Source organism: Budorcas taxicolor, chromosome 11 (assembly GCF_023091745.1).
Source record: "Budorcas taxicolor isolate Tak-1 chromosome 11, Takin1.1, whole genome shotgun sequence".
Classification (NCBI taxonomy): domain Eukaryota; kingdom Metazoa; phylum Chordata; class Mammalia; order Artiodactyla; family Bovidae; genus Budorcas; species Budorcas taxicolor.
The window spans coordinates 62,155,324-62,278,744 of record NC_068920.1 but is presented as its reverse complement, the minus strand read 5'-3'; the positions used below and the strand labels follow the sequence as shown (position 1 = coordinate 62,278,744).

General features: G+C 50.1%; 4 protein-coding genes and 1 non-coding gene across 6 annotated transcripts; 3 read left to right on the top strand and 2 right to left on the bottom strand.

Annotated features, from left to right (window-relative positions):
• Positions 1 to 11,802: 11,802 nt before the first annotated feature.
• On the bottom strand, positions 11,803 to 11,875 carry TRNAR-CCU (transfer RNA arginine (anticodon CCU)). The gene has a single exon. It is a non-coding gene; the product is annotated as a tRNA-Arg (tRNA).
• A 2,914-nt stretch (positions 11,876 to 14,789) lies between these two features.
• Positions 14,790 to 40,455, top strand: SNRNP200 (small nuclear ribonucleoprotein U5 subunit 200). The gene is made up of 45 exons (XM_052647714.1): positions 14,790 to 14,959; positions 15,485 to 15,648; positions 17,164 to 17,335; positions 18,194 to 18,386; positions 18,863 to 18,918; positions 20,044 to 20,142; positions 20,742 to 20,894; positions 21,000 to 21,099; positions 21,260 to 21,396; positions 21,980 to 22,063; positions 22,161 to 22,334; positions 22,653 to 22,790; positions 22,977 to 23,132; positions 23,830 to 24,000; positions 25,014 to 25,207; positions 25,422 to 25,545; positions 26,542 to 26,691; positions 26,927 to 27,037; positions 27,815 to 27,946; positions 28,110 to 28,298; positions 28,612 to 28,809; positions 29,443 to 29,595; positions 29,708 to 29,788; positions 30,060 to 30,143; positions 30,746 to 30,852; positions 31,001 to 31,119; positions 31,399 to 31,553; positions 31,673 to 31,862; positions 32,035 to 32,208; positions 33,138 to 33,298; positions 33,566 to 33,793; positions 34,093 to 34,284; positions 34,366 to 34,544; positions 34,713 to 34,864; positions 35,707 to 35,815; positions 36,546 to 36,654; positions 37,144 to 37,333; positions 37,431 to 37,595; positions 37,768 to 37,889; positions 38,157 to 38,300; positions 38,393 to 38,569; positions 38,932 to 39,092; positions 39,177 to 39,258; positions 39,888 to 39,980; positions 40,063 to 40,455. Exons 1-45 carry the CDS (start codon positions 14,915 to 14,917, stop codon positions 40,204 to 40,206), a joined length of 6,411 nt encoding a protein of 2,136 aa, XP_052503674.1. The 5' UTR covers positions 14,790 to 14,914; the 3' UTR covers positions 40,207 to 40,455.
• Positions 40,456 to 41,447: 992 nt separating this feature from the next.
• Positions 41,448 to 48,257, bottom strand: CIAO1 (cytosolic iron-sulfur assembly component 1). Its single transcript, XM_052648098.1, has 7 exons — positions 48,012 to 48,257; positions 46,947 to 47,095; positions 46,381 to 46,492; positions 46,182 to 46,270; positions 45,736 to 45,937; positions 44,573 to 44,660; positions 41,448 to 43,764 (listed from the first exon to the last, which is right to left on the bottom strand). The coding sequence occupies exons 1-7, from the start codon at positions 48,148 to 48,150 to the stop codon at positions 43,524 to 43,526; spliced, it is 1,020 nt and encodes a 339-aa protein (XP_052504058.1). The 5' UTR covers positions 48,151 to 48,257; the 3' UTR covers positions 41,448 to 43,523.
• Positions 48,258 to 48,481: 224 nt separating this feature from the next.
• Positions 48,482 to 61,233, top strand: TMEM127 (transmembrane protein 127). 2 transcript variants are annotated; one of them, XM_052647995.1, is made up of 4 exons: positions 48,482 to 48,618; positions 49,042 to 49,359; positions 57,988 to 58,152; positions 58,839 to 61,233. In XM_052647995.1, exons 2-4 carry the CDS (start codon positions 49,116 to 49,118, stop codon positions 59,144 to 59,146), a joined length of 717 nt encoding a protein of 238 aa, XP_052503955.1. In that variant the 5' UTR covers positions 48,482 to 48,618; positions 49,042 to 49,115; the 3' UTR covers positions 59,147 to 61,233. The 2 variants fall into 2 exon arrangements, with proteins under 2 accessions (XP_052503955.1, XP_052503956.1); XM_052647996.1 differs by having other exon boundaries at positions 48,493 to 48,618; positions 49,046 to 49,359.
• A 16,722-nt stretch (positions 61,234 to 77,955) lies between these two features.
• Positions 77,956 to 98,938, top strand: STARD7 (StAR related lipid transfer domain containing 7). The gene is made up of 8 exons (XM_052647927.1): positions 77,956 to 78,284; positions 86,555 to 86,763; positions 87,756 to 87,805; positions 89,038 to 89,148; positions 89,228 to 89,310; positions 89,714 to 89,813; positions 95,016 to 95,100; positions 96,077 to 98,938. The coding sequence occupies exons 1-8, from the start codon at positions 77,956 to 77,958 to the stop codon at positions 96,259 to 96,261; spliced, it is 1,152 nt and encodes a 383-aa protein (XP_052503887.1). The 3' UTR covers positions 96,262 to 98,938.
• Positions 98,939 to 123,421: the final 24,483 nt, after the last annotated feature.

Genomic DNA, 123,421 nt, shown 5'->3' with positions numbered 1-123,421 from the left:
AAGGTGGGGCAAGCCTGGAACATCTTGCTGATCTTTAAAAGTTAGGGAGCCATCAGTAGACTGTCTCAGATGACGTTAGAGAAAGTGCCAAGAGGCCACACAAAGACTCCCACAGCTAGAGTGAACGGCAGATTATGCATGAAAAGATAATTATGATCATGGGGATAAGCTCAGCCACAGATCTGTGAAGATTTTTTAAAATGATAAAGTTTTTGCAAAAGGGTCTTATCATGAACCCATGTATCTGAAATATGTTTACCAAAATTAATTCACTAACGTAAATCTTATGCTTTGATCATCACACAATATGCCTATTAAAAACATAGAAAAATACTATATATATGAAAAATAGAATGTAAATCTATATTAACATGGAAAATAAATAATAAAATATTAAATGGGGTGGTGTGTCTTGGTTGGATGGCGCTCAAAATGAATTTTCTAGATGGGAAAACAGTGGAAACAGTGACAGCATTTATTTTGGGGGGCTCCAAAATTACTGCAGGTGGTGACTGCAGCCATGAAATTAAAAGACGCTTGCTCCTTGGAAGAAAAGTTATGACCAACCTAGACAACATATTAAAAAGCGGAGAGACAATACTTTACCAACAAAGGTCTGTCTAGTCAAAGCTATGGTTTTTCCAGTAGTCGTGTATGGATGTGATAGTTGGACTATAAAGAAAGCTGAGCGCCAAAGAATTGATGCTTTTGAACTGTGGTCTTGAGAGTCCCTTGGACTGAAAGGAGTTCCAACCAGTCCACCCTAAAGGAGATTAGTCCTGGATGTTCATTGGAAGGAGTGATGCTGAAGCTGAAACTCCAATACTTTGGCCACCTCGTGAGAAGAACTGACTCATTGGAAAAAGACCCTGATGCTGGGAAAGACTGAAGGTGGGAGCAGAAGGGGACAACAGAGGATGAGATGGTTAGATGGCATCACCGACTAGATGGACTTGAGTTTGAGTAAACTCCGGGAGTTGGTGATGGACAGGGAGGCCTGGTGTGCTGCAGTCCATGGGATCATGAAGAGTCGGACATGACTGAGGGACTGAACTGAACTGAAAGAAACAGGTGCGCCCACGCTGGCCTGTGTAACCCCGGGCTTGATTTGTCTGCTTGGTTCCGGAGACTCAGGAAGGGGCTTCCTCCCCTGGGTCAGTGTTGGGGCTCCACGAGCACTCTCCCTTCTGCCCTTCACCGCCAACTGTGCCCCCAGTGGCTCCTGCACTCTCCCAGGAGCCATCCCCCCACCTCTACACTCTCTCAGCGGAGTCTGCTCATCAGCACGTTGAGGTCACCTCGGGAGAGTATGGGGCACACAGTGCCTGGGGCGCGTGGTTGAGAGAAGCTCGCAACCCCACCCCTCATCCTCCCCGCCCCAAGGTGTAGAGCCTGTAAATGAACGTCTGAGACAGTACTTCCCAGAGTTGCACATACGAGCAGAGTACTGTTGCAAGGGGAACGTTGGCACTTTCCTGGAATTCCAGCCCACCCCAGCCCCACCCCACCCATCACCCCCAGCCCAGTATTCTTGCCTGGAGAATTCTGTGGACAGAGGCGCCTGGTGGACTACAGTCTAAAGGGTCTCAAAAAGTCAGACAGGACTGAGTGCCTAACACTTTGCATGGTCCATTCTTCCCCCATGGACGCAGATTGGTGTGGCAGGAGAAAAGGAACAGCACCAAGACTCAGAGCCCTGTCTTGCTGCCTGTTGTCTGAGGCCTGAAAAGTTCTGACCCTCCCAGAGCCCCAGCTTCCTCATCTGATAAACACGATGATAAGACTCCTTTTCTCTTAAGGTTAGTGTGAGTAAAGAAGGAAACAGAACAGGCTCTATCTTGGAAGCAGGACTCCATCTTGGGCCGGACTGTGGACTTTGAGCTATATGCCCAGTAACTATGGAAACAACATACCAACTGGAAAACCAGGCCCCCTGCAAGGAAGAGCCCCAGGGCTCTCTATCACCTCAAAGAATACCCTAATTATCTGTGTAACCAAATAGAATCATACATCCTATTATGCTTATTGGGGTATGACCACAAGCCTATTGATAATTGTCCACTGTTAACTACCTAGGCTTAAGGCATATGAATCGCCAGTTTCAAGTTTGATTGTATCTTTCTTTTTTCCTTTGCTCAGACTAGTTTCAGGGAATTTGGGGAGGTGGGTTTGGGCACGTACGCTTAGGGTCTATAAGGTTTTCATAGAACCTGGTCGGGGTCCTGGGCTAAGAGGAGACTGCCTTGGGCGCGCCGGCGTAACAGACTGCACTCCACTATCTGCACTGTCTTGAGCGAGTTTGTTTCCTGGAATGCGTGGCTGCAACCTGAGGACTAAATAACCCCATATATGTAGAGCGCCTTGCCCAGGGAGTACCCACCCCCCCTCCTGGGTGTTGGTATCTGTCATCCATATTCACATTGCAGAACATGGTACTTACCACAGAAAGTTGCACCTTGCTTAGTCATGTGCGTGTGTGTGAACGGCACCCCACTCCAGTGCTCTTGCCTGGAAAATCCCGTGGACGGAGGAGCCTGGTGGGCTGCAGTCCATGGGGTCGCTAGGAGTCGGACACGATTGAGCAACTTCACTTTCACCTTTCACTTTCATGCATTGGAAAAGGAAATGGCAACCCACTCCAGTGTTCTTGCCTGGAGAATCCCAGGGATGCGGGAGCCTGGTGGGCTGCTGTCTCTGGGGTCGCACAGAGTCGAACACAACTGAAGCGACTTAGCAGCAGCAGTGTGTCTGTGTGCTCAGTCGTGTCAGACTCTGTGACTCCACGGACGGCAGTCCGCCAGGCTCCTCTGTCCATGGAATTTTCCAGGCAATAATACTTGAGTGGGTTGCTATTTCCTTCTCCAGGGGATCTTCCTGACCCACGGATCAGACCTGAGTCTCTTGTGTCTCCTGCATTGGCAGGTGGATACCTAGAGAAGACCCACTAAGTTGTTGGTGTCACTAATGAAATTCTGGGACTCTTGAGGGCAAAGACTAAAATTAAACTTAGTTCAATGCTGGTTTTGCAACAGCTGTGTCTTGGAATGAATGAATGGAATAAATGAATGACACATTTATTCATTATCCCGAGTGTTCCAGCTATGAAGAATAGGAGACTGTTTGGATAGGTATCTTTGTGTTTTTATAGGCTTTTTGGAAGTTGCGGATAATTTACAGGAAACATGCCTAGGATCCACACAGAATCCTGACCAGGAAGATGTAGAAATTGAGTCTATGGCCAAGAATTAGATAAGCAAATAAACATTTATTTTTTAATTTATTTACTAATTTATTTGGCTGTGCTGGATCTTAGATATGGCTTGTGGGGCATAGTTCCCTGACCAGGGATTGAACCCAGGCCTCCTGCTTTGGAAGCAAGGAGTCTTAATCACTGAAACCAGGGAGGTGTCTAAATAAACATTTGGATCTTAAATAAAATACTTGGTTTGGGCTATGGGTGGTACATCAAGGAAGCTAAGGAAAAATAATCATGATACAGTAAAAAAACATTTTTTCTCAACCAGAAATTTCAAAAAAATCAATTTTTTCAACAGCTACAAGGTTTTCATCGAACTAACCTCTTGTTATCACGAGCTGGAAGAGTTAGCTTGCTCTGGTGACAAACATTTTTTGAAGCTTGCTGTGCAGTCAAAGCCTGTGTGGGCAGACTTGTACGTTGCTGATGCTGCTGAACATGGCGGGAAAGTCACAATTTGCAGCCTTGTTTCCAGTCAGCCAGGAATGCCCTGAGAAGGGGGAGAATCATTAATAGAATGATTATAACCATTAAGAGAATAATCATTAATCATTAATAGAGGAGCTGCATGGAACGCACCTCCTGCTTCATCCGTCTGAATGGCATCTCGTCACACACTGAACAGCAGGCTCGCTGCTCTCAGATGCAGCGCTTATACTGCTGGGAGGACAGCAGATAGATGCGGACGATTAAATGGAGATTTCAGAAATATAAGCAGACTCTACTGATTCCAAGATGCTGAGCACATCTATTGAAACTCTACGCTTAATTTCAAGAAGAGCAAACTCCGAAACCTTGCTGAATGAGTCACTTCCTGTCTCTCGGCCACCCGCGTTCACATGTCAACTAATAGACGTAGCTCTTATGTGACACCAGATGTCTGCTTGTTCTTTGGTCGAAATGATCAGATAAGTGAACGTTGGGAAGACACACTGGTGCAGAAAGTGACCATACTTTAGCCTGTCAATATTCAAGGGTTTGGCTGTGAGTGTGAAGAGAGATCAGGTGAGGGGGTGTCATGACTTAGATAAGAGTAGTGTTGGGACATGTCGAGAATATTTTATTTTTTTAACACATCAAGGATTACTTTTATTTAAAAACAAATATTTATATGTATGTATATGTTGCAGCCCTTAAGGAAAATAACAAAGTCCCTTTATTTGAAATTCAGTGTAAACAGGTATACAATTTTAAACTATAAATTCATCGTTTTTTTCTTTCGTATTTAAATGATGTAAAAGCTTTTGTTCTCTTCAAAGGCATCTGTGTCTTGGAATTACAGTAACTTCTCAGTAATTTCTTCACTAGTCTGTTCGATGTAATATACGTTCATTGAAGAAATCTTAGAAAATGTTGTTGTTCAGTTTCTGATTCTTATTCAGTGACACTGATTCTGATTCAGTAACACCACGGACTGCAGCACACCAAACCTCCCTGACCCTCACTCTGTCCTGGAGTTTGCCCAAGTTCATGTCTATTGCATCAGTGATGCCATCTAGCCATCTCATCCTCTGATGCCCTCTTCTCCTGCCCTCAATCTTTCCCAGTATTAGGGTCTTTTCCAGTGAGTTTGCATCAGTTGACCAAAATATTGGAGCTTCCACTTCAGCATCAGTCCCTCCAATGATTATTCAGGGCTTAGAAAATACAGGTAAGCAAAAGAAAGGAAACAAAAGTCACCCACAATCCTACTACCCAAGAGAACCGCTGTCAGCATTTTGAAGTTGATGTAGGTCTGAAAGATGTTCTCACAGAGGCTGATGTGTGGTTAACAGTGCAGACTGTGGGGCCCAAGCCCTGCTCCTCAGTAATGAGGCATTGATTAAGCTATTTGGCTACTTTACATCTCGGTTTCTTTAGCTGTAAAATGGAGAAAATAATACTACCTTGCTCCAAGTGTTGATATGGGTAGGTGAGTTCCTATTTCTAAAGCACTCAGAATAAGTGCTGGCACATGCCAGCCATATGGTAAAACAACATGCCTATTGCATAATTTTCTTTTTCTCTTCTTTTTTTAAAACTGAAATAACAGGCAAAACAACCTAAGGTAGAAAAAATCAAAGCAGTGATTCCCCCTGGGGACAGACATTGATTAAGAAAGGTATGAGGGTACTTTCTGGTGTAATGAATAATGTTTACACCTTGGTGGGCATTTGACTTGGCACAGATATGTTAGTTTGTCTAAAGTCTGAAAATTTTACATTTTTAAGGTTTATGTATTTCATTATATGTAAATTTTATTTTAGATGAATAAACACTGGAAGCAAATATTGAAATATTGTTAATGATGTTCATGCTTAAGTATTGAGGGGAGAGTGTACCGGTGTGGAGAAGGGGGCAGCAGAGGATGAGATGGTCGGATGGCATCACTGACTCAATGGACATGAATCTGAGCAAACTCCGGGAGACAGTGAAGGACAGAGGAGCCTGGCATGCTGCAGTCCATGGGGTTGCACAGAGTTGGACCTGATTTAGTGACCGAACAACAACAACAATACTGGCGTGTGTAATTTACTTTGAAATGTATCAAAAAATGAGGTAGACTGATGGATGGATAGAGGGTTGCACAGATGGATAGAAAAACAATAAAGCAAGTATACTAAAATGTTAGTGTTAGAATTGAAGTAGTGTTCATCATAAAATTCTTTCAACTTTTGGTAGTTTTCACAATAAAAATTTTTATAATAATATATAAAGTATGGGGAAAAGAATATATAATACTGTTGGTACTGTTTAACTTGCTCTTTTTGCTCTAAGATGTATCATGATAGTCCTATGTTATTAGTCTTTTCTATAAATATAATCATTATAATATCATATTCTATAGATTAATGAAATTAACTCAACCACTGTTATATATTTCAATTAATTCTGAATTCATTACAAAGCAGTGAGAAGAATGCTTCATGAATGAACTATCATTAATACCCTCAAAGACTTTTGAGAAAACATTTTATCCATAAAACTAGAATAAGACACCCTTAAAAAAATAGAAGCCTTGGTAGGGAGGGATAAATTAGGAGTTTGGGATTAACAGATCCACGCTAGTATATAAAAAACAAATAAAAAGAGCCTACTGTAGAGCACGCTGCTGCTGCTGCTGCTAAGTCGCTTCAGTCGTGTCCGACTCTGAGCGATCCCAGAGACAGCAGCCGACCAGGCTCCCCCGTCCCTGGGATTCTCCAGGCAAGAACACTGGAGTGGGGTGCCATTTCCTTCTCCAGTGCATGAAAATGGAAAGTGAAAGTGAAGTCGCTCAGTCGGGGCTGACTCTTAGCGACCCCATGGACTGCAGCCCACCAGGCTCCTCCGTCCACGGGATTCTCCAGGCAAGAGTACTGCAGTGGGGTGCCATTGCCTTCTCCAACTGTAGAGCATAGGGAACTATATTCAATATCTTGTAATAACCTATAAAGAATATATATGTATGTATATGTCTATATATATGGGGTTTCTCTGGTGGCTCAGTGATCTCGAGATACATCGACTAGAGATCATACATACGTAGTAAATTTATAAAGAAAAGCAAAAGAACAGCGAACATAAAATTCAGGGAAGTGGTTGCCTTTGGCAGGGGGATGGTGGGAGGAACCATTGGAGCCCCCCACGGGGTTTCTGAGGTGCCAGGGTGATGGGCACATAGGTGTGTGATCTCTTTTCCTGTTTCCTTGGCACGTTGGTCTCAGGCAGTAGTTTGTATTCCAAACCTTCCTGAAGCCTGCCCTCAGCTGTGTGTCTGCCTCTGAGAAGAGCTTGGTGATCCCCGTCACACCAGGCCCGATCATGCAGATGTTGTGTCTATGCTTGTTGGCTTGCTTTAGAGTTGGCTGGGGACTTCCCTGGCGGTCCAGGGGTTAGGACTCTGAGCTTCCATTGCAGGGCGTGTGGGTTCTATCCCTGATCAGGGAACTAAAATGCTGCACAGCGAGGTTGAAATAATAATAATAGAAGATACACAGTTGGGAAAATTATAGTGCCTGGGGGAAAAAAAGTGATTAGAACTTGGGACTGCTCTGAACCAGCAGTCTGTGCTGGGGAGGATTAATAGGCAAGAATTAGAGCTGCCGAGCTGAAACCAAAATCAGACTCTAGAGAGAAAGGTGGGCAGGAGTGCAGTGCAGGTTTCTTTCTTTTTTTTTTTTTTTTTTTGGCCATAGAAATTGCAGGGGATGGCATGGTCCGGATTGGGAAGCCTAACGGAGGATCTGCCCAGTATAAGGAGGAGATAAGCCGGTCAAGAAGAGTCTCTCCTCCATCTGTGGCGGGAGCCAGTCCTCAAAATGGCAGTCACCCCCCAACCTGGCTTGGGATGGATCTGTCATGGAGTCAGTATTGTTCCAATGCCAAGCCATGCCTTGACACACGACTGCCTTTGCAGGAGTCTACATTTACGCATAGTTATGATATTATCTCATTTTAAAATGAGCATATGGAAACCTGCAGGCCGAGATGAATTCTCAGTCCCTACAAATCAGCCACCTGGTGAGGTGGGGCTGCATAGTCAGCCTCATAGTGCGTTCAGGCACAGCCACCCAACCTACAGCCACGCTGCTAAACACACCAAATGCCTGCAACCCGTTATCTTTGTGAGTGCTAGAATGTGGGGAAGAGCTGACAGTCATTCAGAACCAGGTGGACTGAGGCATTCCTTGACAAACCGGTGATTAGGACTCAGTGTTTTCACTGCAGAGACCCAACTCCTGGTCGGGAGCCAGGATCCCACGAACGGCTCAGTATGGAGGAAAAAAGATAAAGAAAAAACCAAGTGTGTTGTGTCGAAGGGCCATCAGGTTTCATAGGGCCATGTGGGATAAGAAAAGAAGGATATGACAAAGAATGAGACAGTCTTCCTGTGTTTATGTCACAAACTGCCTCCAAATACAGCGTTCCATAGATGCTTTTGAGAAAAAATACTTCCTGCACTGTTCCAGGCGCCCAGCAGGCCTATGGGGTAGGTAAAACTACCCTGTTACACAGACAATGCACCCGAGGCCCAGAGCCACTAAGAACTTACCCAGATTGCACAGCTAGTAAGGGGTGAAATTTGGATTTGAACCCAGGCAGTCTGACACAAGACTCCATGCTTTAAAAAAAAATTTTTTTTTAATTTATTTTTGGCTGCGCTGGCCTCTGCTGCGGTGTGCGGGCTTTCTCTAGTTGCAGTGAGCAGGGGGCTTCTCTTGGGTTGAGCACAGGCTCTAGGCACCTGGGTCTTCAGTAGTTGCAGCACGCAGGCTCAGTAGTTGGGGCTTGAAGGCTCTGGAGCACAGGCTCAGTAATTGTGATACATGGGCTGAGTTGCCTCCCTGCTAGGACGTGGGATCTTCCTGGACTAGGTATTGAACCTGCGTCCCCTGCATTGCAAGGTGGATTCTTAACCTCTGGGCCACCAGGAAAGCCCAAGACTCCATGCTTTTAATCACTACAAGTTGCCTCTTGGTTAAAACAAGGGCATTGCCTCTTAAGGTGAAGACTCGGAAGAGAACAAATCTTTCTTAGAAACATACACAAATGAAAGGGTTAGAAAATCAATTTTGCCTCTACATATCTAAACCATATATTCATATATACATTATATATAAATGTTATGTATAATGTATATATATTATATATAAATATATTACATATATAATGTATATTTATATTTATATATATAAAATCTGTCTGGTTTACTGGTACAGCCCTGGAACCTAGTACAGTGACTGGCACATAGGAGACAATATATTTTGCTAAGTGAAGATGTGAGTGAAGGAATAAAGTAGTTCAAAGTGTGCATTAATGGGTCAATGGGTGTTCTAGGCAAAGAGGGAGATATCATTTACTGAGTCTCTTCTCCTTGTAGAAGGGAATCAATAAATAATAAATGTCCTTGGGAATCAATAAGTGTCCTTGTAGGACACTGTGTTTTCTGAAGTCACTTGATTTAACCTCACTCTAACTCTGTAAGGTGTATGTTCAATTCCAGGTCAAGACCCATTTCACCATCCAACATGCAAGTTACCAAAGGGCTTTTGGGTAACCCAGAACTCCTCTTTACCAGCCCCCAGAGTTCGGGGCTCCCTGGTGTTTCAATGCCATTTCCAGCATTCCATGATCCCTGCCCATGGTCCCTCCATCAGACGCCCCTAGTCTCCTGCCCCGCCTCCTGCGATAGCCTCCCAGCCGCACTCCCTGTCTCTGGTTCCCCACCCCGACCCTTCCACTATCCATCCAACTATCACCTTCCCCATAACTAGCTCTGCCAGGAAACCCCTCTAAAGAGCATCCAGGCAAGTCAATTATCTTCTCTGGGCCTCAGTTTCTTCCTTGGTATAATGGGGAAAAATCAATCTATTTCATAGGACTTTGTGGGAATTAAATGAGATAATGTATGCTAAAATGGTACTTTGCAAATGCTTGCCAAAGGCATGATACATAGTATGGTTTCATTTTTGCTTAATCTAAATGTTGGTCCTTCTAATCAAACACCTGCTATAAAGTTCCTCCCAAACCAGAAATCTGCTCTGGCTTCCCATTGTCTGCTGTGTGTGCTTAGTTGCTCAGTCGTGTCTGACTCTGTGACTCTTTGGACTGTAGCCCTCCAGGCTCCTCTGCTCATGGAATTTTCTGGGTAAGAATACTGGAATGGGATGCCATTTCCTACTCCAGGGGATCTTCCTGACCCAGAGATCAAACCTGCATCTCTTGCACTGGCAGGTGGGTGCTATGCCACTGAGCCACCTGGGAAGCTCCAAGCATGCTGGAGAGGTTGCCGTTTCCTTCTCCAGGGGACCTTCCCAACCCAGGGATTGAATCTGTGTCTCTTATGTCTCCTGCATTGGCAAGTGGATTCTTTACCAGTATTGCCACCTGGGAAGCCCCATTGTCTCCTAGGAAAAAGCAAAATCTCTTTACAATGGCATTGTTTTTTCAAGAGATTCTAAGTTGTAACAACAACATAAGTCGCTCAGTCATGTCTGACCCCATGGACTATAGCCTGCCAGGCTCCTCTGTCCATGGGGATTCTCCAGGCAAGAATACTGGAGTGGGTAGGGTATCCCTTCTCCAGGGGATCTTCCCGACCCAGAAATCGAACCGGGGCCTCCTGCATTGCAGGGGATTCTTTACCAGCTGAGCTACTAGGGAAGCCCACCCAAATTATGTCTCATTGTTCCATTCCTTACATTTGCCCTGCACTCAGCTGAATTCCTCAGTGGCTTAGCAGGTAAAGAATCTGCCTGCAATGCTGGAGACACAGGAGATGCAAGTTTGACCCCTGGGTCAGAGAGATCCCCTGGAGGAGGAAATGGCAACCCACTCCAGTATTCTTTCCTGGGAAATCCCATGGACAAAGCCTGCCGAGCTACAGTCCACAGGGTCACGAAGAATCAGACATAACTGAGCAGGCGCCCACGCAGCTGAATCGAGCTCTTAACACTTGGGACTTGCCTCCGTCTTTCTGCCTTTGTGCTGTTATTTTCTCTGTGTCTCCCTGAAATCTTTCCCACTCCCTGTCTCTACTGAAATCCTGGTGGGCATTTTTACATCACAACTACAAAGCCTCTGCTGCTGCTGCTGCTGCTGCTGCTGCTGCTGCTGCTGCTGCTGCTGCTAAGTCGCTTCAGACGTGTCCGACTCTGTGCGACCCCATAGACGGCAGCCCACCAGACTCCCCGGTCCCTGGGATACAAAGCCTCACTGACTCCTAAATCACAAGTGAGCGCTGACTGTCCAGCGCCCCCTTGTGGCACTGACTGCATTCTGCTTTTTATTTGCAGTTCCTCAGGTTTTATTTTTCCTGTAAGACTGGTTCTCAAGGTTTCTAGTTGTGTCTCATTTTTCTCTGTGTACCCACAAATGCTCATGGAGTTTAGTGCACATATACATATTTCAGAGGTAACTAAATGAGGTGACAGGTCTTACGGTGCAGAAAAACAGGGCCTAGGAGCCTGAGTAACCCTATGTCTGGTTTCGGGCTTAAGAAGTAGTGAATCCTGAAGGTCGCCTTTGGAGAGAGGCCACACAATGGGGCCCACACAAACTGAAATGAGGCTAGAGCTGAGCCAACTTGCTAACTAATGTCCCCTCAACGGTGTGTGCCTTTCGGAGTGCTTCCAGGTCCTTCAGCTTCCTGGGAATAATTCTGTTTTTAAATTTTTTCAAAAAAAAATCTTTATTTTTCAAATAAATTTAAAATTTATTTTGAATTTTTTCAAAACAACTTTCATTCCCTGGTCAGGGAACTAAGATCACACATGGCACATGGTGTGGCCAAAAAAAAAAAAAAAAAGTGCACTAATCACCACAATTGCATTTTAGAATATTTTTATCACAACAAGAAACTGTTTTCCCATTAGCAGTTACCCACCATGCATCCTCTCCTACACCGCACCTATCTCCCTCACTCTATTCCCACCTTATCGACAACCAGTCATTTATTGGGTTGGCCAAAAATTTCGTTCAGGAGCCACTCCATGATCCAATTTAGGAGTTTCCAAATGGCTGTCTTAGTTGCGGCATGTGGGATTTTTTTTTTAGTTATGGCAGTCAAACTCTTAGTGATCCAGTTCCCTGTCCAGGGATCGAACCTGGGCCCACTGCATCAGGAGGGCAGAGTCTTAGCCATTGGACCACCAGGGAAGGCCCTTGCCTGAATTTTAAGGACGACAAAATGCCACTCACCTAAAGAGACAAGGGAGCTACAAGTCACACAGCTGCTGAGGAGCAGAGCTGTCACAGGATTTGACTGTCCCCTGGAAGGCCTAGTTAGATATACCAACACAGTCAGGGCTGCAAATATCTTGCCTCCGGGGGCCAGGCAGCTAACACCAAGGAGTGAGGGATTCAGGAGAAAGAAAACAGGTTCTGTGAGAGACGCATGTGCACCTACTAAGGGTGGCAGCTGCTGGATGTGGGTCTCATGTGGCTGGTATTCTGACTCTTTTCTGGATCCCATCCACATGGTGTGAACTATCACAATTTTTAAATGAGGCACCAATATTGGAGTCGAAATATCTCCATAGGTCCAAGTTTGGCCCAGCAGATGGCCATTCAGGATGAATTCCTTAAGCCTCCTTTAATTCATTTTTCAAAAGCAAACAGGTAATTCCTGTCTGGGTACAAGCTCCGCGCTGCCCTGCACACAGTGGGATGGCATCAGGCCCCAGGGCAAGCTGAACAGGTCTACGAAACTAAACGTGATAGCAGCACGCTTGAGGCAAGAATTGGAAGGAGCAGGAGACAGTGAGGATGGGCCCAGAAAAACAACCAAGGGGAAAAAATCTCATCATGGCAAATATCCACCAGGGAAACGGAGAAATGGAGCAGCCTGTGCAGAATGGAGAGAAGGCCACCCTTTGGGAGAGGGTGAAGGCCACGAGCCAGAAAGAAATCACAGATGGGGACAGGCTTGCAGACTTGCCTCTAATTCCCAGAGTGCGAGCATGCTAAGTCATGTCCGACTCTTTGCAACCCTATGGACCATAGCCTGCCAGGCTCCTCTGTCCATGGGATTCTCCAGGCAAGAACACTGGAGTGGCTTGCCATGCTCTCCTCCAGGGGATCTTCCTGACCCAAGGATCGAACTCATGTCCCTTATGTCTCCTGAATTGGCAGGAGGGTTCTTTACCACTAGTGCCACCTGGGCAGCCTGATGGGCCGTACCCAACAGGCAGGTCAACAATGGGATGGGTGGAGATGGAGAGGATATGGAAGTGTTCATGGAAGAGATGAGAGAAATCAGGAGAAAACTTTGGGAGCTGCAATTCAGGAATAGTCTGCATATGCTCCTGGGGGCGCTCTCTAATCACTGTATCGCCGTGACCATCATGATGAATTTTGCCTTATGCCCTGGCTCCTGCTATTTCCATGAGATTATCACTGTGATTCCCACTGTTGTTCTCTTTTTTCCTTGCATTATCCTGATAATGCCTTTACTGATCTGTTTTCTGTGACCCTTACGTAATTTCCATGTGTCAGGTGGGTTCTGTGTTACCAGCCTCTAACTGGAGATTGCCTTGGCACACAATCTAAGTATTTGTCAACAGTAAAGTTTCACCCATTTGCATGAAAAAAATGTAGTTAATAAAGCAATTTAAAAAAAAGCAAACAGGCTCTAAGTAACCATTCAGCTCTTCATCACCATTCCACATAACTGTTATTGTTCAGTCTTTAATTGTTCTTACTCAGTCTTCGTGTCTGACTCTTTGTGATCCCATGGACAGCAGCGTGCCAGGCTTCCCCATCCTTCATGTTAGGTAAAAGACGACCAGGACCCTGAAAAGAGTGTCTTAACAGGCTTTTTAATGGCGAAGCGCTCCCGGGCGCCGTTCCCGGACCCGAAGGAGGCAGGTAGAGGAAGTCCGCGCCCGACCGTGTTGCGGGTGGCTTTCGTACGCTAGTTGCGAGGGATGGTCAGGCTAGATGGATGGGGGTTCGGATAGGTCGCCAGGCCGAGGCGTCGCGGGCTGACAGGTCCTTCTACGTGGCTGGGCTGGGGCGGCTTTAGCCGGCGAAGTGTGCTGTCATTGGTCCCCGGGATCCGGGAGGCGCCCTCCGTTAGGGACTTCCCTGCCAGCGGGGGAGAGGAGGGGCGGCTCATCGAGGCAACCAGCGAAGTGTGCTGTCATTGGTCCCCGGGATCTGGGAGGATCCTCCGTTAGGGACCTCGCTGGCGGGAGGGAGAGGAGGGGCGGCCCATCATGGCCCCCGGGGTCCGACCTTACACTTCACTATGTCCCTGAGTTTGCGCACACTCACGTCCATTGAGTTGGTGATGCCCGTCGAACCATCTCATCCTGCGTAGCTAACCCTTCTCCTCCTGCCCTCAATCTTTCCCAGCATCAGGGTCTTTTTCACAGAGTAGAACTGGTTGACTAGTGGTAGGAGGGCAGAGGTGCCTCTTGCCCCTCTCCATGGCGGGGGATGGGGGTGGGGGGCGCTTCATTGTTGGAGAAGAAATTAAGTCACTGTCTTCAACGAGTTGGCCCTGGCGGGAGGGCAGCTGCTTCCTTCACTGATGTTCCCGGGGCCTTGGAAAGGGCCCTCCTGCAGAACGTGACAAGCATTTAGGGGCAAAGGGGAGTCGCCTGGGTGCCCAGAACGAAGGTCGCGGAAGCATGGGTTCTAGGTGGGGGTAGGTGAGGAACAGAGCTTTGTTATCAATTGTTTAATACAGAGGAAAAACCGAAAGGAAGATAACACACATACGCACGCACCCGCACACGCACACACACACACACACACACACGGTTCAGTCTCTTGCAAGGTGCGAGTTTCCTCAGCCAGAAATCCGGCTCATTAGCCTGCATAGCTCATAGGACTGTTACCAGAGGAAGAAGGGGTTAGAAAAGCACTTGGGACAGGATGGGGTGCTAAGCAGGCATACGTTTCGCTTGACGTGGGAAGTCTTTGGGAGCCGAAGGCCAGAGCCCAGGAGAGTACGGGCCGTGGCTCCGGAACCATCGTTCGAGGGTACCAGGATTCGCCGGTCCCAAACCGGAGCGCAGGCGCCCGGTCTATTTCCCGCCTGCACTTCCGGCGTCCGACCCGAAAAGGGAAGGGAAACCATCTTGCTCTCTCTCTTTCGACGGAGGTGCGCCCCTCCTGCTTCGTTCCGGCACCGTTCGTTAGCGTGTGGTGCGGGGAGCGGAGCTCTGAGACTCTTGAGCAGCCGCGGCCATGGCGGATGTAACCGCCCGTAGCCTGCAGTACGAGTACAAAGCGGTGCGTATGGGCTCGGCGGAGGGCTCTGGGCGGGGGAGTCTGATAGGGAGCGGGAGGCTGAGGGAGGGGGTTTTCAGTCTAAAGGTATACGCGAGAACCGCGAAAGCAGAGGAGAAATCAGAACCTGGCGAAGGTGGGGGTACACGGCGATGTGAATGACCCCACTGGTGATTGGGGCTCAGTTCTTACCGGCATGGGCCAAGAGCTCTGCGAGGAGCGTTTGTCCCAGTCCCGGCAGCGCTCTTCCCGCCCCCTTCCATGTGTCATCCCCAACGTGCCCGACACTTTTCCCACGTGGGAGTTATTACGAGCAGTATTAGAAGCAGTGATTGTTATATTGATTTGTTTGCCCTTTGCTCATGCGCGATCATACGATGCGCTTCTCAAGGAAAACATCTTTCTATTTCGACTAGTGATTATCGACACTTAGTCGCTTAGATTCTCCCTTTGCTGTCAGCTGGCATCCCTGTGATATAGTTGAGTCCTGCTTACCTCAGAGCTTCAATAATATTGTGGTCTTTTCAGAACTCGAATCTTGTCCTCCAAGCTGATCGCTCTCTCATTGACCGGACCCGCCGAGATGAACCCACAGGAGAAGTGCTGTCCCTGGTTGGGAAGCTGGAGGGCACCCGGATGGGAGATAAGGCTCAACGAACCAAACCACAGATGCAAGAGGAAAGAAGAGCTAAGTGAGTATCAAAGGGAAAAAATGATTTTCTTCAGATGCAGAATCCATTTTCCCTTGGTATTTGAGCAGTGGTTTTGCTGAATTGCTTGGTGCAGGATGAGCCAGCAGTGGCATTAAGACAACTCAGTGAAGGTAACATAAGAATGGGAAGATTCTTTGGCCTTAACAAGTGAACCTGAAGCGGAAAACAGCTTTTAGACCCTTTTCTAGCATGTGTTTCTCATCCATCAGTCGCTCAGTCGTGTCCGACTCTTTGTGACCCCATGAATCGCAGCACGCCAGGCCTCCCTGTCCATCACCATCTCCTGGAGTTCACTCAGACTCACGTCCATCGAGTCCGTGATGCCATCCAGCCATCTCATCCTTGGTTGTCCCCTTCTCCTGCCCCCAATCCCTCCCAGCATCAGAGTCTTTTCCAATGAGTCAACTCTTCTCATGAGGTCCCAAAGTACTGGAGTTTCACCTTTAGCATCATTCCTTCCAAAGAAATCCCAGGGTTGATCTCCTGCAGAATGGACTGGTTGGATCTCCTTGCAGTCCAAGGGACTCTCAAGAGTCTTCTCCAACACCGCAGTTCAAACGCATCAATTCTTCAGTGCTCAGCCTTCACAGTCCAACTCTCAGATCCATACATGACCACAGGAAAAACCATAGCCTTGACTAGACGGACCTTAGTCGGCAAAGTAATGTCTCTGCTTTTGAATATGCTATCTAGGTTGGTCATAACATCCATAGAGAGATCTTAATTTTCTTCATGGTATTTTCAAGACTCTTGGTAAGCTCTTGTCAGAGTAACTCTCCTTCTATTACTGACTTTCCGCTACTTCTTTGGCTTGCTGTTGCCTGCTTTTTCTTTTGTTGTTATAAACTACCATTTGAGCGTGAAAGGCCGGTGTTTTGTTTTGCTTTTTAGTTGGTTTTTTACCTTGGGGAAGGGGGATGTTTTTCCAGACTTTAAAGAATCATTGAACTTTATCTCACTGTTATCCTTTGAACCTGATCATCATCTGTCCCATGATGAAGTCTCAAAAATTCATAGGTCCAGTTTTGATTAAAGCAGTTATGTTTGTGATGAGTTACATATCATTGGTCCTCCATTTTGCAGAGTATGACTTCTTTTCCAGGAATCAATGGCAGTAGATTCCTTTGGAGCTTCAGTTCTCTGGCAGGGAAAGGAAGATGTGTCTGAGGGATGAAAACTAGTCAAATCCAATGATATAATGTTGTGATACAAAGTAGAAAGGGTTGTCTTTTTAAATGAACGGGGAAGATGTCTCATAGCATGCAGTGCATTTAGTGAGAGGATGACAGGATTCCCTTGCTCTTATTGTGTTCCCGTAGAGATACTGCTGCAAGTGACTGAGGCCCGATGGGCATCATTTGCTGAGGCACACATTTGTGGTTTTAAATACTACCTGTGAATCATGAAGCTGAGAAGAGGAGGGTGGGCTTGCCTTAGTCTTACCATTAACAGGGAAGGTTCTACCTGTTCAATGTCATACTATGTGTTTGTTAGGCGAAGAAAGCGTGATGAGGACCGGCACGACATCAACAAGATGAAGGGTTACACTCTGCTCTCAGAGGGCATCGATGAGATGGTGGGCATCATCTATAAGCCCAAGACCAAGGAGACCCGGGAGACCTATGAAGTGCTGCTGAGTTTCATCCAGGCTGCCCTTGGGGACCAGGTAAGGCAGCCAGAGGGTGGAGCCACGCATTTTTGGAGAGGGAGGAAGTCATAGCCAGGAGGCCCCAGAGGAACCTTGTTTGTGGATTTTTCCTGTGTGGGCCATACCAATGTGCAGAAGTGGCTGGTGTTCACTTTATGTGACGTAGCACTTTATGTGTGTTCTCTCTTTCAGTCTTGTTAACTCTGTGACCCGGTGCTGTTAATATTCATTTTTTATTTTGCTGGAGAGATGTGAGGCAAAGGAAACTTAAGTAACTTTCCCAAGTCATGGAAGTAGTGTTTGGCAGAGCTAGGGTATGAGCCCACGTAGTCTGTATTTGGAATCTGCAGTCTTAAGATTGTCTGTGATTAGATTAAGGCCCTCTGTGAGTCTCTGAGAGACTCTGGTGAGGTGGTTGCTAGAAGAGGTGAGGAGAAAGAATTACCAAAAGCTCGGTGGGCCAGGGCGGGACTGCCAAGTGCTTCTGTCATCTAGAGGAATGTGGCAGATGGCTGTGCAAGCTCTGTCTTTTAAAAAAAAAGAAATTATTTATTTTTTTGCTACATTGTACGGCTTGTGGGAACTTAGTTCCCCAGCCAGGGGTTGAACCCTTTCTCTTTGCTGTGGAAGTGTGGAGTCCCAACCACTCGACCACCAGGAAGTCCTCTTCCTTTTTTTGATTGTAATCTTTTTTTGAAGCAGAGGGGTCTCCCTTCAATGTGTGACCCTTGGTGGCATTTTTACATTAACTTTAGTGAAAATAATCAGAACCTGGTATGCAGGCTTTAAGAGACATATGGCTCTCCACATCCTGTTGTTGTGTAAAGCCCATCAGTCATGTTCTTGGTCTCGTCTAAGTTTTTTTTTTGCCTCCAGCCACGTGATATTCTTTGTGGGGCAGCAGATGAAGTTCTCGCTGTTTTAAAGAATGAAAAGCTTCGGGACAAGGAAAGGAGAAAGGAGATTGATCTGCTGCTCGGTCAGACAGATGATACCAGATACCATGTGCTAGTAAATTTGGGCAAAAAGATCACAGACTATGGTGGAGACAAGGAGATCCAGAATATGGGTAAGGAGCTCTTGGTGTCCAGACTGTTACATGGCTGCTTGTTGACCCCTCAACATGATCTTCTAGCCTCAGTCATTAAAGCAGCTGAAAGATGCCTTAAAAGGGTCCCATATCCTATTTGGTGTTTTTGGAGGAGTTATGATTGGTGGAGATCAGAATCCCTAGATTCCAGCCACAATTTCTTACTCTGAAACCCTTTTGTTGTATGGGATGTGGGAGAAAACTTGGGTAGCGCCTGGATGGGGGTGGGCTGCACGTGGCTGAGGAGGCAGAGCTGTGTCTGAAGCTGGCAGGTTGGAGCAAGCCTCAGGGTGGCAGCGCAGAAGACCCTCTGTTGTTGATCATTTGTGAGTCTTTAGACCTTAGGTCTGTCCTGAGGGGAAGCACGTCAGGCAGTTAGGGGGGAAATTAGCTCCCGAGTGCCTCATTTCACTAACTGTTCCTTGTCGTCTTTTTCTAATCCCTCACTATTTCAGACGACAACATTGATGAGACATATGGTGTGAATGTACAGTTTGAGTCTGATGAGGAGGTAAGTGATAAACAAACTCAGACTAGTTTGTTATGGTGAGGGGACCACTTCTAGTGTAAAGAAGCTACCTAACTTAAGCCAGATAAGTTTTATGGTGTTGTATGGATGTCAGACTTGGGCATCAATAGTATTTTGCTGAGAAATTGTTGTGGTTATCTTTTGATACTGTAAAGCAAATCTAAACTTATATTAATTGTATGACAATTGACGATCAACCAAGTGGATCAGCAAAAAGAAAAAGTACCGTGGCTATTTCATTGCAGAATATGCTGTCACGTTGTAGTGCTTTTTCACCGTATTGTGCTAATTTCCTTCTTTTTAGCACTACTGCCAGTTTCAAAAGAAGGCACGTTGCCCAAAAACGTGCCTGTATTTTGTGCGTGGTTGTTTCAGTAACAATTGCAGCAGCAACTGAGGTTTCCCATCTAATTAGGATTTCTTGACTATAAATAAAAATAGGAACCAGTGGAAGACTTGACAAAAATGTGCAGAGTTGCATTTGAATTCTCAGCAGGTGCGTTTGGCTCCTGATCATTAATGCTGACTTTGCAGTATCATAAACTAGGACAGGTTGCAGGGATTGCACAGGAGAGTCAGGAAAGAGCATTGACCTGGGAGCCAAGAGGGCTGAGTTTTGATCTTGTATCTCAGGGAAGTCATTTTGCTTCAGTGTCTCCATCTATCAGATGATGATTGAAACAGAAGACTGCTAAACCCCCTCCTGCAATAGTTAGTAGGATTTCATGATTTCAAATAGCAACAAATTGAAAGAATGCTTTGCTGAGACCATTTATTCATAGAGTGAATGCTTGTTATCAAGGACTTGCTTTGAACACGCCCCTGTGCTCGGTACACAGTGCAGTGTGAGTAAAGACAGTAGTGAGCACGTGGAGTGTGGCCTCCACACTCCCGGTCCCTGTGTGGTTTCCCATGCGCGCTTCTGTGTTATTCCATTAAACGTGCTCCGAGGTGAGGCTGACCCTGCTTCCGGTAAGCTTGGTTTCACCGCACACGCCTGTGCTGTAACCCTGGAGTGCACTTTTAAGTGAGACGCAAGGGAGAGGTTCTTTGGGGATGCCGGGATCAGCTTCAGATCCTGCGCTGGGGTTGGGGCTCTTTCCACAGGAAGGTGATGAAGATGTGTACGGGGAGGTTCGTGAAGAGGCATCTGACGACGACATGGAAGGGGATGAGGCCGTGGTGCGCTGCACCCTCTCGGCTAATGTGAGTGAATTCTGGGTGTAGCACTTTTTCCCGTACCTTGGTCCCCTTATGTAGTCTTTATTGAGCTACCCTTTTATAGGGTGAGCTGTAATAAATGTGTAGTGTCTTGATTTTTGTAAGATTTCAGTCACTCCCCCCCGCCATGTAAGTGGTTTGTTTATTTTAATTGGAAGATAATTGCTTTACAATGTTGTGTTCGTTTCTGCCATACAGTAGCGTGAATCAGCTATATGTGATTCTCCCCTCCCTTGAGCCTTGCTCCCACCCTGCATCCCATCCCACCCCCTCTAGGTCATCACAGAGCACAGAGCCGAACTCCCTGTGCTCGACAGCAACGTCCCACTAGCTGTCTGTTTTACCCACGTATTGTATATATGTCGATGCAGCCTGCTTCTGAAAGGCATGTGTTGATGAAATCTTGGGTTGGTGTGCTTCTGAATTCAATATAGCAGAGTTCCCCTCCCATCCCGTGCTTCTCATCAGAAAGCCCTCAGAAGAGGGTAGGCTGTGGGTAGGCTGCAGAGCTTTATTGCAGGACGGTGAGAAAGCGCTTGGGGCAGAGGGCAACAGGGTGAGCCCAGTGCCTGGTTCCTTCGTAGCTTGTGGCCTCAGGGGAACTGATGAGTTCCAAGAAGAAGGATCTGCACCCTCGGGACATTGATGCCTTTTGGCTTCAGCGGCAGCTCAGTCGCTTCTACGATGATGCTATTGTGTCCCAGAAGAAAGCAGATGAGGTGTTGGAGATTTTGAAGGTACGGCCAGGATTCCGTTTTTGTGTCCCGTGTAGCTTAGGAGATGGGGCAGTGTAGGAAGCGGGTGGCTGTGGCCTTAATCATGGTGTTACCTTCTCTCTGCAGACGGCCAGCGACGACCGGGAGTGTGAGAACCAGCTGGTTCTGCTCCTCGGTTTCAACACTTTTGATTTTATCAAGGTGTTGCGGCAGCACAGGATGATGAGTGAGTAGATTGTGGACCCTTCTGTCTGTGTGTGTGTGAGAGAGAGAGAGAGATGGAGGTTGTGTTGCTTTCACAGCCCACTTGGTTATTTTCCTTTCTACCCTGAGGTTGAAGGTCGTTTTTATATCTCATCTTCCTTTTTCCCTCTTGTTGTCGGCAGTTTTGTACTGTACCTTGCTGGCCAGTGCACAGAGTGAAGCTGAAAAGGAGAGGATCATGGGAAAGATGGAGGCTGACCCAGAGCTGTCGAAGTTCCTCTACCAGCTGCACGAAACGGAGAAGGAGGATCTGATCCGGGTAAGGGCTGGGTTGTTTGTCTGTCCAATTGCTGAGCTAGAGTGTTCACTTTGGAAAAGAGACCAGTTAGAAGATTATAGCATAAAGCCAAATTCCTATTAAAGGAGGAAGTTGAAGAAGTGACGTATTTCTCCAGATGCTCTGAGTGTGGTCATCGGTGCAGAATGGACCCAGTGACTTCACGCTGGTCTGGTTGAGAGACCACTGACCGGTTGCTGTCATCACCAGCACCTGGGTCTTCCTCTTTTTGTTCACACAATAAGTCGTGTCTGCGACAGCACAGTAACACAGCACGTGTTTGCTGAACACAGAACCCACACTCTGCCCCTCACGGGTAGCCCTTGGTGCTGGATGTTGAATGTTGACTTTTGAGACCTCTAGACTATGTATAGTCCCTTGAAAGTGATTTGATATCATCATTCTGGTGGTCCCCATGGCAGGTGTCTGAACATAAAGGGCCATCTGTCTGTTTTAGGACTTGCTAGTCAGTACCTATGAGTCAAGTTCAGCTAAGGGACTGAAAAGGACAAGAAGCTGGGGTGGTGATGAACTGTTGCTATTGTTTCTGTCTTCCCCACCCCAGGAGGAACGGTCCCGCAGAGAGCGAGTGCGTCAGTCCCGGATGGACACTGACCTGGAAACCATGGATCTGGACCAGGGTGGAGAGGTAGGGACCAGGGTCATGTCCAAGGCCGTGGAGGGTGGAGACTCGTTTGCGCAGCTTGCTCACTTCCTGTGTGTTTTTGTTCTTCACATACTCCCAGGCACTGGCTCCACGGCAGGTTCTGGACTTGGAGGACCTTGTATTTACCCAGGGGAGCCACTTTATGGCCAACAAACGCTGCCAACTTCCTGACGGGTCCTTCCGGCGCCAGCGCAAGGGCTATGAAGAGGTGCACGTGCCTGCCCTGAAGCCCAAGCCCTTCGGCTCTGAAGAAGTGAGGGAATTGCTGTTCTCAGTTTTTTGCTCACTTGGCCTCCCTTCTAGTTTGTATTGCAACCCATTCCGCGTAGCCTTGTCTTGTAGATTTTACTTGTCTTGTAGGTTTTACTTGTCTTGTAGGTTTATTTCAGAGGTGGAAGCTGCTGCCGGGTTTCCCATTTTGATTTTGAGCCCAGGGGACAGTATTGGTCTCTCTGGTCTGACCTTCAGAGGAGAGTTACACACGGAGCTTTCCAGGAAGTGTAATCTTGCAAAGCCATGGTCTGCTCAGGGATGTTGCTAATAAGATGCACACAACCTTTCTTTTTTCTAGCAACTACTTCCAGTGGAGAAGCTGCCCAAGTATGCCCAGGCTGGCTTTGAGGGCTTCAAAACGCTGAATCGGATCCAGAGTAAGCTCTACCGTGCCGCCCTGGAGACGGATGAAAATCTGCTGCTCTGCGCTCCTACAGTAAGCACTGCCCTGCCTGCCTTAGGTTCTTCTCCATCCTTAACTCCTTAATTTTGTATCCTTTGGCGGAAGAGGTGTTAAGTGGTAAGATAAAATTCCCCGGACACACTCTGTTTTGGTGATAAGCCCTTGGAAGTTGGGGCAGTGAGTATACTAGGTACCAGGCCTTCTGGTCCCTATCTCTAGGGTGCCGGGAAGACCAACGTGGCCCTGATGTGTATGCTCCGAGAGATAGGGAAGCACATTAACATGGACGGCACCATCAACGTGGACGACTTCAAGATCATCTACATCGCCCCCATGCGGTCTCTGGTGCAGGAGATGGTGGGCAGTTTTGGAAAGGTAAGAGGGCAGAACTTCCCTCCAGGTGTTGGGTGCAGCTCTCAAAGTCCTGGGGACAGCTCTGGTGCTTCTCTGCTTCTCGCCTTACGTTCTTGTTGCATTTCCAGAACACCTCATGTGGTATTTCTTTCTTCCTTCAAAGGTGGAGCTTGACCCATATAGAGTGTTTATGAAGTAAGAAAGTCTTGGGTCTATTTTGGGCTTTAACAAGGGTTTACTATTTTTTTACTCTTCCCCTTAGCCATTTTCTGCAGCTGGATTCATTTGCATTATTGGAATATTTATGAAACGCTCACATGAGTGCTTGGTAACAGACCTGATGTTACTCCAGGTCTGTTTCCTGTAAGCTTCCATTTCCCCCTCTTGTGTGTAGAGCTCCCAGATAATCTTTATTTAATGTTACTAATTTTTATCTTTTGGCCATGCTGTGTGGTATGTGGGATCTTAGCTCCCCAACCAGGATCAAACCTAGCCCCCCTGCAGTGGAACCACAGAGTCAAAACCTCTGGACCACTAGGGAAGTCCAGATTTGTTTTAGAAATGAGCGTTCATATCACTGATCTCATACACTTGATATTTCTCTGAAAGGCCGATGCCTGCCTCTAACACCCAGCACTCAGACTTCACAGAGACTGTGGAGTCTGGCCCCCACCCCGCCCCCCAGCATTCTTGCCTGACGTGCCTTTCCTTCACCCAGCGCCTGGCCACATATGGCATCACCGTTGCGGAGCTGACTGGTGACCACCAGCTGTGTAAGGAGGAGATCAGCGCCACCCAGATCATCGTCTGCACCCCCGAGAAGTGGGACATCATTACCCGCAAGGGCGGGGAACGCACCTACACCCAGCTCGTGCGGCTCGTCATCCTGGTGAGCAGGGCGCCCTGGTGCGGATGTGGAGACCGACCAGCAAGGAGGGCTTGCCGGGCTCTCACGCTGTGTTCCTCAGGGCCTGTCCCCAGTCACTGGCCTTTGTAACGGCAGCTGCTGTCAGCGTTGCTCTTTCTGCGAAGTGAGGGTCTGCACGAAGTGGAAACACTTGCCAGCAGGGGCATGATGTCTGCCGTACCGTTTGTGGCTTTTTATGTCTGAAATATTTTGAAATAAATGTAAACAGACAATTCAGAAAGCTGCTTGCATATTCCCAGAACTAAAAGGGCTTTATAAGTAATCCCTTCTCAGAGGGAATGAGTAGGAGTCAGAATACGGTGTTCTGAATACTCAGAAGCCCCCAGGGAGGAGCGACAGTCTGAGAGTAGTTTCTTTAGGTTTTTCCGGGAAGCAGAAAGGAGACCTTACATGTTGACTCTCTGGCCTTTAAGAAAAAGTTGGCCGAGCCCTGCTTAGAGCCTGCTACTCAAAGTCTTGTTAGAAATTCAAAGTCCCTTGCCGTGCTCCCACGTACTGAAATACAGTCTGCATTTTAGTAAGGTCTCCATATGCTTTGAATGCCTGCTGAGTTTTGGGATGCACCACCTTTATTCTTTATTTGATACATCATATTGTTTGCTCTTGGTAAAGATAACTGCCTAGAGGTGAAACTTAATTTGATATAAATTTGGTCTCATCAGAAGCTTCATTTTTAGTAAAGAAATCTATCTTTGAGGTGAGCTAGGAATTCATTTACCCAAGTGTCAGATTTCTCTGACCGTAACGCATTGTTCACTGAACTGGAGCAAAGCGGCTCATGCTCAGAGCACGTTTGCTGGGATGTTTCACGGTGAATACTGTCTCATCCTTTGAGGTTCCCTGGCTTGGGATCCCTTCTCTTGTCCTCTTCATTTGCAGTGGTAGTTATGTACTTAGAAAACGGGACTACTCTCAGGAAAGGGGCCCTCATTTCTCTGGTCCCAAAGGTAATTTGCCGCCCTCCCATCCCTCAGGATGAGATCCATCTTCTCCACGATGACAGAGGTCCTGTCCTAGAAGCGCTGGTGGCCAGGGCCATCCGGAACATTGAGATGACCCAGGAGGATGTCCGCCTCATTGGCCTCAGCGCCACCCTCCCCAACTATGAAGATGTGGCCACCTTTCTGCGTGTAGATCCTGCCAAGGGCCTCTTCTACTTTGACAACAGGTAAAAGAAGAGACGGGAAGAAGTTTAAGCAGGGTGACCTTCCTGATGTCTTCCTTCTTTGCCAAGGAGCTCTGTTAGATTCGAGTTTTAGAATGGCCCTGGTTTTGATGTGGTACAAATCCTAAAAGAGGCCTGTCACTCCCTGGCAGTGAAAAGGAGTTTTTATTCAGTGCTTTGTGCCAAAGTCTTATTGATTTGACTGTTCAACTTCTAGCTTCCGCCCAGTGCCTCTAGAACAGACATATGTGGGCATCACGGAGAAGAAAGCCATCAAGCGTTTCCAAATCATGAATGAAATTGTCTATGAGAAAATCATGGAACATGCTGGAAAAAATCAGGTCTGTCGTGGTTTCTTGTCTCTCCTGACCTCTTTGAATTTTTGACTTACTGATAATTGGGCAGCACTGATAGAGACAAAGAAAAAAACAAAGCAAATCACCAGTACCAGAAATGCAATGGGATATTACTACAGAATCCCTTACCTTTGAATTTGTAAGGCTGTTAAAGGAATACTGTGAACAGCCTTACACTTAAATTTGACAACCTTAAAGAAGTGAGCTAGTCTCAGAAACTACCAATTAGCAAAACAGCCTTGAAGAAATAGGTAAAACATGAATAGTCCTATAACCATTAAACTGAATCTGTAATTATAAAACGCCCAGAAAAGGAATCCCCATGCACAGATAAGCAGTCTGTCTATCTAGATCATCAGGGGTTCTTCCATGAAAGATTTGAGTGGCTTACACTAAAAATATTCTAAAAATCAAGATAAAAATGGGAACTTACTGAAAGGGCATTTTGCTGGATAGTGTGATGTAATTTTTTAGTTGAACACTGTGTATTTTGTCTGATAAAAAAGAAGCATAAGGATTTAGAGGAAGAGACAAATCTTTCCTTGGCAAGAAAGACTTGGACAGCTTTTATTTCCTGCAAATGGTGCTAGTTTTCTACTAAGTCCACTTATATAGGCCAGTGCCTGTTATGTTTCTTAACTGTTTAGAATCTCATCAGATACCTGAACACAAATTTTTAATTGAGACTCCTGAATTCTCATCGATAGTATATTTAAACTTGCTATTAAAGACAGAGTGTTAGGAGTTAGTTGGGTTTCCTAGTAACAGGACCCTCGTCCTCGTCATGAGCCAGATTTGTTTGCTTAGGGCCTTGAGGGCTCCGTTAGGCTTCCAGGCCGGTGTGCGCTCCTACCATCTCCCCGCTTCAAGACCTCAGTCTCTGGCCTGCTAGTGGTGCAGCCTCTGCTCCCTGCTGCCGACTCCCCGGGCCGGGGGGGGTGGCTGCTGGAGCGGTGCCCCTTGACTGTGGCCCCTCTGCAGGTGCTGGTGTTTGTGCACTCCCGGAAGGAGACCGGGAAGACGGCCAGGGCCATCCGGGACATGTGCCTGGAGAAGGACACGCTGGGTCTCTTTCTGAGAGAGGGCTCGGCCTCCACAGAGGTCCTCCGGACAGAAGCTGAGCAGTGCAAGGTGAGGGGGTTAGGCCCGGGTCCCTCGTTCCTCCCCGGTCGCTGGCTCAGTCCGCGTCGGCCGGGCCGTCCTCCAGGGCTGCCTGGCGGTGCTGCTTCACGGGGCAGGGTGTGACTGCCTGTGTCTCTGTGGACTGGGCGAGGGGCAGCGTCTTGGCTGAGGGGATTCGCTTCCTCTCCAGGAGAGTCCCTTCTGGCAGGCTCACTTCCTCACCTGTTCTTTCTCTGCTGCCCAGAACCTGGAGCTGAAGGACCTGCTGCCCTATGGCTTTGCTATCCACCACGCGGGCATGACCAGAGTTGACCGGACACTTGTCGAGGACCTCTTCGCGGATAAACACATCCAGGTGAGGGTGGGCAGAGCTCAGGCGAGACTGGAAACGTTGGGCACTGGGCCGCGTGCTCGTGCCTGGCGCTTTGTTGTTTCTGGCCCGGGTGGCCCAGGTCAGAGGGCTGTGGTAGGTACAGTCAGTGAACTTCACGCCGCCTCTCCCAGCTCTTCCCATCACACATGAGGGAAGCTGAGGAAGTTTAGGAAAGCGTCTGAGAAGCACAGCAAAGCCAGGGTGTGGGTGACTCCAGATACTGTCACACAAGGCCCATAAAGTCAGGACCTTGTTCATTCCTTCTCTCAGGAGAGTCTGTAGTTTTAATTGTCTAGTAACCTTGATTTGGGCTTCCCTGGTGGCTCAGACGGTAAAGAACCCACCCACAATGTGGGAGACCTGGGTTCAGTCCCTGAGTTGGGAAGATCCCCTGGTGGAGGGCATGGCAACCCACTTCAGTATTCTTGCCTGGAGAAACCCATGGACAGAGGAGCCTGGTGGGCTGCAGTCCATCGGGTCACAAAGGATTGGATACGACTGAGTGACTAAGCGCAGCCTTAATTCAGATAGGTCTGCATTACTGCCTCTTGAAGTGTCTCTAGAGCCTTGAAATGTTGATTCTGGAAGAGATGAGGAACCCAAAGACTCCTTTCCTCTTCACTCCGATGTTTCATTGACAAGTACGGGACCAACCTCAGTCCTACTAGACACCCTGAGTCCAGGTGCCTAGAGAAGTTGAGGATAGGTACCCTTGGTGGCAAGGTCTGATTTTCTTATTGCCTTGCCTTGGGTCTGTAGGTTTTAGTTTCCACAGCAACCCTGGCTTGGGGTGTGAATCTCCCTGCCCACACCGTCATCATCAAAGGCACCCAGGTGTACAGTCCGGAGAAGGGCCGCTGGACTGAACTAGGAGCGCTGGACATCCTGCAAGTATGGAGCTTCTGAGTTTATTCTTACGGGAAAAGCATGCTGTGTATAAGATGCCAGCATACCCCAAAGGTGGCAGGTGGAGGGTGAGGTTTGTGGTGTAGGAGCCTGGAGTCAGGAGCCGGAAGCTCTGAGCCGTGGCCCTCTGGTTGCTGTCTCCACCCAGATGCTGGGACGAGCAGGCCGGCCGCAGTACGACACCAAGGGCGAAGGCATCCTCATCACCTCCCATGGGGAGCTGCAGTACTACCTGTCGCTGCTCAACCAGCAGCTTCCCATTGAGAGCCAGATGGTGTCCAAGCTGCCCGACATGCTCAACGCCGAGGTCGTGCTGGGGAATGTGCAGAACGCAAAGGTGGGCAGCCTCTGCGCTCAGCGCCTCTGGCCTTTTCCAGAGGGGCCGGGGCATCGGCACCCGGGCCCTCCAGCCCTGGGCGCCACATCCTCCGTGTAAGCGTGCTTTCAGGCTTCTCGGATCTGCGACAGTTTCCCCTTGTCGCCAAAATCTCAGTAAGGACTGTGTTCTTAAAGAACGAAATATCATGAACATTCATGAGGCAGCGTAAGACGTAGTTTCATAGTTGGGAATTAATTCTGAAGTCCTCCATGGGAGCTTTTCATGTGGATGTCAGTTCTGCATGCAGAGACCCGCGTTCTGTCTCTGATAGGATGCAGTGAACTGGCTGGGCTACGCCTACCTGTACATCCGAATGCTCCGGTCCCCGACCCTCTATGGCATCTCTCACGACGACCTCAAGGGAGACCCACTGCTAGACCAGCGCCGGCTGGATCTGGTTCACACCGCTGCCTTGATGCTGGATAAGAACAACCTGGTCAAGTACGACAAGAAGACGGGCAACTTCCAGGTGAGTGGGCCCCGGGAGGGAGGCACAGATCCCCACGAAAGTTGCAGCCCCTGGAGACAGCCTTTCAGACGGCTTCCGTTTTTGATTGGAGGCCTGCCTGTCTACTTGCCCTTCGCTTGGAAGGGCGGAAAAGCAGGCCGTATTGGGCTGTGCGCTTTGAACTTCGGGGCTTCTAAAGTGGCGGGCAACCTGCTGGTGCCTCCTTCCTGCATCTTGAGCCGTGGCAGGTGATTCTGCTCTCTTTTCTCGGTGGGCATCAGGTCACTGTAGGTCAGCTTATTGGGCCATCTTTCTTTAAAAATAAATACATTTATTTGGCTGTGCCAGGTCTTAGCTGCAGCACGCAGGATCTTTGCTCTTCATTGCAGCATGTAGCATCTTTTCAGTTGTGGCACGGGGGATCTTTTAGCTGGGGTATGCAGGATCTAGTTCCCTGACCAGGGACTGAACCCGGTCCCCCTGCATTGGGAGCTCAGCGTCTTAGCCAGTGGACCACCAGGGAAATCCCTGTGCCCTCTTTCTTCTCGCACACGAGCCAGGCACTTGTATTGCTCTGAGTTCATTCTCTTGTCCACAGTGAGAGGTTACTGTTCGTTAACGATCGGCCTTGAATTGAGTCTTCCTTCTTCTTAGGTGACAGAACTGGGCCGTATAGCCAGCCACTACTACATCACCAATGATACGGTGCAGACTTACAACCAGCTTCTAAAGCCGACCCTGAGCGAGATTGAGCTCTTCAGAGTCTTCTCGTTGTCTTCAGAGTTCAAGAACATCACTGTGAGAGAGGTGAGTCCACCCAGCATGTGGAAGCGGGAAGCTGGTGCTCACCACCAGGTTGCCGGATGGTTCTATCCTTGATCTCTGGGCTTTTCCTTGACCTGCGTCCTGCTTGTGGCAGGAGGAGAAACTGGAGCTGCAGAAGTTGCTGGAGAGGGTGCCCATCCCCGTTAAGGAGAGCATTGAGGAGCCCAGTGCAAAGGTGAGCCCAGCTCCTCTCTGCTCGGGACAGAGTCAGGTGATTCTCCTCATCTTCTAAAAGATGAGCCTGGAACTTGGGCTTGTGCTTCGTAACTTGCTCCCTTCTCGCAGTCTCTGCATCTTTCTCACATGTTCTTTTCGCATGGAATATTAGTTACTCAGTGTCTGTAGATGGAGAGCTTTAGATCTTACCTGGCCCGGAGGCCCGGAGCAGCAGCGGGTTACTCATCTTGGATGGTTCAGTGATCGCCCTCCTTCTTGCTTTTTTCCAGATCAACGTGCTTCTCCAGGCTTTCATCTCGCAGCTGAAGCTGGAGGGCTTTGCACTGATGGCTGACATGGTCTACGTTACTCAGGTGCGGGTGGGGTTGTACTGCCCTGATACTGCCCTGATACGTTACGATCCCCTGTGTGCTGTGTGTGTCTGGTAGAGCGGAGGCCGATACTAGCGAGGGAGAAGAATGCTGAGTTGTGCCTCAGCTGGCTTGTTGGCTGCTGCGTGTATGGTGTGGATACTCTGATTTGCTCATCTTGAGCTCTTGGGAAGGTGAGGCCATCAGAGAGATCTGGGAGGCTCCACATGTCTGCTTCTCTGCAGAGAAGCGCTTCCCGCTATAACTGCTGGGCTCCTAAATAAACCTAGAGATGGCCACAGGCTTTGTTAGCTACTCTGTCTTTTCCTCAGGGCAAGCCACTAGCATCTTTACACTTGCTAGGATCCTAAATGCTAAGTGGGCCAAAAACTGAAAAGTCACGCAGTGAACAGTACATTAGATACTGGGCTGTGAGCTCGAGCCCCATTTCTGTCGTGTCCCTGAGCGTCTCTGGGGGACTTGGTTTTTGAGTTGATGTGTCTGATTACGTCAAAGCTCGAGGTGATTACACTGTGCGTAGAGCGGCTTCATTAGGTCTGGGGACAGTGGATACTTAACAGAGGAAATGCTTCCTCTTTCCCCAGTCGGCTGGCCGCTTGATGCGGGCCATCTTTGAAATCGTCCTGAACCGAGGCTGGGCGCAGCTTACAGATAAGACCCTGAACCTCTGCAAGATGATTGACAAACGCATGTAAGTCCCAGCGGGCTGGAAGCTGGTCCTGGGTTGGGGTCCTCAGGCTGAGGGCCTGCTGGGAAAGCCTTAGAGCACACCCTGACGTGTGATGTGGGCACCAGGGTAGACGTTGAGACCGAGAAGGTCCCGTTTCCTTCCTGGACAGGTGGCAGTCCATGTGCCCTCTGCGCCAGTTCCGGAAACTCCCTGAGGAGGTTGTGAAGAAGATTGAGAAGAAGAACTTCCCCTTTGAGCGTCTGTACGACCTGAATCACAATGAGATAGGTGTGTGGGGAGCCGTCTTTCCCTCCTCATCCGCACAGCTCGGACGTCTCCCTGCGCCCGCTTCCCTGTTCCTGGCCCCAAGCCCTGCGCTTGCGTGTCTTGTGCCATTAGTGCTGGGCTCCTTGCCCTTGGTCTCGGAGTTTTGAATCCGCTGAGCCCCACTGAGTGGAGGGAAGAGCCCGTGCCTGGAGTGGAACCCACCCATTTCCCTCAGGGCTGGGTTTGCCAGACCGGCCATCCGGCTGGGCTGCAGCTGTGTGCACCCTCGTGTCCTCGCAGGCGAGCTCATCCGCATGCCCAAGATGGGGAAGACCATCCACAAGTACGTCCACCTCTTCCCCAAGCTGGAGCTGTCGGTGCACCTGCAGCCGATCACGCGCTCCACCCTGAAGGTGGAGCTGACCGTCACGCCCGACTTCCAGTGGGACGAGAAGGTCCGGCCGGGAGCGCCAGGGGGCAGGCCTCGGGGCCTGGCGGCGAGCGGGGCGGGAGGCCGAGTCCCCCTTGCCCAGCCCTCGGCTCATGTTCCCGTCCCTCGTGCTTGGGTGGGCAGGTCCACGGTTCGTCGGAGGCCTTCTGGATTCTTGTGGAAGACGTGGACAGCGAGGTGATCCTGCACCACGAGTACTTCCTGCTCAAGGCCAAGTATGCCCAGGACGAGCACCTCATCACGTTCTTCGTGCCCGTCTTTGAGCCGCTGCCCCCTCAGTACTTCATCCGTGTGGTGTCTGACCGCTGGCTTTGTGAGTACGCCTGCTCCACGGGGCCCGTGGGGTCCCCAGGGCCAGGTTCCCCCTGGGGCTCTTCGAGGAGATCTAGCCCCTTGTGCTGGGCGGGCTTTAGCTGGGGAGAGTGACACACGAGCTGCCTTGGGGTTTCCAGCGCGCTCAGCCCTTCTCGTTTCTCTCCTGGCAGCTTGTGAGACCCAGCTGCCCGTCTCTTTCCGGCACCTGATCCTGCCAGAGAAGTACCCGCCCCCAACTGAGCTGCTAGACCTTCAGCCCTTGCCTGTGTCTGCCCTGAGAAACAGTGCCTTTGAGAGCCTCTACCAGGATAAATTTCCTTTCTTCAACCCCATCCAGACCCAGGGTAGGTGTTTGCATTTCCAGGCGGGCTGTTCCTTTGGGGACACTTAAAGGTCCCCTGGAGACAGGTAGGTTCTGCAGGAAGAGAGGGAGGGGGCGCCCAGGGGCTTGGCAGGTGTGGGAGCCCAGCGTCAACCGTGGAGCAGCCAGGGCGTTTTCTGTCCTCAGCCCGCCTTGGTGACTTAGGTTTGCTTCACGTCATCGCACGTCTCCCTGCAGAGGGTTGGTCGAGCAGGTCTTACGGTGCACGGCTGTTTCTCAGGCTTGGGAGGTTCCAGTATTGAGCCAGAGTGGGAAGGCTTTGAGGCCACCTCCGCTTCACTGCCTGAAATGACAGCTGTGTTCCCAGAGCACGCCCCGTGTTCAGGTTCTCTGGGCTGGGTGCAGCCCGAGGGGTTCCCTGCTCCCACCGATGCTACGCATGGTTTTCCTTTGGAGACCCTGCTGTCTCGGTCCTGTTCTGTGGGTGAGGAATGGAGAACGAGAGACGCGCCCCGATGGAGACCCTAGTGAACAGTGGGATTGGGCTTTATCCAGTGTGAGGGCTGGGGTTAGATGTTCAGCTTCGCTCTGTATTAGCCGCTTCCCAGGAGGCGTGGGCAGGGCTCGGAGGGCCAGAGGTGAGGAGCCGGGCCCCTCCAGTTTGGCACCCTGGTCGCTGAGAAGACCGATGGAGAAGCGAGGAGGGAGCCCCGGCCTCCTTTGCTCCTGCGTCCTCCGGCAGACCTCCAGGAGACCTGAGCTCCTTACTGGGGTCTCTTGCCTCCTCGTGTTGGGAGAGGCAGGTGAGAGGGAGAGAAGGCGCAGGCCTGCCTGCAGCGGGGGCGCCATTCCCTCGCCCCTGCTGGCTGCCTCTGGACCTATGGGCAGTTTTCCCACATGGCCTCCGTCGAGCCTCCCTCGGGGTCTCACTGCCTTTCTGTCGGTTCTCAGTGTTCAACACAGTGTACAACAGCGATGATAACGTGTTTGTGGGGGCCCCCACGGGCAGCGGGAAGACCATCTGTGCGGAGTTTGCCATCCTGCGGATGCTGCTGCAGAACTCGGAGGGCCGCTGTGTCTACATCACCCCCATGGAGGCCCTGGCCGAACAGGTGCGTCCTGTGTGCGTTTTCCCAGAAGCCGTCCTCATCTTGAGTCCAGACTGAGGTCTTTCAGAGCCCTAAAATTTGCAGCGCTACCTGGGGCCAGGCTTTACCTGCTGGGGGCCGTCTTCCTCGGTTTGCACTCTAAAGGAAAGCTCTCCGGTCACTTGATGTAGTCGGTTGAGATTTAAAGGGCGACAGGTGTCTGTGTTAGGCCTCTCAGGTTGTTCTCCAAATGAATGAGCTGATGCTGAAGCCCTGACGTCTTTCTGCCAGGTGTACATGGACTGGTACGAGAAGTTCCAGGACAGGCTCAGCAAGAAGGTGGTGCTCCTGACGGGGGAGACCAGCACGGACCTGAAGCTCCTGGGCAAAGGCAACATCATCATCAGCACACCCGAGAAGTGGGACATTCTCTCCCGGCGGTGGAAGCAGCGCAAGAACGTGCAGAACATTAACCTCTTCGTGGTGGACGAGGTCCACCTCATCGGGGGCGAGAATGGGGTACGGCTGGCCTCGTCGTAGCCCTGGCCCTTGGACCTTATGTGTACGCCACAGATGGGGGCTGCTTCTGCTTGTCCCCTTGTCTCAAAAGGAGGACCTGAGATTTTTTAGTAGGTGCTTTTGAGACCAGCGTAGCTTAGTGGAGATTGGCTGGGGAGAGGTGCCCCCAGAGACGGGAGAGCCCTGATCAGAAGCGGGAGTTAGGAGATCCTCTCGAGGACGTTGGGCTGCCCACGGAGGCGCTCAGGGCTGAGGCCAGAGCACCCAGGCCTGCAGTGATCAGTCGCCCCTCTCCGCAGCCTGTCCTGGAGGTCATCTGTTCCCGGATGCGCTACATCTCCTCCCAGATCGAGCGGCCTATCCGCATCGTGGCTCTCAGCTCCTCGCTCTCCAACGCGAAGGATGTGGCCCACTGGCTGGGCTGCAGCGCCACCTCCACCTTCAACTTCCACCCGAATGTGCGCCCCGTGCCCTTGGAGCTGCACATCCAGGTAGGGCCCAGGCTTCCGGCTCCCGCGCGGCCCCACCGCCCAGCTTCCCCGGGCTCCTAACCTCTCCCTCCCCGGCCTCAGGGCTTCAACATCAGCCACACGCAGACTCGCCTGCTGTCCATGGCCAAGCCCGTGTACCACGCCATCACCAAGCACTCACCCAAGAAGCCCGTCATCGTCTTCGTGCCCTCCCGCAAGCAGACGCGCCTCACCGCCATCGACATCCTCACCACATGCGCAGCCGACATCCAGCGCCAGAGGTGGGCGGCCCACTGCCAGGTGCCGTGTGTGCGGTGGGGCAGCCCCCGCCTGGCTGGGTCCTGAGCGAGCACCCCTGGGAGGGGCTCTGGGGGGCTGGCCTTGCTCCGGGCTGAGTCAGCGCTCCTGCCAGCCTTGCTCCGGGCTGAGTCAGCGCTCCTGCCACCCAGATTCCTGCACTGCACTGAGAAGGACCTGATCCCATACCTGGAGAAGCTGAGTGACAGCACGCTCAAGGAGACGCTGCTGAACGGGGTGGGCTACCTGCACGAGGGGCTGAGCCCCCTGGAGCGGCGCCTGGTGGAGCAGCTCTTCAGCTCAGGTAGAGAGCAGGCCTTGAGGAGCAGAGTGAGACCGGCTCCAGGGGTCAGCGGGGTGTGGAGCACACTTTCCCGTGTGGGTGATGTTTCTTGGCAGCAGGCACACCCGTCATTCTCATAATGCTTCTCATCTTTTATTTGAACTTCATGTCCTTGAGATGAAGGTGGAACCACCTACTTGGGAGAGGAGAAAGCAGGCAGACACGTGAGGTCGTGCTCCTTTCGAGCCTGGGCTTTTAGACCTGGACCTTTGGCCTCTAGACCTAATTTTCCGTGGACGCAGACTCAGCAGGGTAGTTGGGCTTTAGAGATGGAGTCCATTCTGTGTCTCCCTGGGGTGGCTGTGTGCTTGTGAGTCTCGTTGACGTTAGGCATTTCGTGCAGAGTAGTATTTTGACGGTGCTTAGGGAGCCGCAGTGGCAGTGCTCCTGCCAGAATCACTTGCTGTCACTCTGAGTCCTGAATCTGCCTCGTGTGGGGCACCCTCAGAGCTCCATTTGCTGCCATGGACTGGCCAGCCTGGGGCTGAGTTGGTGGAAGCATGTTCCAGTCGGCACAGCCTGCCTGGCAGGCAGGAGTGTGAGCCTGACTTTCTCTGGGCTCAGGGGTCTGTTCCAGGGTGACCTTGTTTCCTGCAGGGTAGCCCCCCGGCAGAGCAGCAGTGACAGGCAGACCCTCCTGTAGCACCGCGTTAGCCTCTCAGTCCTGAAACCTTGTCCCCGCCCAGCGTTGCCCTGAGTTCCAAAGTGTAGAGCAGGGCGCGCCACTGCTTGCCCTAGCGGCAGCGGGCGCTGCCCCACTCGGGGGCCCTGTGCTCAGTCTGCTCCTGCCCCCTGCCGCGCAGGGGCCATCCAGGTGGTGGTCGCTTCTCGGAGTCTCTGCTGGGGCATGAACGTGGCCGCCCACCTGGTGATCATCATGGACACCCAGTACTACAACGGCAAGATCCACGCGTGAGTCCAGTGTGCTGTGCGTTAACGGGCCCCTCTCTCCTAAGATGAGCGTGACCTCTGCAGATCCAGAAGGTCACTATTGTGAAGAAAAGGTGTTAGGGAAATAAATAGCTAGCTGAGATTCCACCCCAGCTAGGGTTTTATTTGTGCAGACTTACTTTTGATGCTTGAACCTGCTTCTAGGTTTGGATTTGAGTGGGGTGGACTTGATCACTCATGAACTATATGGCTGTGAGGTTTGGGAGCCTGCCTTACATATCAAATGCTTTAATATGGAGTCATCTGGCTATTGCCATTAGATGGGTTAACTTCGCAGGTGGCGTAATGAAGAATCCACCTGCCAATGCAGGAGACACAGGTTTGATCCTGGGTTGGGAAGATCCCCTGGAAGAGGAAATGTTAGCCCTCTCCAGTATTCTTGCCTGGAAAATTTCATGGACAGAGGGGCCTGGCGGGCTGTAGTCCATGGGGTTGCAAGGAGATGGACGTGAGGGAACAGGCACACACACACATTAGATGGATTGACACCTTTGGTTCACAGACCCTGAGCAACAAAGTCCTGACTCTTAACACTTGAAAACTAAACTGATGTATAGATAACCTGTGACCCTAGGGCCTGAGCACACTCACAGAGGTTTGCTGGGATTCTCCACGTCTCCCTGTATCTGCATTTTATGCTTCGACCTTCAGGGAGGCAGCGTCCTGAGTCCTCTTCTCCCTCTGTCTCCAGGTACGTGGATTACCCCATCTACGACGTTCTGCAGATGGTGGGCCACGCCAACCGCCCTCTGCAGGATGACGAGGGCCGCTGCGTCATCATGTGCCAGGGCTCCAAGAAGGTCAGCCCTGGCCTCTGGCTCGGGCTTCCGAGCCTGGGCCTTGGAACAGATTCTTTAATCTCTCTCTCCATAGGCGTCTTTACTTACTTCCTTACGTTCTCTCTGTCTTCTTTTCTTTTCCACATTGCTTTTGTAACAAGCCTTTCCCTGCGTAGAATTTTGTAGCCTTTGATTTTTGTTGCTGCTGTTGACTCTGTGTATTGAGATCTTAACCCTCTGGCTGGGTCTGTCTTCCTCATGCCTTGCTCAGCCCTTGGGGCTCGGTGTACCTTCCTCCATGGTAGAAGTAACCAGTGATGCCAGGGGGAACCGGCATACATACCCAGCTCTCCAGGTCCAGACCCAGCTCACCTTGTCTGTGCAGCTGGTTTCTTCCGTTTCGTATGAGCCGTGCCTGTTGCACAGCGGCCATATTTGCCTTTGGCCTTTCTCTGTGACTGTACTGTCATTGACTGTGTACTGTAACGTCATTGACATTCTTTCCCATAGGATTTCTTCAAGAAGTTCTTGTATGAACCTTTGCCGGTGGAGTCTCACCTGGACCACTGTATGCATGACCACTTCAATGCCGAGATCGTCACCAAGACCATTGAGAACAAGCAGGATGCTGTGGACTACCTCACCTGGACCTTCCTGTACCGCCGCATGACGCAGAACCCCAACTACTACAACCTGCAGGGTCGGTGGCGGCGCTGCACGCATCATCCTCTGGTGGTTGGCACAGCCCTCATTCACCGTCTCCTTGGGACACCCCTGTTTACCTGTCACCTTCACAGGCATCTCCCATCGTCACCTGTCTGACCACTTGTCGGAGCTCGTGGAGCAGACCCTGAGTGACCTGGAGCAGTCCAAGTGCATCAGCGTCGAGGACGAGATGGACGTGGCGCCCCTGAACCTGGGCATGATCGCTGCCTACTATTACATCAATTACACCACCATCGGTGAGGGCCGGCAGGGCCTGCAGCCACGGGGACGACATGACGAGGCTTCCAGGGCCTCGTGTGCTTGTCAGAGGGACGCATTGCAGGGTGGAGCCGGGCCTGCCCAGCGGTTAACTCTGCTCCTCGTCTGCCTGCTTTGACTCCTCCAAATGTCCTTTCTTTCCTCTCTCAGAGCTCTTCAGTATGTCCCTGAACGCCAAGACCAAGGTGCGAGGGCTCATCGAGATCATCTCCAACGCGGCCGAGTATGAGAACATCCCCATCCGGCACCACGAGGACAACCTCCTGCGGCAGGTGAGCGCGTCTTGGCTTCTGGAGCACGTCTTCCGAGCCGCGTGAAACTCGGCCCCCATACCCAGAGCACAGGATCCCGCTCTCGGTTCAGGAAAACACCCACTCCCCCGCCCCGAGCTCCCTCACACACTCCACACACATCTCAACCCCCACCACCCACAGCCATCGTCTACCCCTTAGTGTGGAATGGTTGTGGGCCGGGGGCGGGTGGTGCTTTGGGCCTGAGTGCGGGTCTCTTCACCAACCGCTCTTTCTTCCGCTTTCCAGCTGGCCCAGAAGGTCCCCCACAAGCTGAATAACCCTAAGTTCAACGACCCACACGTCAAGACCAACCTGCTTCTGCAGGCTCACCTGTCCCGCATGCAGCTGAGTGCCGAGCTGCAGTCGGATACAGAGGAAATCCTCAGCAAGGTATGGAGGCAGGGCGCCGCGGGCATGGAGGCCTGGGCGGCCCGTGCGGCAGCAGTGCCCATGCCTGTTCTTGTTCTCTGGGCCCTCTGCAGGCCATCCGGCTCATCCAGGCCTGTGTGGACGTCCTCTCCAGCAACGGGTGGCTCAGCCCGGCCCTGGCGGCCATGGAGCTGGCCCAGATGGCCACCCAAGCCATGTGGTCCAAGGACTCCTACCTGAAACAGCTGCCGCACTTCACCTCCGAGCACATCAAACGTTGCACAGACAAGGTGAGCTGGGCCTGCGTCGCAGGGTTGGGTGGCCAAGTCTGGAGGCCAGGCATCCTGTGCTGGGGTTGGTTGTAGGAGGGGAGGCGTCTCGTTTTGGCTTCTCTGAAGGTGTTACCCAGGAAGGCGCCAGGGAGCCTGACTGTTGTGAGCTGTGTTCTTCGGATGATCTGATAGCATGGGAATAAAAATGGCCACTCTGTGGAGCCAGTGGACTCGCTCCGTTGGCTGGAGTCTGGCCTGGAGTCACTGGGGAGGGAAGTTTAGAGTACTCACGGAGTCACCTGGCCGAGGATGAGTCGCCGGAGCGTTTCCTCTGCGGTCTTCTGCCTTCTCCTTCCCTGACCTCTCTGATGCCCACCCAGGGGGTGGAGAGTGTTTTCGACATCATGGAAATGGAGGACGAAGAGCGCAACGCCTTGCTCCAGCTGTCGGACAGCCAGATCGCCGACGTGGCCCGCTTCTGTAACCGCTACCCCAACATCGAGCTGTCCTACGAGGTGGTGGACAAGGACGCCATCCGCAGGTGAGCCACGCGGGCCAGGTGCGCTGCCCCAGGTGTGCCCCCAGCGGGCACAGCTGTGATGGTGCCCCGGGTGTCTCCCCACAGTGGCGGGCCAGTTGTCGTGCTGGTGCAGCTGGAGCGGGAGGAGGAAGTCACGGGCCCTGTGATCGCGCCTCTCTTCCCGCAGGTATGTGCTGGGACTGGCCTCCTGGGGTCCCCTCGAGGCCCTGCCATTGGCTAGGGTCTGTGCTCCGTGGGCACCTAGTCGTCAGTGTGGGGAGGTCTAGAGCAGTGATGATGCCACAAGGCTGGGGGTTAATTTGGGGACTGTGAGTGCTTTTTGTGGAAGTCTGTAGTTTTCTTGCTTTAAGGCAATTTAGGTGACTGGCTCCTGAGGGAAGTCCTGGCACAAGGCCTACTTTGGATCCACCCTGCTGGCAGGCTCACCTCACGTTGACATGTTCTTGTTCTCTGACATGGCTGCCTTTTACCTAAAAGGGTCTCTGAGGAACTCACAGCTGCCGGCCTCAAAGACTAGATGTCTGATAGTGGAGTCTTGGACCTAGTGTCGGGCACTAAGTGGGAGGAGGTACTCTGGGACAAGGAAGTGAGCCAGAACCAACACATGAGTTCACTTGTCTGCTTAAAACTTGAGTCCACATGAGAAGCCTTAGTTTAAAACCCTGTATCCAGTTGTCTTTTGGTACGAAAATTCTGGAAGCTTGCTTTTTGGTTTCCTGTCTTTTGTAACTTTTTGCCTGGTGTCACAGCCATCAGGTTTTACACACTGACTTTGTTGGGTTTTGGTCACTACAGAAACGTGAAGAGGGCTGGTGGGTGGTGATCGGAGACGCCAAGTCCAACAGTCTCATCTCCATCAAGAGGCTGACCCTGCAGCAGAAGGCCAAGGTGAGTGTGTCCGCTGGCCCCAGCGGGTTGCGAGACGGGGCAGGTATCTGAGCGGGCCCTGAGTTGTGCTTGCTCTCTCCAGGTGAAACTCGACTTCGTGGCCCCGGCCACTGGCGCCCACAACTACACCCTGTATTTCATGAGTGACGCTTACATGGGGTGTGACCAGGAGTACAAATTCAGCGTGGATGTGAAAGAAGCAGAGACAGACAGTGACTCAGACTGAGTCCAGAGGCATTCCCTCTTGCACAGAGAGGAGCGCTGAGCCCGAGTTAGGGGCGTGTGCAGCGTATGGGACCTCAGTGGAGGAGATCTGGGCCCACCCGGCCCTCCTGCTTTCCCCCAGCTCCCTTGCCATCCACACCCTGGCTCTAGTGTCTGTAGGTGTCGAGCACAAGCCCTGTACAGCATTTTGAGGCATGTTCTTTGTAGTTCCTTTTGAGCCACGTTTTAATAAAATGACTTGGAGAAACCATGTGTCTTTGCAGTGATTCCAGATTAAAAGTGTCCTTTCCCCAATCGAAGGATTGGTTTTTCAGCCTGTGAGCTTGCTTAAGAGTGAACGCCAGTTCGAGGCGGAGGCTGCTCTTCAGTTGGGCTGCACCCGTTCAGCCAGCAGAGGGCAGTGTTGGTGCCCTGTGCTGTCAGGACTGCCTGTGGGCCCTTCTGGGTCAGCATCGCTGCAGAGCTAACACTGAACTTTGGTGGAAACCAACAGGTTAGCGCTTTCTCAAGATCGGCAGTGTCCCCTCCCATAAGGAGGCAGTGCCGGCTGGGTGCTTAAAGCAGTTGCAAGATTCAGATCTATAAATTTTCTTCTCAGATTCTTGCCTTCTGTTGTTTTCTGGGAATATTGTTTTGTGTGTGTTAAGTCGTGTCTGACTCCTTGTGACCCCATGGACTGTAGCTCTCCAGGCTCCTCTCCATGAAATTCTCCAGGCAAGAAAACTGGAGTGGGTAGCCATTTCCTGGAGAAGGCAATGGCAACCCACTCCAGTACTCTTGCCTGGAGAATCCCATGGACGGAGGAGCCTGGTAGGCTGCAGTGCATGGGGTCGCGAAGAGTTGGACACGACTGAGCGACTCCACTTTCACTTTTCACTTTCATGCATCGGAGAAGGAAATGGGAACCCACTCCAGTGTTCTTGCCTGGAGAATCCCAGAGACGGGGGAGCCTGGTGGGCTGCCGTCTATGGGGTCGCACAGAGTCGGACACTACTGAAGTGACGTAGCAGCAGCAGCAGCCATTTCCTCCCCCAACCCAGGGATCAAACCCACAATTCCTGCATTGGCCGGTGTATTCTTTACCACTGAGCCACCTGAAAAGCCCCTTTTTAGGAATAAATGTGCATAAAACTGGAAGATGATTCTGATGGGTAATTTCCCTAGGTTGGCAATTTTCTAGTCTTAGGACCCCTCTACACTACAAAAATGAACCAAACAGCTTTTATCATTTGGGTTATAGCCACTGATGTTTATTTACTAGAGTAAACGCATTTTAAAATAACAGTAACTTAATTATGTGAACATTTTATGAAGAACAACTTCGGAAACAAATTCGGGGAGAAGAGCAGCATTTTACATTTTTGTAAGTCTTTCATGTCCAGCTTAATAAGACAGTTGGATTCTCACAGCTGTTTCCAAAACCTGTTGTGTGAATTGATGTAAAGCTGACTTCACACAGGTAGGAAGTTGGAAGAAGTTTCTAAATAGGCTTCTCAGGTAATAGGGGCTATGAGATAACTACGTCACTACACAGGTGGTAGTTTCTTCAAGGTGATGTGGGTATGAAACCTTATCAATGAGCATGCTTATCAAGAGCAACACTCTTGCATTAAAACCCACTTGCCTCTCTTACACTTATTAAGTCTTGCCCATGAATGTCTTTGTAACATGCCTTAGTCATTTGGAAAATGCTCATTCACAAAATTATGCAAATCTTTCAAATGTTAATACACTTCATCATAAATCATGTGTTCCTATCACCACCAATCCCCGCAGAAAAGCCTAAGCATCGAGAAGATGTCAAGCTCCTGATGTCAATACGAGTTTTCACAAATTTGAATTTTTGCTGGAAAGCTTGTTTTATCATTGGCAACACGATCAGTTTCCCTTGAAGTGACAGGCTCATTCCATTCATTTCCCAGAAAATGTCTCCCAAATAGCCAAGTCTAAACACTACAGTTTGCTACTTCTTCCAAGTAGAAATGGTTACGCCGTGGACACGGCTGATGGAGCACGCAACCGCACAACTGGTTTTCCTCAGGACAGCCTCGCCTCCGCGTGCAGCACGGCTGCTGCACGCCGGCTTCTGACAGAGTGCTGTATGCCCAAGGGTGGGGATCTAATGCAATTTATTTGTACTGGTTCTACTGAGGAGGCTTCTCAGTGGAGTCGGCAGTATTCTCACTGAGGGCAAGGTGTGGAGACGCGACTGCAGCATCTGGTGCCATCCCCTCACTCCGGAGGTGCTGAGCTCTCTGCCTGCCCTGAAGCACTCTAGGGAAGCCCAGTGGCAGGCATATCTCAAGAACCACAGCCCTAGATACTGCCCCAGCTGTCTTCAAAATCTAAGGTCATGATTTCTGTGGTATAAAACTGAACTGAAGGCCATGGCCTTGAGGATGGTCCTCAAGTCAAACCCATTTGGCCGTGCCTGTCCAAGGACAGCCTGAGACCCCAGTGCCCCCGGCCTGTGCCCGTGTTTCTCTACCTCTCTTCAGCATTATTTCCCTAAGGGGCTGCTGCTTACCACTCACCCCCACTATGGAAATCTAACAGGACAGACCACAGAGTATTTAGGTACTGTGGTTCTTGAGAGGGCACATACTGTCCCTTTAGGATTTTTTTGCCCCTCACCCAAGACCCAATTTTCACCCCCACTAAGAATGTATGACCTGTGGCCAACAGTAACTCCCTGCTAGGGTTCACATTCTCTCCATTTATTTCTCAGCACTCCCTCGCTGTCATCACAGCACCTGGCACAGAAGGTATGCAAGGGTTTCTAAGGGAAAGCAGAGGGGTCTCTTATTCTAACAAACCTACATTAAGGAATTAATTTCAGTATTGATTGCATGTCTTAAATTCAAGGATTTACCCAGAAAATGGGAAGACAGGGCCTACTTCAGAGAAGGACTCACCATGAAATTCTTTTAAATTGTGAATGTCCCTATAACATAAAATAGGACTTGGGACTCGGATTATTTAAGCTTATAGTCTCAGAAAGGGCTGAGCTACATCCCTCCTACATAAAGATATGATGATTATAAATAGTATACTTAACCTCTGCTCTCAAATTGAATGCTGCCCTAAAGCAAAATCTCAAGTGCAACGCACAGATGCTCTGCAGCTCTTTACAAGGGGCTCCGTGTGAAGGAGGGGAAGAGTCTGAGTGGTCCGGTGGCCCTGAGCCTCTCCCCAAGTCTGAATGCAGGAGGGCCAAATAAAGGAAGGTCAAGGAAGCTCCTCCTGGTCCTCTCGGGGGCTGGGGAAGTCTGAGGACATTTTCTGGGGAAGCACAATTCTGTCCAAAGCCAAAGTGGCTCAGATGCCTTCAGACGGCTGATACTTCCAGAAGGCCAACTCTCCATCGTCACTGCAGGAGGCCAGAAGCCCCCGTTCCTTGGGGTTCCAGGCCACGCAGTTGACATCCTGGGAGTGGGCCTGAGGCACGTGGGCTGTCAGGGAGAAGGTGGGCTGCTGCGGGTCTGAGCCGGGATCCTCCTCAAACACTCGGATGGCATCATCCCCACAGGCGGTAGCCAGGGCCCCTGTCAGCTGACACCTGGGGGGTGGGGGGAACAGGTGCGTCCGTGAGCGTGCAGGTGGCTCCTCCCTCCCCACCTGGCAAGTCAGGGGCGAGGGGCTGGTTCTAGTCCCAAACTCAAGGACGCAGCTGCCAAGTCTCAGCCTAGCGCCTCTCTAACAAACATGTAGCTGCAAACATCACCCCAAGCCTCAAGTGCTGCCATCTAGGTTTCTTTCCACGTCATTAACCTAAAAACCTACATAGAACTGAACTGTACTTTTCTCACTTGGCACAAGCAGTTGCCCTGACATCAAGTGTTCCTGACCGTTTTTTTAAACTGATACAACAGGTCACTTAATTTTACCATACTTTTACTTGAGTCCATTTTTGCTATTTCCAAATGTTTGACAGTATAAGTAAAACTTAGATGCACGTCAACTTTTTCAGTTATTTAGGGTTATTTCCTAAGGACAGATTCTCAGGGCAAGAACTGCCCTCTGACCGATTTTCCTATGTGAACGGTATGGCTTTCCTAGACTCCCTAAGGTAGAAGCTGTGTTACCAAACCATAAAACCCCAGCCATGAAGCCACAGTTTCAAGAATACATATTTCTGGATGGTTTGATGCTGTGGATGGTATGGAGCTACCCTCAGCCTGGGTCTAAGTCTTTCCCCTGCTCCTGTGAACCCTGGGCCAGCCAGTGCTAAACCAGCATGGAGACAGTCTAGCCTGATCTGATGACATGAGGGTGGCTGCTCTATATCCCCATGTATTCCCGAAGATGAAAGAGCGCCCTGACTTCTCGAAAATCTCTAGAATGGTTGGGTAGGGTGGAGGTCTTACCAAGCGACGTCATAAATGGTCCTGGAGTGGAAGCCTGACAAGGTGCAGACACACTTCCAGCTGGCCTCGGAGCCGCTGCACGCCACCCCTGTGTGACAGACTTCTCTTGAGCCTTGGGCGTATCCATGCCCTGGGCACCTCAGGCAGAACCTGCCCCACCGCAGCGGAGACCCTAACTTGCCCTCCCCCATCCGCACATCTGAGGCCTCATGCTCACGTCTCTGTCCCCATCCGCCCTGATCTGCCTTAGACACTGCAGCCAGACTGGCATTTTCACAGCAGGATTCTGAGAAGGAGACGTCCTGCTCCTCAAAATCCCTTTTGCTACAGACTATGTCTGACAACTTATCCTGCCTTTTTGGAGAAGACTCTTGAGAGTCCTTTGGGTAGCAAGGAGATCTAACCAGTAAATCCTAAAGGAAATCAACCCTGAATGGTCATTGGAAAGACTGATGCTGAAGGTGAAGCTCCAGTATTTTGGCCACCTGAGGCGCAGAACTGACTCGCTGGAAAAGACCCTGACACTGGGAAAGACTGAGGGCAGGAGGAGAAGGGGACGACAGAGGATGAGATGGCTGGATGGCATCACTGACTCAATGGACATGAGTTTCAGCAAGCTCTGGGAGATGGTGAAGGACAGGGAAGTCTCATGTGCTACAGTTCATTGAGTTGCAAAGAGTCGGACACGACTTAGTGACTAAACATCAGCTACCCAGCCCAACCTACCTTATTTTTCTCCAAACTCCTTATGCCCTATGCTCCATCTACCCTAAGAAAATCCCTGTTCCTGGTGTAAACCTAGGCCGCCTTTACTTTCAATGCCTTTGCTCACGTGGTCGTCTTTGCATCTAGAATTTCCTTTTTTTCTTTTGTGGCTATGTCTGGGAGCTTAGTTCCCTGACCAGGGATCACACCAGTGCCCCCTGCATTGGAAGCATGGAGTCTTAACCAGCGGAAGTCACAGAAGTCTCTTCTTATGTTAAAAATTCCTTTCAGTCTGGATGAAACAGCCCCCCTTCCCCAGAGCCTCCCTGGACTCTTCCAGCACTCTCCCTGGAGCCCTCCCATGGCACATTTATGAAGGGCCCAGCTTTCTGTGACTCATCCATGTGTCTCAGCCCCTCAGTAGAGATGGGTCTTCAGCTCCTAGGCTGGGCCCTCACCTTGCTCGTTGCCTGGAAGATACTGGCGCCAGATGCGCACGGTGCGGTCGTCACTGCAAGACGCCAGGCGCTGGCCACTGGGGTCAAAGGCCAAGCTCCACACGGTGGACTCGTGGCCTTCGAGGGTGGCACAGCACACCCAGTCATCCTCTTCCTCCCGGTAGAGCTTCACTGTGTCGTCATAGCTGGCGGAGGCCAGCAGCTGTGGGGGAGGCCAAGGACAGCACAGTATGTGTGTGTAGGGCCCGGGAGTGTCTTTGGTTCCGAGACTTCTCCCTCCCGGGACAGGACAGTCCCAGGGATGTGCTTTTATAAAGGGACTCACTGACATCTTCTGGTCACAGACAGAGATTCCTGGGAAAGCCAGGTTGAGGCTGAAGAGCAGAAGGCGGCTGGGTACAACCCTCCACATTACATTACTTCCCACCAAGATACACGGCTCTTACCTCCTGGCTCGGGTGCCAAACCACATGCTTGACATCCTGTGTGTGGGAGTTGAGGACACTGACACATTCATACTCATCCTCTTCATCAACTGTGGAGGAGAAAAAAAGGGGGCACACAAGCTGACCGTCAGGGACACAGGGCGGGGCGCAGAGATCGGGTGGCAGGCTCTCCAGTGCACCTGGAGGGATCTGGACTCACCTTCCCAGACCCACACACTCTTGTCTCGGCTGCAGGTGGCAAGGAGGTTGCCAGACGGAGCCCAGGCCACTGATTTGACCTCATTTTCATGGCCCTCCAGAGTGGTTACACACTGCGAACAGTGAAGAGGAACAGGAATCAGTGCCAGCTAAGACCCCTGTGGTCCTTGCAAGTCCAGTCCCACTGACCCAGGCTGGCTCAGGTTCCTAAACCAGGAACATCCCCTGGTGGTCCAGTGGTTAAGAATCAAACTGCCAGTGCAACGCACACAGGTTCCAACACTGGCCCCCAGGAAGACTCCGCACGCCCTGGAGCAACTAAGCCCGTCCACCACAACTACTGAAGCCCAGGAGCTCTGCAGCCTTCACTCCAGAAAAAGAGAAGCCACCACAGGAAGCCCATGCACCGCAACAAAGAGTAGCCTGCACTTGCCACAACTGGAGAAAGCCCACGCAAAGCAGTGGAGACTCAGCACAGCCAAAAATAAAACAAACACTAGAATAAAAAAAGTTCCTAAACCAGGCCTGGGGATCAAACAGGCAACAATCCTGGTCCCATCTATTTACCTCAAAGTCATCCTCATTCTTCTTCCAAATGCAAGTGGTGGCATCAAAGCTGGCCGAGGCCAGGTAATTTCCGCATGGAGACCAGGCCACCTTCCGCACGGTGCGCTGGTGGCCTTCACAAAGGACAGATTTGCAGACCCAGCTGTCACCTAAAAACAGAGGACAGGTCAGGTTCTGGAGCTGGGTCCACAAGAATGTACTGAAGCATGAGCCATGCCATTGGGTAATAGGGTCCAGCATCAGAGCCAGGCTGGGGGGCGGAGCTCAGTAAAGTTACAGAAAGCTGGAGGCGTCCTTCTGAAACAAATCTGAGGAATCACCCTCCTGATTTAAAATTAAGAGCACCTACATGCATGTGTGTGCGCGTGCGCGCGCGACCGCCCTAAGTCACTTCAGTCACCTCTCACTCTTTGCGACCCCATGGACCATAGCCTGCCAGGCTCCTCTGTCCATGGCATTTTCCAGGCAAGAATACTGGAGTGGGTAGCCATTCCCGCCTTCAAGGGATCTTCCTGACCCAGGGATCCAACTGGTCTCTCTTGTGTTGGCAGTCGCCACCTGGTAAATGCCCTTGGGATAAAATTTAAACTTCTTCAACTGTTGCAAATTATTTTGAAGCCTACTTTCTTCCTTCTCGTCTCATTTTCCTGCCTCAGCAACTATCACAATTTCCCTAACAGTTTCAGTCTCTCTATTGACTCTCTCTATTGGAGAAGGAAATGGCAATCCACTCCAGCACTCTTGCCTGGAAAATCCCATGGACAGAGGAGCCTGGTAGGCTACAGTCCATGGGGTCGCAAAGAGTCGGACACGACTGAGCGACTTCACTTCACTCACTATTGACATTTTAGCTTCTAGTAGTTGCTGACTCCTTCACCGGAAAACCCATTCTCAAAGTGGCTAAGGTTCAACTCGAAGAGAACCCCTCCATCCTCTCCCTCGGCCCGTGACCCTCGTCCAGGGTCTGCCTGCCCCGCAGGCTGCGTACTCCCCGAGACTGGCACCCACATCAAGCGCAAGGAGACCCCTTGGCGGCAGGGGTCGTGCAGCCGGATCGGGGCTTACCCTCCCTGCCCCAGATTCGGACGCTGCGGTCACCACCGCACGAGGCCAGCAAGGTTCCCGCGGGGTTCCAGGCCAGGAACCAGCAGCGGGAGTCCGGGTGCGCCAGGATACGGCTAAGCAGCACCAGCGAGTCCTTCATGGCTGCCCGGCGCAGGAGGAGACAAAAATGAGCAGAGCCAGCCGCTCCGACTGCGGTTCTCACAGAGCAAACCCCCTCGCGCCCGACTGCCAGGGTCCACCCTGGAAACGAAGCGCCCGCTGCTTCGGCCGCGCTGCCTTCTGGGAGTTGTAGTCGTCCTTTCCCCACCCCACTCCCCCAACCGCGGCCCCACCTCCAACGAAAAGCATCGCGGCACGGCCTGGAACTACCAGTCCCATGAGGCCTTGCGCAGGGAGCCGGCGGCGCGCCCGGGCTGTGTCGCGCGCTGGGAACGGGGCGGGGAGCCGGAGGAGGCGGGGTCAGAGGTGGAGGAAGCCGGAAGTGGATCGGGCCGGGGTCTGTCCGGGCGTTGCGGGTTTGGGCCCTGAGATCGCTCGGGTCGGGGTAACTGAGGAGCCCGTGACCGGGACGGAGCGACGCCATACCGGCACTGAAGCCTGCTGACTGGTGAGGATCAGAAGTCGCTGAGGGGTGGGTCCTATCTGGGCAGAGATCGCACCGCAGAGCGCCGTTCCCAGATCCTGGTTCCCCGATCCTTGCGGCCCAGCTTGGCCCTCCGCCCCTGGGCACCTTCTGGCCAGGACCCCGAGTCCGGCTTTTTCTTCCACCAGTAACGGATACCTCCGCCCGAGCCCCTCTCCCTACTGTATTCTGCCGAGGTCCAGCGGGTCCCCAGCCCTCTCCGGGTCTTCGTCCCGCACCTCCGCAGCTCCACTCCGGGGACCCCGTCCCCGCCCCCCGAACCTCTGCAGCTCTCCAGTCTCTGCTCGGCCCTTGGTCCCACCCCCATCCCCTGGGGTCGGCCCTGACCGCCTTCCTCCAGGCTCACCTGCTACGAACCCAGTACGTTGCTCTCCTCCCCCCGGACAGGCAGGCTCTGTGCGCCCCGCGGAGGTCGGCGGCTACCAGCAGCGACCGCGGAGCGACGGCGGGCGGCCGCGGACATGTACGCCCCCGGAGGCGCAGGGCTGCCCGGCGGGCGCCGGCGGAGGAGCCCGGGAGGCAGCGCTCTGCCCAAGCAGCCGGAGCGTAGTCTGGCCTCGGCCCTGCCGGGTGCCCTGTCCATCACCGCGCTGTGCACCGCGCTCGCCGAGCCTGCCTGGCTGCACATCCACGGTGGCACCTGTTCCCGCCAAGAGCTGGGGGTCTCCGACGTCCTAGGCTACGTGCACCCGGACCTGCTGAAAGGTGAGGCCGCTGCGCGCCAGCCCTCTTCTTTCTAGGCGCCCGGGCCTCCTTGGCAGGGTGCGGACTGGAGCTGAGATAGCCTGGGGTAGGCACCTGGTTGAAGGAAACAGCCCATTGCTGCCTGATGTTCTTGCCCACCAGGTGGCTCTGTTTGGGGTCCGGCCCCTTATTAATTCTGATGTTTTTCAGCCAAGCACCCACTCCTCAACGCCATGGTAATCTGGACTGCTATTTTCGGCTTCTGCTGGGGGAAGGGCGCAGTATATCAGAGAGAAGATAAGGGTGCTAGGCATCACAATTACCTGTCTCCTTCTAAGGAGCCCGAGATACAGGAAGATTTTTTTTGTTGTTTTTTTGTCGGGGGGTGGGGTGGTCAGCTTGAGAAAAAGGAACTTTAAAATACGGCCAGATTTTAAAAGATGTTTGTGAGTTCTGCAGTCTTTGGATTGTTGTTAGAGAAAAGGGGAGTCTACGGTATTTTCAATAACCAGAAGTCAGTTCCATTGCCACCCTCAGTAAAACAATAGGAATTTGGCCCGTGGAACCCTCACAAGTGTGAGGGAATGAGGTAAGGTTGCCTTGTTCATTATGGTGCTTCCTGGGCAGGGAAGCAGAAGAAAGGGGAACCAGACCATCATCTTTACTGGATGCAGGGGAGGTCTGTAGCCCCTCCTTCCCAGCCCTCCTCTCTGGTGATGAAGGTACAGACTGTGTGGTGTGGGGGCAGTATTGCACTGCCTGGTTTTTACAGGGAAAATGGTCAGTGGATTGCAAACAGCCCTGATTAACAGCAGAGTTCATTACCCCCAAGGCCTTTTGAACCATTCCTGAAGGTTTTCTCCATGTGCCACTCCTGACTGTAATTTATTCCAGATGTGTGTTGCCCCATTGTCTGTTTAAGGATTCATGTTGCCTTGGGTTTGGTGAAAAGGTCAAGTTCTTTTTGAGTGCCTTGGATCATACACCACTTGTACAGGTCGAGGCTGAAAAACCCTGTCCTGTGGCCTAATGTTATCTTTCTCTGAGAGTTCTCTCGCTGGTTTGCATTTCTCTTGAGTTTTCAAAGCTTTTGGATGATTTTGTAGAGAACAGGATGGGGGCTTCTGGTTTGTTTCCAGATATCACCGTGATGATAACTTTCACTGTGTTGGCTCACTAAGATCTATGGGCTTCCCTGGTGGCTCAGATGGTAAAGAATCCACCTGCAGGAGACCCTGGTTCGATTCCTGGATGGGGAACATCCCCTGGAGAGGGAAAGGGCAGCCCACTCCAGTATTCCTGCCTGGGAAATACCATGGACAGAGAAGCCTCACAGGCTACAATTCCTGGGGTCACAGAGAGACACGACTTAGCAACTAACACTAACACTTACCCACTGGATGGAGACCACGTGCTATGCAGCTTTCTCTGTGGCAAAAAGCCCATCAAGCTTGAGTCGAGTCAGGGTGACTTTTCTGTTAGCACGCTCCTCAGAACTTGCCTTCTTTGAGGCACAGCTGCCACTTTGTGCTGCTTCATCCAGACCTTGGCAGCTAATGCCCTTGGTGGTCAGTATTTCAAGTGCTTGGTGTCGTATCAAAACCAGGAGTGTGCGTGCATGCTCAGTTGTGTCCTACTCTTTGTAACCCCATGGACTGTAGCCTGCCAGGCTCCTCAAGAATACTGGGGTGGGTTGCCATTTCCTTCTCTAGGGAATCTTCCCGACCCAGGGATCGAACCCGAATCTCCTGCGTCTTCTCCAGTGGCAGGCGGACTCTTTACCGCTAGCTTCCTGGAAAGCCCCCAAGCTGAAAGGGAATTCATGATGCCGCTCTATTTCAGGTCATTCCTAGGAAGGCTTGTAAAATTCCTGCAATGGAGGGAGGGGCCCATCTATTTCCATGTCTTCATTCCAAAGGTCCAGGAAACTGTCTCAGAGAAGTGAAATGACCTCTGCAGGGGCACACAGCAGGGAACGGCAGAGTTGAGTGCACCTCACTTTTGGCACCAGTATAAAGTGATGCCGTCTCGTTTATGTTTGCTTTCCTCCAGCTGTCATAAGGAACGACCTCACGATGGCTTATCCCACTTTGGCCCACATCCTTGTCAAAGGCACATCAAAAATAAATTCTTGGTTCTGTTCTCCTTTGTTCACACACGTATCTACCTTTTCGGAGAAATTATCCAAGCTGGATTTTGTCTTTTATAAGGCAGGTCGCCTTCACCTTCACATGGTGCCTGCCTGTCCGTGTGTTTAGGGCTCTCAGCCCACGAATGGTTTCAGCCTGGTCTTCCTTGGTCTCCTCCGCCACTGCAAGCTGGGAGCGCTTGGTGTCCTGTAACAAAGCTGACAGTGCTGCCTCGTGAGCTGTCACAGAAGGTGGTAAAGGATCTGAAGGTCCCTGATTGCTTCTCTTCCTCTTCTTTGTCCGTGCTTAGTTGCTCAGTCGTGTCCGACTCTTTTGTGACCCCATGGACTGTAACCCACCAGGCTCCTCCGTCCCTGGGATTCTCCAGGCAAGAATACTGGAGTGGGTTGCCATTTCCTTCTCCAGGGGATCTTCCCAACCCAGGGATTGAACCCAGGGCTCCTGCATTGCAGGTGGAGTCTTTACCTTCTGGTCCACCAGGGAAGCCCCCTTCTTCTCTGTACCAGTTGGCTTTTGGGTGCCTGCTGGGCCTTCAGTCATTTGCTACTCTGTAGGGCTGTGCCAAGCCTCAGGGTCTAGCAGATATCCTAGTGTGGAAGCCTGGCTATTCCCCATCTCAGGAGAGGGCAGAACTGTGGGGTACAGGCCTCGTGCCTGTAGGCGCTTCCAGAGGGAGGGCAGACCCTGCCAGGTCTCTGAAGGTGATGGGGAGTGGAGCGGGCCAACAGGCTTTGGCATGATGCCTTCCCGTTTCTTGGCCCCTTGCCTGAGTACCGGGCATCGCGCTAAGCACCCTTCATGCCTGGCTGTAGTGTCACCTAAACGACTTCTTTATTTGGTAGGTAACTGTCATCACCCCCGCCATACGCACACACACTCGCAGGTCTTGGGCCCAGGCTGGTCTCTTGCTAAGGGGCACCCAGCTGCTCCGAGTGGCACGGACTCCACCCTCACCGCTGCGCCTCAGTGCACACTAGACTGTTCCTCCATCCGAGCTGTCCCGGGCCTCTTACTTCCCCATTCTGGCTGAGTTTTTCCTCACAAGCCCAGCAAAACTACGTTTTTTATTCCTCTTCCCCTCTCATTGCCGGGCTGAGTCAAAGCCCATCATCCTTTCTCATTCCCAGAGCCCTGAAGGCTTTTACAAAAGCCGCGGCTCAAAAGATCCTGTTGGGAATTCCTCTGCTCCCCAGGGCTGCCCCCTTCTCACACAGCTCTTCAGCCTGGGCCAGAGGGCCAGAGACATGCCCAGGCCTCTGGTGGCCCCCAGCAGGGGAGCCCAGATAGCCATTCCTTCTGAGCCTCAACCCCTCTCTGCCCCTCAAGTGCACCTAGCAAGGGGGCAGCAGGGACCACAGGCTCAGCAAGCATCTCTGGAGAATAAGGGAGTGTAGGATGTGAAGTCGAGGGACTCACGATTGACAGCAAGCCATGGGAAGGTCAAGAGCCTTCTGGGAAGGGCTGGCGTGTCTGAAGGGTGATGGCCAATGCAGCTGGCGTTTCCAGATCCTGTAGGGGCGTGTCCTTGCAGGCAGCTTGGCCAGGATCCTTGGGATCTGTGGGACGACCCGGCCTGGCACTGGAGGGCCCTCTTGGAGTCTTGTGTCAGAAGTTTTGTCTGGAAGCTAAAAAGTCAAGAGTAGGGTGCAGCTGTATAAAGTGGGTGGATGAATGCTGGAAGGATTGACTCAAGGACTCCAGTGAGGGGGGAATAGGAGAAGGAACAGAAGGGAACTGGCGAGAAGCCACTAGAAGCTTCCTGCCTGCTGCCTCTCTGGGTCAGGAGGGGATGAAAGCCATGGGCAGGTAGACAGGAAGAGCAGGGGCCTTCCAAACAAATCCAACCCAGTGACTCACCAGTGACCTTGGGCAAAGTCAGGTCTGTGGGATCCTATTACACAGCAGCTGCCTTCTTCCCCAGTCGCTGGAGGGAACAGGCAAGCAATGGTTACCGAAGTAAACAGGCCACAGCGCAACTGGAGCACAGGGTGCGTTCGGTCTGACCAGGGCGTAGTGCGTGCAGCGCTGGTGGAATTTAAATTCAGCTCCACCTGCCATTTCTCTTCACAAATAAAATAACATACACACAGCATTTGAGGATGGGCTTCTCTTAGGCAGCCCTCTCAACAAAGCAGATATTCATTGCAGGGGAGGAGAGAAAGAGACATTGAGATCCCGACCCCAGGAGAGCCTGAGCAGGGTTCTAAGCAGGGCTGGCGTAACGCTGCCTGTCTCTGCTGTGTGCTCTGAGACCCTCTGATGAGAGCGCACCAGGGACGTGGGGCAGGGTTCTCGGATATCTGTCAGCATTACTCCAAGGGAAGTTCCCATTTGGCTTTCCCCCTTGACCCGGAAGGTTTGCTCAGAACTTTGGAGTGGAGAAAGGCATAAGGCAGTCAGGTGAAAACAAAACCTATTTGAACTGTGGGTGCAAAGCCCCTTCTCTGGACCGTGTCATCACCCCTGTGGCGCTGATCCTCTAGCCCCCACTGGCTGAGGTGCGTGGATGGGGCAGTTCCTGGTGTTGGCAGGAAAGGCAGCCAAGGAAGACACTGCTGTGGCCACCCAGCACAGAGGGAGTGGGGCTGCTCCTTCCTGGCACTTTGGGGTCTGGCTGCCCTCAAGGGCCCCTGTGCAGATGGGGCAGGTGTCGTTGCTTCCATTGACAGGTGAGCAGGCAGATGTGAAGGGCAACTTGCTCGAGGTGATGCATAACCTGTGGTGGGACTGAGACTGGGTGCCCAGTTTATATGTCTTCTGCTTTTTTTTTTTTTTAATATTTCTTTATTTGGCTGCACCAGGTCTTAGTTGCAGCATGCGAGTCTTTTAAGTCGTGGCATGTGGGATCTAGTTCCCTGACCAGGAACTGAAGCCAGGCCCCCTGTGATGGGAGCTCGAGGTCTTAGCCACTGGGCCACCAAGGAAGTCCCCTGCCTTCTGCTTGTAAGAGTCAAGACTCTGGCCTTCCCTGATGGCCCAGTGGAAAAGAATCCACCTGATCCCTGATCCGGGAAGATCCCACCTGCCATGTGCCACAACTACTGAGCCTGCGCTCTGGAACCCGGGAGCTGCAGCTGCTGAAGCCCAAGGCCTTAGGCCCGTGCCCTGCAACACGAGAAGGCTCCGCAATGAGAAAAGCCCAGGCGCCACAACTCAAGTAGCCCCTGCTTGCTACAAGCAGAGAAAAGCCCACACATGGCAACGAAGACCCAGAGCAACCAAAAATAAATAAATAAAATTACACAGTATATGTATTTTTTCAATTAAAATACCAGCTCTGATGGTTGCTGAAGCTTAGATCACACCCAACAGGTTTGGCCCAATAATTCCCAGGAGGAGCTCCATTTATCCCATAACAACCCAAACCTTTTTGGCCTACAAGAGATTTCACGCTCCAGCTGTTTCCGTAGTGAGCTCAGTGGCCACTGGTGCTGACGGGGCTCTGCCAGCATCCATGGTCCCTTTTGACTTCTCACTTAAATCCAGCTCTTCAGGATTTGATCGATTATCTCCATTGGGGAAGTGTCAAGCGGCTGACTCTGGTGCTTGGTGATGGTGAGCATCACAGTGCAAGAGAGCCGGACACTGGTTTGGAGCCTAGCTCTGTGCTGTGTGTGACCTGCAGGAAGTCACAACCTCCTGGGGCCTCTGAGTCCTCATCTGAACCGGATGATGAATCCCCTGGAGTGGAGTGAGGCTTAACTAAGATAACATTTGCCCCACCTATGTGCACAGGCAGGCATACCTGGAGGGAAACACAAGAAACTGCCAACAAGGTTGTCTCTCAGAGCTTCCCTGGAGGTCCAGGGGTTAAGACGCTTCACTTCCATTGGAGGGGGCTTGGATTCAATCCCTGGTAGGGGAACTAAGATCCTGCATGCCATGTGGTGTGGCCGAAATAAAATTAAATGAAAAAAAAAGATGTTTATCTCTTGGGAAGGGCAGCTGAACATCTGTGGAAGTCTTCCTTGTGACTGAAATAAGGATATTCTGAAACATACGACCCCTGGATGTGTGTAAAGGATCCTTGACATTGTAAAAGGATGCTAATACTGTGGACATCCTGTAGTCACTGTGCCACCAAAGAAAGGATCTCTGAAGCCTTGGGTGTTCCATTTTTCAGTTAAAACTAGTTGTTAAATTAAAACCGAGTAGCACAATTAAAGCATCGCTCAGAGGGCCTGGCCCTGTTGAGTAATGTGGGAGGAATCTGAACTCAGCCTGCTGCAGAGCAGAGTGTGATGTAAACCCTTCCACCCTGCCGCTCAGAAGTTATTCTTGGAGGCACTAGAAGAATACTTGCGTCCTGCCGGGTCCCTGCCGTGTGCTACGTGGACCCCCAGAACTGTGGCATACAGCTTGTAGCAACATTCACAGTGTAGCCAGGACACAGCCTGTCTCTGGGAGCTTTTGTTTCAGAGAGGCCCTGTGGGCTTCTAGACTCCTTCAGGCCCTCAGGGCCAGATTAAATGAAGGCTGGACCTTGTTGCTGGCAGAGCTTAGGCACAGGCAGCCTCCTGGCAGCAGGCGATCACCCAGGCTGGATGAGTGGGCTCCAAACAGATGGTCAGCTGACATGACAGTGACAGATAGCTCTGAGGGCAGCTTGGCAGGTGACCTGAAGCCAGATCAAGGCATATGAGTCATGTGGGCTCGGCCAACATCTGCCTGGCGAATTTTGTGCCTGAGGCAGAAGTATGCGCTGTCACAAAGGCCCAGGGCCCCTGGGTATCTGGTCTGGTTCTTCCGTGTGGGAGGCCAGGCCTCAGTCCGGGTGACCCCATGAGGCTAGTCAACGGCTGGTGATTCGAGGCAGCTTGACTGAGCTCAGGTGCCCTCCCCAGCTTTTGAGCTCTTCCTTTGGAACCAGTGTTTCCTGGAGTGTAAGGCTCAAGCCGCCTGTGCCGCTTGTGGCATTTCAGATTCCCAGGCCCTGCTCCAAACCAGGAGCTCAGATCCTCTGCGGCTTGGGCACATGCTCTCAGCCAGCACTCTGCTGTTTCTCTGTGCACCTGAGAGGGATAGCCACCATCCCACAGCCTGTTGGCCTGAGATCCAAGCTCAGCAAAGGAGTGGACAGTGTAAGTCTCGTCAGCCCTTTCCAAAATTTTCCAAATCCATTCTGGTGATCCAAGGTCTAAATAAAAGAAGAGCTTGCTGGTGGCTGAATAGGGGAAGTTAAGGCCCATTTCCTCCTTTTTATCAAAGCTTAAAACGATTTCTTTTCGGATCAGCCTTTATCCCGTCTGTGTCTCTAGAACTATGGCAAGTTGCGTAGATATCAAAGGGAGCTGACAGTGCAGTCTAGATGGAATAAAAAAAATTTTTTTAAAGAAAGCAAAAATGATATTAAAGTCCCAGAAGAACATGTAGGTTGCTCGCTGTGTCTGGTGTGCGGTTGTCATCCTGGGGTCTCTCACCAGGACCCTGGGGACTCCTTACTCTTTGAACGTTGGATCTCCTGTTCTAGCATCTTTTTCTTGGTCCCTTCCCTCGTTTTTGCTAGAGCGAGCAGCCCCCAAAGGCTTTGCCCTCATTTTAGAAAGTATTTGGTGCTCTCAGTTTCTGAACCTTTCATGCTTTTGTGGTATAAATCTGATTGCTTCTTAGCTTTTCCCATTTCTGGGTTATATAAAAGGAGGTCCAGTCTACCAGCTTTCCCCGCGTATTTAGTTCTCGCTTGTAATTCTTTGGTTCTCTAAACTGCTTCAGCTTCTTTTTTATTTATGTACTTGTTTTGGCCGCACTGTGTGGCATGTGGGATCTTAGTTCCCTAACTAGGGATCAAACCCCTGCCCCCTGCAGTGAAAGCACAGAGTCTTAACTGCTAGACAGACAGGGAAGTCCCTTCAGTGTCTTTTTGAGTGAAAAGGGGGACGAATGAGTGACTGGATAGAGAATGGACTCAAATGGGACTCTGGCCCTGTCCCTTTGGCTGTCTCAGCTCAGAAGTCAAGGGGCTTCTCCTGCCAGCTGGAAGCACGCTTTAGTAGAATGGGTTAGTGTGTCACATTAATTCTCAGGGTCTTTAAAGATGATTAGAAGAGCGTGGCAAGTACAGTTAACCCTGAACAACAGTGGGGTTAGGGATGGTGACCCTCCCAGCAGTTGAAAATTGTGTATGATTTATGTAATTTATAGTTGGCCTCTGGATCCGTGATTCCACATCTCAGATTTAACCAACTCTGATCATATAGTACTCTTGAGAAACAATCCACATATGAGTGGACCCTCGTATTGCTCAAGGGTCCACTCTCCACTGAAGTGGGGTGCTGCGCTTGGACTGGTCCCGATGGGGAGGGGGGAGGACTTGAGGCTCATGGGAGCAGTGACCCAGGGGTCCTGTCTGCTAATAGAGGGTCTGCCCCCTTCTCTGCAGACCCCCTGGGTCCTCTCCTAACTCTCCTGGACTGTGGTGTGGGGAGAACTCCTCCCAGGTGGGGACTTCCTGCCCCAGGGTGTTCCTGGGAGCCCTGAGGATTTGGTTCTTCCCCTGTAGACTTCTGCATGAATCCCCAGACAGTCCTGCTCCTGCGGGTCATTGCTGCCTTCTGCTTCCTGGGCATCCTGTGCAGCCTCTCTGCGTTCCTTCTGGATGTCTTCGGGCCCAAGCACCCCGCCCTGAAAATCACCCGTCGCTATGCCTTCGCCCACATCCTCACGGGTAAGCCCAGGCCACTTCCAGTGCGGGAGCGACTGCCACGGGGCCGGGGCATCCTGTCTGGAGTTGCAAGTGGGGACCGAGGGCTTTCCACGCGCAGACAGTTCCTGTTGCTCGTTCCAGCTCTGGCCTTTCACAGAGCACTGGGGCGGCAGGGCAGGCCCACTCGGCCGAGCTGGAGGGAGCAAATGTTAGAACTTCTAAGAACTGTCATCATTCTCCAAGAACGGGATCTGAAGCTTGGCTGGGCTCATGGGGCCCAGAAGGAGCCAGAGAGGAAACGCTGTGTCTCCCGGGAACGCATGGTCTTAGATTCCCTCTCCTCCCCATTCGTGTAGACCAGGCTGCTCTGCTGGTTAAAGGCTTCTCTCGTCCCTCATGACGGGGCTGCTGTGTTGATTTGACTTGGGTTAGTACTGACGCCGGATACCTATTCCTCTTAGGCATCCAGTGACCTCCAGCAGGCCTCCAGTAGCCCAATTTCAAATTCTTAAGACAGAGAGAATCTAACCGGCCTGGGCAGGGTCAGGCCTCTGTCCCCCACCCTGGCCATATAAGCTCCCCGGCACAGGGTGTGGAGCCAGGCAGGTTCTCTGAGAATTGGGTTTGGGTGGGAAGGCTGCAGCTGGTTCCTCAAGCATCCAGGCTGCGGGGTGCCTGCTAACCCTCTTTTCCCCTTGTCCCCCCAGTCCTGCAGTGTGCCACAGTCATTGGCTTCTCTTACTGGGCTTCCGAACTCATCCTGGCCCAGCAGCAGCAACATAAGAAGTACCACGGGTCCCAGGTTTACGTCACCTTTGCTGTTAGCTTCTACCTGGTGGCTGGCGCTGGCGGGGCCTCCATCCTGGCCACAGCGGCCAATCTCCTGCGCCACTACCCCACAGAGGAGGAGGAGCAAGCACTGGAGCTGCTCTCGGAGATGGAGGAGAACGAGCCCTACCCGGCAGAGTATGAGGTCATCAACCAGTTCCAGCCGCCCCCGGCCTATACACCCTAGTGCCCACCGTGGGCTTTGGTCCTGGGCCGCCCTCCCCACTCGACAGTGCCGCCCCCACCCAGAGGTGCTCCTTTTCCCAGCAGGTCTCACTGGTAGGATCCTGACCACCGCCACCAACCTTCCCCGGGAGAAGCTCCACTTTAGGGCTGTTCCTGGATCCCCGCTCTCGAAACCTGGGGTGCACTGACTTTAGATAACACACTCTTTTCCCTCTTGAACCTGCCTCTCCCTCCACAGTCACTGGTCATTACCAACCAGGGACGGTCATACACGTTCCCCCCTTTGTGGGCCTGATCTCTGAGGCTGAGGTTTTCCCTGGGGTGCTGTTGACAGTGGACAGTCCCTGATGGAAGAAGCATCCCTGGAGCCCAAGGGAAAGGGGACCATGCCCCGCAGGCTCGCCTCATAGCTGTCCCCATATGTCCCCCAGCGATAACTCTGGACCGAGCCCCTCTCCCGCCCCTTCTGGGAAAATCCAGCACAGGGCCGCCTGCTCTGTGGATTTCTCTGCACTTTAGTCTTTGGACTGCCCGTCACATGGGTCCTGTATTTGCGGGAAGAAGGGGTGGCCTCCAGGAAGCAGAGCACGTGCCCGCCCTGCCCCATCCCTGGCTGGTGCCCCGAGACCCGGTGGGGACAGTGGGTCTCCTGAGGCCCGGAAAGGATCAGTGTGACGAGGGCCGCATCTCCCCAGCCCCATCACCTCTTAAAATGTGAGTGGTTTTAAAAGGGAAAAACAGCCAAGCAGCACCACCAATACTCTCTTTTTAAACTAGTGATGAGAACATCGTCTATTGATCCCATTCCTTCTGGCCCTGCAGTGTTTGGGGCTGCTGTCCCTTCCAGTCCCTGGCCGTTGCTCCCTGAATCTCTCCCGGCAGAATGCAGCCCTCCTCCGTCCCTCCCTCCCTCCCTCCCAGTGACCGTGGCTCCTGGGGGCCTTCCTGTGGGACCCAGAGCTGCATCGTTGCCCGGCGGCAGGCTGAGGACTGTGGCCTGGCTGGCTGGCCAGCGTGGTGCTCCTCAGAACTGCAGCGCTGAGACATAACCTGGCCTCCGTGTAGAAACAGGGGCTGCAGCAGGGCAGGAAGCCTACTGCCCTCCACATAGGACCACAACCAGGGGACCCCTGCCGCCTGAGGCGTTGGAGCCGCCTGGTCAAGACGAGCAGACCTGCCTGTGTCCTTCAGGCTCGGCGGGTCCCCTGGACTGTGACTCGGGGCTGCGGCTTGCTGCACACCCCCTCCCCTTCTTGAATGTACTCTGGTCTCACAGTGCGCTACCAGCTCTTTCTTGCCTGGCCGTCACCGGCTGTCCTGTTTGCCACACATGGCCCTGGATCAGCTTGAGTTTTCTGCCCTGAGACCTAGGGCATCCAGTGGGAGAAACCTGCGCGCTTCGGTGCGGATCCAGATGGCCACGCTTCTTGGGAATCAGTGTCCATAGTTGAGCAGAAAAGCAAACAGATCTTCGTGTCCTTCACAGGCCATAGAGTAAGACTGGAGAACGGACACCATTGTTGACCTGTGGCTCGAAGGGACTGTCATGCCCCCTGTCCTTCCGTGGCCAGACTGCCCAAGGGGGTCTGGACAGATGTCTGTGTGGGCAGTGAAAGCCGTGCCTGTGCCTGAGTGAGCAGCCTCCTGGGGCTCAGTGTGATGCCAAAGCGTCCCATGGTGACTCTTCTGGACTCTTCTCAGGCAAGAATGTGTGATACCTGAGCACAGCCATGCAGCTCAAATCAGTCTCATCTCGCTGTAACGTGCGAGTTTGTCTTTGGAAGATTTCCAGGGCGCGGACAGCTCTCTCTGACCCTGGGGGTCTGAGCTGGCAGACAGGAGACCGGGCACTGAACACGCATGCCAAAGTGACCGGTCATCTCACGAGGACCCACACCCAGGACCCTGTGAGCCATTCCACGTGGTTCAGATTCCAGTTTTTATTCGCTCCCCAAGCCTCTAGCCTTTCTTTCTCTTTTCCCTTGCCCTCCTGACACTGATAGTTGTCATAAAAATGCCCCTGGTTGTGTTCTTTTTTTTTTTCCTAGAAAAAAAAAATTAAAAAGCAAAACAAAACAAAAAAGCCAGAAACCACGAATAAGAATGCGGTTGCCAGTGGCTCCCTGTCATTTTTCTGTCCCAGTTTCCCCAATTTGGTTTGCTCCCTGCCTGCTGGAGAAGCAGGAGAAATTGAAGAAGGGAGTTCCCTGGCGGTCCAGTGACTGGGACTCCACGCTTCCACTGCAGCTGGCACAAGTTCAGTCCCTGGTCAGGAGACTAAGATCCTCTGGGGCATGGCCACACATATATACACACACAAATTGAGGAAGTGTGCCATAGTGTTTAAAAGGTTAGAGGGAACTGGAACCTGCTTGCTCTGTGCGAGGCGTCCGCACCTAAACAGTCCTCTAACCCTGACAACTTCCACCCCGAGGTCCCAAGGCTGGGAACCAAGGATGCCTCCCCCCAGGTCTTGACTGCAGATCCTGAGCTCTTCCCTCTATATCCCGTGAGCTGCAGAAGAGCATGGCTTCAGAAGTTCAGCCCTTGTGTGCACAGACTTCAGGGCCAGGACTTGCAGAAGAAGATGCACATTCTTTAGAAGCCATGGAAATCCCTGACGGTTCCCCACGTTCCCTTTATCCATTCACAGTGACAGCTGGAACCCGGGCCCCAGTGTGCATCACAGTGACAGAGCTCAGGGCTCCCTGGAAGGAGCAGCCCACTTGGCCTTTTTATTATCATTATTATTATTATTATTATTATTACTGGGGAGAGTACACATGTCTCTCAGGAGCTGGGAATGTGTTCTTCTCTCATTTCATTTCAGACACTTAATGAAAGGTGCTTTGCATAAAAAGCACTGTTTAGTCTCCGTGAGTGAAATGTGATGACATTCAGAGGCCGCTCACCAAAGATTTTACATTCTTAGTCTAGGAGATGGACTTGTCTGTGGAAAGACAAGTAAGTGACTAATGGACAGCTGGGGAAGTGCTGGGCCAGAGGGGAGGCTGGATGAGGCAGCTTCGTGTGAGGGGGTGTTGGAAGTGGGGTGGGGGGACTGCTGCCGAGGGGAAGCACCGAGGAGCAACTCGCGGCCCGGATGTGGTGGGAGAAGAGGCCAGAAAGGCATGGGGGCCCATTGCAGGGGCCAGGAGCAGTGGGAGCCCTGGGAGGATTTTGTGAAGAGAAAGGGTTTATCTGAATGACTGGTGACGGAAGGAGGGTCAGCCTGGCAAGTGGGAGAATCTGAGAGCATGTGGAGGCCGGGACCCTGAAAGGCAGGGCCCCCGGGGTAGGGAACACGGGAGCCCCAGTTCCTGCTGACCCATCACAGCTAGAAGGCTGTGTGTGTGAGGTGAAGGGCAGCAGGGAGAGGACTTGGGGACAAGAGGAAGAGGCTGTTGCATCTTGTGGGAGAGCAGTTTACTTAACTAGAAAGTCTTTCCAGCTGACATCTTGCCCACAGGTGTCTCAGCCACTAAATGGGTCACAAGCTTCTGTCCCCACCAAGGCCCTCCTACCCAGCTGTCAGGAAGGCAGAAACCTGGCAAGGGGCACTGGATGCCCCTTGAGACTGTAGGCTCAGCCTTGACGGAAGCGCTTATAGAGACAGAGACACTTAACATGGTCCTTGAGGAATGGGTAGGCTTTCCTGAGAGAACGAGGTAGTCAGCAGAGAGGGACAGGGCTTTTAGGGAACAGCGAGCTGGTGTTCTGGGACAGCCACAGAGGGGGCTGGTTAGTGGCTGGACCCAGCCTGTGTGGGTCTGGAATGTTAACCTTATTGTCAGAACATGGTTGCGAGATACCGAACCCTTAACACAGAGCCATCATAATTAAATGGAATTTGTTGGTTCCATAACTGAAAGGTGACTTGGCTGGATGACTAGGTGGCTGGTGACTGTGTGTGTATTAGTCGCTCAGTCGTGTCCAACTCTGCAACCCCATAGACTGTAGTCTGCCAGGGATCCTCCAGACAAGAGTACTGGAGTGGGTTGCCATTTCCTTCTCCAGGGTATCTTCCCGACCCAGGGATTGAACCTGGGTCTCCTGCACTGCAGGCGGGTTCTTTACCATCTGAGCCAGTAGGGCTGGTGGCGAGGGGACTCAGACAATGACGTGGAAGTGTGATTGCTCTCCATGCCTCTGCTCCATGCTCAGGCAGTCTCCCTCCAACGACAGTGAAGACGGCAGCCGCAGGTGCACACTAACCTCGTTTAAAGACCAGGATGAGTCTCTCTTGCCCATCTGAGATCATGGCCCTTCCCCTCCAGTGTGGCTGAGGGTTTGGAGCTCTATCCTATGGTCAGATGGGGATGGTGACATTTGGGATCTTGGGTTCAGCAATGGCACCAGTGTTGGTTGGCATGTATGAGGCCTACACCAGTGAAGAGACCCTTGCTGGCACCGGCCTACACAATGGAGATGAAATGCCTGGAATCGCCCCCGCCCCCTGGCCTCCAGCCCTCCTGACTGCGAGGACACTGCGACATGTGGCCACCGGCCAGCTCTGCTCTCTTGCAGAAGTTCTGTGCGTCCCATCTTCAAACAGGGCTGAGCCTTGAAATCAGGCTGGCCCACACTCAAACAGGGAAACGGCCTGGATCACCCTGGCTCTGTTCTCAGGAAGTTAACTTTTCCTTCTCTCTGATGCTCTGCCCTGTTCTTACAGCTCCACTCCTGGGTCCACCTGGCTTCTGACTTTCCCAGCTTTGTTCTTGTCTACTTTGAGCTCAGTGCTCTGCTTGAGTAGTGCCTGGCACCCCTGAAGACACACACCGCCTGCGTGCATCCAGCTGTTTGGGGGAACCACCTACCTCACCCCAGTCCCACCCCAGTGGGATGGGGAGGGAGCAGGCTCCAGGGCACAGGCAGGGAGCTGACACCATGTACCACCAGGTTGCATGCATTTCTGCATAAATAACTCAGAGGTCCTGAAATGCCATTCTGAAGGAATGATGCCTTCTTTGACACATGTTCAACGCATGTCTGTACGATGGGTTTCCATCCCCTAACCTGGGACCTACATACTTCAGAAAGATGATGAGAAACTGGAGAGTCAAGGTAAGCATCCTAGATGGATGAAAAGCGGAGAAAAATAAACAGCTCCAGACAAAAGGATGCAATAACAATCTGCAGCCTGCGAGGAGACAGTCACCAACGAGATGCGTGCCCTTTGGTCTGCAGCCTGCGAGGAGACAGTCACCAACGAGATGCGTGCCCTTTGGGACTTTCTCGGCAGTCCAGTGGTTAAGGCTTTGCCTTCTACTGCAGGGGGCGCAGGTTCCATCCCTGGTCAGGGAACTGAGACCCACATGCCACATCTTGTAGGCAATTAAAAAAAAAAAAAAAAGATGTGGGACCTTAAAAGGGTTTCCCTGGTGGCTCAGACAGTTTAAGAATCTGTTTGCAGTGCCAGAGACCTGGGGTTTGATCCCTCGGTCAGGAAGATCCCCTGGAGGCGGGAAAGGCAACCCACACGAGTATTCTTGCCTGGAGAAGTCCATGGACAGCCTGGTGGGCTACAGTCCATGGGGTTGCACAGAGTCAGCACTGCCTTCTGGGACTCAGTTTCCTTATCTGTAAATGAGGAGCAGAACTGAATAACTTTAATGTTCTTGTCATCCTAATCTCCAGCTTCCTCAGAAGGAGGTGCCACCTTCTATATCCACTCTGGGGGGAATCAAGACAGAATGGCTTTGAATGTACTTTTAAAAAAGTATGTACATTTTAAAAATGTACATTAAAAAAAAAACCTCTGTTTTGAAAAAAAAATGTGCACTTGCTGAAAAGTTGCAAGGGTGGGACAAGGAATTCCCATATACCTTTCAGCTAGATGTACCAAATGGCAACATTCTTGTCATATTTAATTTTTATTAAGATAAAATTAACACACCTGACTTCCCAGGTGGCCCAGTGATAAAGAATCCACCTGCCAATGCAGGAGATGCAAGAGACGTGGGTTCAATCCCTGGGTCGGAGAGATCCCCTGGAGAAGGGGATGGCAACCCACTCCAGTATTCTTGCCTGGAGAATCCCATGGACAGAGGAGCCTGGCAGGCTACAGTCGGTGGAGTCCCAAAGAGTCGGACATGACTGAAGTGACTGAACAGCAACATAATTCACGTACCGTGAAATGCACCCTCGTGAAGTACAATTCAGTACTTTTTAATATATTCACAAGGTTATGCAATCATCACCACTAATTCCAGAACATTTTTGTCACCCCCCAAAGAAACCTGTGGCTATCAGCAGTCACTTCCCATTCCTGTCCCTGCCCCAGCCCTTTACAACCGCTAATCTATTTTCTGTCTCAATGGATTTCTCTGTTCTGGACATTTAGTGTAAATGGGCTATGTGTCCTTCTGTATCTGGTCGGGAAGATCCCCTGGAGAAGGAAATGGCAACGCACTCCAGTATGCTTGTCTGGAAAATCCCATGGGTGGAGGGACCTGGCAGGCTACAGCCCATGGGGTTGCAAAGAGTTGGACACGACTGAGCAACTTCACTCACTCACTCTATCACTTAGCATAGTGTTTTCAAGGCTCATCCATGTTGTAACATATGGCACTCCTTCACTGATTTGTGTGGCGAGTATTCCACCATAGTTACTTACCACACTTGGCTTATCCATCAGTCAGGCAAGGGACCCAGGTTTCTGATTTTGGCTACTGTAGATAGTGCTGCCATGAACATTTCTGTCCAGGCCTTGCTGTGAGCATGTTCTCAGCCCTCCTTTATGCATGCCTAGGAGAGGAACTGCTGGGTCACGCTGACTCTCCTGCTGAAGACTTTGAGGAACTGCCAGGCTGTTTTCTAAAGTAGCCACACCATTTCATGTTCCTATCAGCAACATATGAAGTTTCTAATGTCTCCACATTCTCGCCAACACTTGTTTTTCCTTCTTCATGTTGAAACCTCTTTTCTGATATTATCTAAGTTGAAAAAATGACTCAAAATTCAAATTGGTCATGCAAGAAAGGAATTTACTGGCTGAGGACCAGGAAAGTCAAGTAATGCAGTGAATTTGGGGCTCCATGGGGGCTCTCTGGACCACCTCTCTCCGTCTCGGCCCCACTCATTTCCCAGCCAGGCTTTTCCCTGATGGTGATACAGGGACCGGCTAGCTTCAGGCTTTCCTCCGAGCACCAAGTCCAGCTGAAGACACAGCGAGCTTTTCTTTCCTGCCGTTTACAAATGTCTCAGGGTTCACGCTTCAGGACCCAGGGTTCACACTCCTGGCCAGGAGGATTGGATGCCCTGACTGGCTTGGTCGAGGCTCACTCGTCAAGCCCTGATGCTGGGAATAGGATCGTATGAATGAAGGGAAGGAGGGGTAGGGAGGGGTGGTTCCATGAAAAGGAAACCAAAGTATCTCACTAAGAGAAGGTGGGATGGAGGCTGAGCAGCTGAGACACAGTGGTTCCCAAAAATGGAGAGGATGCTGAACTGGTGATCTGCATGCTGAACTTTCCCTCCCCTGTAGGGTCAGGCTCCATTCCTCAGCACCCCTGTCCAAAGTCCCCCTGAGCACCCTCATGACATGGCCTCCTCATTGTTTGTTTCCGTGTCTGCCTCAAGCTTTTCACCTTATTCATCTTTGTTTCCCCAGCTAACCTCGAGCGTCTTCTCTGAGATCTCAGCTGGGAAGGGAAGGGAAACCCAAGTGATGGAAGGTCATTCTAGAGTCACAACAAAACAGTGCAGTGGGAATTCAGAGAAGGGCAAGATGATGGGGTCAGGAAAGCTGTACTAAGGTGTCTCTGCGGGTCTAAGAAATGAAGGAGTGGCCGACAAAGGCCAAAATATCTCCTTTATTACTGGTAGAGAGGCTGAGTTGGAGGATATGGTTTTAGGTTTGTTTGCTAAGTGGGCTGTTACTACAGATCCCGTAATGAGGCTGACTGACCCACTCAGTCAGGGCAGCAGGAGACCAAGAGAAAGCCTGCCCTGGCCCTTGAGCTCTGGAGGGTAGAGCCTCATCAGCAAGAGCAGTGGGGTTCTGTACAGTGCAGGCAGCTCACTTCCAAGACGAAGGAGGGGTGGGCTGCCCGATGCATGCCCAGTGCCCCTCTTTACCCCATACCTCCACCACAACAGGCAGCTTTACGGACTTTGAAAATTTGTCATTATTTTCTTTGGCTGTGCTGTGCAGCATGTGGGATCTTAGTTCCTTGACTAGGGATCAAACTCAACCCCCTGCATTGGAAGCTCAGAGTCTTAACTACTGGGCTGCCAGGGAAGTCCTCAGAATGGTCATCTTTTACTTTCATTGAAAGTAAATAAAGGGGTAGAGACAGGACAGGAATATGACCCCTAGTAGAGTTCCTTGCACATGGAAATAAACAGGTAAGTTTTCCTAAGGTGGAAATGGCCTTATGGAAGGTGGTATTTAAGATGGTCTACTGGGTTTGTGAAAAGGAAGTAAAAAGCCTCTTGCTGAAAGTGAAAGTGGAGAGTGGAAAAGTTGGCTTAAAGCTCAACATTCAGAAAACGAAGATCATGGCATCCGGTCCCATCACTTCACAGGAAATAGATGGGGAAACAGTGGAAACAGTGTCAGACTTTATTTTTTGGGGCTCCAAAATCACTGCAGATGGTGACTGCAGCCATGAAATTAAAAGATGCTTACTCCTTAGAAGAAAAGTTATGACCAACCTAGACAGCATATTCAAAAGCAGAGACATTACTTTGCCAACTAAGGTCTGTCTAGTCAAGGCTATGGTTTTTCCTGTGATCATGTATGGATGTGAGAGTTGGACTGTGAAGAAGGCTGAGCGCCGAAGAATTGATGCTTTTGAACTGTGGTGTTGGAGAAGACTCTTGAGAGTCCCTTGGACTGCAAGGAGATCCAGCCAGTCCATTCTGAAGATCAACCCTGGGATTTCTTTGGCAGGAATGATGCTCAAGCTGAAACTCCAGTACTTTGGCCACCTCATGCGAAGAGTTGACTCATTGAAAAAGACTCTGATGCTGGGAGGGATTGGGGGCAGGAGGAGAAGGGGACGACCGAGGATGAGATGGCTGGATGGCATCACTGACTCAATGGACGTGAGCCTGAGTGAACTCCGAGAGTTGGTGATGGACAGGGAAGCCTGGTGTGCTGCGATTCATGGGGTTGCAAAGAGTCGGACACGACTGAACGACTGAACTGAACTGAACTGAACTGAACCGGGTTCCGAGCAGGAGGCATTGAAGAGGCTTCAGGCCAGCACTCTTAGATGCAGTTTCTTTCTGTCTTTCACATTTATCTATTTGGTTGCACCAGGCCCCCGCTGCAGCACGCAGGATCTTTAGCTGTGGTGTGCAAACTCTCAGTTGCAGCATGTGGGCTCTAGTTCCCCGACCAGGGATCAAACCCTGGGCCCCCTGCACTGGGAGGGGGAAATCTTAGCCAGTGGACCACCAGGGAAGTTAAGATGCAGTTTCTAGTCACCTCTCTGTCTCATGGTCCTAAATGACTGCTCTCCTGCTGGCCTTCCAGCTGGGCTACTCAGGTCTTGACTTGCTTGCACACGGTTGTGCATCTCTGGTCCTATCCCAGCCCTACACTGCAATGAGCAGTCTGTTCCCAGGTGCAGCGGCGCCGGTAGTTGGGTTTCTTCCCGCTGTGAACTGGGCCAGGCTGAAGATGAGGGCAACCTGGGCTGAGCCAGAAAAGCACGGGTTGCCAGGAGGGCAGGCAGCAGTAGGAGTCACGTGCCACTTCACTGCCTGGGCTCCAGGCCCTCCACTGTCCAGCTGGGAAAAGGGGAGCGATTCTTGCCTCCACGAGGCAGGGAGGGCTTGCTCCAAAGGAAGGCTTCCTGGAGGGTGCCTGAGCATGGTGCTCATCAGGGATTTTGATGTGCTTCTGGGACGAGTTGATCTGAGATGTCTTTGGTCTTAGAGTTCCATGTGCAGCCCCATCTTGATGACACAGAGAGATGCTTTCATGCACTGCTTTTAGGTTATGAATTAGGGGGAAATTGCCTGCCCTGAGAAGATTTCACATACTGATGAATAAGTGGGTGAATACTGTAAACACTCTCCATTCTAAACAATAGATGAATAGAGCTTTGGGTCACACACCATTTTGAAGGGAAAGAAGGTAATTACTGCTATCTTTTGGCCTGACAGTTGGAGCCCAGGGGTTGCATCAGATTCAAGCAAATTAATTTCCAAGTTCTTGGGGGAAAGGGACTAAAGCACAGGCATCAGAGCTAACCCTTGGAACTTCCCTGGTGGTCCAGTGGGTAAGACTCCGAGTTCCCAATGCAGGGGGCCCGGGCTCCATGCCTAGTCAGGGAACTAGATCCTATATGACACAATTAAGAGACCCCGCATGCTGCCGTGAAGACCGATGATCCTGCATGCTGCAACTGAGACCCGGCACAGCCTAAAAAAAAAGCTAACTCTATTTCAACAACCTCAGATATGCAGATGATATACCACTCTAACGGCAGAAAGCGAAGAGGAACTGAGAGCCTCTTGATGAGGGTGAGAGAGGAGAGTGAAAAATCTGGTTTAAAATTCAAGATTCAAAACTAAGATCCTGGCATCTGGTCCCATCACTGTATGGCAAACAGATGAGGGAAAAGTGACAGATTTTATTTTCTTGGGTTCCAAAATCACTGCAGAGGGTGACTGCAGCCATGAAATTAGAAGATGCTTGCTCCTTGCAAGAAAAGCTATGACAAACCTGGACAGTGTAGTAAAAAGCAGAGACATCACTTTGGGACAAAGGTCCTTCTAGTCAAAGCTATGGTTTTTCCAGTAATCACGTACAGATATGAGAGTTGGACCATAAAGAAGGCTGAGTGCCGAAGAAGTGATGCTTTCCAATTGTGGTGCTGGGAAAGACTCTTGAGAGTCCCCTGGACAGCAAGGAGATCAAACCAGTCCATCCTAAAGGAAATAAACCCTGAAATATTCATTGGAAGGACTGATGCTGAAGCTGAAGCTCCAATCCTTTGACTACCTGATGCGAAGAGCCGACTCATTGGAAATGACCCTGATGCTGGGAAAGATTGAGGGCAGGAGAAGGGGACGACAGTGGACGAGATGGTTGGATGGCATCACTGACTCAATGCACACGAGTTTGAGCAAAGCTCCAGGAGATGGTGAAGGACAGGGAAGCCTGGCGTGCTGCAGTCCGTGGGGTCGCAGAGAGTCAGACAAGACTTAGTGACTGAACAGCAACAACCCTAATCCACTTAGAGTGGGTCCATTAAACCTCCAGGAATGCCTGTCCTCAGGTGTAATGCCTAAAAACTGAATTCTACACACACCACCACTAAGCCAATAAATAGGTGCTTTCTGTCTCTCTGCCACATCCTGAAATTAGGATGATGCCGTTTAGGACCTGCAAACTGCAGGCCCTAAGGAAGCACAGAACAGGGGTAAGGGCGTGTGCTAAGGGACACCACGGAAGGACCGCTGGATGGGCGTTTCAGTGCCCCAGCCAGGCAGAGAGAGGGCCCACGGCCTAACTCCCCATACCAGCTCTCAGGACGTCCGTGCGTGGTGTGTGCTCAATCACCTGACTCTTTTGTGACCCACGGACTGTAGCCCACCAGGCTCCTCTGCCCACGGGATTTCCCAGCAAGAGTACTGGAGTGGGTTGCCATCACTTTCTCCAGGGGATCTTCCTGACCTAGGGATTGAACCCGCATCTCCTGCATTGGCAGGCGGATTCTTTTACCACTTAGCCACCGAGGAAGCCCGCTCTCTGAAGAGGTGTACTCTACTGAGCTCCATGACGGAGCCTGATTCAGGCAGGGGTCCCTGGGCAGTAGGCTTGGAGACAGAGACTAGCATGTGGATTGGGAGTTTCACACCTACGGAGGAAGGGGAGGAAGCAGCTTTTGTCAGATGGAGGTGGGCTCTAACAAAGACCTTAGCTGACCACAGAGTTCTGAAGCTGGGATCACCTTTTTTTTTTCTTTTTGGCCACACCCACAGCTTGTAGGATCTTAGTTCTTTGACCCAAGGATCAAACCTGTGACCCCTGCAATAGAAGTGTGGATTCTTAACCACTGGACCTCCAGGGGAGTCCTGGGATGGCTTTTTGAGTTGTCCTGAGTTGGGGTGAGGGGCGCAGGCCTTTATATTCCAGCTTCAGCCAGTCATTGGATGCATGCTATCCCCAGGGTGGAGGGTGTGACTTTGGGTGAAGTTCTGCTTTCACTTGAGGGGAATTCCTGGAGAGGGCTGATAAGTGGGGGCTAGAAGCCAGCCCCTTCTCAGCAGCAAGCGGCAGAAGACCTTCCACCATGAAGGACAACCGGGTCGTGCGTCCTCGCGTCTGCTGCTCTTCACGCCTCTCAGGCCCAATTTGTGTAAGTTCTGGGAGCAGAAACGGATGGTTAATGGGACAAACCACAGGCCTGCAGCTGGGCTTGAGGCCCCAACTGATACTCATCGTCTCCCTCCCCTACTCCCCATTTCCTATTCTTCTCAGTGGCAGGAAGCACCTCTGCTGAGCTCCTGGTCACCATGCCCTTTCTAGGTCACGGCTGCTGCACTTGCCTATGTGGCATTGCTGTCAGGATGGCGACTACTGCTTCTTGCCTGCTGGTCCTTTGGCTCAAAGTGCCTGGTGCCAACTGTGAATGAGTTCCATGGGACTTTTGCTGTATCTCCTGATGGAAATACTTCCTCTTTGGGAAAGAGGACCTCAAAATCCTCAAAGTTCAGAGTTCTGCTGACATAAATACCCGAGTGGAATAATGGGCTTAATGGGAAATGGAGCCACTCCTGCTTCGACCCCTTGGCTCCTGAGCCTCTCTATCCTTCCTGTTGGGACACAGCGCCGTACTGAGTGACCGATAGAGTGCCAGCTGTGTCCTGGAAGGCGCTGCCCCACCCTTAGTTGGCAGCATCCCTGCGCTGGCACCCAGCTGTGCCCTCACAGGCTACGCCCTCTCTCTGTTCAGGCTGGTGTCTTTTGGGTGGTACAGAATGCGGCAGGGCCAGTGGATCCCATGGCGGCGTGTGACTGTCACACGCCTCCTTGGCTGTGCAGTGGGTCCTTTGGTCTGGATTCGATGATATGTGGGACCCTGTGACAATGTGTCAGACACTCAGTAAACACTCAAGACAGCGGTGCTGGCTGAGACCTGGCAGGCAAAGAAAGGCCGACCATACCCAGAACACAGCAACTCCAATCAAAATGAATCGCGGCCCGTTCCCAGGATGGAAGTTATCTATTGTAGTCGACTTGGCATCAAGCAGCTGACTGTGCTCTAGGAGGAATGCCGATTCTAGGGGCTCACCATTGACTTCGTTGCTGGTAGACTGGACGTTCAGCAATGGCAGGAACTTCAGCAGCCTTTGTGAGTGGGAGCCCGTGTTCTTGGGTCCACGTGTTGCTCCCATCCCTGCCACTGTGGCTACTCCATTCATTGCCAGTATGAGGTGGTCACGGCATCTGGCTGATCTCGATCAGTGAGTCATTCTTTCTATTTGGTTATTTACTGCCTCTTGCACGGTAGGTGCCCTCTGGTGGGCATCTGCTGACTTCTTGCCCTAACACATAATCCGTCCACATACCTGTATCCAACACCTTCTTGTCCTTGGTCTTCTTTCTCCTCCTGGGCTCCTGTGCAACCAGCCAAGCCACGCTAGTACCATCAGTTCAGTTCAGTCGCTTGGTCCTGTCCACTCTGCGACCCCATGGACTACACAGCATGCCAGGCTTCCCTGTCCTTCACCCACTCCCGGAGCTTACTCAAACTCATGTCCATCGAGTTGGTGATGCTATCCAACCATCTCATCCTCTGTTGTCCCGTTCTCCCCCTGCCTTCAATCTTTTCCAGCTTTAGGAGCTTTTCCAATGAGTCAGTTCTTCACATCAGATGGCCAAAAGTACTGGAGCTTCAGCTTCAACATCAGTCCTTCCAATGAATATTCAGGACTGATTTCCTTTAGGATTGACTGGTTTGATCTCCTTGCAGTCCAAGGGACTCTCAAGAGTCTTCTCCAACACCACAGTTCAAAAGCATCAATTCTTTGGTTCTCAGCTTTCTTTATAGTCCAGCTCTAACATACATACATGACCACTGGAAAAACCATAGCTTTGACTAGACGGACCTCCATTGGCAAAGCAATGTCTCTGGTTTTTAATATGCTGTCTAGGTTGGTCATAGCTTTTCTTCCAAGGAGCAAGCGTCTTTTAATTTCACGGCTGCAGTCACCATCTGCAGTGATTTTGGAGCCCAAGAAAATAAAGTCTGTCAGTTTCCATTGTTTCCCCATCTATTTGCCATGATCTTCATTTTTTGAATGTTGAATTTAAAGAGCCAGCTTTTTCACTCTCCTCTTTCACTTTCATCAAGAGGCTCTTTAGTTCCTCTTTGCTTTCTGACATTAGGGTGGTGTCATCTGCATAGCTGAGGTTATTGCTAGTGCCTTAAGTCCATATATATTCCAACCTTGCCTACATTTCTGTTTACACCAAGTGTGAGAGGAATTATTCACTGGGACAATTTCCCTTGGCACCATCTTTCAAGATCACCCTAGGGTGGGGCTGTAGTGCAGCTGCAGTTCTTTTTCAGCTTGCACCCACACACCACTTTGACCTATAAGCAAATCAAGCTTTTTTTTTCCGCATCAAGTGGCATGTGGAACTTCTGGGACCAGGGGGTCAAACCTGCGCTCCTTGCAGTGGAAGCACTGAGCCTTAGCCCCTGTACTACCTAGAGAAGCCCAAGCTTTGCTTTTTTTCCTCCTTGGTCAGATGGTCATAAAGAGACTCCACCTTCTACGCAACCATAGGCAGGGCTGAGGGAGAGGCATCAATGTGTATCAGGAAAGAGAATGTGTAGGTGAAAGGATGCTCACGTCCCAGACACCAGGCGAGTCCTCGGGATGGCCGCCAAGGGTGGGTTTTTGGCTTCATGCAGGCAAGAATTCAAGATCAAGTCATAGTAAAGTGAAAGCAGGTTTATTCAGCGAGATACTCCATAGACCAGAGGGTGGGCCATCTCAGGTGAGAGGCCCTGAAATATGGGGGGAGGGGTGGTTTTTATGGGCTGGGTAATTTCATAGGCTTAATGAGGTGGGAGGATTATTCCTACTATTTCTGGAGAGGGGCCCCAGAATTGGGTTACCACCCACTTTTTGGTCTTTTGTGCTGGGCCTAGGAACTGTAACGGCACTTGTGGGTGTGTCATTTAGCTAATGTATTCGGAGCGTACACTGAGGCTCAAGTGGAAGTCGACTTGTCTGCTGTGTTGGATCTTGTTAGTTCTAACCAGTTTATGTTGTGTCCTCAACGGCTATGTTACTCTTTGGAAGGTTGTGCCCTGTGTCTTCCTGTTTTCAGTGCCGAAATGCTAGGTGACACGGATGTCTAGGTCATCTGCTTGTGTGGCTTACTGTGCCCCTGGCCTCGCATCCCAATTCTGGATGCACCACTTACTATGGATTATTATGCCTACTCAGCTTTATGTTTTGGTGGGTCTAATAGGCAGAACCTAACTTATATAAGACAAGCTAATGATGAAGAATTTTGGATCAAGTCAAAAATATACCAAGGGAATATATTTTTTCAACGTTGCTCTGGGAATACACAAGCAAAACAAAGTTTGTTGATGGACTGGAAGAGAGGTTAGGCTAGAGAGTACTGTTAGGGTCTGAACAACAAAGTGGTAGAGAAAATGGTATAGAGAAATGGATTTTGAAACTTCTAAAGCTGAATGGATAGGTAGGTACAGCAATGGGGACAGCAAGCATGTTCATGTCGTCCTTTTGATGCCAAAATCTTGGCTCTCTGTGCACCAAGACCAAACAGAAATACAGAGAAAGAGTTACGGCGAGGAGAAAGGAAAAGTGGCTTTATTACTTTGCCAGGCAAAGGGGGAACGCAGTAGGCTAGCACTTCAAGAACTGTGCTCCCCTCCCTGGCCAACAGGGAGAGGCCATACAGTCAGGCCAAGTATGTGATAGGGATCAAAGCAGTAACAGTCTCCCATCCTTCCGGGAAGCTTCAAAAAGGGCGAGGTTGCTGACAAAATTAGGGTCTGTGCTAGGGAAGATTGAAGGCAAAAGGAGAAGAGGCTGGCAGAGCATGAGATGGTCAGATAGCATCCCTGACTCATTGGGCATGAATTTGGGCAAACTTGGGGAGATAGTGAAGGACAGGGAAGCCTGGCACGGTGCAGTCCACGTGGGGTTATAAAGAGTCGGACACGACTTAGCAACTGAACACAACACAAGGTCTGAGGTGGTCCAGTCTGCTAATCTTGGTGAATCTCTCTGGTCCCTTTAATTTTGCCCCAGGTCCTTTTGTGACTGCTCCTCCCTTGATTAGCAAGTCTTTTCCCCTTTGGAACTCAGAGAAGGTCCTGGAAGCTGAAGGCCAAAAAAGCCTACTCACCCGGGAGCCCCACAGGGTCCAGCTTGGCGTCACTTTCAAAAACAAACCACAGTTGCAAAAGGAAGGAGATGGGTGGTGTCTGGAAAAAGGAAGAGTTCAGGTCCCATTCTTCACAGTGATCTTGACGGTGTTTACATACTGAGCAGAAAGAGGCAACAAAGGGGAAAAATGGCTGGATCGGAGTGGCTCAGCTGGTGTTTCTGAGAACTCATTTTGGTAAACAGAAACAACCCCCCCCCCCCAAAAAAAAAACCCAAAAGAAAAAAGCAGAAGCCCTAAGCTCCTTTAAATCAAAGGAAGCCGGAGAGAAGGAAAATCCAGCTTTTCCCCTTCGTTGGACTGCACCCACAAGGCTTCTGTGCTTGCCCAGCTTCCAAACGGAAGAGCACGGAGTCAGCAACAGAGACATCATTGGTTTAATGGATGGGGGAGCTTACACAAGCAAGGTTCTGAAGCGACACCCCACACTGTGAAATGCAGTGCAGGCAGGACATGGTGGCAGGCTTTGCTGTTGAAGGGAAGGGGAGATGGCCAGGTGTAGGGGAACTGATTTCAGGTGGGCTCGTTAGTTACCAGGGAAAACAGCAAAAGGACATGCCCTTCACCACCCCTTTGATAAGCTATCACTAGCTGGGGCCTGGGGCAAGTACCTAGGAGGTGTGTAGGAAGGTCAATCATGTGAGTAGGGTGTAGGTCTCGCCGGGCATGCACAGAGAGGCAAACCACCATCCTGAGTGGCCTAACCATACACCCTCACATCCACTTCCAGCTATCCTACCACCAGTGAGAAAAGTTTGGTTCCACAAAGCATCAAATACCATTTTCTATTATATACCCATTTCTCCTTATTTCAACGGAAAATAAACATCAGTAACAATCCCCAGAGTAAAAGCAGACAGTCTGGATAGATCTAAATTTCAGCTCCCAGTAAAGCAATTTTTTTCTTTTTGGAGAAATATCTTTTATTAAGACCACATAAAACTGCTCATGTAGGTACATTAAGTGTGAAATTTCTAAATGCACTCAAATGCCTTGGAATGAGCAGTCTCTCACATGAAGACTTCCTTTTTTTTTTTTTAAATTTTAAATGAAGACTTCCTTTTACAGTACTGTAACATATAAGCTTAAAATAAGTTTAAAAAATAAAACAATTTTGTATAGGTTTTCCTACTGGACACCCAGCCCTTTCGCTTCAACGAGGTTCTGCACAGAATAGTCATTTAGTACTCTTCCAGATCATTTAGCCAGGCTGTTCTTGGGTAGTGCCAAGTAGGTTTTAGGAAACTTGTTTACCTTCTCACGCTGTCACCTTCGGGTCAAAGACAGAAGGACAGCTACTAAGCGACCAGGACCATCTGGCCCAAGTAACTCCATTCTGCTGCCCTTTTACGAGAGGGCTACTGCGTTTCCACACTGAGGTGGGTCACCTGCCCACGCGCTCTCCTGACAGTGTCCTAGGCTCGAAGGATGTCCCACTGGCCCGCTCTCGGTCGAGGTGCCGCAGAGAGAGGGTCGGTGCTCAGTGGTCTTGGCACGTTCAGCGCTTCCGGGAAAGCTAGCGGGGAGGCCGAGGAAGGCTCGGCAGGGTCTCCATCCACCAAAGGCGTCTACATTGTCCCGCCCCCAGTCCCCAATCTGGATATCTCCAGAGCCTCGAGGACGCAAAGCCAAGATCCCACCCTCCCCCTAGACTCAAATTAGAGGCGACGATCGCAGGCCTCTTAAAACAATCGAGAGGGCACTGAGCCGGGTTCTAACCGGCACCTGGCCACCGACCTTAGCGGGGCGGGGTCGGGCGGCCGGAAGATGGCGGCGGCGGCGGGGACCGCCGGTCACTCTCCGAGCCGCCCTTGACTAGTTCTCGCCGCCGCGCCACCTACCTTGCTAGCGAGGGTTCCAGGCTCGCCGCGCTAGGGGGCAGTGACGAGCACCTGGACCCACCAATCAAAACCCGGAGTCCGGGCCGCGCCCAATCAGGGCCGGGAGGCGGAGACTGGGTGTAGGGCGCAAGTTGGCAGCGCATGTGGTGGACGCGGAACGCTTGGGATCTCTGCGCCAGCTTCTTCGCTTTTCGCGCGCTCTGTACCCCGGCCCCTGGCGCCGGCCTGGGGAGGCCGAGGAGGCAGGGGGCCGAAACTGTCCCGCTGTCGGCCCTCCAGCGTTGCAGCCGGAACCGCGGAGAGCCTGCTGCAGTGGTCGCGGGCCCACCGCCGCGGCCGGTGCCTCGACCGACTCTCTTGAAGGAGACTTCTCCTCGGCGGTTGCTGCAGAGGGAGATGAAGGACCTGTTAGACCGCGAGGCGACTTCGGGGCCGGCCAACTAGGAGGACTTGGCGCGAGGGCGCCCGCACCCTCCCGGCCTTGTTCCTTTGGCGCCGTGAGCGAGGTGTCGCGCTCCGCCGGGCGCGCGGCGTGTGCACGGGGCCCCGGCGGGGTGAGCGGGCGGCATGTTCCCGCGTAGGCCGCCGGCCGGCCTGGCCGCCTGGCTGGTGGGCGCGGCGGCGGCGGCGGCCGGGCGCGCGGGCGCGCGGGGTGGGGGCCTGCTCGCCCTGCTGGCCAATCAGTGCCGCTTCGTGACGGGCCTGCGCGTGCGGCGCGCGCAGCAGATCGCGCAGCTCTACGGCCGCCTGTACTCGGAGAGCTCGCGCCGCGTCCTACTCGGTCGCCTCTGGCGCCGGCTGCGTGGACGCCCGGGCCATGCCTCTGCTTTGATGGCGGCGCTCGCCGGCGTGTTCGTGTGGGACGAGGAGAGGATCCGGGAGGAGGAGTTGCAGAGGTGGGCTTGGTGGCGAGGTCGTGCTTCCTCTCTGGGGTGGGGGGTGGGGGTGGGGGCGGGGGGGCTGGGAGGTGGAAACCTTGAAACCTGGGGCCGGGCTTGGTGATCACTGTCTCCCGTTGACCGGGTGGTACTGGAAGTGACGATGCAAGTTACGTTCTACATTGCCTCTGCGGGTTAACTTGATTTGTTGAATTAGAAATAACTGCAGGTGTAGGCTAGTGGAGAGGGGGACTTTGGGGGAGCGTGCCACTATAGAAATAACGTTTTGGGGACTTCCCTGGTGGTCCAATGATTAAGAAGAATGCGTTTCTAATGCAGGGAGGCGCAGGTTCCATCCCTGGTCAGGGAACTAAAATCTCATATGCCGCAGGGTGCGGCCAATTTTTTTTTTTTTTTTTTACTAGTTAAAAAAAATAACGTGGGAATTTGGTATTGAAGACATCTAAGCTATTGCACATGTAATCTTTCATTCTTTGAGGAAGATGCAAAGGCTGCCCAGGTGGCACAGTGGTAAAAGATCCGCCTGCCAATGCAGGAGACGTGGGTTCGATCCCTGGTTGGGGAAGATTCCCCTGGAGGAGGAAATGGCAACCCACTCCAGTATTCTTGCCTGGAAAATTGCATGGACAGAGGGGCCTGGGGTCGCAGAGATTAGGACTACTGAGCAAGCACGCACGCATAGAAGGTGCAAAAACCAAACAGGTTTTAAAATGAACCTGAGGATGTAGATAAGCAATTTACAAAGTTACATTGTTCCAAACGGGATTTCGTGAGAAATGCCAGGAGAGCTCTTCTGTCATTGTGACTCATGGCAGGATTATGAGACTGGAGATTCTGCCCTCCAGGGACAAACCAGTAGCCCACGCAGTTTAACCTGGAAGAATTAGGTCAGTTTTTCTTGCTACTTCCACTAGAACTCCGACGGTTTCCTTAGGCTCTGTAATCACGTTGTCATCATCAAAAACTTCTGTGAGAAGTATGGTACCATTAGTTGAATTTGTTAATCTATGGTTCTAAACTGAGCCCTTTGAATTTTCATGTAGAATCATGAGGAAACCTTGCTTTGGGTCTTGCTTTACAGTATTGCTGTATATATATATATATATATATATATATATATATATATTAACAAAAAATGTGTGTCTCTCCACATATTCTGCCCCCTGAACTCTGAAACTGATTTCAAGAACCTCGGGTAGTCCCCCTACCTCAGATAAATTCTGATACAAGTCTGTTCTAGTCTTTTCTTATGTTATTTCACACTTTTGGGTAGGTGAAAGGGGAAATATTTCAGTAAAGTTAATACTGTGGTCTGTCTGGAAGTGTAGCACCCAGATGCCAGGCAACATTGTGAGTTGTCAGTAAATGCAAAGTGTATCTTTAGAGCTGGTAATAATTTTCCTAGCAGTAAAAAGGACTGTTTTACAAATGCATTTTAAACTCATAACCATGAACAACCTTACTCAAAAACGTGAGGGTATCAAAGCATGAGAGGTGATCTGCCTAGTTTCTGTTAGTGTTTTGGGGTATTTTGTTCTCAGGTGTGAGAAATATGGGAAGGTAACTTTTTAGTTGTAAAATTACCAATCAACTGTTTGAATTTGCATTCTGTTTTTGATGATGATGGAATTTTTTGATGATGATGGAATACCCATGTTCCACAGTCATGAAGTTTGAGGGAAAAATTCCTAGTTGGATTTGGTTTGGGAAAGAAAGACCAGGAAAGGGCCTCTGGGTACCCTGTTGGGAATAGGAGTTGAGTAGTGTTGGGGCCCAGGTGATAGGTTTCATACTTTTTCGTCATGTATTTTTATTGATGATATGTTCTAGAACCTCTCTGTTCAGTAGCTCTCCCGTTTCCAGGAGCTGGAGGGGAAAAATAGGATAAGAAATAGATGTGGTAAACATTTGAGTCCATAGTCAACTACCCGCTGTGGGAGAAAGAAATCAGACAGTTGAAGCACTTGACTCTAATCCAGCTCCTAAAGAGGTATTGTTCTGTATTAACCCACTTGGGGTTAATACAGAAGCTTAGACAAAGGCCAGTAAGAGCCCTGAAGGTGCCCTTTTTGGCCCTCTCCAGCCTTCTTGTTCCAGTAAAGGCCCTCATTTAACTCTCCGTGTCCAGTTCATGCTTGAGTTCAGTCATATACTTCAAATTTGTTCAAGTCCATTTTGAGGATTTTTAAAAATGTTATCTTGATTGAGGGGGTGGCAGGTGATATGCTGTCGACTGTATGTAGGTTGTACGGTGATTTCAAAGGCCTTTGTTCTCTTAGCTTGTCATGTTTGTATTTTATTATTAATTAATTAATTCTGAGCGCACTGTGTGTGGCTTGCTGGGTCTTAGTTTTCTGGCTGGGGATCCAAACCACGCCCTTGGCAATGAAAGCGATGGATCTTAACTACTGGACTACTAGGGAATCCCCAGTATTTTATTGAATAAGATATTCTGGGTACCGGTTAGCCTTTTTAGGTTTGGTGGTTTTTTTATGTATATTTTAAACTTTCATATTGGTATAGCCAACTAACAATGTTGTGGTAGTTTCAGGTGAACAGCAAAGGGACTCAGACATACATATACACATAGCCATTCTTCCCCCAGACTCCCTTCCCGTCCGCGCTTAGGCTTGGTGTCCATTCTCCCCCGAGTCTCTTCCCATCCGCGCTTAGGCCTGGTGCTTCGTTTTGCTTGCTTTACAGGATGCACTGCTGAGGCTGGAAGATCTTAGATTCTGTTGGCGCTGGTTAGATGATTTTGGGTGGCCTCCAGAATGAGCAGAGTCCACTGTGCTTCGGGACATGTGCATTTCTTTCATTGTTCGTGGAAGAAGAGCGTGATTGTCCCATGGCCCCTAAATCACAGCCTTTGGCTTTTCTGTGCCATTTCTGTACCAGCTTGTCCTGGTACCCACTCATTCTGATACAGTGGCTGTTACACAGTGGTGGGCTGTAAGGCTCCCTTTTTGAATGTGAACATCTTAAATAGGAACTCATTAATTGAGAATCAGCACAAAAATTTGAGGAAAGAAGTAAATTGTGCTCATTGATGGTCCAGGTATAGAAATCAGGTATTTTAATGCTTTTTTTTAATGCTTTCTTACCTGATTGACTTTAATTAAATGACCAGACAAAATAACTTTTAACCACTGTTTTTGGTGTTGACTGGCATTCTGTGAGCACAGGGCAAATCTTATGGAAAAATATTAATAGTAATTTTTTTTTTATTATTTTGGAACATTAAAAAATTACAGGAACAAAAAGCAAGTTAAGAAATATGAAAGACTAGCGGAAGATGTTCCATTAATTTCCCTCTTTTTAAAAAAACTTACAATTCATTGCTCTAGAAATTTGAATAAATATGTACCAATAAAGTTGCATGAAGAAAATTGGCCATTTTCCTATTTCAGCCTTTAAACTTTTCACTGTGCTATTAATTAGATAAATAATGATCAAGAAAAAGTCCTTTTGGCTTAAAGGGACTTCCCCCCCCCCCCACTGTCACTTACGGATGTTTTTACTCTCATACATTCTTAGATAATCAGAACTATGTAAAAGCTGAGGTGTTTTTTTTTTTTTGAGATTGTCTTCATTATCTGATGGTTATCCAGTTGGGTCAGAATTGCAAGGAGCTATTGATGTCTCATTTCTGGGTTTGTCCCATGACAGTTGTTCTTCAAGGTCTTCAACTTTGACAATAATTTGAGAATTATTGGGAATTCCCAATAACTTGGGAATTTGAGGAGGGGTTCATTGAAACACAGCAGTGTTACTTTGGTAAATTACTCATTACAGGAATGGCTTCATGTGAGTCATTTTGGGGCCTTATATTAAGCTCTACACTTAGGGTAGGATTCCCCTAGATGAGCCTAATATGATTATACTTCTTTTTCTGTTTTCATGATTTTATGCCTTCAGTTTCCATAGCTTTCCTTACAGCCTTTCTTAATGTTGAAATGACTGTTTTGAAGAAAGGAAGGCATTGACTATCTTTCTTTGATCCTCTTACTAATCTGGTTCTGCTGCTATTCTGGGTTTAATCTCTTTTGTCCTTACTTCTCCCTTGTTACTTAAGCCTCTTAGATAACAAGGTGTAGGCAACCATCCCCTCCAAATGAGATTTGACACAGCAGAATAATGGGATACATAGAGGTTTTGTTTTTTTTTTCTTCACACAAATAATAGTGACTGTGCTGATGATGTTGCATGTGCTAAACGCATGTCAGCATTTAGAAATTGAGACCCCTCTGAGATTCTTAAACCTGGGACAGTGATCATTGACGTTTTCATGATGCAGTCTTCTTCTGGCGTTCATACTGTGCTGTACAAAGAGTGAGTGTCATACTTTCACAGGACATTGCTGTCCCCTCTAGGGACTCAGTCTCATGATTTTTTCAGGGTCACCTAGTGACCTTTAATCTTAAGAGGCTGATTAAGGCCTTTAAAAATATTGCCTATAGTCATATAGTTTAATTTTCTTAAAACCATATTACTGTATAATTTTATGAGCCTCTGATGTATTTTTCTCAGGACGCTCCTGCCCCTCTTCATTATGTGGTAAGGACATTCAAGAGTCCAGCTTAACTTTTGTTGAAGGGTGCTTTGCTAGTCCTCAGCAGGCCATGATTGGTCTACGTGATGCCTGCATTGTTCTCACAGCCAAAGCTAGCTGTGCCTTTACTTTTGCTTTCTCCTCTGTAAGACCTTATTGCCTACTCTAAATTTCCTTCCCTATTTCTCTATGGTTTTTGCAACAGTAGCAGTCAGTCCTGTTTTGCAATGTTTAATTCACATTGAAACTTTTAAAAAATGGTTAAACATTTTTCATCGGAACATCAATATAAATTGACTGGCTAGGGTTATCAGTCGCAAACAGAGAAACTGATACTGGTTAACTTTCTTCATAAAGGGTTTAATCAGAAAGGTGTTAGGACACACAGAGCATTGCTGCAAGGCCAAAGAGAACCCAAGTTGGCTTGGAGGATAGCCAAGACCCGCTACAGGAATGCCCTGCTTTGGGCAGTGTTGCTGGTTTTGTTTCCCCAGATCAGTTGCATTTCTCCCTCCAGATAAGTGAGGAAATCTGAAAGGTCTTGTGCCTCGGGTTATTTTCTCAAGACTTACCAGAAGTCTCTGATTAACCTCATTGGATTAGGCGTTAACGTGATCACTGCTAGGGCAGAAGAGACTGGGCTGTATCTCACCTATTTGGGGGTTCTCCTCAATAGGAAAAGATTTCAGGTGGTCAAAACACAAATGTCCTCGTACATAAATACTTTCATTGAAGTTCAAAGTTAAAAAATCAGAGAATTGGAATAAACCTTCAAGGAATAATGTGTTCATGTTACAGGTGGAACGGGGGAGCCTTTGGAGGTAAAATGACTTGTAAATCACAGCTTGAGTTGGCAGAGCTGGGACTAGAACCCAGATCTCTGCACTGCCGTCTGGATGGCTCTAAACTTTTAATCGGGGGTTACTGGTATGATTTTGAATTTTCGACTTCTAAAGCAGTGTATTAATGTAATCTTTTAATAAGAATTTGAATTATTGAGGCCTGCTGCTGCTGCTAAGTCGCTTCAGTTGTGTCCGACTCTGTGTGACCCCAGAGATGGCAGCCTACCAGGCTCTTCTGTCCCTGGGATTCTCCAGGCAAGAACACAGGAGTGGGTTGCCATTTCCTTCTCCAATGCATGAGAGTGAAAAGTGAAAGTGAAGTTGCTACCTGCATATTTATTTTGCTCAGTTTATTCTGCAAACACTTATTGAGCATGTAATGTTTACCAGTTACTTGCTAGGAGCCATTCTAGTAAGGAGGATAGGCATAAAGATAGATTAATTATAATATAGTGTGTATGTTTCTGTAGAGGAACCAGAGTAAATGTGTATGGTTACCCCTTTCTTGGAGTTAACCTTGGACTTTATGTTTTTGGTTTTTTTTTTTAATTTATATTTTTAGTTATTGACTGCACTGTGTCTCGGTTACGGCACATGGGATCTTTAGTTGTGCCATACGAACTCATATGTGGGACCTAGTTCCCTGACCGGGGATTGAACCGTGTCCCTTGGCATTGGGAGCACAGAGGCTTAGCCGCTGCACCACCAGGCAGATCCCTTTGTGCGGGTTTTGAAGGTTAAAGAGGAGTAAGAAAGGGCGTTTCAGACAGAACATATCAGTAGGTGGTATATTCAGTCTTGAATTGTAAAAGTGACAGAGTCAGCCAGCAGTCTTGCTTTGCTAACTGCTGTTTAAAGATTAAAGGGAAAACCGTGTGTTTTTAAAAAAAAAATGGTGCTGGGACAACTGGAGATGCATTTGCGAAATAGTGAATTTACACCCCATACTTCACACTCGACACAAAAATTAAAATGGGTCAAAGACTTAAATGTAAACTAAAACTTGTGGAAGAAAATATAGGCATAAGTTCTTACGATACTGGATTAGGCAGTGGTTTCTTAGATATAACAGCAAAAACGTGAACAGTCAAAGAAAAAATAGATTAATTTGATTTCATCAAAATTGAAAACTTCTGTACAGCAAAAGTTACTCTTAAGAAAGTGGAAAGACAGCCCACAAAGTCAGAAAATATTTGTAAATATTTAACAGGAGACTTTCGTTCAGAATATATGAAGAACTTTTAAAACTTGACAGTATGGAGAAGGACATGGCAACCCACTCCTGTATTCTTGCCTGGAGACTCCCATGGACAGAGGAGCCTGGTGGAGAGAGTTGGACATGATTGAAGCTACTGAACACATACAGAGACGAGCTTAAAAAAACATGCGAAGCGCAGGGTAGTTTTAGGGACTGATTTCCAGCGTGCCCTTTTTTTCTTTTAACATTTTAAGGAATAGAATGAATGGTGGAGTATCAGAAAGAATATAACTGCCAAGATTTTCCTCAGTAAAAATTAGAATTTTAGTAAAATTTCAGTGACATTCTGCCCATTGTAATCTTGACTTTCATACTCTTTCAGTATTCCCTGTAAATAATTTAATTTTGACCCTTCAACATTATCACGCCAAATCACGCAGAGCTTACGTACGTAAATATCCTGCCACGAACCCCCTGGACAAGGTATTTGTTCAGTCCAATCAAGGTGAAGAAGAAACAACAAGAATTTCATCTTTTGCTTTTATTCGGACTCCAGTCCAGGTGACAAATATGCATGACTTCAAACGAGTAGTTGGCAAAACAGGAGAAAGCCACTAAAGGTACAAAAGACACTGGAAGACCATATTGCAATCAGATCTACAGCTCCTGGATAATTGCTTGATTCTCGCCAGAGACTGTCAATATTTCATTCATTTCCATTACCAATAAATCATTGCTTTTGTTCAAAAAATAAAATAAAACTTGACAGTAAAGACAACCCAATTTAAAACAAAGATTTCAATAGATCTTTTCTCCAAAGAAGATACACAAATAGTCCATAAGCTTATAAAAATATGCTCAACGTCATTAGTCATTATACTCACTAGGATTGCTGGAATCAAAAATGTGGACATTAACAAGTGTTGGCAATGATGTGAAGCCGTTGGAACCTTCGTACATTGCTGGTGTGAATTTAGAAATGGAAAAACTGCTTTGGAAAATAATTTGGCGCTTGCTCAAAAAGTTAGTTTCCCAGACCCAGTAAATCTACCCCTAGGAATTTACCAAAGAAACTGAAAGCTTTCGTCTGTATGCAAGGTGTATGCAGATATCTGTAGCAGTATTATGCCTAATAGCCAAAAAGTAGAAAACACCAGCATGTCCATCAGCTGATGAATGGATAAACAAAGTGTGATATATCCATAGGATATATCCATACAGTAAAAGAATTTTTTATAGCAAGTGAATTCTCTCTCTTTAAAATAAAGCAGGAAAAATATGTGAGTACTCTTACAATGTAATAGGAAGACAACCGAGTTTAAAAACTGGCAAAGGATATCAAATGACATTTCATAGGCATAAAATGTGAGGGCTAATTATATGGCTAGTATTAAGCACTTTACACGTAAATTTAATTTTTATAATCAACCTTTGAAGTGTAGGTACTATTATCATCCTCAATTTACAGGTTAAGAAATAGGGATTGTTAAGTGATTTAATATTCTCATTGATGAATGTTAGACTGGGATTCAGACTCAGGAACTCGTATTTTTATTCCCTACACTTTATACTGTTTTAAACCCACACCGCTCTGTGTAAGTCTTTGTGTGGCTAGTTCATTTTTTAGGGCTGACTCCAACCACCCCACCATGCCTGTTGTTTTTCTCCTCTCCAGATCCATTGATGAGATGAAACGGTTGGAGGAAATGTCAGGTATGTTTCGGAGCTCTGGAGCTGAGCGCCACCCCCCAGAACCAAAATCCCAGACAGAAGGGGTTGAAGATTCAGGAGGCAAAGAGCAGCCGTGGGAGATGGTGATGGATAAGAAACACTTCAAGCTGTGGCGGCGTCCCATTTCAGGCACCCACCTTTACCAGTACCGAGGTGAGTCCCGCCCGGGTGCTGGGGCTGTGTTTCGCCCCAGCAGGTGCTTGGCACTCTGTTCTGTTACACTCTCCATTCTGGTTCTGTCCTGGGAGCACTGCCCTGGTGTGCTGCTGTTTTTCCTCTCCCTGATGACAGGGATCATGGCATCCGGTCCCATCACTTCATGGCAAATAGTCGGGGAAACAGTGGACACAGTGGCTGACTTTATTTTTCTGGGCTCCAAAATCACTGCAGATGGTGATCGCAGCCATGAATTTAAAAGACGCTTACTCCTTGGAAGGAAAGTTAAGACCAACCTAGAGAGCATATTGAAAAGCAGAGCTATTACTTTGCCAACAAAGGTCTGTCTAGTCAAGGCTATGGTTTTTCCAGTGGTCATGTATGGATGTGAGAGTTGGACTATAAAGAAGGCTGAGCGCCAAAGAATTGATGCTTTTGAACTGTGGTGTTGGAGAAGACTCCTGAGAGTCCCTTGGACTGCAAGGAGATCCAACCAGTCCATCCTAAAGGAGATCAGTCTTGGGTGTTCATTGGAGGGACTAATGTTGAAGCTGAGACTCCAGTACTTTGGCCACCTGATGCAAAGAACTGAGTCGTTTGAAAAGACCCTGATGCTGGGAAAGATTGAGGGTAGGAGGAGAAGGGGACGACAGAGGGTGAGATGGCTGGATGGCATCACCGACTCAATGGACATGAGTTTGGTTGGACTCCGGGAGTTGGTGATGGACAGGGAGGCCTGGCGTGCTGGTTCATGGGGTCGCGGAGAGTCGGACACGACTGAGCGACTGCACTGATGACAAGCGTCTCCTTGTCTTTGTTACGCTCTGCTAACGGTCGTCTCTGTCATACTTTGCTGCCCTGGTGTGACTTCTGGTTTCTGAATCTGCCTTTAAGATGTGCACGTCAGTACTCTGCCACTGGAATGCAGTCACGTGATAGGAATAGAGCGGGTGATGAGTGTGGCAAACCTTGCTTGTTCTCTGTTCTAGTGTTTGGAACCTACACAGACGTGACACCACGGCAGTTCTTCAATGTTCAGGTGAGAACGTTTCTCCTCCCAGATGAGGAGCGGCTAAGCCTAGAAGTCCTCTTGCCATCGTCCACATGAGTGATTTCTCTGACTTACAAGATGTTGGCTTCAGTCCATCCCTCTGCCCCTCATTTCACGTCAGATAGCCTCTGGGTGAGCCTTTGACTTACAGTTTGCCTGCTGGGGATGAGGCCAGTTCTGCTCTTTATAAGACTGTTGGGAAGATCAAATAGAGGAAGGATTTGAGTGCTTTAATATATTTTATAAGACTTTATAGTTTTTTCCCCCTAAACAATTTGAGGGGAAGTTACATACCCTTTATTCCAAAACCCTTCAGTGTGTGTTTCCTAAAAAACTGGACGTATTCTCCTAACTAGCTATGGTACCATTATAACAAAGTCAGCAAATTTAACTGATGCAACTCTGATAGAATCTTTGTATTCCAGTTTTACCTGTTGGCTTAGCAATGTCCTTCCCCTGCTGTGTACAGATGCAGTCAAGACTTAGCAGTCTGGAACTTGTCCATAGTAAAGGTGTTTGTTTAATAAAGATAAGAGTATGTGTTCAAAACTGTTCTTCCTTGCGGGGAAATACAGAAAAGGGGAGCTGGGATCACCTAGAGTTCTACAAAAATTGTTTTTTCCTTCCTGGAGTTCTCATGTTTTACTGGACTTTGGGTAACTAGTTTGGTGATTACAATACCCACTGCTAACACACAAGTGCACGCTTTTCTGCTAAGCACTGAATTCTGTCAATCTGTATTGAATTTTTATTGATTTGAATGTGTATGACGTGTCTTACTTTGAGATTCCTTGGTTCTTAGTGATGTTAGAGATTTTAAAAATAATGCAACTGGTATTTGTGTGAGGTGTCTGCCCGTACTTTTGGACTTTTTGTCTGTTTAAAACCTTTTGGAATTAATTCACCCTTACAAATTGCTATCACTGTCTACTGTATTTTCTCTAGACATGTCTATGACAGTATTTTTTTCTTACACTTGTGGGTTTTTTTTTTTTTTAAGATTCACTTTCAAAGTAATGGGATTGGCCTACAGGAAGGGATTTTATTAAAGGACTCATCTGTAGTAGTAACACAGCTATGTCTCTGACACTTGGGCACCGCCCTTAGGTCAGATCACTGTTTCAGAAGGCTCTTGGGTAAGAGGCCCGCTTCTCCGGAGAAGTCTTCTGTAGCTTTGTTTTGGATTTCTTGGGTCTTCATGGTCTTTGCTTTTTCTGTAGCTGGATACAGAATATAGGAAAAAGTGGGACGCCCTGGTGATCAAGCTGGAAGTGATTGAGAGGGATGTGGTCAGTGGCTCTGAGGTTCTTCACTGGGTGACCCATTTTCCTGTGAGTATTGTCCCTCTGGTTTTGCTTTGATCACGCCCACATGAGACAGAGCCCTGATCCTCCCACCTCTCCTCTTTAGTACCCGATGTACTCACGGGATTATGTGTACGTTCGGCGGTACAGCGTGGATGAGGAAAACAACGTGATGGTGTTGGTGTCACGGTACGCATGCTGAGCGGGGGCTCCTGCTGAGTTCCTGCAGCTTGGCCTTCACACGTGTCTGGTGGGAGTCTGCTTGTCTTGTGAGTGAGGCCGGGGCGCCGTGCGTCCCAGTGAGAATGTGACTGTCTCAGAGGGTTGATGGGATGCAAACCTTTCATCAAAGTAATCCTTCGGTTCCTTAATGCTGATAATTAGAGAGACACTGTCTTCTTCAGCACAAAGCCTACTGAGACAGGAAACACTGAGTTAACGCACTCTGTTTTTAGAAGCTGGTGTATATTCATGCATGACTTTTCTGATGTAGCCATTTAAAATTTAAGAGGCTGCCTTTACTTCGTGGCTCCAGCTCCGGTGGTCCTGTGTATAGACAGTCCTCAGTTTCTCTCTCTTCTCTCCTTGCCAGTGCTGTGGAGCACCCGAGTGTGCCAGAGTCTCCAGAATTTGTCAGGGTCCGATCATACGAGTCCCAAATGGTTATCCGTCCACACAAGTCATTTGATGAGGTGAGTCGTACATCATCCGAGATGTGATGGGTTGGTGGGATTTTCTCAAGGAACGCTTTTTGTCTGAACTGGGGAGGGCATGCTGGTTCTCCAGCTTGGCTTGCATCGGATCCACTGGAGCTTGCTTAAACAGTGCTGGGCTGTGGCCTGAGAATTTGCATTTCTTAAGCTCCCAGGGGAGGCTGGTGCTGCTGGCCTGGGAACCACACTTCAGGACCCCTCCTGTGGAGTGGTGTACTTGGAAAACCCTTGAGACAAAGTAGTGATGACCCCTTGGCTCCTGTTACCTGGGGGCAGTCATGAGAAGACGGCGGCCCTGACTCATACAGGCTTGTTGGCAGCATTCTGAGGAGCCAGAGCGAGCGACCGATCCGTCAGAATTTCCCCACAGTGGGCAGAACACGTAACACGTTTCTGGACTCCTATTTCCTTATCAATGCTGTCTGCTTTCTTAAACATTTTATGACCTTTCTTTGCAAAGAATATTTTCTTCAACTTAGTGTGGTGTTTTGTTTTTGATGTTTTAGCCAAACCTCTGTTGAGCGTACACATTGATTGTGGTGGTTGCTGTTTTTAGTCCTGTTTACTTTGAAATCACTGTGTTTCTCCCCATCAGTTACTTGTGTTTTAGAGCTGTATGACTGTTCTCTTAGCCAGGCTTTTGTTTTCAGCAAGTTGCTTTATTTACACCACCTATATAATGGGACTCTTCTAAGTGTGACAGAAACCGTGGTTTGCCTCAGTCAGTGTGGTGGTTTACGGGGAGCTGTATGTTGACGTTTATACTGTTTTAGAGCAATGTGGGTTTTTTTTTGCACATGGGATCTTCACCACCAGGGATCGAACCCCTACATTGGAAGCTCAGAGTCTTAACCAGTGGACCACTGGTGAAGTCCCATAGAGCAGTGTTCTTCAAACCATAAGTTGCTACCTGCCAGTGGAAGACAGCCTTAATCAGTGCTTGAAAAGGAATAAATAAAAACTGAATGTACGCATATTTTATGGAACTTTTGTTTGATTACATATGTACAAGTATATGTGAGAGAGAGGCTGAGAAAGAAGGTACTTGGTTGGCAATGTAGAAAGTGTTGTCTCCAGTGTGTTGTAAGTACAGGTAAACATGTTTCAAAGTCCTTGCATTAGAAGCAATGATGTTGCTATTGCCTGGACAGGCTGGGGACCGTGGGAGTTAGAATTATGCCTCATGCTTTTCTTTGATGTTGCTTCGAAATTTGAACCTTGTCCTTGTATTTCCTATTTGGGGGGAAAAAAAGTGCCTCGAGTCCCAGCCTTACTGCCTTTGGAAACCCTGACCGTGAAATAGCTAAGCAGAGTTGGGCCACCAGCGGAGTGTGTTGTACCAGTAAATAGCTTCTTTCAGCTGAGGTGGGGGAACAGTATGAATTATCTGTGTAAGTATTGTAGCACGTTGTGACAAGCTCTTAGGAGAAAGGTAAGACTTGAGTTGGTTCTTGTAAAAAAGCAGCCTCTAGGTAGAGGAAAACAGGACGGACCCTGGAGGTAGAAGACATGATTCCACGATTCAGCCGCAGACGAAGGAAGGAGGGACGCTTGGATGTTGAGAGACTCAGTGCTTAGAGAGGAAGGCAGAGTTTAGGGAGGAGTGGTGAGTACCTTGACCGGGTTTAGAAGATACTTGAGAGCCAGGCAGCTGAGCTTGGATTTGCCAGATGGAAAGTAGATCCTGAGCCAGGGTGTGGTGCTCTGTGGCTCTGCTGGACCTCAGGTCCCTGACCAGGGTTGAACCCAGGCCACGACAGTGAAAGCCGGGAATGCTCACTGCCAGGCCAGCATGGAACTCCCGTTTCTCTTTTTATCACGGAAAATTTGAGAGGCAGACGAAAGGTGGAGAAGTGGAGAGAGTAACACACACGGACCCTGCCCTCCTTCGACTCCGGCCGTGACCACACTCTTGGCCAGACTTGTTTTATCTGCACTCTTTCTGGTCACTTTCCCACAACCCTGATTTTTTTTGAAGCAGATTCTGGTTTTGCTGTACAAGAACCGAAGAATTCCTCTATACATATTTTAGTATTTATCTCAAAAAGAAGAGAGATTTTTTGAAAACATAATATCGTATTCCCTAATATCTAATATCTGTAGTGTTCAAGCTTTCCTGATGATCCATGAATTTTTTTGTATTTATTTGAATCTGGATTTCAGATGAGATCCAGATACTGAAATGTGTTCACACCGTAGCTTTTCATCTATATCTTGAGTTCTCCCTCCTTTTTTCCCCCTTGGAATTGTATTTATTGAAGAAGCAGTTTCTTTGTCCTGGATTTTGCTGGTTATGTTCTCATAGTGTCGTCTAACGTGTTTTTCTGTCCCCTGTGTTCCCTGTATGTGGGTACTTAGAGCTAGAGGCTTGAACAGATTTAGGTTATTTGCTTGGAGCAAGACTGCTTTATTGAAAGGTACATAATGTCTGATATTGCCTTTGTATACAGTTCGCGGGGTTCTCATGGCAAGTATACTGGAGTGTTCTGCCATTCCCTCCTCCAGCGGGTCACATTTTGTCAGAACTCTCCACTGTGAACCGACGGTCTTGCGGCCCTGCATGGCATGGCTCATGGCTTCACTGAGTTAGCAAGCCCCTTCGCTATGACAAGGCTCTGATCCCTTTCTTTGTGAATTTGGAGGTGATTGATGACTATTACTCAGCTCAACTATTTTATTAGAAGTTACAAAATACTATTTGTATGAACTCTTCATTCTTTCTTCGTTTATTTCCATTTATTAGATGACATACTTGAAAGGCACTCAGTCATGTCCAACTCTTTGCAACCCCATGGCCTATAGTCCATGGAATTCTCCAGGCCAAAATACTGGAATGGGTAGCCTTCCCTTCTCCAGGGGATCTTCCCAACCCAGAGATCGAACGCAGGTTTCCTGCATTGCAGGCGGATTCTTGACCAGCTGAGCCCCCAGGGAAGCCAGTACTTGAAAGTTTATACATTGACTATCTGATTTCCTATAGTTCACAGAGGAAAGGGAAATAAGAAAGATGCTGATCTGTTTCCTTCATTTTACTAGTTTTTAAAATATTGAATTGGTTCTTTCAACAAGCAGTCCGCCAAAGGTTAAAGTTTTTATTTTTTAAAGAAATGATGGGACTTGCCTGGTGGTCCAGTGGTTAAGACTCATACTTCCAATTCAAGAGGCCTGGATTCAATCCCGCGTGCTGTGCGGTACGGCCAAAAGAAAAAAGAGATGCTATTAGCAACTCAAAAGTTGAGGCATATCTGGTTTGTTTGACAGTCACTTTTGTCTAGGACCCTCTTACTGGCCAGAGTCCTTCTGACTTGATCTCGGAAATTCCCGTCTCCTGGTGCTGCATTTCAGGCTCACCTTCTATAGTTTCAGGTGTGAATCTGAAAGTGAGCATGGCTTCTAGGAGTCTTAATACCATACTTCGGCGTTTAGAAGTTCTCATATTTCTGGGCCTGTTCGCTCTTAAGAGTAATTTAGCTTACATCCCTGTTCTTTCTACCCGTTTAATTCCGTCTTCCTGATGGCAACTGTTTTCAGTTTTGACTTTTTCCAGTATAGGCAGTAGTGTATGAGAGCTGAGGACTTCGACTTTTCAGTGCAAGTGTTTTATGGGAAGGATCATTTCAAGGTTTCATATGTATTAGCTGAGACAGTCTCCTAGCCACCCTTTTGGCGCCACTGCTCCCACGGTGCAGGCTTCACCTCTCCTTCCCCTTTACTTTTGTGGTGTTCAGTCTGTACCTCTGTTACAGCGCCTGTCTATCCTATTAATTGGAAGCTCCTGAGGGCAAGGACTAGCGTGTTCTTATTTCCCGTGTAGTGCCTAGCACAGTGCCCGGACACAGCAGACGCTCAGAGAGCTGTTGAGTAGATGAATAAAGGACTCAGCATTTCACCCAGGGAATGAAGAAGGTGGGCTTCGGTGTAAAGGCTTGAGTCACAGTGCTGCTGTCTGCAGCTGTGGCCAGTCTGCTTTGAAAAGTGCAAACTTGGGGCCTCCGTGGCAGTCTGTTGGTTAAGATTTTGCCTTCCAATGTAAGGGATTTGGGTTTGACCCCTGATTGGAGAGCTAAGATCCTGTAGCCAAAAACCCAGAACATAAAACAGAAACAATAACAAATTTAATAAGAAGTTTTTAAAAGTGGTTCTCTCTTACCCTTTGGGTGGAGCATATTTGCTTCAGACCTCTCCGGGGATCAGGACCCCTGTAAATCTCCTTAATCTTTGTCTTCAGTGTACCAGTGAGAGGGCTGAGTCAGCGAGAATGGGTGCCTGGCCCTGTGGTCAGGATTCTGGGTTCATCTTGGCTCTGGTTGAATATGTGGGTGAACTTGAGCAAAGTCCCTTCACCTTTTTGTGCTCAGTTTCCTCATCTGTAAAATGGGGATTAGCAGCGTCTACATTATAGGATTGTTGTGAGGAGCTGAAGCAGTTCCTCACACATAGTTGTAAGTGCCATGTAAATGTTTGATGCTAGTGTTAATAGTGATAGTAGTAAGAGTTAATGTCGTTTCGATAAAGATTAAGATATTTAAACATGGTGGGGTATGTGTTGAGGTCTACCTCCACATTCTAAGATTGACTAGAAAGACACATAGGACCCAGCTGACAGTGTACTCACGGATAAGATTTATCCCCAAGATGAGAGGATGCACAGCTGGATGAAAAGGGGGAGATGCAGGCAGGGTCTGGAGGAATCCCCGCAGGCTCCCCACAATCCCTGTCCCCTGAGGGCTCTTGGAATACACCCTCTTCCAGCCACAGAAAAGCAGCAACATGTGTGATGATTCTGCCTGGAGAAGCCCAGTGGAGACTCGGCGCCCAAAGTCCGTACTGGGCGCTGGTCACACAGGCACCAACACAGGCCTAGCACGTCCTACAATCCCAGACCACAGGGGGAGAGCAGGGGCTCAGCAGGAAGCACATTGTTGGCACAGAGGAGGCATGGGGAGCCCTGGAGTACTTAACTATTGACCGGGGTCAGGCAGGCACCAAGTTCCCGGACACCATTGGGCCAACCTCACTAGATAGTAACCTCTCAGGTCTTCAGTGTTAACTCTTTTCTGCTCAGGGTAAAAAAAAATGCCGCTCTCCACCCGAGTCCGATCTGGTTATTCTGTGGCACTGGGTACGGAGGCTGTGAGGGCTAATTTGGGTACCTTCATCTTTGCTGTTTTTCTTTTCCAGAACGGCTTTGACTACTTGCTGACATATAGTGACAACCCCCAGACCGTGTTTCCTCGCTACTGCGTTAGTTGGATGGTTTCCAGTGGTGAGTGGGTGCTTGTGCACGGGGCTGGGTATTTGGGCTGAACGTGTTATTTTTCTCTAGCTTCTCAGTGGCTTCAGGGAGGTTAACACTTATCTCCCGGGAGGCCTTCCGAGTTCATTGTTGAATACTGTCTTGAAGGTAGTGAAGCCTCCGGCTGCAGTTTGGAGGGATGAGCATTCTGGAGTCCCAAAATGAAACCTATGCCCAGAGGTGAATTGAAGAACATTTGCTTAATACACACTGTGTACATTAATGCATTTACAAATTATCTTCTTAGGTCATGTTGGAAGCCTTAAAACATGTGGTTATAGGACAGTCCACTGGAGAAAGGGGCCACCACCCTTCTTAACAAAGGCAACAGCACGTGACTGCTGTGATTGCATTTTTCCTGGCCAGTCTCTTCCCTTAGAAACAGCTTCATGAGATTTTCTCTCTTGTTCTCTGTAAGCGGTGTCTTACCCTTCAGCGGGGAATGGAGAGGAGATTAGGTATTTCTACTGTTTGACATTTTTTCAGCAAAATTGGCTGTGCCACTGATAAGTGATGTTTGAATCACATAAAAGAGAGCCTTTGGGGACTTAGGTGGCTTGATCAATAGCCCTTTTCAAAGGATCCCAGAGGTCCTGGGTGGTTTTCACTCCCTGTACGTTGGTTGTTTATCAGCGAGGCTGTGATCTCTATAAGGAGGCACTGACTTCCTACCTGGAAAGAAGCAGGCCCTGCTCACTTTGAGCCTGTGGCTCAGCGGTAGAGAGTCCGAGACTCAGGCTTGATCCCTGGTCTGGAAGATCCCCTAGAGAAGGAGATGGGGAAACGGAAACTCACTCCAGTGTTCTTGCCTGGAAATCCCACGGACAGACTTCCAGTCCATGGGGTTGCAAAGAGTCAGACACGACTGAGTGGCTAGAACAGTGAAAACATAGTGAGCCTGCTGGTTTATGTGCTCGCCCACCCAGATTGCCCTCTCTCCCAACAGGCATGCCAGATTTCCTGGAGAAGCTGCACACGGCCACTCTGAAAGCCAAGAACATGGAGATCAAAGTGAAGGACTATATCTCATCTAAGCCTTTGGAAGTGGGGAATGAGGCCAAAGCCGCCACCCCATCTTCTGAGCGCAAGAGTGAGGGCAGCTGTGGGCCTGCCCGCATCGAGTATGCTTGACAGGCCCTGGGGGAAGCGGGGCCAGGCGGGTTCCAGTCCTGTCTCGGTGTCATCACGCCCTCTGCTGCGAAACAGGGTGGGTTCGAAGGGGTCTGCTGTGGCCACCACTGTGGGCTGATTCAGTACTGCTCTCAGAGCCCTGCTGCTCTGTATCGGGACAGAAGGAGGAGGCATCGAAAGGGCCTGGTCACGGTCTTGGGCCGCGCATTTTGAAACTGGTGTTTCCTGGAGCTCCTCTGGAGCCAGCCTTGCCTCAGGCCGGAGGGGACAGCATCTGTCGCTTTCTCTGCCCACATTGCGTTCTCATCCTCGGTTCTGCAGCACTTTGGGTGGGTTTCCTTTGGTTCTGAAGGTCCAGCTGGACCACGTGGATGGTTGAGTCTCCAGTGAGGGGTCGTGGCCAGGGGCACTCTGGGCCACAGTCCTGGTGTCGAGGGGGGTGTGAACTGTCGCTTGGCAGCGTAAGTGCCTTGTCCTCACCTTCCCGTCTCTAGGGACATAAAGTTTGTTCCAAGAAATGTCGATCTCCGCCTCCCGTTGCCGTTCCCACGCAAAGCAGTTTCCCTGAGTCAGCCGGTTCTTCGGTGTTCATGTGCTGTGTCCGTCTGGGCCACTGCCTACCCTGTAGCCCGTTTGCCAAGAACACTGGGAAGCTAACGCTGTCAGACAGTGACTCTGTCATCAATGTTTTTGATAGGATCAGTGGAGATGCTCAAAACATTATCCAGTTTAGCTTTGTGTGTGGTGGTTTTTTTAACTTTTGTGTTAAAGACGGGGGGTGAAATTAGGGAATGGAATAGGATTTTTTTCCCATAGTCTGGACTGTATAGACAGCACCGTTTTGATTCAAGCATTATTTTTACACTTTGGGTTTGATTTGATGCCTGCAAATAGGCCATCTTGGAAGGCTGAAGGCAGAGGGGTGGGGGTTGGGCACCTCCCTGGAAGCCGTCAGAACTACAGACAAGCTGTGTGAGCAGACAGATGCAGTCGGTCCCAAATGCTGGGGGGATGTGACTTACGTGACCCTGTGAAAAACTTTTCGTCGTCTTCTGAGCTAAAATTAAGGCAAACCACGCTGTTCCGATAAAGTCACAATCAGATGGGATCAGCCTGGCCTGGCTAACGGGGCTTATGGTCATGCTGCCGTCTGACTGGGAGCATCGGGACGGGCTTCAGGGCTTCAGATCCTCCTCCTCCCCCTTATTTCTTAGAATATGAATGACTAGATTTCCTCCACCCCCACTTGCTACCCTTTTGTGTTGCTGAAAGAGGAGCGAAAGCGGAGATTAAGCCCCTTAACCTTTTTGTGGCCTAAGTTTTGTGCCAAGGAAATGCCTGCCCCACTCTTTGACGTCTTGCAGTCTCTGCGTCGTTGGCAGACCAGAGGGGTGCCTCGGACAGTCCCGCTTCTCTTCATCGGTTGTGTCTCCCTGCTCATCCCCAGGGATGAGTCCCTGGGTTGCGTTGGAACTGTGCGCCTGTGACTGTTGGGACGGGTTGTAATGGACGAGTGCCGTGAGTACACTTGAGCAAAGGAGCTGTGCGTTGCTTGTGTGCTTTTCGGCAGTTTGACTCTGCACTTGGTGTTGGTTTGTACAGTACTTACGTCATTGTAATGATTTCACTCCTGACTGACGTTTTTACCAAATGCGTGAATAAATACATAAGGATTGGTATGAAACAATGTGTCTTCGGACGTACGTTGTCAAGGAAGTCTTGCATACTGGGCTTATTATTTCTCCTGATCAAAAAGCATGTTCCCGCCAGCATAGTTGGCATATGGAAGCAGCAAGGTGTGGGAACAGTGTTAGAAGGGCCTCTGGCCTGGGTCTGGAGCCCTGGAGCCGAAGAGGGGCAGTGGGCCCCAAAGCCCAGGGCGTGGTGGGAAGTGAGGTCACAGGCGGTTCTGCTGGGATGCAGGTTGGTGCGGGTGACAGCTCCATTGAAGACTCCGAGCACACGATGAGTGTTGTGTGTGTGTGTGATGTTGCCTGTGGGAGACAATGAGGTGAACACGAATGCACGCCCAAGACTGTGGCGGCTCCTCCACAGTGCTGGGAAGCCCTCAGCTAGCAGGCCTCCTGTTAGAGGGCGTGGACTGTGGGTACACGCGGGCCTCTGCAACCCTCACGTACAGACAGAGCTGGGTGCTGGCCTGCGCCCTGCTTGGCGCCCTGCCCGCTGTCCAGGCTACGCGTGAACACTTGCATGGAGAGGCGGTTGGGTTCCTGAGAGCAGCGTTTGTGCTGCCAGACAGCTCCAGCTTTCAGAAAGTTCTTTACCTGACGCCAAGTGGGCCTCATCCTGTCTACTGAAGGGTCAAGCCCTGAGCTTGAAGCAACACTGGAAAACTCTCCCGCGGAAGAACCCTTCATTTTCTTGAAGGCGGTGCTCATGTGCCAGCTTTTCCCAGGCTTTATGTCACCAGAACTTTAAAATTCCTCCAACTTTCTGAGTACTTCTCTGGTGGTCCAGTGGTCGACTCTGCCTTCCAATGCAGGGCGTGTGGATTTGATGCCTGGTGGGGAGCTAAGATCCCCCACACCTTGTAACCAAAAAACATGAAACAGAGGCAGAAGCAGTTTTGTAACAATTCAATAGAGACTTTGAAAATGGTCCACATCAAAAATATGTTTTTAAAAATTCAACTTTTTTTTTTGAACAATTCTATACATACAGAAAAGTTGAAAGAGTACTAATAATAAAAATTGGTGTACCCTTCGCCTGCCTTTGCTGGTTGTTAGCCCTGTTGTAGTGTGTGGTTTATCTTCCTTGTATACACTTGGCGATGACTGGACTGTGTCCTAAAATGTGTGTGCATGCCGGGGCCCTAACCCTCAACAGTGATGGAGATAGGTCTTTGGGAAGTGATTAGTTTAGATGAGGTCATGAGGGTGGGTCCCCGTGATGGGATTAGTGCCCCTTATGCTAATTGCTGCCAAAGGTGATCTCCGTCTCCACCATGTGAGGAACATGAAAAGCCAGAGAGCTCTCACCAGGGACAGAATAGACCAGCATCTCAGCTCGGTGGTTGAGCCTCCAGAGTTGTGAGAAATCTTGTCTAAGTCACTCTTGTCTGGCATTTCATTACAGTGGCCCGATTAGACTAATACTTTTTCATGACCATCTGAAAGTAAATTGCAAACACTTCATTAAATACTTGAGCATGGTTTTTTTTTTTTTTGGCCTTGCTGTGCAGCATGCCGCGTCTTAGTTTCCGGACCAGGGATTGAACCTGTGCCCCATGCAGTGGAAGCATGGGGTCCTAACCACTGGACTGCCCGGGAAGTGCCTGAGCATGCTTTTTTATTTTTAATAATAAAGATACTCTGTGTAAACTACATTGCAAATAGCATACAGATAAACTGTTGTACATGATATCTAATAGTTCATATTAAAATTTCCTTGGTTGCTCCCTAAATGACTCTAGCAACCCACCCCCCAGATTAGTATCCTGTTAAGTATCTGTTGCATCTGTGCCCTTTGTCAAGAGCAGCTAAGCAGCTAAGTTGGCAGCCTGCCCTTTGTAATGTAGCTTCATGGGCGCTTAAGATGATTTAGTGCCTGCCTGTCCCATGCTGAGTCCCTTCCAACTTTTTGTGACCCTGTGGGCTGTAGACCCCCGGCTCCTCTGTCCTTGATTCTCCAGGCAAGAATACTGGAGAGGGTTGCCATTTCCTCCTCCAGGGCATCTTCCCGACCCAGGGACTGAACCCGTGTCTCATGTGTCTTCTGCACTGGCAGGCGGATTCTTTACCACTGCGCCAGCTGGGAAATCCTTAGTGAAATGTAGTTTTCAAACTGTTGGGGAACTCCCATAGCTGGCCCCCACCCCGGGCTACTTGCCCCAGAACTGCAGGTGCTGACAGCTGTCTCGCAGCCCAGAGGACGCAGCATGGGCGGCAGCTCCCTTGGTCTGCACGCTGCTAACAAGCTAAAGTGCCGTCAGCTTGTCGCCTGTCTCGCCACGCCGCTGGCTTCTGCTGTGCTGGGATAGCACGGTTGCTGAGCATCTGCTGTGCCCAGCACGGTGCTCCGTGCTTTCGTGCAGGAACTCTTATAATCTACCTAGGACAGCTCTGCAGGAAATGGCATCAGAGGTTAAGTAATTCTCCTGCTCAAAGTCGCACAGGAAGTGACAGAGCCAGGGTGCGGACCTAATTTTGACCCTGCAAAGACTCCTGGCAAATGGCTTCAAACTGGGCTAGTTTCTCATAGGTGGCATGTTCGAATCCTTCCCAGGGCTGTTGACTTACCTTGGAACCTGGATTGTGGGCTTTCTTTTCATCCCCCTGTGTTCAATTTTATGTGGTTTTAGTCTTGCCCTACCGTCAGCTTCATTATCCAGTTACCAGTTGTTTGATGGTGCTCTTTCTATGAGTATTAGAAGCAATAAATATAATTTCTCCTCTGGAAATTTCAGGACATACACCCCTAGGGTGAGACATGGGTTAATATGAAGAGGTGGGGCAGTTTTCTTGGGGTCCTTGTGAGGTAGCATTTTCTAAAAATGTTTACTCACAAAGAAACTAGTCTCTGAACCCAGCGTAGTATGACAGGAGTTTGGAAATTCTTTTCAAAATGAAAACATCCTTCAGAAAACCTGAGAACTCTGATTTCTAACAACCTTGAGAAGTATCTTTAAAAATTAAACTAAAGGGACTTCTGGTAGTCCAGTGGTTGGGAATCCACCGGCCAGTGCGGGGGACCCAGGTTTGATCCCTGGTTGGGGAAGGTCTCACATGCCTTGGAGCAACTGAGTCTGCGGGCCACAGCTCCTGAAGCCCTCGCGCTTAGATCCCGTGGTCCACGACCGGAGAAGCCACTGCAGTGAGAAGCCTGTGTGCAGCGATGAAGACCCAGTGTAGCCATAAATAAATTTAAAAAATTATGAGCTCTGTATGGAAGTGATTTTGATGTAAAATGTGCTTATTTTTATAAACCTCAGTAGTACTTGAAAGAGTGTCATTTCAAAGGAACTCCCAGGCTCCACACTCATAGTTGCTTTAATGACCTCATTCTAGTTGATTCTGGTCCACAGATGAACTTAAAAACTTTTTCAGACAGATAACTTACAAATGATCTAACTTTATCATCTATTTTTAAAGAGCCTGAAAGTGAAAAGTGATAGTCACTCAGTTATGTCCAACTCTTTGGTACCCCATGGACTGTAGCGGAATTCTCCAGGCAGGAGTACGGGAGTGGGTTGCTATTCCCTTCTTCAGGGGATCTTCCCCCCACCCAGGGATCGAACCTGGATCTCCTGCATTGCAGACAGATTATCATCTGAGCCACCAGGGAAGCCTAATTTTTAAAGAACCTAACCACACCTAAAAAGAGAGCATGGTTGTTTGAAAGCAGTAGTGTTTGGATGTTTTTATGGTTAACACATTTTATCATATCTTAAAACTCTGCTGAGCACATGAGTTAGGATTATGTTCAGGTTTGAGGGAAAAGACTGCCGTTGATATTCTTTTCTGAATGTCGCTGGTCCAGACACGGTGACTCCCCGTGAGTCCCGTGGGTCTTCCTAGACCCAGGCTCCTGCCTCACAGGGGGTTGAAATCAGTTACGTCAGAATCTGGAGGGTGAGGCCAAGTATTGTGTTATCCTTCTGAATGTATTACAGTTTGTCAGTGCTCATCCTAAAAGGAGGAGTCCAGAATGGCGCGAGTCTCTTCCCTAGCAGAGGGGCATCACTAGAGCAGGGGGCTGCCTCCACTCACTGCCCGTAGGCCCGTTCCTCCTCCAGCCACTGTGGCCGTGCTCTGCCAGCCCGAGGCAGCAGGGGGAAAAGAGACCATCTTTTCCCTGAGGACACTTTCCAGGGTGGCACACCATTTCTACTTACAGGCTGGGGACCAGAACTTAGGCCAAAGACCATGCCCCACTGCTGACAAGTAGGCTATTTGAGCAGCCATGTGCCCAGTAAAAATTCAGAGGTCATCTTGCTGAGGAAGAAGGAGTGAGCGGAAATGGGGGCATTTGGCAGGCTTTGCCAATTTATAGCTGAAATAGAGCTACAGTCACTCCCAAGACTCAGGACTTTGTTAAAAAGGCAATAATGGCAAGAGATATTCTGGTTTGCTAAGGCTGCTGTAACAAAGTACCACGGAAATCCCTGGCAGGCCAGTGGTTAGGACTCCGTGCTTCCACTGCAGAGGACCCCAGTTTGATCCCTGGTTGGTGAACTGAGATCCGTTTGCCACAGAAAAGAATTAGAGCCATCCTTGTTTATTCTCACAAGATCCCATGGCACTAAGGTCCTGCATGCCTTGTAGTGTGGCCAGAAAAACAAACCAAAGCAAAGCAAACAAGCAAAGTATCGGGGCTTCCCTGGAGGTCCCGTGGTTGAGAATCTGCCTTACAATGCAAGGCACACCGGTTCGATCCCTGGTCCAGGAAGATCCCACATGCCTGCGCGTCAGTTGAGCCCATGTGCCACAACTGTTGAAGCACGAGGGCCTAGAGACTGTGTTTCGCAGCAAGAGAAGCTATCACAATGAGAAGCCTGTGCACCCACCTGGAGAATAGTCCTCACTCACGGCAACTAAAGAAGGCCCGTGTATAGCAACGAAGACCCACCGCAGCCAAAAAATGAATCTAAGAAAATCCTAACCCCCCTCACCTCAAAAAAAGAAAAAAGGTATCACGAACTAGTGGCTTAACAAGAAAGGCATGGTCTCCCAGCTCAAGAGGCCAGAAGTCTGGGAGCAAGGTGTCAGGAGGGTGGGCCTCTCCGGGCCCTGGCGGTCAGCGGCCCTCTCTGGCCTCCCTGGGCTTGAAGATGAAAGCCTCCCACCCCCCGCCTCGCTTGGCCCTCATGCTCGTGTGGCCTCCTCCCTGTGCATGTGTCCAGGCCCAGATTTCCCCTTTTTGTAAGGACACGGGTCGTATTGGTGGTGGGCCCATTCTGTTCCAGTGTGATCTCATCTTAACCTAACTGAGGACATCTCAATGGCACTATTTCCACAGGGGATCACCTTCCCTGGTGCTGCGGGTTAGGACTTCAACATTGGAACCTTGAGGGGCCGCAATTCAACCCAAAACAAGGGAAGATTGCAGAGAACTCAACTTCAGAATGACTTTTCAAAAGCAGTGGCCCTCTGGGGACTTCCCTGACGGTCCAGTGCCTTCCAATGCGGGAAGGGGGGCAGGGTGTGGGTTTGATCCCTGGTCAGGAAAATAAGGTCCCACATGCCTCTCGGCCACAAAACCGAAACATAAAGCAGAAGCAATATTGTAACAAATTCAACAAGTCTTTTAAAATGGTCCACGTCAAGAAAAGGAAATCTTAAACACAACCCATGGGAAAGCAATGTCCCCTCAGGGCGTCCAGAGCGACTGCCATGCCTGGCCCGGGTCACCTGCCCTGCACTTCACTGTAGCGGCAGCAGGGGGCAGGGCTGCACCGCCTGCTGGAGCTCGCGCTCAGGCCACCCATGGCTGCTGGAAGCCCATCAAAACCGCGGAAGGTTCACTGTGGTCTCCTTGGGCATCCCCACCCCTCAGAGCCTTCACTGGCATCAAGACCTATGAATCAAGGAGAGAGGAAGTGGGTCAGACAAGCACGGCCTGCGTGGGTGTGCGCAGCAGGTTGGTGAGAAGAGGAGGCCGAGGAGGAAGGAGGGCTTCTTAGGGCGCCAGCGCTGGGGCAGGAGAGTGCCTGGGAGAGACGGAAGGTGGGGGGGAGGGGAGGGCAGATAAAGGGGGCCGAGCTCAGCTTTGCTGCCCGCTCCCTCCAGCCTTTCTGCTGCGAGGGGCCAATCCTGGTCCCAGTCCAGCAGGAGGCTCGGCTCCCCCAGACCCAGCCCGGTGGGCAGGCTGATGGAGGGCCCAACTGCTGGATGTCCCGTCTTCCAGCCATCGTTCCTGCGTTTCCTGTTGTGATTCTTGTGCGATCGCTGTATTTCTGCACCTAGAAAGAAGGCAGGGTGTGGAGATAGTTAGCAAGGAATTCCTGAAGGCCCGCTGTGTGCTGTGACTTTCAAAAGAACTGTGAAGCGGCCGGGCAGACGCCCCTGGTAGTTGTTCAGTCGCTAAGTTCCTGTCCAACTCTTTCCAGCCCAGTGAACTGCAGCTCGCCAGCCTTCCCTGTTCTTCACGATCTTCCTGAGTTTGCTCAAACTTTCGTCCGTTGAGTCAGTGATGCCTTCCAACCATCTCATCCTCTGTCACCTCCTTCTCCTCTGGCCCTCGTTTTTTCCCAGCGTCAGGGTTTTTTGCCAGTGAGTCGGCTCAGGTGGCATCAGGTAGCCAAAGTATTGGAGCTTCAGCATCAGTCCTTCTAATGAATATTAAGTACTGGTTTCCTTTAGGATTGACTAGTTTGAGCTCCTCGAAGTCCAAGGAACCCTCAAGAGTCTTCTCCAGCACCACACAGGTTGAAAGCATCAATTCTTTGGTGCTCAGCCTTCTTTGTGGTCCAGCTCTTATACCTGTACATGGCCACTGCACTGGAGTGGACAGAATTAAACAGCTCAGCACCGAGGACCAAGGGTCTGCCCCTTGTGCGGCCTGTTCTTTTTAAAAACTTTCATTGAAAAAAATAAAAATAAAAATAAATAAATAAAAACTTTCATTGGAGTACAGTTGATTTACAATGTATTAGTTTCCACTTTGGAGCACACTGATTCAGTCATATATATATACATATATACATACACATATCCACTCTTTCATTGCAGATTGAATAGAGTTCCCTATGCTATACAGTAGGTTCTTATCAGTTATCTAGTTTATGTGTAACAGTGTGCATATGGCAATTCCAACCTCCTAGTTATCCCCTTCCCCCACAGACTATTCTTGACACTCTTTGGATTTTGCCTTCATACTCTTCTATTTTCCAAAGTAATAACTATGTGACTAAAAAGGTAATGAATTTATTTTATACATGAAAGTATGAAGAAAAATTATCTAGAATCCTTATAAGTCAAAGATTCAGTGTCTCTTCCCTACTTACTTGTATCTGTACATTATAATTTTTTGTAGTTTTATCTAAAGCTTTCATGCATATAGTTTAAAAAGTCAAGTCTTCTCTTTTTTGCTTTTGAAATTCTTATTGTATAAGTTTCAGGTGTGCAGTATTATAGTGCAACATCTGTCTATACTCCAGAATGATCTCTCACCATCCAGATGATCCTTTTATCCATTTCACCACCTCCAGGCTCTCTCCTCTGATAAACAGCAAGCTGTTCTCTGTATCAGTTTGTTGTTGATTTTTTTTTTTTTTTTTAGTTTCCATGTATGAGTGAAATCATACAGTATTTGTCTTTCTCCATCTGACATTTCACCTAGCATAATACCTTCAAAGTCCATTCAAGTTATTGCAAATAGCAGGATTTCATTCTTCTTTATGGATGAATGATATCAGTAATGGCTGAATAATCATAATCCATTGTATGAATATACCACATCTTCCTTATCCATCAATCCATCAATGGACTCGTAGGTTGTTTGCATATATAAAGAATCAAAAATAGTTCTTACCAAGTTTGTTGTGAAAACCTCTCTCCGACCATTTCCCTCTATCTAGGAACAGCCAGGCTCATCTCTCACAGCGGATTATGTTGGTATTTTCCTCCAGGTCTCTGAATAATGGGCTTATATTACCGTACCCTGATTTTTCATTTAGGCAATACACTTGGTCCTCCACATCGCCAGGGTTCCGCAACCATGGAATCAACCAACAATGGATTGAAAATGTTAAAAAAAAAAAAATTCCAGGGACTTCCCTGGGTTAAGGCTGTACACTTCCACTGCACGGAACATGGGTTCGATTCCTGATCAGGGAACTAAGATCCCACAGGCTGTGGGGCAACTAAGCCTGTGTGCTACAGCCACTGAGCCTGTGCACCGCAACGAAAGACCCCACATGGCACAAGGAAGACCCTGCTTGCTGCAGCTAAGGCCTGACACAGCCAAATAATAGTTCTAAAAATCTGTATTTAAAAAATCACATAAATGTGAGACCCTTAAAAAAAAAAAAGGTAAACGTGTTTCAGTCTGTGACATCTTTACCTGGTCTGTTTTTGTTTCGTTACGTATTTCCTCCTGTTGGCACTTCACTGAAATGTAATCAAAGTACAGTGAACTGCTTAAAGCTCAACATTCAGAAAACTAAGATCATGGCATCTGGTCCCATCACTTCATCGGAAATAGATGGCAAAACAGTGGAAACAGTGGCAGACTTTATTTTTTGGGCTCCAAAATCACTGCAGATGGTGACTGCAGCCATGAAATTAAAAGATGGTTACTCCTTGGAAGGAAAGTTATGACCAACCTAGATAACATATTCAAAAGCAGAGACATTACTTTGCCAACAAAGTCAAGGCTATGGTTTTTCCTGTGGTCATGTATGGATGTGAGAGTTGGACTGTGAAGAAAGCTGAGCGCTGAAGAATTAATGCTTTTGAACTGTGGTGTTGGAGAAGACTCTTGAGAGTCCCTTGGACTGCAAGGAGATCCAACCAGTCCATTCTGAAGGAGATCAACCCTGGGATTTCTTTGGAAGGAATGATGCTAAAGCTGAAGCTCCAGTACTTTGGCCACCTCATGAGAAGAGTTGACTCATTGGAAAAGACATGCTGGGAGGGATTGGGGGCAGGAGAAGAAGGGGACGACAGAGGATGAGATGGCTGGATGGCATTACTGACTTGATGGACGCGAGTCTGAGTGAACTCTGGGAGTTGGTGATGGACAGGGAGGCCTGGCGTGCTGCGATTCATGGGGTCGCAAAGAGTTGGACACGACTGAGCGACTAAACTGAACTGATACACCTGTGACATCATTGTCACAATTAAGATAATGAATATTTCATCATCCACAAAAGTTTCCTTGTGTCCCCTGTTACTTCCCCCATCCCCAAGCAACCACTGACCTGCTGTGTCCGTAAAGTAGACTATGTTGTCTAGGATTTTTCATAAATGAAATCATACAGTAAGTACTGCTTTTTCCTTTTATTCACCATAATGATTCTGAGATTTGTCTGTGTTGCACTTATTAATATTTCTTTTCTTTATATTACTGAGAATTAGTTCATTGAATGGATGGATCAGTTTGTTCACCTGCTGAGGAACATTTGGATTGCTCCCAGTTTTTGGCTGTTACAAATAGAGCTATTATAAACATTTATGTGCACGTCTTCAAAAATTGAAAAAAATGTCGGCAGTGGTGAGTCTTTGATGAAGCACAGAGGCTCTTTGTTCCTGTGCTTGGGCTTTCTCCAGCTGCAGGAAGCAAGGGCTACGCTCTAGCTGCGGTTTCAGGCTTCTCATTGCGGTGGCTTCTCTTGTTGTGGAGCATGGGCTTCAGCGGCTGCGGCATGCAGACTCTGGAAGTGTGTGGGCTCAGTAGCTGAGGCACACTGGCCTAGTTGCCCCAAGGCATGTGGGATCTCAATTCCTGAACCGGGGTGGAGCCCGTGTCCCCTACATTGGCAGGCAGATTCTTAGCCACTGGACCACCAGGGAACTCCCTGTGTACGAGTCTTTGTGTGAATATGTTCTCAAGGTTTGTTTTCACTTTTTTTTTTTTTTAGGTAAATGCCTGGGAGAGGAATGGCTGAGTCAAATGGTAGTTGCATGTTTAAATATGCTTAGGTAACCACCAGACCGTTGTCCAAAGTGGTTGTAACATTTTATATTCCCAACAGCAGTGTATAAGCATTCTAGTTGCTCCATTTTCTTGCTAACACTTGTTGTGGCCAGTCTTTTTATTATGCTTTACCCTTGAGAGTCCCTTGGACTGCAAGGACATCCAGCCAGTCCATCCTAAAGGAGATCAGTCCTGGGTGTTCATTGGAAGGGCTGATGTTGAAGCTGAAACTCCAATACTTTGGCCACCTGACACGAAGAGCTGACTCACTTGAGAAGACCCTGATGCTGGGAAAGATTGAGGGCAGGAGGAGAAGGGGACGACAGAGGATGAGATGGTTGGATGGCATCACCGACTCGATGGACGTGGCTTCATGTGGACTTCGGGAGTTGGTGATGGACAGGGAGGCCTGGTGTGCTGTGGTTCATAGGGTCACAAAGAGTCAGACATGACTGAACTGAACTGAACTGAAAAAGTAATGATATTTAGCATCTTTATGTGTTTACTGGCATCCAGTCTTCTGTTAAGTACTATTTGAAATCTTTTGCTCATTTTTTTTTGGGTTTTTTGTCTTCTTGTTACACTATAGGAGTTTTTGCAATGTAAGAATTTTATTTTTTCCCTTTAATAATTGAATCATTATACTTATATCATCAAATTCACACTTTTAATGAGTACAGTTCAGTGGTTTTTAGCATATTCACCAAGTTGTGGAAACTGTCACCTCTATTTAACTCGAAATGTTTTCATTACCCTGCAAAAAAAATTCCCAGACTCATTAGCAAGCACTCCCCCATCCTCTTCCTCCCAACCCCAGACAACCAATCAGTAATCTACTTCCTGCATCTACTATATCAAATGGACCTTTTATATAAATGGAATCATACAGTATGTGATATCTTGTGACTGGCTCCTTTCATTTAGCATAATGTTTTCAAGTCTCAGCTATGCTATCATATGAATCAGCACCTCATTCCCCTTTTAAAAAAATACTTATTTTCATTTGCTTATTTGGCTGTGCCTGCTGTTAGTTGTGGCATGGGGGATCTAGTTCCTCGACCAGGAATTACATCTGGGCCCTTTGTATTGTGAGTATGGAGTCTTGGCCACTGGACCACCAGGCAAGTCCCTTCATTCCTTCTTATGCCCGAGTAGTATTCCGCTTTATGGATATACCACATTTTATTTATCTGCTCATCAGCTGCTGGACACTTGGAATATCCCCCCTCTCACTTTTTGGCTCTTATAAACAATGGGGTTATGAGCATCCAGGTACAAGTTTTTGTATGAACATATGTTTACAGTTCTCCTGAGTATGTACCTTGTAGTGGAATTGATGGGTCATGCGGTAATTCTATGTTTAACTTTTTGAGAAACCACCAAATTGTTTTCGAAAGCAGCTGTACCATTTTGTATTCCCCCTAGCAGCTTCTGAGAATTCCAATTTCTTCACATGCTGAACAGCACTTGTTATTGTTTTTTAATTTTAGCCATCCCGGTGGGTGCGATGTGGTATCTCCTTGTGGTTCTGGTGTGCCTCACCTCAGTGACTAAGGATGTTGAGCATTCTTTCTAATGCTTATTGGCCATCTGCATATCTTCTTTGGAGGAATGTCTATTAAAAACCTTTGCTCACTTTTAATTGGATTATTTGTCACTTTAGTGTTAAGTTGTGTATTTGTATATTTTAGATGAAGTCCTTTGTCTGATATGTTTGTTGGGAATATTTTGTCCTTGTCTGTGACTGGCCTTTTATTTTTTGTAACGGTGTCTTTTAAAGAAGACACAAGTTTATAGTGTTGCTGTAACCCAGTGTATCAGTTTTCTCTTTTGCATTTCATGCTCTTATGTTCTAAGAAACCTTTGCCTAACTCAAGGATGCAAAGGTGTTCTCCCATGTGTTCTTCTAGACATTTTATAGTTTCAGGTTTTTACATTTAGGATTGTGATCTGCTCAAGTTAATTTTTATATAAGGTATGTGGTGCGAGTCATGTTTGACACTGAGTATATTTCCAGTTATTTTTTTGTTCTGTATTATTGCATATAGATCCATGCTTCATGTTCATTTCATATTTCGTATGAGGAAGAAGGGGAATGTCATTCCCCTTCTTTCCCTGCTTTTTTCCCTCCTCTTCACTCCAATCCACACTATCCTATACCCCTTACAGGAATGGTTTTATGGCTTTTGTTTTCTGTCCTTTTCTTTCTTTTTTTTTTTGAGAGAAAAGATACATAGAGATTTTGTTAATACAGAATATACTTCTGACTCAATCCTGCCACATTGCTTTCCCTATATCCTTGCCAACAATTGGTATTATCTAACTTTGATTTTAATTTTAATTTTTTTTGCCAACCTGTAAAAGAATGTGTCATCGTTTTATTTTTGATTTCTCTAATTGCTAGAGAGTTTAAGTGTTTCTTCACAGACTTGTTAACCATTCAGATTTCCCTTGTATGAGTTGCCAATCATGGCTGTATACATTTCTCTATTGACATTTTTCTATAATTCCTCTATTTTTCTCCTTGCTTTGCAAAAATTCCTTGTATATGCTACATTAGAATTCCTTGTTTATTTTATTCATGAAATTAAATATTATATTCAATTTCAGTTTGTCAGTTTTATTTTAAAATTTTTATCTTTGTGCTACACAGCACGTGGGATCTTAATTCCCTTATCATAACCCCTGCATTGGATGTGATCTTAACCACTGGACTGCTAGGGAAGTTCCAATTCTTATCAGTTTTAGACATTGCAAATACTTTCTCCCAACTTCTCCCCCATCTGTTAATGGTCTTGTTTACTAAACAAAAGTTTTTCTCTTTTTCTCGCTGTGCCATGCAGCTTGCGAGATCTTAGTTCCGTGATCAGCGGGGCCACGGCAGTGGAATTGCTGAGCCCTAACCACTGAATCATCAGGGAAGTCCTGAGAGCTTTCATTTTTATGTGGTTGAATCTATAATTTTTTCACCTATAATCTATACTTTTAAACTGTTACTCCCTCAAAATAAAAAAGATGTCTCCTACATATTCATCTCTTGGCTTTAGAGTTTTATTCTACACATGTAGATCCCCTGGAGAAGGAAATGGCAACCCACTCCAGTATCCTTACCTGGGAAATCCCTTGGACAGAGGAGCCTGGAAGCCTACAGTCCATGGGGTTGCAGAGGGTTGGACACGACTGAGCGACTAAACCACAACAATTTACTGTTAGGTAAGGGCTGTGGGATGGGGATCCAACCTGAAATTTCCTACCCTGGTTTCCCAGCTCTAGGTGCTAAACGTCACCAGCATGGCAGCAAGGAGGCTGGGGATCAGCAGAGGGCTGCGGGGGTTGGGGGCCCCTGAGTCTGACCTGGTGGCGGTTTTCTCCAGCAACCCTTAGCTGCCAGGGCTGAGAGTTGGATATAGAGGACATGAGGACTTTTCAGGTGTCGGAGTTGGAAGGGCCAGGAGGGAAGGGTGTTCAGGGCTTTGCAGGGGCGGAAGTGCTCCGGCTGGGCCCGCAGTGCTGCGGGGCGGAAGCAAGGGTCTTTGGTTCCGGCAGGTGTGGGCAGGTGCTGGGGACACAGGAACACACTTCGGTTATAGCAGTGACACTGCGAGCGGGCAGCTGAGTGTGTGGGCTCTCACCCAGTGTGAGTGTGGCGCTCACACACAGGCCAGGTCAGCCTGATGGCAGAGGAGGTGCTTGGGGCGCCTGTTGGAGTTAGGTCCAGCGGCAGCCGCCCTCCCACAGGGGAAGGTTGGGTTGTCCTGAACGGGCCTCTCAGGTCAGGCAGGTGGAGCCCCTTCACCCCAGGCCACAGTGGCCAGGGGCAGGAAGCAGAGGGATTGGATAGATCCTGCCCTGGGATGGAGATCAGGGGTCGGGCAGGGGAGCCACCCAGAGTGGGTTTGTCCCAGTGGAAGCGGATGGTGACCTCGCCAGCTGTGGCTGGCTGCCTGGCTGCTCAGGAGATGCCAAGCCTCTTGACATGGTGACAGACGGGCTGGGCTCCTCGAAGACTCCCTTGTGTGGTGACGCTGCCGGAGAACATCTCCACCAGGGAGAGGCGGAGGAAGAGAGGGCGAGACTGGAAAGTCCCGCCTTCACCCAGAAGTGACATTTCTTTGTCTGCATGGAGTCACGTGGCTCTGCCTCCAGGGAGGGGGAGGCAGAGGGAAAGGGGAGGGGTGGGGTGGGCTGGAGGGCACCTGGCAGGCAGGGCTTATCCACGCAGGGTGTGAGGGGCTGTGTCCCCGTTCAGGACTGGCTGCCCCCCGGGCCTGCCCTGGAGGAGGGGAGACTGCAGGCGCACTGTGGGGCTGGCAGGACTGACTAGGGAGGAGAGAGGGGGAGGAGGGTTAGAGCCCCCCTCGCTGCCTGAGGAGGGGCCACACGCCACTCTGGGCCCCCTCCATGCCTTGTAGCTGCAGTGAGTTTCCCTTCCTGCCCCTTCTCACTAAGAGCTTTGCAAAAGACCCACCCAGAGAGAGGAAGGGACCCCAAGAATGAACCAAGATGGGTTGGGGGCAATGTTTCACCAACTTCTCCCTTCTCTTCTGTTCATCCCACGTTCTCTACAGTGTGGATGGATATCTGGGGCCATCAGGAAAGTAACAAATGGTGTGTGCTAAGTGTGTGCAGGGTGGGTGTGGGGGACGAGGCCCCTGTCTGAGGGGAGACAGGACTTGGGGTTGCCAGGACCCCGCTCCCCGGCCCTGTTGTCGCTGGCTTTTCCCTGTGAGGTCACCCCCTTGGGTTCCCACTTGGTAGCTGAGGAAAGTGGGGCTTGGGTCATTGAAGGGCCTGGCCCAAGGTGACTGGCTCTACCCCCTCCATCTTGGCGTGTCCTCAGCTGAGCCTGCCACAGTGGACACTGTCAGGAGAGCAAAATCAAGTGTAAAATCCCTCAAGCCCCCAGAAGGGGAAAACGAGAGGCCCTGTGCCCCTAGAGCAACCCAGGAAACGCGATGTGAAAACCCAGGCGGCGGGGGTGGGGGCCCAGTGCTTGGGGCCCTGGGTGTCAGCGGGTGGAAACAGGATGTGAGCAGAGAGGGGGCTGTGAGAAGCAAGGTGACTCCCAGCAAAGGCAGCCACCTGGCGCACTGTGTTCTGATCACGGAAAAAGAGCCTGGGCTGTGTGGGAGTGGTCACATCCTGCTCCCTGCCAGGCCTCCCCCGCCCACCTGGCTCCTCGGCTGGGGGTAGGGGCCCTGTGGGCAAAGGACAGGGCCTTGCCCTGTGGAGGGATGGGGATTCAGTCTTAACAAGGGCTCCTAGATCCCCAGGGAGGCCTGGTATCCAATGGTGAAAGCAAAAATGAAGGCAGAACAGGGCGGACAGCTCACTGGTCCCCCCAGCCCATGCTGATGGAGGACCCACCAGGGCCAGGCCTGAGCAGGGAGCAGGGAAAGTGAAACTGCAGGGCTCACGCTGACCTCAGGGAGGCCCAGGTGTTGGGAGGGCAGAAGTGAGCCCCGGCTCTGTGAGACCCTGGGTTTAGCCTGAGGATCTGGGAAGGCTTCCTGGAGGAGGTGAGAGTTCAGAGGCGTCTGGAAGGCGGGTTAGAGGCATCCCAGGCAGGGTCAGCCTGCACAGGGCGCGGAGCTGTGTGGCTCAGTGTCACCGGGGGCCTCTTTCTGCCCATGTGGCCAGAGTCTCCCTGCTTGGCCGGCTCAGGGCCTTCGGGCTCCTCTCTGGCCTGGTCACTCACTAGCATTAACACCAGCATTCTCTTTGCCCACTCCCGCATACCCCGGCAAACCCTGGCAAACCCTGGGCCTCCCCACAGCACGACTGCCCCACCCACCACTCCACTTGGTAGCCGTGGGAGTGTCATCTCTGAGGCTCTAAGCCGCATCAGCCTCCTGGTGGCTCAGCGCCTTTCCTTGGTTTATAACCAGACTTTGGCTCCTAGAGTGTTTCGTACATATTTATGTTCATATAGCATACAGAACTTTCTCGTTTTTTTATAGAAATGGTATCATGTTGCATGACCCTTCATTTGCAATTCACTTGTTTCACGTTGTCTTGGAGCTTGCTCCTTCTTACCTGTTTATTTGATTCTTGGCTGTGTTAGGTTTAGTGGTGGGCCACGGATCTCTTCGTTGTGGCATGCGAGGGTTTTCTGTGCAGCCAGTGGGCTCTCTGGTTGTGGCACGATGTCTTAGTTACCCCCTGGCATGTGGGATCCTGGCTCCCTGGCCAGGGATCGAACCCATGTCCCATACATTGGAAGGCAGACTCAATTATTAGACCACCAGGAAAGTCCCTGGAAGCTTGTTCCGTATTACTGTGGTAGATTAACCTCACTGGTCTTTTAATGCTTAGGAATCATACAAACTGAGTGTCCCGCTTCACCCAGTATAGATACTTGCTGCGCTGGAAATCTTTGTACAGTTCTCTCTTTTCAGAGTGACATCCAGAAGAGGGGTTGGAGTCAAAGGGCATGTGCTTCCCACATTTGGATAGGTTCTGCCCAGTCACCCTCAAAAAATACCAAGCTGCGCTCCCACCAAGAAGGCACTAGGTTACTCATCTACCCACCCCACTCCCAGCACTGAATGTGTGCCAAGCTGGTGGGAGAATGTGCCCTGACACCCTTTCCATGGGGACAGCGTGTTTCTCATGCCTCTTGGGCATGTGCACTTCTTAGCCCCTGAATTACTTTATTTTATTTTTGAAAATTTTATTTAAAAATAAAAAAAAATTATTTAGCTGTGCAGGGTCTTAGTTTTGGCATACGAGACCTTTGATCTCTGTCAGTTTGGCATGGGGGCTCTAGTTCCCTGACCCGGGATCACGCCTGGGCCCCTGCATGGGGAGTGCAGTGTCTTAGCCGCTGGGCCTCTGGGGAAGTCCCCTTCATCTGAGACTCCTATGCTGCAGTTCTTTGCCTGTTCTTGCTCACTTGTGGAGACTCTCACATAAAGATGTGTGCCTCGCCTTCCCCACACTCCCTTTTCTCCTTCCCTGTATTATTTTTTTCCATAACCACCATCTGACATGCTGTATGTCTATTTCCTCACCCCCTAGAAAATGTCAGAACCAGGAGAGCAGTGGTTCTGCTGTTTTTCATGCCAGTATTTCCAGCGTCCAGAACAGTGCCTGGCACACAGTATGCATGCCTAATTAGCCTATGAATGAATGAATAATAATCTTTTGTCTGTTATTTGTTTTTCAAATACTTTCTCCATGTCTGTCACTTGCTCTTTACCGTCATTTATGGTAAAGTTTAATTGTACAGAAAATTTTAGTTAATATGAGGTCAGATCTTTTGGTTTTTTCACACGTGGCTTTTGTGTTCTGAATTTTGCTTCAAGCTTTTTTTTTTACCCCAAGTTATAAACACATTGTGGTATATATTTTCCTTAAGGCTTGTATTTTTGGATCTTATTTAAATGGTTTATTTCCCATGAAGTATATTTTTGTGACTGATAGGAGATATAGGTAAAATTTTTTTTAATGAACAATATACTCTTGCTGTATGTTAAAAAGGCCAGTCTTCACTCTGTTGGTTTGAAATGTTGCCCTTATCATTACTGGGTCTTTGAGTTTCTAACTGGTTCCTTTTGTATATTACTATGCCTAGATGGACCTTTGTTGGCAAAGTAATGTCTCTGTTTTTGAATATGCTATCTAGGTTGGTCATAACTTTCCTTCCAAGGAGTAAGTGTCTTTTAATTTCATGGCTGCAATCACCATTTGCAGTGATTTTGGAGCCCAGAAAAATAAAGTCTGCTACTGTTTCTATTGTTTCTCCATCTATTTCCCATGAAGTGATGGGACCGGATGCCATAATCTTAATTTTCTGAATGTTGAGCTTTAAGCCAACTTTTTCACTCTCCTCTTTCACTTCCATCAAGCGGCAGAAACGCTGGGTTGGAAGAAGCACAAGCTGGAATCAAGATTGCCGGGAGAAATATCAATAACCTCAGATTGGCAGATGACACCACCCTTATGGCAGAAAGTGAAGAGGAACTAAAAAGCCTCTTGATGAAAGTGAAAGAGGAGAGTGAAAAAGTTGGCTTAAAGCTCAACATTCAGAAGACGAAGATCATGGCATCCGGTCCCATCACTTCATGGGAAATAGATGGGGAAACAGTGGAAACAGTGTCAGACTTTATTTTTCTGGGCTCCAAAATCACTGCAGATGGTGACTACAGCCATGAAATTAAAAGACACTTACTCCTTGGAAGGAAAGTTATGACCAACCTAGATAGCATATTCAAAAACAGAGACATTACTTTGCCAACAAAGGTCCGTCTAGTCAAGGCTTTGGTTTTTCCTGTGGTCATGTATGGATGTGAGAGTTGGACTGTGAAGAAAGCTGAGTGCTGAAGAATTGATGCTTTTGAACTGTGGTGTTGGAGAAGACTCTTGAGAGTCCCTTGGACTGCAAGGAGATCCAACCAGTCCATCCTAAAGGAGATCAACCCTGGGTATTCTTTGGAAGGAATGATGCTCAAGCTGAAACTCCAGTACTTTGGCCACCTCATGAGAAGAGTTGACTCATTGGAAAAGACTCTGATGCTGGGAGGGATTGGGGGCAGGAGGAGAAGGGGACGACAGAGGATGAGATGGCTGGATGGCATCACTGACTCAATGGACATGAGTTTGAGTGAACTCCGGGAGTTGGTGATGGACAGGGAGGCCTGGCGTGCTGCGATTCATGGGGTCGCAAAGAGTCGGACATGACTGAGTGACTGAACTGAACTAAACTGACGCCAGAACAACTCATTAAAAATCATTAGACTTTTTTAGTTTATTTTTCTATCAAGTGAGACAGGTCTCCCACCTCTGTTGTTTTTTTTTCCCTTTCTTGGTCATACCATGTGGCATGTGGGACCCTAGTTTCCCTGCCAGGGATTGAACCCAGGCCCCCTGCATTGGGAGCTTAGAGTCTTAACCATGGGACCGCCAGAGAAGTCTTCCCCTCTCTGCTTTTAATTTTTAAAACTTTCTTCACTATTTTTGTACATTTTTCTTTCAGGTGAATATGAAAACCAGCTTGTCAGGTCCCATGAGAACATCTTGTGACTTTGATTGTGTTGTGATCATTCACAGATCCAGTCAGGTAGGGTCCAATATTTTTATGTCAGACATGCCTATTACAGAGCATGACATGATCATCTGTATAATTAGCTTTATCACCTCCTTCATCCAAATTTTATAGCTGTCTTCATATAGGTCTTATACATTCCTGTTAGACTCAGTTCCAGGTATCCTACAGTTTTTTGTTAATACTTTGAACGGCCAAATTCTGTTACAATTTCTCGCTGGTTTGTCTGGCGTGTAGAAAAACAATTGTTGTATGCTGATCATGTATCTGGTTACCTTATTGATTTCCCTTTTTGGTCCCAGTATTTGTGAGATGATTCTCTTAGGATTTTCTGACAAGGTGTCATATTTTCTGCAAATAATGATGATTTATTCTCTTCTCTGGGCTTCCCAGGTGGCTCAGTGGTAAATCATCTGCCTACCAATGCAGGAGACACAGGAGATGAAAGTTGGGTCTCTGGGTCGGGAAGATCCCCTGGAGGAGGAGGAAACAGCAACCCATTCCAGTATTCCTGCCTGAAAAATGCCAGAGACAGAGGAGCCTGGCTGGCCACAGTCCGTGGGGTCACAAAGAGTCGGACACGACTGAGAGAGTGGGCAGGCACGCGTGCATTCTCTTCTGTATCTCTTTCTTTTTTTTTTTTTGCTACATAGCATGCATGATCTTAGTTCCCTGACCAGTGGTCGAGCCCATGCCCGTCGCACAGGAAGCGCAGAGTCTTAGCCGCTGGACCACCAGGGAAGCCCCTGCATCTCTCTCTTGCTGCATGGAAACATGGGTGCCCCCAGAACACGGCACCATGCCCGTTCTTGTGGGCTCCCTTATCCTGCTCCTCCTTCGCGGAGATGATCCCAAGTTTCACTGTTCCCTGTGAGGCTTGCCGGAGTTACGAAGGCTTCTGGTTTTCTATTTGTATTGTTCTAAGAATTTTCTGTTACTTAGGATGAATGTTAAATGGTATCAGTTGTAACCATTTGATTTATTTGCGCGTTTGTGGCCGTGCTGGGCCGCCGTGCTGGGCCGCCGTGCTGGGCCGCCGTGCTGGGCTGCCGTGCTGGGCCTTCGTGGCTGCGCGGCTTTTCTCCAGCGAGTCGAGCAGGGGCTGCTCTCTCGTGGTGCAGTTTCTCACGCTGGTGGTCTCCCACTGTGGAGCACTGGCTCCAGGGCACAGGGCTTCAGTGGTTGTGCCCCCGGGCCCTGGAGCACAGGCTCAGCCTCTCCGTGCCGCGTAGAGTCCTCCCAGACCAGGGGTCAAACCCGGGTCTCTTGCCTTGACAGGCAGACTCTGTCCCAGGGAAGCCCGGTATCAGGTTTTTGACAAGTCTGCCAGGTGTGGTGTAGACTGGGGTGTTAGCCGAGCCCATGTCTGCGCAGGATGGACAAAGCCCTCCTGGCGGTCAGGTGTGTCCAGGTGGCCACCTCCGGCCACTGGGGTATCGGCAGAAGTGACTGCAACTTCCCCGAAGAGAAGGGAGCCTGAGCAGAGGGAGCCCACTCTCCCGCACTCGGGAGCCTGCTCTTCCCTCATTATTTACATTATTACACAGCGACAGCCCTTCATAGTTTCCAAATCGCTTTCTCGGATGGTGGCTCATTCAATTCCCACAACAGTCGGACGAGAGCCCTTCCCCAGGAGGCGGCTGAGACTGGGGTGGTGTGACTCACTGCGTCTGCCCCTCAGCGCGCCCTCAAGGGGCTGCCCCGCGGCGCTCTTTGCAAAGGGGAAGACACCGCCGCATTGTTGCTGTAAGAGCAGTTTCTGTTTCATCCGCTGACTGGGGCTGTGGGGCCTGTTCCTAAGCCTAACCCGAGCCCTGGGTTCCAGGTGGCCCAGTGGTTAAGAAACTGCCTGTCAGTGCAGGAGATGTCAGTTCGATCTCTGAGTCGGGAAGATCCCGTGGAGAAGGAAACGGCAACCACTCAGTATTCTTTCCTGGAGTAGCCCATGGGCCGAGGAGCCTGGTGGGCTACAGTTCACGGGGTTCAGTGTGGGGAAGCAGGCCTGGCCCCGAGCCCTGGCTGGCCTCGCCCCAGGCCTTCGGGGCAGCTGGCCCCAGCCTTGCTCTGTGCCCCGTAGACCCATGTGGCCCCTGCTCTGGGCGCTCCAGGGCCTACCACCTTCGTGGCTGCTTCTCTAGCCCCTGGAGCTCTGGAGGATGGGGCGGTGGGAGGTGGGATTTCACTGAAGATGAGCCTGGCAGCCCCGAGACCTGCCCCTTGCCCCGCAGGACCCCAGCTTGGTCAGGTGTGGGGGGCCCTTGTGGGAGGCCCATGGGGCTCTGGGGTTGACCCGGGCGCAGGGTGGGTGGCCTGAACAAAGCCGTCACCTCTGCCAGCCCCTGGCTGTGCACTTGGCCCTGTAGGACTTACTTCCCCTCTCTGGGCCCCTGTTTCCTCATGTGGTGAAAATCCCTGGGCTGAGGCCTGGACGAGGGAAGGCAGGGAGAGGCAGGCGTAACTGTACACTTGGTGAGTTCCCGCCAACTCAGCCAGGCGGGAGTCTCTCCCTTCCCAGTGATTGCTACTGGGCAGCCCCTCTGTGAGAGCGGGCTGGTGAGTCAGGTCACCAGCCTTGACCCTGGTCCTGTTCCTGGCAGGGGCTGAGCGAGCAGGTGGGCTGGCAGCAGTTGAGCGGGTGGAGACTCCACTGGGCAGCACCTGGGGGGCTCTGGGGGGCTTGGTGCTCCCAAGAGGGAGTCAGTGCTCCACTCGGGTTCACGGGGAGGCTGCCTGGAGGCAGAGGTGAGGCGAACTCCTCTCTGAGCCAAAGTGGAGGGGGCTCCCCTGGAAGAGGAAATCTGCCCCCCTATTTGTAACCACACGTAAGGGGAGGGGCTGCTGAATTCAACCAAGATCAGAAGCTGCCAGGGGCCACGGAGGCAGGCAGCCCAGCAGGCCTGCCGCGCATCCCTGGGGAGCCTCTCCTGCAGGCGGTGTGTGTGGAGGGTGGGTCCGGGCCCAGACACACCTTGGATGTTGGACAGGCAGGATCAGTGCGCAGATCACAGGGACCTCACGGGGAAAGAAAGGGCTGTCTTTCCAGCTTGACCTTGAGCAGGCTAGGGAAAATCTCTGAGCCTCAGTTTTTTTCATCTGCAAAACAGGAAGAATGAGTAATTCCTATCTCTTAAAGTGATGTAAAACCAATGAAGATGTGACGGGATATATCTAGCCCATGGGAGGTCCCAAAAAGTGTGAGTTTGGAAATTCTGCCAAGTGTTTTTTCATTTGTTTTTTTGTTTTGGCCGTACCATGTAGCATGCGGGATCTTAGTTCCCCGACCAGGAATCTAACCCAGGCTTCCTGCTGTGGAAGCGTGAGTCCTAACACAGGGAATTTTCCACCAAGAGGTTCTTGCTTTCAGCCAGGATGAGGCAACACCTAGATCCCTTGGGTGCTGAAACAGAGCCAAGGAAGCCCTTAGGGTCTCAAGTGGGGCCACAGGAGGAAGGCCCTGGCCTTACCCAGCACTGGCCAAGCTTCCTGGGGAGTGTGGGACAGCTTCTGGGTGGTTCCTGCCTGGGCCCATCAGCAAAGTGGCCATTCTGGTCTGGAGTCCGAGGCCTGGGTAGAGGCGCCTGATGAGTGAAGAAGGTGCTGTGTGTGTTCAGCCGCTTCAGTCGTGTCCGACTCTTTGCGAACCCCTGGACTGTAGCCCTCCAGGCTCCTCTGTCCATGGGATTTCCCAGGCAAGAATACTGGGGTGGGTTGCCCATGCCCTCTCCTCCAGGGGATGTTCCCGACCCCAGGATGGAGTCCAGTCTGCTGTGTCTCGTGGCGTCGCCCTCGGCCCTGCCGTGGTTCCTCCCATGCGGCCCAGGCAAAGGCAGCGCACCCTGCCCCGCCCTCCCGTATCCCCAGCGCCCCTCCCTTGCCCTCAGCAACCAGACCAGCCATGATGAGGCTCCAGCTCCCTGGGGCCCTAGCCTAGTGACTGTTGTCTTTGGAGCTGCAGCCTGGGGCCCGTGGCCTTGTTCTGGCCTCCTGCCTGCCCCGCCCCCTCCACTGCCGGGTGACCTTGCAGCTTCAGCCAGCCCTGGTCGTGCCTGGCCCTTGTCTTCTCGGGGAGACTGGGCCAGGATCACTACTGCTGCCGCCTGGCCCAGCCTCCAGGGGCCTTTCCTGTCTCAGACTAGACTGGCATCACTGATTCAATGGACATGAGTTTGAGCAAACTCCGGGAGATAGAGAAGGGCAGAGAAGCCTGGCGTGCTGCAGTCCATGGGGTCAGAGAAGCCTGGCGTGCTGCGGTCCATGGGGTCAGAGAAGCCTGGCGTGCTGCGGTCCATGGGGTCAGAGAAGCCTGGCGTGCTGCGGTCCATGGGGTCAGAGAAGCCTGGCGTGCTGCGGTCCATGGGGTCAGAGAAGCCTGGCGTGCTGCGGTCCATGGGGTCAGAGAAGCCTGGCGTGCTGCGGTCCATGGGGTCAGAGAAGCCTGGCGTGCTGCGGTCCATGGGGTCAGAGAAGCCTGGCGTGCTGCGGTCCATGGGGTCGCACAGAGTGAGACCCGGCTGAGTGACTGAGCAGCAGCAGGACTGGGCGCCTGCCCCTGTGGCGGGGGCAGCTGAGGCCAACACTGCTCGCCCTGGCCTGGCTGTGTGCGAGTCAGGCTGGCAACAGCTGCAGTCCAGAAAGGAGCAGGGGCGGCAGGGAGAGCCTTTCCTGGTTGGGATGCTCGAGAAGGGCCTGGTGAGGATGTGGCCTGGCCCTTGGGACGGTTCTGGCCCAGCCGCCCTCTCCCTGGAGTAGGGGTTCCTAACTTGGAGCAGTGGGTGGGCTCCAAGGGATTGCGTCGGTAGGAATGACAGCAGAGTCCAGCTCCCAGTGAAGCGTCCCGGGGGCACCTAGCATGGTGCCTGACAGCCAGGAGGGCCCTTACCTCCATATTTGCAAAATCATCTTGTTGGGCCACCTTGTTTAACCTCAAAGTGTGTGTGCGTGCTCAGCTGTCGGTCATGTCCGACTCTTGGCGACCCCATGGATTGTAGCCTGCCAGGCTCCTCTGTCCCCGGAATTTTTCAGGTAAGAATGGGTTGTCATTTCCTACTCCTGGGGATCTTCCCAGCCCAGGGCTCCAGCCTGTGTCTCCTGAATTGGCAGGTGGGTTCTTTACCACTGAGCCACCTGGGAGGCCCAACCTCAAGGTGACATCCCTCTAAAGAACAGTGCTGATGATGGGGACCACCTTGCACCTTGTGCGTGTGTGTCTGTATGTGGCATATATGTGTGTGTGGCATGTGTATATGTGTATATGTATGTAGGTGGCATGTGTGTATGTATGTGTATGTGTGGCTCCAGAAGGCAGAGGTCAGACCCTAAGGAATGGCTCCTCTCCAACACATCACCAGTTGGAGAGCCAATGTTTTTCTGTGGCAGCGCAGACAGGGTGGGGTGGAGATGCAGGGAGAGGACTGTCAGATCTGAGCTGCCCAAGTGAGAACTGACCCTGGGGACTGGTGTCCAGACTGGACAGCGTTCTGTTATACAGTGTTATACAGAGTGGGGTGCAGGTTGTGCAGAGGTGAGGCTGGGGATGCAGTCGGGTGAGACAGTGCGGGGGGCCCTGGAGCCAGGGCAGGGCTGCAGGTCTATGGACTGGCCCCGGGGGCCACTGGAGCGGGGTGGCTCATGGAGGGTTTTCTGGGGGCTGTCCTGGGGCTGGGGAGGCCACATCCCAGGGGCATGTGTAAGTGTCCATGGTGATGGGCAGGGGCTTGGCTTTGAACATGTGTGATGGTGTGTGACACCATATGTGTGAGGAGAGGGTGTGAGTGTGTGTCTCTGTGCATGGGTGTGCACCTGTGGATGTCCAGGGCAACTCTCTGAGTCTCGATGGCTTCAGCTTTTTTCAGGAGCTGCTGTCTTCAGGGCCAGCATAATCTGATCGCGGACCTTAAATCTCCCTATCCGATCCCAGCCCTTCCTCTCTGGCTTTCGTCTCCAGCCATCTGTGCTGCTCCGACCCCAGCCTCCACCCTAGGCTACTCCCCGGCCCCCAGCTCCTGTCCGGCTGGGGTGCTGCCAGCAGCTTCGTTTCTCTGTCTCTAGCTCTCAGAATGTCCCTCTTCCAGTTGTTACACCGAGTCCTGGGGTGGGGAGGGACAGGGGCATGCACACAGCAGCCGGCCTCCCTCGCTGGCTCCTGAGTCGCGTCCGAGGAGCAGGTGTCCAGGCAGGGTGGGGCCAGGAGGAAGGGACAGAAAGCTTCGGCCTCCTCCTCCTCATTCTCTTAGTCAGCCGTCACCTCCTGCTCAGCCTAAACCCGAGAAGCCTCCTCCTCTGCTCCGTCCCCAGTTCCTGTCCATTCTCCCCACGCCTGACCCTGCATCCCGCCTCCACTTGCCCTACCACCCTGGGTCCAGGGTCCATTCCCTGGCCTCCCTGTAGCTCCAAGCCATTCTCCACCCACAGCTGGAGGGACTTTGTTCTGGTGCCAATCAGATAGGTTAGTCCCCTTAATCAAGACCCTCCAAGAATTCTAACTGTCCTTTTAATCAAATCAGACCCACACAGGCT

Excerpts from the sequence above, each read along its gene's own strand:
- SNRNP200 (XM_052647714.1), top strand. The coding sequence starts at position 14,915 with ATGGCGGATGTAACCGCCCGTAGCCTGCAGTACGAGTACAAAGCG. Across the intron at positions 17,336-18,193 it reads AGGCTGCCCTTGGGGACCAG|CCACGTGATATTCTTTGTGG; the intron begins GTAAGGCAGCCA and ends TTTTGCCTCCAG. Across the intron at positions 18,387-18,862 it reads CAAGGAGATCCAGAATATGG|ACGACAACATTGATGAGACA; the intron begins GTAAGGAGCTCT and ends TCACTATTTCAG.
- CIAO1 (XM_052648098.1), bottom strand. The coding sequence starts at position 48,150 with ATGAAGGACTCGCTGGTGCTGCTTAGCCGTATCCTGGCGCACCCGGAC. Across the intron at positions 46,493-46,946 it reads AGAATGAGGATGACTTTGAG|TGTGTAACCACTCTGGAGGG; the intron begins GTAAATAGATGG and ends CACTGTTCGCAG. Across the intron at positions 43,765-44,572 it reads ACCATTTATGACGTCGCTTG|GTGTCAGCTGACAGGGGCCC; the intron begins GTAAGACCTCCA and ends CCCACCCCCCAG.
- TMEM127 (XM_052647995.1), top strand. The coding sequence starts at position 49,116 with ATGTACGCCCCCGGAGGCGCAGGGCTGCCCGGCGGGCGCCGGCGGAGG. Across the intron at positions 49,360-57,987 it reads GCACCCGGACCTGCTGAAAG|ACTTCTGCATGAATCCCCAG; the intron begins GTGAGGCCGCTG and ends CTTCCCCTGTAG. Across the intron at positions 58,153-58,838 it reads CTTCGCCCACATCCTCACGG|TCCTGCAGTGTGCCACAGTC; the intron begins GTAAGCCCAGGC and ends TTGTCCCCCCAG.
- STARD7 (XM_052647927.1), top strand. The coding sequence starts at position 77,956 with ATGTTCCCGCGTAGGCCGCCGGCCGGCCTGGCCGCCTGGCTGGTGGGC. Across the intron at positions 86,764-87,755 it reads CCACCTTTACCAGTACCGAG|TGTTTGGAACCTACACAGAC; the intron begins GTGAGTCCCGCC and ends TCTCTGTTCTAG. Across the intron at positions 89,311-89,713 it reads GTGATGGTGTTGGTGTCACG|TGCTGTGGAGCACCCGAGTG; the intron begins GTACGCATGCTG and ends TCTCCTTGCCAG.